The 140,489-nt window shown below is 49.3% G+C and overlaps 5 protein-coding genes across 8 annotated transcripts in view; 3 read left to right on the forward strand and 2 right to left on the reverse strand.

Annotated features, from left to right (window-relative positions):
- Window positions 1-6,968, forward strand: part of Cdc6 (cell division cycle 6) — an 11,447-nt gene extending 4,479 nt beyond the window's left edge. For both annotated transcript variants that reach the window (XM_036198324.1, XM_036198325.1), the window contains exons 6-11: window positions 1-136; window positions 1,351-1,451; window positions 2,814-2,878; window positions 5,096-5,298; window positions 6,430-6,570; window positions 6,879-6,968. The exon at window positions 1-136 is cut by the window's left edge and continues 4 nt beyond it. In XM_036198324.1, coding sequence (XP_036054217.1) covers window positions 1-136; window positions 1,351-1,451; window positions 2,814-2,878; window positions 5,096-5,298; window positions 6,430-6,570; window positions 6,879-6,968 — 736 coding nt within the window. The remainder of the gene's footprint in view (window positions 137-1,350; window positions 1,452-2,813; window positions 2,879-5,095; window positions 5,299-6,429; window positions 6,571-6,878) is intronic.
- Window positions 6,969-13,359: 6,391 nt separating this feature from the next.
- Window positions 13,360-59,975, forward strand: Rara (retinoic acid receptor alpha). 3 transcript variants are annotated; one of them, XM_036197324.1, is made up of 9 exons: window positions 13,360-13,467; window positions 35,509-36,058; window positions 51,315-51,463; window positions 53,249-53,390; window positions 55,357-55,517; window positions 55,681-55,857; window positions 57,010-57,214; window positions 57,788-57,946; window positions 58,486-59,975. In XM_036197324.1, exons 2-9 carry the CDS (start codon window positions 35,881-35,883, stop codon window positions 58,701-58,703), a joined length of 1,389 nt encoding a protein of 462 aa, XP_036053217.1. In that variant the 5' UTR covers window positions 13,360-13,467; window positions 35,509-35,880; the 3' UTR covers window positions 58,704-59,975. The 3 variants fall into 3 exon arrangements, with proteins under 3 accessions (XP_036053217.1, XP_036053218.1, XP_036053219.1); XM_036197325.1 differs by lacking the exon at window positions 13,360-13,467 and adding an exon at window positions 23,091-23,351; XM_036197326.1 differs by lacking the exons at window positions 13,360-13,467; window positions 35,509-36,058 and adding an exon at window positions 45,454-46,111.
- Window positions 59,976-65,853: 5,878 nt separating this feature from the next.
- Window positions 65,854-68,386, reverse strand: Gjd3 (gap junction protein delta 3). Its single transcript, XM_036197258.1, has 2 exons — window positions 68,301-68,386; window positions 65,854-67,648 (listed from the first exon to the last, which is right to left on the reverse strand). The coding sequence occupies exon 2, from the start codon at window positions 67,642-67,644 to the stop codon at window positions 66,808-66,810; it is 837 nt and encodes a 278-aa protein (XP_036053151.1). The 5' UTR covers window positions 67,645-67,648; window positions 68,301-68,386; the 3' UTR covers window positions 65,854-66,807.
- Window positions 68,387-76,728: 8,342 nt separating this feature from the next.
- Top2a (DNA topoisomerase II alpha) lies at window positions 76,729-107,369 on the reverse strand. Its single transcript, XM_036196464.1, has 35 exons — window positions 107,260-107,369; window positions 106,253-106,405; window positions 105,552-105,642; window positions 104,762-104,825; window positions 102,633-102,778; window positions 101,703-101,800; window positions 101,293-101,505; window positions 99,022-99,195; window positions 98,805-98,906; window positions 98,493-98,630; window positions 96,268-96,406; window positions 94,962-95,119; window positions 94,384-94,509; window positions 93,932-94,042; window positions 93,700-93,805; window positions 93,500-93,609; window positions 93,170-93,262; window positions 92,187-92,301; window positions 91,966-92,087; window positions 91,163-91,311; window positions 88,797-89,028; window positions 88,486-88,620; window positions 88,171-88,371; window positions 87,507-87,702; window positions 84,927-85,018; window positions 84,429-84,581; window positions 84,218-84,301; window positions 82,222-82,404; window positions 81,329-81,419; window positions 80,136-80,288; window positions 79,685-79,799; window positions 79,518-79,561; window positions 79,033-79,167; window positions 77,951-78,150; window positions 76,729-77,671 (listed from the first exon to the last, which is right to left on the reverse strand). The coding sequence occupies exons 1-35, from the start codon at window positions 107,278-107,280 to the stop codon at window positions 77,543-77,545; spliced, it is 4,572 nt and encodes a 1,523-aa protein (XP_036052357.1). The 5' UTR covers window positions 107,281-107,369; the 3' UTR covers window positions 76,729-77,542.
- A 24,641-nt stretch (window positions 107,370-132,010) lies between these two features.
- Igfbp4 (insulin like growth factor binding protein 4) overlaps window positions 132,011-140,489 on the forward strand; it is a 10,941-nt gene continuing 2,462 nt past the window's right edge. Inside the window, exons 1-3 of the mRNA XM_036197847.1 lie at window positions 132,011-132,960; window positions 139,085-139,230; window positions 140,195-140,329. Of these exons, the coding sequence (XP_036053740.1) occupies window positions 132,612-132,960; window positions 139,085-139,230; window positions 140,195-140,329 (630 nt within the window). The 5' untranslated portion in view covers window positions 132,011-132,611. The remainder of the gene's footprint in view (window positions 132,961-139,084; window positions 139,231-140,194; window positions 140,330-140,489) is intronic.

Below are 140,489 nucleotides of genomic sequence, written 5' to 3' on the forward strand. Positions count from 1 at the left end.
CGCTAATACCCTAGATCTCACAGACAGAGTTCTGCCGAGACTTGAAGCTAGAGAAAACTGTAAGCCGCAGCTGTTGAACTTCCCCCCTTACACCAGGAATCAGATAGCTACGATCCTGCAGGATAGACTCAGTCAGGTAAGTGCTGACCAGTAGGCCAGATTCTGTCGCAGGGATACTCTCTGTGGTGGAAAGCTAACAGTAGGTTTGAAATGTTTTGATTGGATCGCTTTATTAATGGTGTGGCAAGCTCCCATGGACCATAGTGAGTGAGAACATTTTTTCGTGAATGGTTTCATTTATTGGCTGCTTCACTGTTGAAATAAAAGCAGGAACTAGAGGACTCGTGCTTCCTTGATGGTCTTTAAAAAGTAGGGCCTGGGCCAGTGAGGTGGCTCAGCAGGTAAAGGCACTGGCTGCCAGTTCCAATGACCTGAGTTCCATCTGAGACCCACATGGTGGGAGGAAGACCTAGCTCCTGGAAGGTTTGGCACACGTGCTCTGCCCACCCCTACTCTAAACAAAAATAATAAACAAATGGAATGAAATTTTAAGAGTAGGACCTATGAGCCTGGTGTAGTGGTGCACACCTTTTGTCCCAGGACTTGGAAAGCAGAGGCAGACAGTGCTCAGTATTGGAAGCCAGCCAGGGAGGGCTACATAGAGACATCTTGTCTCAAAAAACAAGAGAGCTTATGCGAAAACATTTGTAGCCTCAGTTGCTTTTTTATTCTGTTCAGGAACGTCTACACAGTCCTATAAAATTCTTAAATATGTGCAATATGTCCCTTACACCTCAAGGTGGCCAATCAGGTTTAGACCTTGTGATACTTCCGGTCCCAGAGCTAGATTTAATTTGTGAAAATATTTATGTTTAGAACCTCAATTTGCTAAGAGAAACTCTGAGTTTAAACTGTCTTTGTTTTATTGTTTATTTATTGATGGTATGGGGTTCACAAAGACTCACGCCAGTAAGTGCTCTGCACCGAGCTGTCTTTAGTTTGTATTTATTAATATTTACTTATTTTAAATGAAGTGGCTTGATTCTTTTGGTGTTTTGCTGTGTTTCAAGGCAGGGTTTCTCTTTGTAACAGCCCTAGCTGTCCTGGAACTAACTCACTCTGTAGACCAAGTGGCTTCTAACTCACAGAGATCCACCTGCCTCTGCCTCCCAAGTGCTGGGATTAAAGGCGTGTGCCACCTCCGCCCGGCTATTATATGTTTATTTGAGACAGCCTCACTGTGTTGACTTGAGTTTAGCTCCTCCTCCCTTAGTGTCTCAGGTAGCTAGGATTATGGATGGGCCTGCGTTCCTAAGCCTGAATCAGATGTTGTCTGTGTCTTGTCTGAAGGTGTCAAGAGACCAGGTTCTGGACAGTGCTGCCATTCAGTTCTGTGCCCGCAAAGTATCTGCTGTTTCCGGAGACATCCGTAAAGCGCTGGATGTTTGCAGGTGGGCTGTGTGTGGCACCGTTGACTGTATTGAAAGGAGAAGAAACGCTGCCGGTTGTCTCGCGTAACTCAAACGGACGTGGCTGGAGAGGCCCCGTCTGCTACTTTTTATGTTCAGAAAAGAGGACTTGTTTCTCAGTGGGGAGCTCAGGGTTTCCACCGCAGCGTTAATGTCTGAAACATTATCAGTCCATTACCTACAGAGGAGGAAACAAATGAGATGTTGCTGGCGCCCCCTGTGGTGATTATAGATTGGTTAATTACATTTGTATTAAAAAAGACTCCAGTTTGCTTTTCCATTCGCTGGGCTCAAGCAGTTTATTTATGGACCTGAACCATCTTTGCCTTTAGACTTTCTTCTTCCTTTCCTTTTGTGGGCACCCCTTCCTCCCTCCAGTTGGTGGTCCCCCAAGCCCTACCCTAGACCTCTTTCTCTCCTCCATCCCTCTGCCCCTCCTGCTGGGGAAAGCCTCTGTGCTGACTGATGAAAGTTCTTTCCTCCCAGTAGGGGCACTGGGTCCATTAAAATGATCCTTGCTGTGCTGGCCCACTGGTCCAACTTCCTCCTATTGCCATGCTGAAGATCCAGGTCTGCCTTATGGCTTCCCGTGGGCAAAACACTTTAGAAAGAGCAGTGGGAGAGGAAGCTCTTCCTGTTGCTAGATTGCACGATCTGGAATGTGAAAGTCTCCTAGTCAGCAAAGTACTTGTAAAGACTACAGCTATGAGTAATAGCCATGTAGGTCAGCAAGATTAGCCTACATGTGTCCTGTGTCTATCTGAGGACTCCTTGTGGGTCTGCTGTGTGGGAGTGCTGTAAGATCTCCTTAGCCCACCTCCACACTGCATTCTCTCTGCCCATGACTTTCCCCATCTAAAATGTTACTGGTTTGATGTGTGGCAACCTGCTTGACATCTGTCAGAGAAAGATGAGTAGCATGTCTCTCAAATCCCCGGTCTTTTCATGTTAAAGGCGGTCAAGTCTTCCTGAAGCTGCAGCTTAACCCAGTTTGTTTAGGGACCTTAATTTTTATTTTTTCAAGCAGGGTCTCTCTGAGTAACTCGCTCCTCTGGAACTCACTCACTGTGTGGACCAGACTGGCCTTAAGATTGATTGACATTTTAGCTTCATATGGATGCCATGTGTGTGGTGCCTGTGCAGTCAGAAGAGTGTGTCAGACCCCTGGAGCTGGAGTTACAGGGTGTCGAGAGCTGTCTGATGTGGGTGCTGGGCACCAAACTTGGAAGGGACCTTAATTTTTTAAAAACTTGTTTTTAGTTAATGTGCCTGCTTTGGGGCATAGTCTCTTGGTGTGGTATTTGGTTTGGCTGAGACTAAATTTTAGAAAAAAATTTTTTATAGGCGAGCTATTGAAATTGTGGAGTCAGACGTTAGAAGCCAGACAGTCCTCAAGCCACTGTCTGAAGGTGAGTAGCTTAACCTGCTTCCTGTCTTCCTCTATAGATGGAGAGTTAAGTTTCCTGAGGAAAGGGAAAGATAAACAGACACACACACACACACACACACATATGAGGGAGCATGGTGTAGTCTCACCTAGTTTATTTCAGTCTTGCCTGCCGGCATCAGTCTGTGTGTTACTGGAAATGAGGTCCCCGGGGTGTTCTTAAATGGTGGGGCTCGGGTAGTAAGGTTTCTTCCAAGGCTCTCAGGTTGAGTCACCTTCTGTCTGGGTACTTACGATGAGTGCCCTTTAAGTGTTTACTTAGGATAGTAAGTAGAGGAAAGAAAGTCAAACGAAGGACTGAGCAGATCAGGAGTTCACCCCAGGGTGTCGTGAGTCAGTTTACAAGGCAGAGCACAAAGATCTGTGGCTACAGGAAACCGACCACTGTCACGAATGAGTTTGAATTTCCCTTTTCCTCAACCTTGTTTTTCTTACCTGGTGGATTTTCATCAGTATTTATTTTTTTAGATAGTTAGTTAGTTAGTTAGTTAGTTTTGGTTTCTCAAGACAGGATTTCTCTGTAACAGCTCTGGCTGCCCTGGAACTCGTCCGTATTTATTGAAAGAAACAATTTAAAGGGTTTCAGAAGTAACCCAAATTAGTGCTTGGGCTGCGAGTAGGCTGCATGCACCGCTCTGTGGACTGAGGCCTTTTTCTCATCTCAGCTTTTCTAGATTAGTCCTCCCTTACTCCAGGCAGTAACACACAGGCTTGCCAGTGGCCCTGGGAGAACCTAGTACACACTGCTGAAAGAAACAGCTTCAAGGTCCTGGAGTAAATTATGGGACTCACCTAATTCCTGTCTTTTGTGGGGGTCTAGTTTCAACGGCCTAGCTATATAGAAAACTAGGAAGAAAGTGACTTCAGCTAAATATAAAGAACTTTTTTATTGTTTTGTTTTTGATTTTTAAAACAAGGATTCTCTGTGTAAAGGAACTTTTTTGGTTTTTCGAGACAAGGTTCAAGGTTTCTCTGCATAATAGTCCTGGCTGTCCTGAAACTCACTGAGATCCACCTACCTCTGCCTCCTGAGTGCTGGGATTACAGGCATGAACTACCACCACTGCCTGGCAGGAACTTTCTAATATGTAGAACTAACTAGGTGTGACACACACACACACACACACACACACACTGAAGATAGGCAAACAAAAAATTAGCTGGATGCCAAGCGTGGTGGGCCGTACCTATGATTCCAGCACCCAGGAGGTTGGAGTCTTGAGAATCACTAGTTCAAGACCAACAGAGGCTGCATAGAAGGACTCTTAAACCATGGAACAACAAGACTGACAGACGTCCTGTTGGGATTGTTTTAGAAGGGACTTGGCCCTTGTGTAGAGAAGAGAGACTTCCTAGGCCTTTCTTCCAGGGAACTTCTGCTGTTCTGTGAGCCCTGCTCTCTCTATTAGCCCTTTGCAGCTTCCTATTGGTGGTAAAGGAACAGGGTAGGTTGTTGTGGGGTAAGTGTAGACGCAGGTTGTTAAGAAGCAAAACCTGCCTCTGTTGCACAGACGTGCTTCTCCAAATGGGACTGCGGTCCCGTGTGGATTTTCCCAGTTCTCAGGCTCCAGCTCCAGGGTGGGTGCTATCTGCTAGGCTGTCCAGTGACATTTTCTGCTGTCTGCAGATCAGTTTGGATGGGTGAATGAACTTCAGGGTTCATTTAGGGAAGCTATCTGGGGTGCGGGGCTTCGAGTGGGGTTGACTTTACTGGCTATACTTACCCACTTATTTGACTCAAAATGTTAGATATGTTTTCCAACTAGTACTTTTTCTTCCTTAACTGCCAGGTCATGCCAGGGAGTCTGCACTAGGCAAGGCCTTTTGTACCAAGCTTCATTCCCAGCCAAGCTTTGAGGCAGTTAGCCCCTACTTGGTGGCTTCTGTCAGGTTCTTGCTAATTCAGAAGGTAGATCAGTGGTCTTCTCAACATTGAGCTGAACCCTAAAGGACAAAATAGATCATTATTCTTCTGAGAGAAAAGAAAGGCAGTCCTGCTTTTCCAAGTCATCCGGTACTGCCTTTTCCTCCTCTTCCGCCTTGGAGACGGAACCTCCGCTTTGCCATTGTGACCGCACCTGGGTTTCCTTTAGCTAACATTAGCTAACACCAGCATTATGTGTCTCCGCACATACACAGTTTTAGAGGTCAAACAAAGCTTGGCTTGCTTGTGTTGCAGGTCAATCACCCTCTGAGGCGCCAGTTCCCAAGCGTGTTGGCCTTGCTCACATATCCCAAGTCATTTCGGAAGTGGATGGGAACAGGGTGACTCTGAGCCAAGAAACAACACAAGATTCCCTCCCTCTCCAGCAGAAGATCTTGGTTTGCTCTTTGCTGCTCTTGACTAGGCGGCTGAAAATCAAAGAGGTCACTCTGGGGAAGGTAAGCTGGGGGTCTCAGGTGGAGCAGAATGCAGGTTTTTCCAAAAGACCTGTCTTTTTTTTTTTTCCCCCCGAGACAGGGTTTCTCTGTGTAGCTTTGCACACCTTTCCTGGATCTTGCTCTGTAGACCAGGCTGGCCTTGAACTCACAGATCTGCCTGGCTCTGCCTCCCCAGTGCTGGGATTAAAGGCATGCGGGATTAAAGGCATGCGCCACCACCGCCCGGCTAAGACCTGTCTTTTTCAGGCAATAGGAGTTAAAAATGGGTTTTGTCAGTAAGAATAAATGTTGGTATTACTGCATTTGGGAGGCAGAGGCATCATGTGGATCTTTGAAGATTTGAACTAGCCTGATCCTACATAGTTCTAGGCCAACCAGGACTATATAGTAGCCTTAATTAAAAACAAACAAACAAACAAACAAAAAAAAAAAACAAGGCCATGCAGTGGTGGACCATGCCTTTAATCCCAAAACGCTAGGAGGCAGACACAGGCAAATGTCTTTGAACTCGAGGCCAGTCTAATCCACATAGTGAGTTCCAGGACAGCCAAGGATATGTAGAGAGACCCTTGCCTCACCACCACCACCACCCAAAAAAATTTAAGAAACTGAGTGGTTCAGTACCTGTGATCCTAGTACTTAGGAGGCACGTAGATGAGGGTCACCAGCCAGAACCACGAGCAGCCCTTCATTTCGGTGTTTCCCCCTGAACTTGTACAAAGCCTTGTTCCTACATTTTACGTTAAAGTCAATGACTTGGCAGTCCAGAGCAGTTGCTGCTGTGCTTGCGGAGGACCTGGGTTCCATTCCCAGCACCCATGGAGTGGCTTACAACCATCTCACTTTAGTTCCAGAGGACCTGACAACTTTCCTGCTCTCCATGGGCATCGGGCATGAGTGGTGCCCATACATGAATACATGCCAGCAAGACACGGGAAATAAAAGTACATCTTTTACAAAAGACCCCTAAAGTATAGGAAGGGGGAGTGCAGGAGGTGTCTTACCTGTTCGAGGGTTTATTGAAGAGGGGGAAATAGAGTATACAGGTGACTTTGGATGGTATTTCTGGTATTTGCTTTTTGATCTGGGGTTGAGATGTTACTTAGTGACACTGTCCCCTCATTCCCCCAGTTGTACGAGGCCTACAGCAGCATCTGTCGTAGACAGCAGGTGGCAGCTGTGGACCAGTCGGAGTGTTTGTCCCTGTCTGGACTCCTGGAGTCCAGAGGCATTTTGGGATTAAAGAAAAATAAGGAAAGCCGCCTGACCAAGGTACAAGTGACAACTTATCTGTCCCTACTTTTAATTGTCCTGTTCTAGAGAGTGTGTCATTTGCCAGAGTAGAGATTAGAAATGACTAGTGAGCGGTTTATTTTTCTGCTAGCTAGGGTTTCAGAAGAGGGAGGGAGGGAGGGATGTGATTTAGGCCATTGAAAACAGCAGGGTTTGACTTGCCGGTCCGAGGAACGTGGAATATGATAGGGAGTGTAATGGGGTGTGTGTGTGTGTGTGTGTGTGTGTGTGTGTGTGTGTGTGTGTACACGTGTTCTTCCTCATGAAAAACCCTTTGCTCTTTCCAGGTGTCTCTGAAGATTGAAGAAAAGGAAATAGAGCATGTCCTGAAAGGCAAAGCCTTCATTGGTAATATCCTTGCTGCTGGACTGCCCTGAATGTTTCTCTTACCCGACCTGCAAGTATCCAGCTGACATTTGGCAAACTGGGGAGTCTCCATTCTAGCGTATGGATTCATGAGTGATAGCACTGACTGATATCTTTGGCTCTTACTGTTTTTACTCATAAAAATGACTGAGTAGCTGGGTGTGATGGCATATGCCCATAATCCCAGCACTTGGGAAATAGAGGCAGGAGGATCAGGAGTTCAAGGCCATCCTTTGCTACATAGTGAGTTTGAGGCTGTGGCCAAGTACTACTCAGTACCTTTTCCACTTACGCACCTAACCAATGTGCCTGCAAGTATATACAGACTTGTGTTGAAGGATTTGTATGTATTATTTCTAAATGCAAACGATACATTTTGTAAAGAACTTTGAGGTGTAAAGATGAGGTGGAATGATCCAGAAAAATATACAAGCCTACGTGGAAATTTGAAGGACCTTTTGGTCAAAGGACTCTGGAGTTTACTACATTCCTGGACAGGTGCTGCCTCGTTGGACTTTTTAAGAACTCGGGAGTTTCTCTAGTGCTCCTACCCTATATGGGGGTGAATGTAACTACAGATTGTGAATATATTTATTTTCAAGTTTCATTTTTGAGCTGCATTTGTTTTGTTTTTTTTTTTTAATATATTTTATTTTTATGTACATTTGTGGTTTTGCCATGGGTGTCGGGGGGCGGAAACTGGAATTACAGACAGGTGTGAACTGCCATGTGAATGCTGGGAATTGAACTTGGGACCTCTGGAAGAAGAGTCAGTGCTCCAGCCCTTGTTATCTTTTTTTAACCATTTGTGTGTGAGCAAATGGGTGCCACAGTGTTCCGTGTTGGGGACAACTGCAGAGGTCGTTGCTCACCTTGCACCTTGTAGATCCCAGGGACTGAACTCTGGGCACCGAGCATGGCAGCAAGCACCGTTACTTTTGAGCCATTTTCGTGGACCTGCATTTGTTGTCTCTAAGTAGTCACATTCAGGGGAGTTCCAGTTTCAGGACAGCCAGAGCTACATAAAGAAACACTGACTCAAACAAACAACAACAACAAAAACAAACCCGAAGAAATGCCTTCTCATGCTGTGCCACAGTCTTAGCTTTCCTCAAATGAAGCCATTGTTTCAATATGCCTCGGGTCAGGCTTGGATTTTCATCTGACCACTCCATAGTCTCCTTAGATAAATTTCTCCCGTATGGTTACTGAGACACTGCTGGGTTGATTTCCAGTGGTTTAAGTGGTGATTTGTGACAGGGACACCAGAGGGCACCATTATAACACTGCTTTGAAAGTGTGCGACTGGGTAGGGGTGGTTTTGGAGGGAAGGGGCAGGAAGTTGACTTGTTTGGGGAATTGCTATTCCTTTATACCTGAGCAAGATCGTCATCTGTAAACTGTGTTAGTAATGGTCTGAACCTTTGCTTTCCTCTGAGAGAGGCTGCTGCCTCCTTGTCTGATCTGGCCTTGAGTTTGGGAATTGGATATACGTAAAGAAGATCCGTTGGCCACTGTTTCATTCACTCTGCCCACTGCATCCTTGTAAAGTGATCTGTGCTACAGCAGGTGGGATGGGATGGGATAGAAAGGCAGTGAGCGCTCTGAAATGCATACTACCCACTGGTGTGTGTAGCGGAAGAGTCTAGATAGGGGTTTGCATGTCACACACACTCCTTTACTACAGTGTTCATCCCCTCTGGGGCAATGTACAAGTGGAGAGGACGGTTCTCTACCAAGAAGTTTGGGACGTGTCTGGGACTCTAAGGGTTAACAAGCATAATTGTAAAGATTGTCCGAAGACTGATGGAAAGCAGAGACTGAATGGGATTGAGAACAGATGTGAGGCTTGATTTAAATTACATTTTATTGGATGCTGCAGCCTTAAGAGACGTGACTGCTTTACAGTTTGTTTCCACACTGTGGGCAGCTGCTGTCTGTTCTGTGTCCACAGTAGGATCCTGCCCAAAAAGGAGCGGCCTCCCCACCTCGTTGTATTTGAGGCTTGGCGCCTTCCTCTAACTGTGGGGCTTGAGTCGGGAACATGGCCTGACTCTCAGTGGGACTGTGCTATATCCTCCCTGGCTTCTGGCCAAGATCACATTTGCAGATTCAAAGGGGCCAAGTTCCTTTCCCTCTACCTCTTCTTTTTCTAGATGCCCCCCTTTGGAAATAGGGTTTTCTGTGTACTGTTTTGTTAGTTTCCTTCAGCTTCCCCACCCCCAGTGCCCCCACTGACAATTTCTAGGTCATTGCAGCTCTTAAGACTTCATTCAGCAGCTGGAATGGGGTTGGTTCTGTCAATGATGCGTGAAGCAGCTGAGAGTCCCTGCTTGGCTTCCGCTGCCCTTGTGGGAGCAGAGGCTGATGTATGTCAGTAAAGTCTTAAGTGTAATTCAGATGGCCTGCCAGGGCAGAAAGGAAGAGGAGAGTCCTTTCCTTGCCCGGTGTTCTCACTGAAGCTGAGAGCTATGGGAAGGTGGTGGGAGTTTAAGTAGGATGGGACGGGCCTGTGGTTACGTGTTTTTGCCAGGATCTTAGGCCACTCCACATGGAGTAGTGGCAAAGAGGCTGACCTACATTTTTCCTTTTGAAGATGGTGGGATGTGTGTGTCTCTCCTGGTCTGTCTTTTTTTTTTTTTAAGGACCAGATTAAGCTTCCATAGTGTTGAGTATTGCTGTGGAAAGAACATAGACCCAATAAAGTTGGTATGAATATCAACCCCAAACTGCCCCTGACATTTCTGGCTCCATGAAGACTTGCCTGTGGCTAGCTAACTGCAAGAGTGTGTGAGGTCCAGGCTAGCTACCCAGAAATTGGAAAACCTGGCAGACCCCTTTCCCGCATGTCCCTTCCCATTGCTCTCGCCCCCACCCCACCCCCAACACAAGAACTTTACCTCTCAACTACTTCCCAGTCCTCCCCACTTTTATTAAGTACCCTCTAAAGATAAACAATAAACTGGACCTGGTGTACAGGTCTGCAATCCCAGTTATGTGGGAGGATCACAAGTTCAAGACTTGCCTGAACTATAAGAGTGAGTTCAAGGCCAACCTGGAGAATTTATGAAACTATCTCAGAATAAAATAAAAAAAGGGCCAGCTTGGAAATAGCATGCTTGCCTGGCATACACCAAGCCCTGGGTTCAGTCCTCGGTGTGGGGGAGGAAAAGTCAGTAAGGACCAGTAGCTTAAGCCCTGTTTGTAAAAATGCCTTCACTAAGGCTGGCTGGGGAGATAGCTAGTCAGCAACGTGCTTATTGTGCAGGCGTGAGGCCCCAAGCTCAATCTCCAGGACACCCCACCATGAATTCACACACCAGTAATCCAACTGTGGCGCTGGAGAGGCTGAGACAGGCAGATCCCTGGGGCTGGCGGGCTGGCCAGCCTAGCCTACTTGGTCAGTTTAGGTAAGAGTCTCTCTCCACTGTAGTTAAAAAAAAAAAAAAAAAAAAGCCTGACAGCTCCTGTGGAATGATACCTACAGTTGACCTTTAGCCTACACATGCACAAAAATGTCTTGACTGTGGGGGCCGGGGGAGCCAAAGGGGTTTTGTTGTTTATGGTGTAGGGGATTGAACCCAGAGCAGATTTTATTTACATTTGTGTCGTCTCCCACAGATTTTATTTACATTTGTGTCGGTCTCCCGCACTTAACTCTGGCAGCTATTTATTAACTACTTTTCCCTGAACAATACAAGAAAGATACTGCCTTCCCCCCATCTTGAGAACAGTTCTCAGCTGGAGGTAAACTCTGCTACCCAGGCACTCAGGTGGGCTGGGCCCCTGCAAAAGGCCTCCTGATTGCAGTTGCTGGCCGTGTTGGTTGATCAGACCTCAGCCCTTGGGCTGGATATCCTAGTAATTGGCTTCAGGCAATCTCTATTGCTTCAGGGAGGCTTTGGTTACGGGTTGGAGACTTGGCCTGCAGGCTAGGAAGAGGTGGTTCAGTCCAGAAGTTACCTAACATCCCCAGAAATCGCCCAGAAAACGGCCTCTAGTCTGTAGGGGACTGAGGAAGAACCCACCTTGGATGTCCTACTTTCTGGCTTTGTGGGGGAAGTTAGCTCATTTTCCTGCTGCTGGCTTCCCCTCCACAGAGGAAGGTGCACGGGGCAGAAGTGTACCCTCTGGTCTTCTCTTTTTCCAACTCCACCAGTCCGGACACTGCCCGTGGAAAGCTAAGAGGGTGCGAGCAGCCTGGGTTGAGGCTGAAGTGTAGCCCGGCGAAAGGAGAGCCGGCTCCGTGTTGGCTTTTTTTTTTTTTTTTAATTTCTAATTGAGTTCTGAATCAGCCTCATTCGCTTTGATCCCTCCTCTGTTTCCCACACTGCCTGAAAGAGCTAGATCAGCACTTTGTAACAAGGGTGCGCCTGCTCCCCACACCCCCCTCCCCGACGCTCACTGCTGCCGCCATCCACGGCTTGTCTCCTTCGGTTAAGATAATGAAGATACTGAGAGATAAAATGTGTATTTAATAAGGGTGGGGGCAGGGAGGCGGAAAGGGGCAGCCAGGGCCTTCCCTAGTTTGGGGCCTCGCCAAGACTCTAGCTGAAAGCAAAGCTAGAATAAGACTTGGCTTCGGGGTGTGGGGGTTTCTGGGCCTCAATCCAGCTGACTTCATTGCCTGCTGTTTGCCCTAAATTCCCCCACCTCCACCCTCTCACCGCCACACTCCTTCCCTCTCTGCTCGCTCCCAGTGGGGAAAAAAGGAGTCTCGCTTGACTTTCCTTTCAGCTGGTAACTTGGCCTTTGCTGTGGTACCCCCCACCCCAGTGTCAGCTGCAAGGTCAGGCTAGGGCAGCCCCCTGTAGCCTAGGCCTGTAGAAGCTGTGGGTTCACAGTGGGGGGCGAAAAAGCTGGAGTTAATGAAGGCCAGCTGCCCGGCTGGGTTCTGCCTACAGCTAGCTGGAGGCCAGCCTTCGGTGGTGGTTAGGTGGAGGGGGAGGGTGACCTCCATTCCTGGTTACAAGGATATCCTGTGGCAGCCGGGCCTGTGCTTCTCCGGGAGCTTGGTTTCAATCCTCAGCTTGTTAGAGTCGTCTGCTTCTCTCCTCCTCGGTTCCTCCCCTCCCCAAGTAACACTCGGCTCTTACTGAGCTTTCTAACTGTAGTGGTGGCCCAGCTGAGATCTGAGGATCTCCAAGCCCTTTGGTAAACACTCATTAACTGCCTGGGAAGAATCCGGAGTCCTGTTTAACAGCTGGGAGAGAACTGAGGCACATTAGGGTGAAAGGCTTGACCTGAGCTCACCCCGCAGACTCCACCCTGGGGCTTCCATCCATGCCGTCTAGGACCTTCCAGTTCTTCCTGCAAGATGGTGAGCTTGAAGACTCTGCTGCTGCCCTCTGCCCTTCTAGGAAGAGGGCACTGCTCTCTCCCACCCCTCAACATGCCCTGGACTTCTCCTGGCCCTTCACCCCATGACATTTCCCCTGCATCTGCTGCTGCTGTTGGAAATAGTACGCAACACTCCTTGCAAAATGTTCTCAGGCCAGCGCTCTGCAGACTCCTCAGACCCCTCTCCACTGTCCACCATGCCAGAACTTCTCTTTCAGGGTGACCAGAGAAGGAAAGTCCATTATCCTATGCTACAGAGCCAGTGACCTTGAAGTGGACCTACTGTGTTAAGAGCTGTCTCTGCCCCAGAATAACACCGGGGGAAATGCCCTTTAAACGCGTTCATTATGGCAATAAAGACTCAAGGTCCTGTTGAGGGCTGAGCAAGGGTACTGGTTGACTTCTAGGTTCTGTGTCTCATGCGTCCCCTGCTAATTGCCATCTCTGGTACTAGATGTAACTGAAGACGTCCCCTCCTCTCTTGTCCCATCTGCTCAGCCCCTCCTATACCTGAGAGCATGCCACAGGCTTCCTAGTACACCATAGTAGGCTCTGTAGTCTAACAGTCTCCAGCTGCCATTGAGACATTCGGCCCTCTTGCTGAAGACCAAGGTTTCTCCTGGGATGGTCCCTTAGGCACTTAGGAATAAAGGCGTGGGATGAGTAGACCGATACATCTGAAAAAGGGGACAGGAGCGGGTGTGTGTCTGTCTAAAGGACAGACATCCCTGACATTCCCATAGCTGATATAGCTAAATAGCCCAATGGGAGTGGTAGAGAATAAAGTCCTCAAGTCTGTCCTCGGGGGCCCAAGGCCAAACCCATAGGCTCGGGAGAGGCAGAAAGAAATGTCTGTCTGTTGTATGGGGTGTCTTGGGATCTGATACCGCTCCTGGCCCCTACCCATGCTCAAATCCCCCCATCTTTCTTTCAGTGGATTAGCTTTCCTCCATCAGTCCCCAGTGCTGCACCCGCTAACTGAGTGAGGGTTGGTGGTAGAGGGCAGGGAGGGCCTACAAGCTGGAGAGTGGGCTTTAGGACCCAACGGGAACCGAGTCTCTTGCAGCAGCCTAACCCAGAAAGCAGGGGGGAATCCTGAATCGAGCTGAGAGGGCTTCCCCGGTTCTCCTGGGAACCCCATCGCCCCCCTGCCGGCACACACCTGAGCAGGTAGGATAATGCACACCCCCTCTCAATTCTCCCTGGGCCTCCTTTTGTGGGAGTCTCCCAGCTCGGGCTCCGCCGCTTCCCTCTTCGGCAGTTCAGGCTCTCCCCATTACTCCCCGCCTCCCCATTGCTCACAGTAGTCCAGGGAGGTGGGAGCCTGGGAACCCTGGGGCGTTGGAAAGCTCTGAGCCCCAGACCCCCGGAGCGCCTCTCGGAAATTCGCACCCCTTCAGGCATTCTCCATTCTCTAGCTAAGAATGGAAAGTGGGGGAAGGTCTGCCCAGGCCCCACGCCCTGGCACCCTCCTTTGCAGTATTGATTCAACCCCCCACCCCCACCTCACCTAGACTGGAGAATTGGGAAGTGATGGCCAGACAGAAAAAGTGGAGAGGGCATGAAGGGAACCCTACTCTCCCTGAGGGCTTCTCCCTTGCTGCTTCCTGGCTTCCCAGCCTGGCGCTCCGGACTTTACCTCCACTCCCTCTCCCTGTGTAAGGAGCCCAGGTCTCCTTCCAGGTGCACGATGATGCACTTGGGTGCACCAGGGCTTTGTGGATGGCTGGTGGAGGTTTGCTGACCTTGTTCTCTAGGGAAAGTCCTTTCTGCTTACAACACTCATTCCTTCGAGCACCTCAGCACCTAGTGCAGAAGCCTCTCTCCCTTGAGTGTCTGTGTGTAACCATGTGGTTGTAGGACCTATACATGTTGGATAAAGGTTCCTGTATGCATCCAAGGGGAGAGATCCCAGTGAGGTCCAAGCCAGATCAGGCTCAGTCCAGATGGCTGAGGAAGGGGGTGTGGACCAGATCTGGAAGGCCTATCAGCCATGCCAGCTCCCTGCAAGCCTTGGCTTACAGAGCCTCAGGCTCCTGGTGTTACCCTGGAGCTGGGAGGTCCCCAAGCTCCTGCCCTCCTGCAGGATCTCTGGGAAAGAACTGGATGGTACCTGCTGTTACACTGGCTGGTTTTCCCCTCCAGTGGTGGGCTGACAGGCCCTGCTTGCTGAAGATGGGGGCATCTCATCATGGTTTGGTGGGCTTATGTGAAGGGCAGGTGGTTTGTCTGAATAACTAGTAGTCATGTGTGTATCTTGTCTCTGGGGGTAGCTGAATTGGGGGGGGGGTGGTGATAGAAAAGGTCCAGACCCATCATAGTTTGGCTTTCAGGATGTTGTGAGGGTGAGTGACATGCACCTGTCTGCAAGCTACTAGCTATGTGCTTATTTTCCTTCATGTTTCCCAAGGTCCCTCTGAGGGCTGGCTTTGGAGGAGAGGGTCCGTAATGGAATGGATTCCTGGGTGTGAACAACAGACTGGGAGTCAAAGGCCTGAGACTCTTAACCATGTGCATTTATAATCTTCCTTCCAGCCAAACCTCAGTTTCTTCATCTGTGAAAGACTTCTGGCCATAGCTGGCTAAGCTTACCTGACAGTGTCCCGGCCATAGAAGGCCCCAGGAGATAAAGGATGGGGAAGCCCAGTGTAAACTCGTTAGGACTGCAGAGCTCCAGGAGAGGAACCCTCCTTAAATCTGGGTCAGTCTCTCTTCAGTTTCCTTCCACCACTGCCCAGGGGACAGAGGAGCCTTGCAGGGCCATTGCCTGAGGATGCAGAACTTCTTGAGCTTCCCCTGTCACCAGGGTGCTTGCCAGGACAGCACAGATCTTTGCACCAGGCTCTTTTTTCCCCCCTCAGAGGCCACACAGCTTAGTCCAGGAGCCTTTTCTCCACCTTCCTTCCCTGTCTGCGTCCTTGTCTGTCTCTTCCCTGCCCAGTGGCCTCCTTGTCCGGCTCACTGGGCAGGAGCCCTAATCGGATTGGACAGCCGAGATATGTGCGGTGACGGAAAGCAAGCAAGCGGGCAGACGGCGGGAGGGAAGCCCCTGGCATTGCCCTGGCTCCTGAGAGAGAGAGCGCACAAGCACCACCTTGGGCTTGCTGACTCCTGGCTGGGTCCCAGGGAAGGGGAGCCAGAGGAAGCCCAGAAAAGAACCGCTAGGGACTAGGGACTGAAGGTCCAGGTGGATCCCACACCCGAGGCCATGGTTGATACTTAGCCTTAAAGGGCAAGCACCCTGGGTCCGTAGGTGGGAGCTAGGCTGTCTCCTCTCTTCCCCTGGCTCCACCTTCTCTCTTCCTGCCTGTTCATAGTGTTTGCTGCTCCAGTCCAGCCCATCTTGCCAGGACCTTCCTATGGGTCATATCTGGTAACTACAAGGGCACTGTGTGTGTGTGTGTGGTGTGTGTGTGTGTGTGTGTGTGTGTGTGGTGTGTGTGTATGTGTATGTACATGTGTGTGTATATGTGTATGTGTGTATGTACGTGTGTGTGTGTGTGTGTGTATGTGTATGTGTGGTGTGTGTATATGTGTATGTGGTGTGTGTGTGTGTGTGGTGTGTGTATGTACGTGTGTGTGTGTGTGTGTGTGTGGTGTGTATGTACGTGTGTGTGTATGTGTGTGTGGTGTGTGGTGTGTGTGTGTGTGTGTGTGTGTGTGGTGGTGTGTGTATGTGTATGTACATGTGTGTGTATATGTGTATGTGTGTATGTACGTGTGTGTGTGTATATGTGTATGTGTGGTGTGTGTATATGTGTATGTGGTGTGTGTGTGTGTGGTGTGTGTATGTACGTGTGTGTGTGTGTGTGTGTGTGTGTGTGTGTGTGGTGTGTATGTACGTGTGTGTATGTGTGTGTGTGTGTGTGTGTGTGTGTGGTGTGTGGTGTGTGTGTGTGTGTGTGTGTGTGTGGTGTGTGTATGTACGTGTGTGTATGTGTGTGTGTGTGTATGTGTGTGTGGTGTGTATGTACGTGTGTGTGTGTGTGTGTGTGTGTGTGTGGTGTGTATGTACGTGTGTGTGTGTGTGTGTGTGTGTGTGTGTATGTGTGTGCACGTGCATGTCATGTCTGTCACTGTTGAGAGACTGTTTCCTTCCCTCTCCTTGGAGATATTTTTCTCACTCACTCTCTGGGCTGGAGGCCAGGACTCCTGGGTTTCCCACTTGCCTCACTGTACAGGGCTCCCTTGCCGACCTCCAGAGGGTCTCTAAACTGGTTTCCTGAGTCCTCTATGAGGAGGGCCTTCCCCTAGAGCTGGGAGGTGCCAGAAATCCCAGATGGGATGGGTAGCAAGGTACTATCGCCTGTGGTGCCAGTGAGAATAGACTTCTCCCTCATGACCTCTGATTCAGCTTGGGGGCAGTGCATGCCCAGCATGGTGGACATGGTCTGGTCCTGCCTCCAAGCTTCTTGCTCTACATGTGGGAATCCAAGATCTTCTGCTGCCCTTTTGGCTATGGTGTCTGGAGTCGGGGTGCCTATTGAAACCCCTATATCTGAACCATGTATATTTTGGGGAGCAAACAACTAGCATAATTGGGGCTGGGGTACTAGGTTATCTTCCCTCCAGTTGGGCTAGGATAAAGGAAACACACCAACTTTACCAAATGCTAATTCCCTCTGCCCTCAAAAGACCAGTGGGTAGAGCCAAGCCTTCCCCTCTCAGTACCCACAATGTGGTTGGCATTGATTTGTCAGAAATTGGGAAGGGTTCCCTCTAGACCAATTGAGTCCTTTCTTCTCCCACAGGGCTGGGGCAACTCTGTGATTGTAGGCACTTATGAGCAGGCCTTCCCCCACTAGGGAAGGAGTGTGGGATGCCCCAGAGATGGCCAAGTTGGCACTAGCCCCAGGCTGGAGTGCTGGACACTGTTCTGAGCTGAGAGTTAGTTGGTGGGTGAGGGCAGGGCACAGGCCTCCCTGCCCCCTCATTTCCTGCTCTTTGGGCAGCTGTGGGCGAGAAAGGCTGTGGGGACTGACTATTTTTAGTTGGTCTGTCCCCTGCAGGAGGGACGTGCCGAAAAGCACGGGCAGGCAGAGGTGAGGGTAAAAAGGCAGAGGGGCAGAGGAGTGAGGAAATGCCAGGGGTAGCCAATAGAACAAGGAAGTGTGTTGGCCAGGGGAGCAACCTTGCATGGAGGGGCTTTGACCCAGCTCTGACCAGCAGAGAAGCTCTGGGGACTCCTCAGGTTTCTCAGTTTCCCTCAGATCTGAAAGGGACTTTTGAGGCCCAGATGAGCCCCTTCCCCTCACAGACCCCAGAGAGGGGTCTGTTTGGCCCTAGGACTCTCCTCCAGTTACCAGCTTTGGTCTCTACCACGGCTGGCTTGTGCTTCCTTCCCGGTTTGCAGCAAGGAGAACCTCAGGCCAGGGAAGGACATGAGGGAGGGCTCTTTCCCCTTGTGCCTGTTTATGCAGGGTCTCTGTAAACCCCAGCTTGGTTTGTTTATACGTCCACCATGTGGAAAGCGTCTGAATCCAGGCTGGAAGGAGGTTGGGGTTGGGGTTTGTTTGGGTGGCCTGTGGCCACTGGTGTGAATGGAGGTGCTGGATGGCTTCCAGCACGTTCCCAGGCTGGCAAGCTGTGGGGCTTGGAGCCACCTTTCAGAAGGGACATCCCGTCCAGCTGTTTCATTTTAGAGACCTAGAGAGGGCTAGGGATTTGTCCACAGTTGCAAGGTGAGTTGGGGAGAGAGATGGAGGACAAGGATCCAGATCTTCAGACCCTCCAGAACCCTTTGTGAGCCCGTTCCTGCCATGCCCGGGACCCATACCCAGGACCCATGCCCTTGTCTCCTGCACAGAAAGGGAGTAGAGCAATTAGCAGATGCCCTCTGAGACTTAGGAGCAGAGGCTGGTGTGGGGAGACAATTTGGTAGGGAACTGCTGTCTCTTGGGAGTCTGTCTGTCTGCATTCTGTCTCCCTGAGGGGCTCCATGTTGTATGGGTGCAGAGAGGTGAATAACACCCCCTATAGTTGTTCCAGAACCTTCCGGTGTGGTGTTGGCAGCTAGGGGGGAGTTGCTGCAGATGGGGCTGAAATCTAACACCTACTTCCTGTTCTGCCTCCTGCCACTCAGCCTCCCCATTTTCTGGCTGGCCACCTCCTCACCAGGCAGCTCTGAGTGGGTCACAAATTATGGTGCAGGAGCCCCTCCCCCTCTCCACTCAGTTTCCCTGTCTCTGGGGTCCTGATTTATCATGCCCCCCACCCCCCCCATCAAGCGTGCTGCAGTGTGTGAGAAATCAATAGTGCAAATGGATTGAGGCTGTGCAGCCTGTCAACTCCCTTTGGGTCCCTCCAGCTCCACTGGGACCCTGTAAGTTTAGTCTGCCCCTTTCTGGTTTAACAGAGACAGAGACACACCTTGTGGTTGTAGCCCCGACAGACATGGAGCACGAGAACTCTGTCTTGTCTCCATCTCTCTCTGTTCTCCCTCTCACATACACTGGGCTGGTCTTAGCATGACAAATACTCTGGAACATTTATTTCCTAGTTTGGGTGGAGTCGGGTGGAGGGGCTCAAAGGGCAGCGGGCTGCCAGCCAGAGGTGGGGAGGGAGGCAGGTGGGTGAGGGAGATGGGGAAGGAGCTAGAGAAGGGATTGGGTGACAGCCCACCCCATTGGCTTTGGTAACTCAATCCCTGGCCCTACCCTCACGATTTCCCTCCTGTTCAACAACTTCAGCAGCTGCTGCAGGAGTGTGTGTGTGTGTGTGTGTGTGTGTGTGTGTGTGTGTGTATGGGGGCGTGGGGAGGGCGAGAGAGACTGTGGAGGCAGGGGTGCTGCCAAGACATGTTTAAAGGAGACTCATAGCCTGGGTACAACTTGGGTGGCAGGAGGAGGTGGGGTAAGTCAGAGAGTGGGTGGTGAGTGATGGGCAGGGGGGCAGGCTGTAAGGGGGCGGGGCAGCCCTGCCCAAGGGTCTCACTAAACTTGTTGGCGCTACAGCAGAGCTGGTATCTTGGGGCTGGGCAATAGTGAGGAGGTAGGGGCCAGCTGAGCCACAGTTCAGTTCTGGACGATGAGGCCTGCCTTCACCAGGGGGCGCATGTAACCAAGGAGGTCATAGCTGGCCCCTGTCCCTGATCCTTAGGCCATGCCTGCTGGGCAGCACAGCCCTGGTAGTGACTAAGTGGCTTCTGTCCCTGGGCTGGCAAAGTACCAGACACAGCTCTTCTCGGTAGGTGAGTCACTGCCCTGGCATCTTCCCCGGATGCGGCTGAGTCACCAGGCCGTGCCCGCCTGGTAGGTGGGCATCATGCTCGGGCTAGGGTGGTGGTTATATGTGTACCCCCAGTGCCTTCTCTGGTCTCTTTCATCTCCTGGCCCTACCCATAAACCTGCAGAGCCAGGCAAGCGTGTGATGCTTCCTCCACATACTCTGTTGAGGGAAAGGAAGAAGTAGCAGGCTTCAGAACAGAGCGGGATGTGTTTGGTCTGAAGGGAACGGTCAGCGTAGTGTTGATGGCTGTGGTGGGAGCGTGGAGCAGACAGCTGAGTTTGAATCCCAGATCTGCATTGACAGACTGCATGACCTTGGCAAAGCAATTCATTTGTTGTTGTTGTTTGATTTTTGGTTTTTCGAGACAGGGTTTCTCTGTGTAGCTTTGCGACTTTCCTGGATCTCGCTTTGTAGACCAGGCTGGCCTCGAACTCACAGAGTGCTGGGATTAAAGGTGTGTGCCACCACTGCCTGGCTCATTTTTGTTTCGTTCTGTTCATTTGAGACAGGTTCTTACTCTGTAGCCCAGGCCAACATGGAACTTACTAGTAGCCCTGGCTTGCCTAGAGCTCATGGCCACCCCCTGTCTTAGTCTCCCAAGGCCTGGGACTATAAGCATGAATTACCACATCCAGCTGGTTGGCAATTTCTCTTTGAGCCTCAGTTTCCTATTCTGTACTATGGGAACAGGACTCATGTGGGACTGAAAGAAGTGGATCCAAGATAATCGAGGCAAATACACCTTATGGATAAATGAGCTGGGAGGCTGGGGGAGGAGGAACGAGTTGAGGCTGGTTCTAGCAAGTACCTCTGGCCTTACCCACCTCCAGGTGGTCTTGAGAGACAAGCTTTCCCCATGCCCTCTTCAGACACTGCTTGGGGCTCACACTTAAGTGTGCATGTGCAAGTGTTCTCTCCCTCTTTAGGCTGTCCTCAAACTCTTAACCCTGCTCCCACCTCACCCAGGATGCTGAGGTCATAGCTACGCACCACCATGCCTGACGTAATGCTCTTCTTTGGTTGTTCTGTTTTGAAATATGGTCTCACTCTGTAGCCATGGCTGGCCCAAACTGGCCTTGAACTCCAGCAGGGCTCCTGCTGGACCATCCCAAGTGTTGGTGTTATAGGTTACAGGTGTGTGCTCCCACAGCCTGGCTTAATGCTGCTCTTCAGGAGTTCCCACAGGCTGCAACTCCTTTCATGACTAGAAGCTGTCACTGGACAGCTGTCATTACCCATCTGAGCCCCCTCTGGCCTCCACTAGTCTGAAGAGGGACTCTTGTCTTGGGAAGAAGCGTCTCACCCATCCCCACACAGCCTGTCTCCTTTGTGCTGGGTTAGTAGAGGCCCTAGGAGTCTCTCCTAAAGAGCACCCAGGGCTCTTCTCTTTCTAGATTCTTGCTATATTCTAACTTCTCTGTTCTTCTGAAGCAGCGTCCCTGGCAGAAGTGGGTGGGAACCCTGTTTTGGGACCAAGACAGCTGCTGCTGTGGACTCATGACCCCCCACACACACCTAGGGACTTCAGCAGTAGGAGGAGGGTAGGGCTGGACTTTGGACCTGTAGTATGGAATGCCCTGGGCATAAAGGAAGCCTCCCAAAGGTGTGCAGGCTGTGTGTCAGATCTTGTATGTGCCTGACCCCTATAGGAAGTGATTTGTGAGAGCATGGATTTCCTCCATCATCTCCACATGGATCTACCTACAGCTACATCTGTTCAGAAGCATGGTCCACTCTCTGCTTCATGCCCTTGTATATATACACGTCTGTAGGTGCTCTTTTTGTGCTGGGTGTGCATATCTGTCTTTGAGGCGTACACACACATTCACACTGTGAGTGTGTTTGGGATTATGCATTTGTGCCAGGGTGTGTGTACAAGAAGAGTGTACCTGAATCCATATGCTGGCAGGTGTGCCTGAAGGCTGCCCATGTGGGAGGCAGTGTAACTCTGTGCCTGCACGCTTGAATTTTCCTGTCCAGGAACCTTCCCTTTTGATCTGGTAGGATCTAGGCTGGGAGGAGCCTGTGGGAGCAAGAGGTGGACTGGCCCTAGGGCCCCTCTTAGCCTGGTTCCTCACTTGGATGGAGGCCCCTGAAGAAGGCTCAAGGGGAGTGCGGGGGGGGGGGAGGGCGGGGAGTTCGTGGAGGGGAAGGGGTTAAGCGTCGGCCTCCACATCTGGGAGCCATTGGCGCATTCTTGCCTGCTGAGCGCATGTTTGTGGATGGATCTGTACGGGACAGAACGGGACGGGACGGAGCAGGAGGGAGGGGCGGGGCGGGTGGTTAGCACCGGCGGAAATCCAGACAGGAGCGGGAGACTGCTCTGGCCCAGCGGGCGGGAAGGGCTAGGGGAAGCAAGGCTCTGCTTTGCCTAGTTTTCCCTTGCGCCCGACCTCTGGGCAGAGCGTCCCTCCAACCTGGCCTGTGCTACCTTCCTAGGCCGCGGGGCAGAGCCAGAGAGAGACAAGCAGACACCCCAGTTCTAGGCCGGGTTCAGCAACCGATGCAACCGTGAACAAAATCCAAGGCAGGCCTCGGACCCGCTCCTAGTCTGAAAACTGGGCCACCTGGTCAGACTGAGTGTCTCTTCTCAAGGGTGGAGGCCTGGGCGTGTGGCACTTCCCTTTCCAGTGGGATGTCCTGTGGGGGCACTTACCACTTCTCTGCCCAGGAACTCCGGGAGGGAGGCGCTCCGTGCGAACCCACCCTCCTCCAGTGGACTGCTAACGGTGGGGACTTTAGCCCCTCAAATGGCTGGGGGTGGGGGGAGGCTTGTGACAGTTGGGGACTGAGGTGTGCAGATGGAATAGGATTCAGATCCTGTCCGGGAACATGCATGAACTGCCCGGTCCACTCGAGGGGAGCCTTCTAGCATGGAGAGGGTGCTCCTGGCTGACCCAAGAGCTGTCTTTTTGGGCGGTGGTATTTGAAGCTCCTCGGAGGGACTGAGTTGAGTTAGAAGCTTCCTCTAGGGTTAGGGTTAGCTGGAGAGGTGTTGGGGCAAGACAGTCGCATCGGGAAGACGGTCCACTCTCTGTACTTCGGCTTTGCAGATGAGAAATATAAAGGTCCAGAGAAGGGAAGTGGCTTGCTCAAGGTCAGATAGCTTTCAGTTTCAGCTGACCCCGGAGGACTGTGATTAGGAGAGACAAAGACCTGACAGCTGGGGCTGGAGTCAGTGCGTTCGTGCTCTTCCATATTACACCACCTCCTCTCTTCCCAGGTTTAGTAGGTGTGTGTGATGTGTGTGTCCCAGTGAGTGTGGGCGTGTAGCTGGGGGGAGGGAGTGTGTAGGATACCGCACGCTGAGGTTCTTTCTCCGCCGAGTCTTATTTTTACTCTTTCCTCTGAGCTTCACACTCCCCCCCTCCGCCCCCCCTTCTCGCTCTGAATCTCTTTCTGGCGTTTTGAGGGAGGGATTCTCCCAGATTCCCACGGTCCAGCCCTCGGCTGGAAGCGTCTCCTTTAAGGCTCGCCCTTTCCCTGGGTCTATTAAGGAGAGGGGGGCGGGTGTGAGCCTGAGAACCCGCCCCTGGCTGGTGATTGGCCCGTGGCAGGCAGGGGCGGGCTTGCAAGAGGGGGAGCCTCCCTCCCACCCCAGCTCCATACCCTCCGCCCCCCCAGTCTGGGGCTCCGGGTAAAGTTTCAGCCTCCGCACGTGACTCGCCATGGCCGCTGCCGTCGCCCCGCGCCCCTGAGCCGCGGCCCCCCGGACGGCTCCTCTCCGAGGACCTCACACCCCTGACTCCCGGCAGCGCCGAGGCGCCGGCTTGGGGGAGACGCTGTGCTCACGGACACCCAGACGGGTTGCATCCCCTCGCTTCGAGGTAACCTCTCCCCCGGGGTCCTGGGGAGCCCTCGGCTCTCTCGCGTATCGGGGCCCCGGTGGCCTGCTCTGGATGGGAGCTGCGGGCGGGGACTGGGTGCCGGGCGGTTTCGCCGGGGACCCGGGGTTTCCTGGGCTTCCCAGCCTGCCGCTGGCGTGTCTGGGGTTGGGGAGCCCCGTCTGCGCCGCATCTTCGCGCGCGCAGCCTTGAGGCTTCTGCGGCCGTCTGCCGTGCGTGTCCCCAGCGCTCCAGCCGTGGAGGATCCACCGCTGGGAACTCCTCTTTTTCCTCTTCAAAACCAAACCGAACAAAAAGACTTCTTGAAACCTGTTTGGGGAGAGATCAGATGCCCAACGGACTAGCCCCCTCCTACTCTCTCTCCTGTTACCTGAGCCGCCCTGTGGTTTGGGGAGAATCAGCCAGGGGGCCCACCCCCACCGGAGGGAACTGGCCGGGGGGCGGGGCCCGCTCAGCTGGTGTCTCGGTTGGAGTGTGGGGGAGCCGTCAGAATTGGGTGCGGGTGCCAGTGCAGTTGGGTGAGACGCGCCCGGGTCTTGTGTTACTTGGAGGTTGTGGGAGCCTTTTGGGGTGAGGGAAGGACAGAGTAGACTGGCCGACCTGGCTTTGCGGAGGATGTCTGGGATGTAGTGCCACCCACGAGGCTTGGAAGCTGCTAGCCAGATGTGTGTATGTTGAGCGGTGGTTGGCAGATCAGTTTAACTGTGTCCCCTTTCCTCTCTGGTCACTGCCCTGCTGTCAGGCTGCTCGTGGGAAAGGGGGACAGATCCCCCAGTGTGCTAGGCTGGGGGTGGGGGCCGACTCATATGGAAATAATTTTAAAAGGCAACAACCAACTCAGTCTTTAGAAGTTTCTTGGATTTTTGTTTTTGTTTTCTTCGCTGCCCACCCTGTCTTGGATAGGATGCCCAGCATGCTGGCGCGGAAGGGAGGGTACCCCCTGCCCCTACCTGGTGCCAGCTCCCGATTTTGCAGCCAGATTGCTTCTTTCTGCCTGCTGACTGTGTGCACATCTGTATATGTGTGCTCTCCAACAGAATTGTTTCCTCTGCCCTTTGCTCTTCATACCAATTCTCAGTTCTGCTCTCGATTCACCCTACCAGCTTGGGGACTCAGGAGTGCCAACCCTTTTCTCTAGCTGAAGGCTTCCCCCAGGCAAAAATTTGGGGGAGGAAGGAATTTTGGGGGACCTAGTAAGGACTCCTACGTCCTGCTAGGAAATCAGGGTTCAGCCCCCACACTCCTCCAACTTCTCCCGGGCTTTGTGTGGAGATACACTGGGGAAGGCCCCAGGTTGGAGTGGGGGTGGCCTGGAGCCGTGGGGCTTCCCCTGGGAGGGGTGGAAATGAGTCTGGGGGAGGGAACAAGAAAAGCTGAGTGGTTCTCCCTTGTGAGGAAGAGGGATGAGGAGTCATGGACTTTGTGGCTGTGAAAGATGGTACCCTTCCAGGGGCTGGCACATCAGTACTGCCTGGGAGTCTGGGCTGTGAAGCAGAGAGGTCAATGGGGTCAGACTCAAGTAGGCCCTTGGGAGCCTCTATTGGTGGATTTGCAGGCACTTGGAGGGTGCGAGCCTGTAGTGTGTGCAGAAGGCCATCACTGGAAGGGGTTTCTCAAATCTAGTGACAGTTCTGAGAAGACGCTGGGCTGGGAATCAGCCTTGACCTGCCACAGCCCTAAATCTCCCATCTCTTTAGTCTGACCCTGAATGCACCTGCTGCCACCCTGGGATACCTCTCTCCTTCACCTCCTACTCCTAACCATGTGGCAGTCTGGCAGGAAGCTAGCTGTAGGCAGCCTGATCACCCCTGTGCCTCCTCCGAGGGGCACAGTCACCCACACATGCCATGACGTTGTTCCTGCCAGCCCGTCTAGTGTGGGGGTGAGAACACGGAGTGGCCTTCAGGTCTGTTTGGGGGACACTGACAGATGAACTGTCCTTCCAGTAACCATTTGGTCTCTAAAGCTGGCTCTGCCTTCCCCGATCTTTCTCACCGGGTCTCTGTTCAGACTTGGAGGTTTTAGATGGATGGTCCTCAGAATTGTGTGATATGTGGGGAGGGTATACCATGACATAAGCTTCAGTGCGCAGATTCGTGTCCCCTGGGATGCCTGAGCAGGGAAGGACCTCTTTTCAGTTGGAGGAGAGCTGAGTTGAGCCCTCAGTGGGGTCTTCTGGGGAGCACTGCCTAGCATCTAGGGTGATGGACATCTGAGGAAGGTAATCCTATCCCTTGACAAATAGGCACAGTAATCCACTCCCAGCACCCCACACCCCTGTCTGGTGGTGGTTGTGGTTTTAGGAGTGTGGGGAACTGGCAGAGCCTCTGGCGAGATGACCAAAGTTGTCATGACTTACTGAGTCTTGAGAAAGAAGTGGAGCCAGTGATACCCCAGCTTGGGAGCCTTTGGCTACACATCCTAGTTGCCGCCTGCCGCCTGTGTCTCCCTCTTCACCCTCCTGCTGCTGTCTGGAGCCCACACAGTTTCTGTGGGATGTGGGGGCAGGGCAGGGCCTGGCTCTCCTTGTGTGTCCAGGAGGTGTTCTGGGAATTGGCAGGATTAGTTGAGGGTGTCTGGGTGTCCCTGCAGGGTGGGCGGCATGCGGAGACCTGGCCCAGAGTGTGAGAAAGTGTCAGTGTTGGTGTGTGTGTCCCTAGTCTGGTTTGGGTGTGGGTGTCTCTTGCTTCGTCTGGATCTTGTCTGGATCTTGCCTCCTTCTCTGGTCCTCACCCCCCCCACAAGCCCCCCCAAGCTGGGACCGCCTGCCTGCTCTCCTCTCACTGCAACTGGAACCTCCCTTGCCTGTTCCAGGAATTTGGTAAGGAGGAGGAAGAGGCAGGCAGGCAGACAGACCTCCCACACGCTAGTCGGCCCGCTGGCCTGGCATCACAGGGAACGTGAAATAGGTGCTGTGGTAGGTTTTGCCTGGCTACATTGGTCCCTTCGTCACATAAGGGTTGCCTCCTGGAGAGGTCCCTAGTGTGCCCTGAGATACCTCGTTCCATTTAGCATCCTGCCCCCAAAGCTCCCTGCTGGACCTCCAGGCTCCATACTCAGTCCCAGTAGCTGGTGGGGGATTAAGCTGCTGCCAGCCTGGCCAGCACCTGTTGCCAACCCCAGCCTTGTAACTGGAGCTAGCCAGTGAGGGGCTGCAAAATGACAGGTGTAATGTCTCCAGCCAGCCCCCAGCCTCCTCTAGATTTGCCTTTCCCTCCTGGTTGAAACTGGGAAAGCCCATCCCCCACCTCTGCAAGTGTCAACCTAATCTAGCCTGGATACTCCGCCTATCCTGCCTGTGGACCCTTTTACCCCACCATTGGCTGCTGCAGAGTTAGGCAGCCCTCCTTCAAGTTCTTAGAGCTCTCCTGCCTTGACAGGGCAGAGTGTGTGCATGTGGGTGTGCATGTGTGGGTGTGGGTGTGCATGTGTGTGCGTGCATGCGCGCATGGTGTGTGTGTGTGTACGCGCACACTCGTGCACGCATTGGGGGAGGCAAATGGGGTGGTTCTCTTAATGTTTTAATTGCATAAAAACTGGGAGCTCAGCTCTCGGCCGGTGGGGAGTCTGGGGCTGGCTGGCCGCCCGGTTTGAGCTAAATATAGCCTGGGACATCTGCAGAGAAGGGAGGGGGGTGGAGGGAGGTTCCATTCCCCTCACCTCAGCCAAGGTGCCCTCGTCAGGGCGGGCACCTTGGAACGGGGAGCGGGGATTCCTCAGCACAAAAGGCAGGGGAGTGGCGGTAGGGGCTGGGCATTTGGGAATTTGCCTGTTCGGAGGCCATAGTGAACCATAGTGAATCGGGAGGCTCAGGATAGGACCCGTGTGGGGGACGTGGGGGACTGGTTAGGTCCTCTGGCCCTGGCTCCTTCTTCCCCAAAGTTGCCTAAGGTCAGGCAGCTTCAGTGTGTCACAGTGACCTCCTCGCTGTGTGCCTGTGAGTACACACCTAGTGGGTGGCCCCTCCCCCTGGGACGGCGGCCCCTTGGGCGCTCCTGCAGACCCCCAGCCCTGCTGTCCCTTGCCCCACAGCGAAACCTTCAGCCCAGGAATCGAGACTTGAGAAGGGGAAGCTGTGGCATGGAGTTCTCTGATCTCCAGTCACGGCAGGAAGTGGAGAGGAGGGGGGAGGAGGGGGGTAACCTTGAGTGGCAGACGGAGGAGGGCACTGTGAGCCCTGTATGAACTGACCGCGCACATGGTGGTGGGGAGGGGGCCACCCTTCTAGCGGGCCCCTCTTCTCTCCAGCTCCAGGTAGGGGAAGTGTTGGGGGACGACAGCTGATTCCCCAAGGGCTGCAAATCCTCCAGTCAGCACCCCCTAACAGTGAGGGGGGGGAGAAAGGTCTTCCTGTCACGTGTTCACCACTTCCTGTCCCACTGTGGTTCCTGGGATGTTTGTTGTTGGTTGCCATGGTGATGGCCGCCGTAGGCACTACCCCTGGTTTTTGTGGGGAGGGACCTGCCCCTCCCCTCAAGGCCCACAATTGGGAGGGGGTGCTTGGGAGGCCTGACTAGGGGGCCCCTTCAAGCTGAGCCTGTGTGTGTGGTCTCTGACGACTCGGGTCCCTGAGGGCCCTCAGACTTCTGTCTGGGAAGGAGTCACAGCCACCTACTCAGACTGTGTTGGGAAGACTGACTTGTGGCCGTGCCTGTGGGAGACTTGATTTGGTGGCGGCATCTCCTCCATCTGAGTCCTTCTGCCTTTTCAGACATGGCTTCCTAGACCCTGCCTTCCTCCCTCCCGTCCTTCCTTCCTCCCTGGAGAGTTTGTGTCTTCTTGGGATCCAAGCTGGTGTAGAGGGGACTGGGGGCCACCAGGCCCCTGATGTTTTATGGGTGGGGAGACAGTGAGCAGCTCTGTAGCCACGCACAGCGGCACCAGCTTCTCTGGGCTTCAGCAAGCTCTGTTCTCCAAGGGAAGGCCCAAGAGCTCAGGGACCATTTTCCCCACCTAACGTGGGCTTCTCTGCTTGGCTAGGCATGGAGAAGGGAAGCGATTCCCCCTGATTCTTGCTGGACTAAGGGGCTCCCTGTGGAGTAGGAAGTTCCTGGGGGGTCCTAGGGTGTGGGGTTGTGGGGCAGGGCTTAGTCTGACTCAGACCTGGCCTGGGGTCAGAGCCAAAAGGATATCCTGAGCTAGGAGGGGGTGTTCCTGGCTTCCCTGCAGCTTGGGTCCCTGGGGAGGGTGATGGGAGGGGACTGGTAGCATCTAGCTCTATTGGCAGTGTGCCCTAGGATTCAGAATGCAGCAGGCTGGGGTTGGGGCTGAGCTGAGGCGATGAGTGGGGAGTGATGTAGCTCACCTCTCCTTGCTGCTGCCCTGTTTGCCATACACACACACACACACACACACACACACACACACCTTCCCCTAATTATGAGTGAATTGTGCTTCCTGCATGGTGGAGATGGTGAGGGGTACAGTTGCCAAGGTGGGGGTGGGGAAAGCCCCATGCCAGGCTGGGTATGCACATCGGTGGTTTCCAGGCTGGGGGGTCCCCTTTGTGCCCGTTTGGTCCCCCATAGACACAAACAGAGTTGCTGTTGTACTGTCCACACACTCCTGTGGTCTGGCTGTGGCCAAGGCAGGCTCATTTCTTCCTCTTCCTGTTTTCTTCCTTCCTCATGGGTTGGCCCCCTCTTCCTGTAGGCCTGGGCTGCCCCCTGCCCTTTCACCTACTCTCTGCTTCCATGGAAGGACCCAGTTGCAGCCCTGGTTCTGGTTGGGCCCCTCGGCCACCCTGTGCTTCGGAAGTCCTGAATATATGTCCCTCAGGAACACGGGCGGGGTGTGGTAAAGTCTATACTCCTTTTTCTCGGGACCCAACTTGTCCTGGCCTCGCATTTTCTGATTGAGCCTCATGCTTGCCAGTCATTCACAGCTGATATGTGGCTTCTGGGAGCTGGGACAGAATTTTGGTTTTGTGGAGTATAAATAGAAGACGTATGAGAACCATTCTTGTGGGATGAGGCGCTGTGTCTTAATGTGGGCACTGTTGACATCCAGCAGCAAGATTCTGTTTTTCCCCCCCAACCCCCGAGACAGGGTTTCTCTGTGTAGCCCTGGCTGTCCTGGAACTCACTCTATACACCAGGCTGGCCTCGAACTCAGAGACCCACCTGCCTCTGCCTCCTGAGTGCTGGGATTAAAGGCGTGCGCCACCACTGCCCAGCTAAGATCCTGTATTCTTACCTCGCTGACCCCCTAGAGAGGACATGCTCAGAGCCTGCCTTCACACTCTGGGGCAGGTTGGCCTGCCAGGCCTAGCTGTAGAGACACATGCTGGCAGTGTGTAGGGCTGGTGGGGAAGGACCGTGCCTTCTGTCTGGGCCTGGTTCTAGAAGCCTTTGGTGGTCTTGCCCTCAGTGAGGTGGAGCTGTGACTGGGAGAACTCCTGGAGAAGAGGGTAGTGTTCACAACTGCCTCCCAACCTGGTCTGCAGATGAAGCTCTGTAGGGGACGGGAGAGGTTGTGGCTTCGTGTGGTGTGTACAAGCACTTTTCCTGGAAAGCTTTAAATAGTTCTAGCCCACTGTTCTAGCTTGAAATCGGTCCTGTCCTGCCCTGCCCCTGCCTGGCCAGCTCAACCAACTCCAGGCAGGGTAGGGGGTCCAGAGTGTTCCCCCCCTTCCCTCCCCATCTTGCCAGGGCTGGAGGCCCTCCCACCCAAGTTGCCTTTGAGCTCTGTGTCTCATTTGCATATGATTCATTAACTGTCTCGAATGCTTAGGAAACCCCCATCTCCCCTTGTTTTAAGCTCCCCAGTCTTTGCCCCTTCTGAGGGAACTGCTTGGGGCTGGGTGTGTAACTTGGTAAAGTGCTTGCCTGGCGTGCAGGAAGCCCTGGGTTCTGTCCCTGGGCACCATGTAACCCTGTCACGGTGGTGCATGTCTACCACACCAGGATTCTGGAAGTGGAGGCTGGAGAGTCAGAAACTCAGGGTCGTCAGCTAGTTTGAGGCCAGCTTGTCTCAAAGAATGCGCATAAAACAGGACTGCTTGACTTCTGTCCCAGGGGAACCCTCTTGGTGAAGGAGCACAGAGTGGAGCGGGTGGATGAAAAAGGGAGACCTGAGAGGCGGCTCTGCCAGGTCTGGGGGCCTCTAAGTTCTTTCTCCCCAGGACACGGGAGGAAATGGTCTATTTCTCTTCCCTCCCCAAATCCAAAGATTTCCCTTTTTTGGTTTGTGAAATACAAGAAGGGAATTTGGGAAAGCGTTGTGGTCAGGCCTCTGCCCACACCCCAGATATCCCTCTCCCCACAACCCTCCCCTCCGTCTGGGAGGAAGCAGATCCAGAAAAATGGGTACCGTTCCCTGCTAGCCCTGTCCACAGTGGCTGGCCCTGGTTGGGGCGAGGTGGAGAGCCCAGGGACCCCAGGAGATGGTGAGAGATGGTTGGGGAGGGAGACAAGCGCCTGCCCAGCACCAGGCGGTACTAGGTGCCTTCCAGGACCTCGTTTATCAAGGGAGACAGTTCACAGGCAAGTAAACATGCTTAGAGAGGTTAAGCCACTTGCCTAAGGTCACCCAGAGTGGCAGAGCTGAGATTGGACACTTCAGACCTCGGGTTTTTTCCGCCATCTTCATGGCTGCCGTGGCTCTCACCTTTTTTTTTTTTTTTTCCATAAAGTGTGTGGCTCTGGAGTGATGTGCATGGTGTGTGTGTGTGTGTGTGTGTGTGTGTGTGTGTGTGTGTGTGTCTGAAGGTGCCAGCTGATCATGATACCTTTTAGGGATTAAAGAGCCCAGTAAGAAGGGGTGCATGGCTGGTGGAGGTACTCCTGCCCCTCACCCCTTTTTCTGCTGGGCGCAATGGATTGGAGGTACAGGTCTGTGGTTTTCTCTCGCTGGCAGAGGGTGGGGGTGAGATGTGGGTGGCTTGTTTTCACTCTTTGGTGCTGGTTTAAATTCTCTGGCCTGGGTACAAGGGGCCAGGGTGCAGGCACCTCTGTGAGGATCATGGCTCCCGAAGCTCCGCCTCACCATCTTTGCCCCTGCCTACCCCTGTTCCCTGGGTAGCCTGGCCGTTGGCCCATTTCTGTGACCTTTGTCCCCACCCTCATCGGAGAGGCCCTCCCTCTTCCCTCAGGGAGCTAAACAAGTTTGCATTGAAGTGTGTAGGCCCAGCTGGGTTGGGCAAGCAGAGGCTCTTCAACCTTCCAGACTTTTCCCCAGAGGTGTGTGTTTGGGTAACTAACCTCTTCCGGGAGAGACTTGAGGCATTTGTTCTAAGGTAGATACCTTTAGTCTTCTGTGTGGGCAAAGCTGGATTCTAGAATGTGAAAGACTGAGCCTCAAAAAGTCTGAGCCAGGTGTCACCCCCACCACCACCACCACCCCAGCAAGGTCAGGATGCTGGGGTTTGGAGTGAGTAGCTTTTTGGCTTCAGCCATGGCTCTGGTGGCCTCTCTTTGGTTAGCTGCCTCCTAGGCCTTACCTATAGGGAGGTAAGCCTCTGTGTAGACATGAGTCCACCTGAGGGCTGGGGAATCCTGGTACATGTTGATTGATGTTGGGGGCCACAGTTTCGGGGACGACCCACAGGGAGGACCCTGGGAGCATCTCCTAGCATGAGAAGCAGGTCCACGGGTAAGCTAGGCTGTGTGAAGCCTGGGAAGAGAACGTGCACCTTGGGAGACTGTAAGGCCACAGTTGTATGTCTTCTGGGAGTGTATACAGGAGCCCATGCACACAAGTCCTGAACTGTACCCATTGTGTGCTGGGGCCAGGTGTGGAGACATGCTATCTCTAGGCTGCCTCTGCTCACATGCTTGCCTGCACACAGGCTGTGTGCAGCAGGCGTGCTCTTGACCACCCAGATGTTCTCTGTAGGCTTGCATGTGTGAGTTTCTGCGAGTCTGGGGGGTATCTGTATGAGGGTCTGAGTGTAGGCACTGGCTGATGACGTCAGCCAGCCCTCTTCCTCCCCAGTCTGGCTCTCTCAGCCCATGTTCCTGTGGTATGGGATCCCATAGGAGATGGGGGACAGAGTGGAAGCTGGCCCTGTAGGTGGAGCCCCTGTTGTTCTCTGACTTCAGTCATCATCAGCCCATGAAGGGAAGGAGACACCTCATTCAGGAGTGAGGCCCAGTGGTTGGTGTGATGAATTACGGTAGAGATCATGGTCGTTGATACAGTGCAGATTTCACTCTGGAGGCAGCTGTTGCTTCTGCGGCCACTATCTGTCCCTTTCTCTGTCTTCCTCAGTTAACAGAAGATACAGGCTGGGACAGTCGGCAGAGGACACAGTGCTCTTGCACAGTGGCCTTGGCAAGAATCCCTCATTCTCCTCCTGGTCCCCAGCCAAATGCTGGTTATATATGCATCCTCCAGTCTCCAGGTTTAAGCCTGGAGCTTGGAGCTTGGAACCTGGTATGTCCTAAGTTTGGGGAGTAGGGATGGAGGGAGAATGTTGGAAAGGGACAATTCTTTTTTTTTTTCCCCTGAGACAGGGTTTCTCTGTGTAACAGCCCTGGCTGTCCTGGATCTCACTCTGTAGACCAGGCTGGCCTTGAACTCACAGAGATCTGCCTGCCTCTACCTCCTGAGCGCTGGGATTAAATGCATACGCCACCATGCCCAGCAGAAAGGGACAATTCTTATTTTAGGTCTCTGTAGCTCTTTTTTTTTTTTTTTTTCTTTTAAAGAGCTTTACTGAGATACTAACTCACATACCAGGTCCCCATTAAAGTATGCAGTTTAAGTCCAGCATGGGTGGTGTATACCTGTAATCTCAGCCCTCTGGAAGGTGAGACCGAAAGCTTGCAAGTTCGGTGCCAGCCTGAGAGGTTTAGTGAGTGAGCCCCTTTTGAAAAAGAAGCCAGAAAGACAAAGAGGGTACAGTTGCATGGTTTTCCCAGGTTTGTAGACAGTTGCATGGTTTTCCCAGGTTTATAGAGTCATGTAGCTACCGCCGCTGCCGCCGCCGCCGCCGCTGCTGCCGCCGCCGCCGCCGCCACCACCACCGATGTTAGAACATTTTCACCACCCCCAAAAGTTCCCATACCCATTAGCAGTCACTTCTCATTTCCCTCACATTCACACCCTAGTTCCTAGTAACCGCAAATCTATGCATACAGATCTGCTTCTCCTGGACATTCTTAGAAGTCCAGTCATACAACAACGATCGATGATTGTCTTTGGCAACTGTCCTCCAGGTTGGGCCGTGTTTGTGTGTCTGTCAGTTCTTTGTTCTCTTTTTTTTTGGGGGGGGCACAGAACTACTCTAGTGTGTCGGGGACCCACCATTTTAGACCTTTGGGTCGGTTTCACTGCTCCCTTTTGACCTGTGACCCTGCTCTGAACATGGACACACAAACCTTCTTGTGCGTGACTTCATTGTCTTGTTAGGTACCTAGGAGCGGACTTGCTAAGTGTGCTGGTGCCGTGTTTAAGTTTTTGAGGAACTGCTCAGCTGTTCTGCAAAGCAGTTAGTGTTCGAGACTTCCACCAGCCATGCGTGGATTCATTTCTGCATATTCTCAACCAGTACTTCTGATCTGACTTGGATGTGTGCACAAGGACCTGTGTTTATATGTGGGGGCCAGTGTTGGGTGCCCCCCCCTTTTGGATTTTTAAGACAGGGTTTCTCTGTGTAACAGCCTTGGCAGTCCTGGAACTCACTATGTAGACCAGGCTGGCCTTGAACTCACAGAGATCTGCCTGTCTCTGCCTCCAGAGTCCTGGGATTAAGGGCATGCACCACCATGCCTGCCTGGGTGTCTTTTCTCAATAGCTCCCCATCTTAGTTTTTGAGAAAGGGTCTTTGAGCGAACCTGGACCTTGCTGCTTCAATTAGGCTGGCTGGCAAACGTCAGGGGTCCTCCTGGCTCTGCCCCTCCGGTGCTGAGATTGCAGGTGTGTGGCACCGTGCCTGGCTTTTTACAGGGTTGCTTGGTATCCAGAATCAGGTCCTCATGCTTGCATAGAAAGCTATTTACCAACAGAGCCAAATCCCTAGGCCCTGTTACCTGGTCACAGCCATCCTAGTGTGTAGACATTTAGGAGTCTTCTTAGGAACAGCACCTGACCGGGAGACCAAAGGAAGCAAGAGCTGGTTTGATCGACTGTGATTATTTTTGTGTCTCGTCTATCATATGTATATGTATGTATGAGATATGTATATACATATTTGTTTTCAAACACGCGTCCCCATACATGTGTGTCATCTACACTCAGATGGATTTGAAGAATCCTTAGCTCTGTTTCTCCATTTCCCTTTCTGCTTGCTGTTGCCTATCTGGCCGTGTCATGGAATCTGTACGTCACAGCCGTGTCTCTCCCCCAAGGTGTTATCTGTGTACACCCTCTGGCCTCAGCTGATCAAGGGGGGTGTGGATCTGTGTACACTCTGCTGAGAGGAGCATCTGGTCTTGCGTGTCCTGTCCGCTTACTACCTCATCCCCTGTGTGTTGCTTTTGCAGATGGAAGTATAATAAAGTCTGAACTCAGTCTCTCTTGCTGCTGGGAGCAAGGACTTCCATCCTAGGCAAGCCTTGCCTTCCTGACTTAGGGTTCCCCAGGGCCAGCTGGGCTTCCCAGGGCCACCTGTACTGTTCGGTATTGGAGATGTTGCCTGGGATACCTGAAGATCCATTTCCCTGAGTGTATATGGAATTGGGCCTCCTCCTCAAAGGAGGGATGTACTGATCTGGGATGCTGGGTCTTAGGTTTAGGGGGGAAGTGGTGTGAGAGGCCCCCCCCAACTTAGGAGTCATTTTTCTGAGAAGTGCCAACGCTTTAGGGAAGCGGCTTCTCCCCCTCCCTGCCAGCACACGTTCTCTGTATCTTGACCTCAGGTAACCCACACTGGGGGAAGGAGAGCCAGCTGCCTGCCTCAGCTGCATTGATCTTTGGGGTGCCACTGTGTGGACCCTTTCTCAAACATTCTGGGTGAGAGGCCCTCCCATACTCTGGGCTCTGACCCTATAATCCCCAGTCTGGCTGTGCTATCCTGACACCCCCAGCAGTGTCTGGGCCCTGGTCCTAGGCTGGCCCTGCCAGCCAGGCATGGTGCCAGGTGTCTGCTCAGCTGGGTGCCACAGGAAAATCTCTGGCTGCCCAGGTTGGGGAGCGCCATGGGGAATCCCGTGTGCCTGCTCAGTGCCCACTTACCTGTCTTTCCTCTTTTCTGCAGCGCCACAGGACATGCCACCCCCCAGCTGCCTAGCTGGGGCCCTTCTGGCAGTGGCATCCTTGTTGACACCCTGAAGACCAGCTCTGGACCTTCCTACAAAAGTGTCTTCTCACAGAACTGCTTAAACCAAAGGATCAACTCTTGGGACATCCCCCAGTCCACCTGGCCCCTGGCTGGGGAGGGGGCTCCAGAAAGCTGAAATTAACTCACTAACTTTGGACTGCGGCTCCAGGGACAGAAGGGGGTGGGGGTGGGCTGACCACCCAAACCCCCTCTGGGCCCAGGCCCCATGGCTGGAGGAGGAGAGACCGCATGAAGCCCGTCACAGCCGCCTGCCAGACTGTTTGCCCGCCGTGACTGGGACCGCTTGGTATGGCCAGCAACAGCAGTTCCTGCCCGACACCTGGGGGCGGGCACCTCAACGGGTACCCGGTGCCCCCCTACGCCTTCTTCTTCCCCCCCATGTTGGGTGGACTCTCCCCTCCAAGCGCCCTCACCAGTCTCCAGCACCAGCTTCCAGTTAGTGGATACAGCACACCATCCCCAGCCAGTAAGTCTAGGAGGGGGAGGCCTGGGGGTGGGGAGTGTGGAAGGTGGCCAGGCCTCAGGATGTGACTTCCTGGACACATCTGTTCTGCTGGACCCACAGTGAGTGACAAAGGTCTTTTCTAGACTTAGGGGGACCATTGTGCATGTGTATGTGGCAGGGAGCTTGAAGATGGTCCCACTGCTGCTAGCCAATCAGTGGTGGTTTGATGTTGGGGGTGGTGGAGGAGAGATGAAACCATCTTGTTCCTTCCTATGTTATTGTCCATCTTTGTCCCCTGTGTCCCTGGTGCTGTGCTATTGAGGGCCTTATAAATAGCTCTGAGGAGGCATGGATGCAGAGGTGGATAAACAAACCTCTCAGCCTTTGGTGGAAACGGCAGCTCTCCACTGTGCGTGAACCCCACCTCCACCCCACACCCCACCAGTGCTCTGAGGAAAGGGCTTCAAGAGACAGCCCAGGGCTGCTCAGCACAGCTGGAGCCCTTGCCCTCCCCCTGCCAACTCCCCCGCCCCAGAAGGACAGGGAGGGACTCCATGGGGGCTTTCCGCCTGGACTCTGGCCTTGGACACATGGACAGGCTTGGCAGGGCCCGTGTTTTCTGCCTCTACCCTCGGCCATGAGGGTCACAAGTTGGCTGAGCAGGGGTCTCAGTACCCTGCCCTGGCTGGCCAAGCCAGGTAGTGGGAGGTGTCAGTGTCTATGGCCAGCTGGCAAAGGCCAGGCTTGGGGCCTGCCAGGCCGCTTACAGTAACTCTGGCCCCCAGGGCCCAGCTGGGCTCCAGGCCAGGGCCTATGAGGAGGGAGCTGGGCCTGGCCTGGGGCAGGAGGGGGTAGAAGAAGCAGGAGAGCAGGCCATGGCTGGCTGGCCGGCCGGGCTGGCTGGCCGGTCAGCTGCTGACCTGGGAAACGTGTCCCACCTCTCCTGGTTGGCAGGGACTAATAAGAGTCCTGCCTGGCACCCACTGCCCCTCCCACAGCCATTGGCAAGCTGCCTGGCACCACTGCCCTGTGTGCCCGGCTGGGCTGGGTCAGTGTCCCCTTCTTGGTGTGGGGGCAGCACTCTCTCCTCGGAGCCAGGGAGTCTCTTTGTCCCTGGGGCAGGCTCTGGCTGGGCGCCTCACTGCCCACAACTGGCCGTCTGCCCACAGCCACCACTGCTTCCTGGATTGCCGCCTCTGCCTCTGGCTTTGTCGCAGCCCCCCTCCCATCCCCCGTGCCCCACCAGCCTTCAGGAGCAGATAGTCTATGCCCATGTTCCTTTAAGTCTCCAATCCCTTATACTGTGGGGCTAGGGAGCAGACAGGTGCTACCTCAGTTTCTCCCTGATAGCAACTCCTCAGGCCTTCACCTTCCTCCCTTTTCTTCTTTCCACCTTACACAGGAGAGGCTGAGAACCACATTCTGTTCTGGTGGTTCTAGTCTGTGCTGATGGGGCGAACAGAGTTGCTGGGCACTGGGGCATTGGGCGAGTGCACCTGTGTAAAAATACCACCTGCAGTCTGGGGGTGGGGGTGGGGGGGGGGGCGGTGGCGGCGGCACACCTTTGATCTCAGCACTCTGGAGGCAGAAGCAGGTGGATCTCTGAATTCAAGGCCAGCCTGGGCTACAGAGCGAGTTCCAGGCTAGCTAGGATTACACAGAGAAACCCTGTCTCGAAAAATCAAAACAACAAAACCAAAGCTCCCTGCATTTGAAGGCAGCAAGAGTTCCTAATGTCATCCATTCTCGGAGCTGGGAGAATTATACTTTCTTCCAGGAAAGGGTTCCTGCGAAGCTCTTGTTACATTTCCATGTGATGGTAACGAGGGGCTGGACAGACTCACTGGAGGGCTGCAAGGGGATTTGGGTTCTGAGCCCTGTGGAGAGACAAAGTAAACTCTTTGCCTTCCCCCGGAGTGTTGCAGGCTCCTTCCTCTTTCTTAGAGTTGGGTGGGGAGAGCCCCCACCCTGGTAACCTACTCCCAGGGTGGGGTGCCCATATTTCGGGCAAATGGCAGCCTTCTCTGGCTTTCTCCACCCAGGTTAGGCAATACCCTCTTCCTGCCCCCTCCTCTGTGAGCTTGTGGGTTTCCCACCCTCCCCCCTCTCGTAGTAAACAACAACAGCTCTTCCTTCCTACTCCCCAGCCTCCAACACCTTCTAGGACCAGGGACCGGAGGCCTGGCCATGGGTCTGAGACCACCAGGCATTCCAACTCCCTCTGCAGTGCTCAGGGTACCTGGAAACAGCTCCGAATTTTCCACTTTTAGCCTCTCCTTGGGACTAGGACAGGGGTCAGGCAGTTCCTGGAGATGGGAAGTAGTGGCTTTTCTTCCATGTCTGTGTGGAGCCATGCCCACACACCCTGGTCACCTCCCAGGCTCCCTGCTCCAGTCCCGCAGCATCGCGGAGTGTCCAGATGGCCTCCCTTCCCAGTCCTCTTGCTAGGTTGCACCTTAGGTGTCTTGCATGAACTCTGCAGAGAGCAGGTGACCTGTGAGAGGATGAAGCCCTGTGGGGAGGCTAGGTATTGTCCTGCTGCTAGTCTCCTAGGGAACCAGGGTGGAGGCCCCAGAGATAGCACTAGACTCCTTTCCCTGTGGTGCTCTGGCTCTTTGGTGCGTTTACTGTGGAGGCTTAGACTTGTGTGTGCAGTGTAAGGAGGGTCAGGGTTGTGGTTTTGGGAGACGGGGTCAAGGCTGAGCATGTTGAAAAGGGGGATTAATGGCTTGTGTGTATGGGATGAGGATTCTAGAATTCAGTGTGTTTAAAGAGCATCAAATCCAGAGCTGGGAGGGGAGTGTCAGTCTGTATGCTGGGACTGTGTGTGGCGGTGGCTGGGGGCATGATTTAGGGCAGAGGTGTCCTGGTTTAAGGGCCTAAGGAAGGGGGTGTGACCTTCCTTCAGCTTGTGTTTGGGAAAAGAACACTATCTCTAATGTTCTTGTGACTCCCGGCCTGAGAACACACAGTGGACTTTGTCTTCTTATGCACCTTGGAATTCCTTGGGCTTTGAGGTTAAAAGCTCGGACATCATATCACTTCTAGAGTGATCTCTTGGCATGTTTCCTCCTCTGTAACACAGGGACCTTACCAGATACCTAAGAGGGCCAAGTTAGGCTAGGCACATCCAGGGAGTGCGCACTCGGTGTGTGCCTGGCATGTGACCCAGTAGAATGGGAGGCTGCTGAGCACCTACTGAAAGTCAGGACTTTAACTGTGCCTTAAAAACCTTCATCTGCCAGGTGGTGGTGGCGCACACCTTTAATCCCAGCACTCGGGAGGCAGAGCCGGGTGGATCTCCAGGAGTTCGAGGCCAGCCTGGTCTACAGAGTGAGATCCAGGACAGGCACCAAAACTACATAGAGAAATCCTGTCTCGAAAAACCAAAACCAAACCAACCAACCAACCAAACAAACAAACAAACAAAAACCCTTCATCTGGACTGTTCCAGGAGAGGCACCTTGCACTCGGTGGCAAAGGAAGGTAGAAGGTGATGAGCAGTTACTGTGCAGTAGAAACTATCCTGGGAGCTATAAAGCGGGTCTGTTTCCCACCATCCAGACAGGCAGGTTCAGAAGGAGACTGTGGGGGACAGTCTGGGGCATAGGAAGAGTATAGGGGCCTCAGTGGTGGTGTTGAATCTTGTCCTTGTTGCTGGAGACCCTGCTTCTGACTTCTCCCAGTAGGGGGCGCAGGGAAGGACACTCCCCTATTCCCCACCCCCACCCCGCCTCCTTCTGTGTTTTGGATTTGGGGACTGGAGAGAAAGATAAGAGGCCCAGGGAAAAATCTCCATCCTGCCCTGGAAGCTGTGGATACAATCTGTTCACACCCTCACTCAACCCCTCTCTGCCCTCCTGCAGCCCAGCAAGAACATGAGCCCCAGCCGCCTCCTCCCATCCCCAGACAGACTGAGGGAACACAGTGTAAAAGCCGTAGTTCTTATTCATATTTTGTTGCAGTTTGGGGGGCAGGGGCGGCAGGGAAGTTAGAAGCAATCAGTAGAGGAGTTGGGGCAGGGATCTGACAGGGTGGCTACAGATTTTCCTTCCACATGTTGGCTGGGTACTTATCTAGATGTGGGGATGTGGTTCCCTCCTCCTCCTCCTCCATCTTCCCAGAGCCCAGGCCTAGGAAGGAGGGGGGTGTGCTTTTCTCCCCATCCCTTGCTCTGCTGTTACCCCTACCTTCTGCTTTTCCAGGACAATGAGGAGGAGAGCCTTGCAGACAGGGTGCTACCTAGCTATGCCTTCCTTGGGGTCCAAAATGCAGTCAGCCCAAAACACCTTCATCCGGGGTTTTCATTGAAAGTGGGGCACCTCACTGTTTATCTCCCAGGAGGGATAAATGGACAGGCTCTCTCAGGGTAGGATGCCAGCATGGATTTGGGGAGGGGACACAGGGGAGGAGGCCTGTCTTCCTCTTTAGGCCAGTCAAGGCCTGTGGCCAACCTCTTGCCAAGGGGTGTGTGCCATGGGCCTGTGCCAGTGAGGTGCAAGGCTGCCTTTGGATATGTGTGTGTTTGGAACTATAGCATCCGAAGGGGTGTGTGTGTGTGTGTGTGTGTGTGTGTGTGTGTGTGTGTGTGTGTTGGGGGCAGGGCAATAGGATCAGATCCCAAGAGAGCAAATGGGAACCTTCTCCAAATAATGTTAGGATAGTGCCTGCTTTCCTGGGATAGACTGGGGTCCCTTAGCCCTGGGAGCATTAGCAATCTGGGCCCTCCCCTGCACAGCTGGACCAGCCTGAAGGCTCAGACTGCTCTCCTACTTGCTCATGGGCAAAAGTCTTTCTGATCAGTTCTTCCTGTGCAGCAGCCTTGGGCAGGTCATTCAACCTTTCTGAGTCTTTTTGCCCTTCCCATCTGCCTCTGGCAGGCTGCTTGCTGTGAGGCCACAGTGACCTGCTTGCTGGGCATGGCCTCCAGTAGCTTCAAGTACCTTTGAGGACAGGGGAGGGGCGGAGCTGGGTATTGTCTCAGGGATGGCTGCCCTGTATTAGGACCTGATGTCTTGTCTGGCACCCGCCTCATGTTTTGTCTGTTGTCCCTTCCGGATGAAGGTGGGCAGAGGAGGGAGCCCTGCTTGGCCCAGGCTGGGGGGTGGAGGTGGTGGTAGTGAGGATTCAGCCCACACCTGCTAAGGGCTTGCTCAGCACAAAGCCCCGAGGGAGCTGGGGTTGGGAGATGAGACTGAGCATCAATGAGGCCACAGCCTGCAGGCAGCTGCCACCCAGTATCCCAGCCCCTGCTGCAAGCCAGAGCCTCCCCCCCCCCTTCTCTCACTGCCCCAGGACACTGCGTTCCTCCTTGACCTGCTTCTCGACCTCATGGCTGCCAGAGCAGACACCTCACCCCAGCTTTTCTGTCTAGCTTCGGAAATCCTGTTCATCCTTCAAGGGAGGATTTTTTTTTTTTTTTAAAGCTAGGGATCTTCACATGGCCTCTTCCCAGAATCCATCTCAGATATCCCCTTCCTCATGGCATTCTCCTCCTTCCTTTGAATGCGTTGTTCTGTGTCTCTACCATGAAGTTACTTCTCCTTGGTTTCTCTGTTAGGTGCCAGTTATCTGGAAGACCTTTGCTTGATCATGAGGGGCATCGTCAGGTCCCTTTAGCACCTTGCAGCTGTGAGCACAGAGTCTGCCACATCACTGGTGCCAGGAGCTACATTAGTGAGCAGAAAAATATGGAGAGCGTCCATGCCAACACCTCACACTGGACCCCACCTCAAATGGACCCCAGCACTCATGTGCAAGCCCCTGCCCTCTCTTGGGTGTCCCACAGCCTTCTGCCCTGGGGCAAGTGGCCTTTCTGTCATCTTGGGAACCTTGTTATTGCAGGTCCACCTCACAGCTGGGGATAGTGGAGGGTGGGTCTGTAATCCCAGCAATAAAAGGCTGAAACAGGAGATTGGAGTGCAGTTAAAGGCCAGCCTCCATTACATAGGGAGACCTCGCATCCCTCATCAGAACCCAAAAACTGTATACCGGATATTACCTACTCTCCCTCCAGCTCCCCCACATTGATTTCACTTTTCACCTTTCTTGTGGGGGACAGGGAGGTGACTGAGTAGGTAGAGGCGCTTACCACCAAGCTTGACAACCTGAGCTTGATCCTGGGGACCCACATGGTGAAAGAAAGCCAGTTCCTAAAAGCGCTCTCTCTGTCTTTCTCTGTCTGTCTCTCTAAAAAGATATAACTTTATGTGTATGGGTTTTTGTTTTCATGTCTCCCTACCATGTGTGTGCCTGGCACCCTCAGAGGACAGAGGAAGGTTTTAGATCACTCAGAACTGGAATTAGGAATCATGAGCCATCATGTACATGCTGGGAATTGAACCAGGGTCCTCTGGAAGAACAGCCCACTAGTTTTAACTGCTGAGCTATCTTTCCAGTGTCCACCCCCCCACACACACCTCTTTCTTTTTGGGTCACACTGTATATCCCTGGCTGGCCCGGAATTCACAGAGATCCATCATCATCTACCTCCTAAGTGCTGGGATTAAATGTGTGCACTGCCATACCCCTTGGAGGTTGTCCTCTGACATCCATACACATGCTGTGGAATGCATAAACACACCCAGTAAATGAGAGCTTATTTGAAAGTATCTTGTGACTCCATCATCCTCTGTTACCACAGCTACTTAGGCTCACCTTGTCTGCTGTTGAGATTACCGTGATGTTCTTTTTAATCTTTTTTGGTTTTTCAGGACAGGGTCTTTCTGTGTAGCTCTGGCTGTCCTGGAACTTGTGCTGTAGACCAGGCTGGCCTTGAACTGAGAGACCCAGCTGCCTCTCTCTCCAGAGTACTGGGATTAAAGGTGTGCACCACCATAGCTGACCTCTAACTGGACATTCTTGCCCTCTTGCAACTCACTCTTCATAACCTGGAAAGGTCTTTTTACACTGCAGTGGGATCTCGCCTCTCCTCTTCAGGTCTACAAGCCCATCTGGTCTGGGCTGGCCTCAGCTTACTCTCCGGCTTAGATCTGTGGACCCCTCCGCTGGGGTTTTGTTATCCACCCTTTCTGGTCTTTTTTGCACAGCCACCACCTCTCACTGCTGCTTTCCTTTCCCTGACTCTGAACTTCACGTTTCTTTAGGTCTCCGCCTTGAGTTCTTCCCTGACCTTTGAACTTAATTGTCCCTAAGAGCACACTATGTTTGTGTCATGATACCACTTACTGTCTTGCAGTGTGTGTGTATATATAAATATATTTGTGAGGATGTAATTATTTGCCTGTTTTTTTTGTCACTCCATAAGTCTTTTAAGGGTGCACTCACTAGGTCAGCCATATTAAAAGGCGCTCAGAAAGTACACTTTATCTTTTTCACCAAAAACTTCCGGTTTGGTGGGCACATGAGCTTTGGTGGCAGTTTGCTGTATTCATTTATAAAGCCTCCCCTCAGGGCTGGAGAGATGGCTCAGAGGTTAAGAGCACTGGCTGCTTTTCCTGAGGTCCTGAGTTCAATTCCCGGCAACCACATGGTGGCTCATAGCCATCTATAATGGGATCTGGTGCCCTCTTCTGGCCTGCAAGGACACACACAGACAGAATACTGTATGCATAATAAATAAGTCTTTAAAAAGGAAAAAAAAAAGCCTCCTCTCTTGCCACAGCAGGACTAGGGATTGAACCTGGGGTTTGGGGCATACCAGGCAAACATTCTGCCAGTGAGCTACATCTCCAGTGTATTTCTGACAGGTCTCATGTATCAAAAGCTGGCCTCAAACTTGCTAAAAGTAGCCAAAGATAACCCTAGAGCTTCTTTTTGTTTTTTGAGACAGGGTCTCACTGTATATAGCTCTGGCTGACCTGGAACCCCTTATGTAGTCCAGGACTTGGACTCAAGAGATCCCCCTGCCTCTGCCCCCCAAGTGCTGGGATTACGGTTAGGGTTAGGTGGTTAGAGGTTAGGGTTATGGCAACCCTAGAACTTCTGATTCTCCGGCCTCCGCCTGCCCAACGTTGGGATTATAGCGTGTGTATGGTACTGCTCTGTCCACTTCTCCAGCCCCTTCTCTAAGCCCTTTCACATTTTAACCCTTTAAAAAATCGAGACACCTTTTCACTGTGTCGTTTCACAAGATGTTGGTTCACTCTGTGTGTAACCCAGGCTGGCCTTGCATTTGTGGCTCTCTTATCTCAGTCTGTAGCTGGGACAATAGGCTTGTACCTCGGGCAGGTTCTCGGAGTTGATGTAAGAAGTAAGTGGCAGCATATTGAGGAACCTGACCTTGAGCAGGGAGATAGCTCATTCGTTCAAGCGCTTGCTGTACAAGTGTGAGGACCCCTGGACATCACGTATGGACAAAACCTGGCTTCTAGGTTAACCTGTGCGTTCTTATCCCTTCTTTGAAGAGAGCAGGATAATAGGATACCCTAGTCTTCTGTGAGTATGCCTTCTTTCTAGGGACCTACCTAACCTAGGGGTTTCTTCCACGGAAGAAACATCCTAGGGAGGAAGTGGTCAGCTGGAAAGCACCAGTCTCTCCTTTTATCTGTCCTGGGCTGGCCCATCCCAGTTCCCGGGCTGGGAGACACCCTGGGCGGAGCTTTGCTCGCCGGAAGCACGCAGAGTGTGGGAGGAGAGCTCCCCGCTTGTGTTTGTGCTAACAGCTCAGTTCTGCAGCGCCGGGTTCCGGCGGGCGAGCTGGCAGCCGGAGTCTCACATGATGTCACAGACAGTGACACAAGCTGGGTGTCTCATTCCGACACAGCGCCCAAGCTGCACAATGTCATACCCAGGACACCCAGCATGCCACATTGGTGGCTCTCACGCTGGGCCACCTGCACCTGGGCTCTGTGCCCATTGCCCGTGTGTGCCGAGTTTGGGGCCGGACCTGGCCGAGACGGTGGCCGGTGGGCGAGCCTCGAGGGCGGGTTGGCGAGCGGGTGATGTCATGGGCAGCGGTGGGTGGGTCACTAGGAGGTGAGGCGCCGCCAGGCGAGTTCAGCTAGAGTTCAGCCGCATTGCATTAGGCAAATGAAGCCGGGGCTGGGTGGGGGGGTGTGTTTTTAGGGGGAGGACACCGGGACCATCCCCACCTCCCCGCTGCAACATCGCTGGCCGGGGAATGACCAGAAGTACTAGGGAGGCTGGGAGCCGGAACTGGGATGGGGAGGATTCCCTCCTTTCTTCGGTCATGCCTCCTGGTGCACGCCGCTCTCCGAACCCAGCCTGGCTCTGTGCTCGGCTCATTTCCCGCCTCTGCTCCCACCCCGAGGCTCCCTCACTCGCGGTCCACATGCCGCCGTCTGGCCCTCGCTTCCCTGCACCTCCATCTCTGCAGCCCGACGCGCGGGGAAAGGGTTAAGCCAGGGGCGGCGCCTGGTCAGGGCGGGGCGGAGGCGAGGGGCTGGGATCCCAGAGAAGGGGCGCGCGGGCTTGGGGTGGGGGGCGGCGCGCACACCGGAGACCCAGCGAGCGGCCCGCCGCCGGGCCGGCGGAGGCGGGGCCGCACGGGGTTCCCCCACCCGTACCCGGAATCTAAGCCGCGGAGAAGCCCGGGAGCTCTGGCCGGCAGAAGGAAGTGCTCGGTGACCCCCGTCTCCGCCCCGATCCCGCCCCAGGCCAGCAGACTTGGGGAACCGCTGGACTCTGCCTGGGACACCGGAGCCTCCAGTTCTCGGGCGGCCGGGCGTTCCCTACGAGCGAGCGCCGAGGGACCTCCTCCAACCCGCGCAACTTCCCGCTTTTCACCTGGGACCGGCGGAGCGAGCTGCGGACTTAGGCGCGGGCAGTGCTGGGCAGGGCGCCCCACCGCGGGGCCGCCCGTTGGGGCGAGGGGACTTGTCCCTTTGCCCCCCGGCCGCTCCGCGGGGATGGCGCCTCCGGCTGAGTGACGGGAGCCGCGTGCAGGACTTCCCCTCCTGGACCTCCGGCCTTCGCGGGGCAAGATGTACGAGAGTGTGGAAGTCGGGGGGCTCGCCCCCGCCCCTAACCCCTTCCTGGTGGTGGACTTTTATAACCAGAACCGGGCCTGTTTGCTCCCAGAGAAGGGGCTCCCTGCTCCAGGTCCCTACTCCACCCCGCTCCGGACTCCGCTTTGGAATGGCTCAAACCACTGTACGTACCGGTCGGTCTCCACTGTGCTACCGTAGGAGCTGGGGTGCGGGTGGCGGCGGGGGCCTCCCTACCCCTCACTTTCTGTCCGTCTGTCTCGCCGTAACTCGGTTGTCCTAGCTGGACAGTCGCCCTCCACCCAGTGACCCTGGCGCGCTACCATGTAGGTTTCAGTAACTTGGAGCGTTCCTTCTCCCGGAGACCTGAAATTCCAGCCTCTGGCCCCCCATTTCCATCTTCTTGGTTAGGATCCCATAGCTCCACAGCCTGCTGGAGGGTGGGGTAAAGCTTCTGGCTGTGGGCTTGTCTGTTCCGAAGAGGAGGGGCCACCTCCCCAGATCCCACCCCGTCAAAGCCTGGGGAGACCCCTCTCCCTCGCGGCAGCTGCTGTCCCCAGCCCCTGCTCTTGACGCCCAGTAGCGGGTGGTAGGGGACTGCTCCCCCTGTCTTTGGTGTTGATAGTGGGGTGTGTCTGAAAGGGACTTCAGCAGACAGTTGCTGGCCTGGGCACCCCTTACACTTTGAGAGGCAACTAGTCCATCTTAAGGGCAGGTCTGGCCCCGGCCACCTGGCTGGCGGGGCGCGCTTAAATGCTGGGAACAGGGGAAGAAGCTGGTGTGAAGAATTTTCTTAATTTTCATCCCGGTTGTTCCTAGGGGATGTTTGATTTTTAAGCGCCGAGAGGAGGGGTCCTCTGGCATTGAGAATGCATCTCCACCCGTCATGGGTCCTTTTGTTACCTTGTCTAGGGAAATAGGGCCAGGCTTTGTGCTGTTAAGAGGGACAGCTGATGTGAACCTTGATGTCCTGGCAGCTGAGCACCCTCTCTGGTTCAGTTGGGTTCAGGCTCTGCTGTGAGGGAGGGTGCTGTTCACACCCAGGACCTGTGCGCATGCCCCAGGGTGCACACCTGGGCATGTTTATGCCCAGCTGTGAGGTAGTGTGTGTTAGTTAGATGGTAGGGAGCTGGTGCTAGGACGTTGTTAGATGGCTCAAGTTTCATCTCCCACTCTGCTATGGGATTGGTTCTTCCCAGGAGGCTCCTCCACCTTCCCATACCTGCTGCCACACTTCTGCATGCCAGGGAGCAAGGGAAGATGGGGTCTCTCTAGGCCCACCACAGGTTTTCTCAACCCGTGGGTCATGACCCCTTGCAGGGGGGAGGGGGCGGGAGGGGTCGAATGGCCCTTTCACAGGGGTCTCATATCAGATCTCATTCATGTTACGATTCAGAACAGTAGCAAAGAAAACCATGTTATGGTTGGGGGGGTCAACACAACTGGAGGAACTGTATTAAAGGGTTGTGAATTAGGAAGGTTGAGAGCCACTGGCCTCACATGTTGGGGAAGGCCGGAGCAGAAAAGGATTTGCCCACCCACAACAATGACAGCTCTTTCAGAGACACCTCTTCCTATTGTCTTGCCCCCTGACCTTTGCCTCGAAGGCAGATTCAGCTGTTAGGTTTTAGGCTAGGAGGGTAATCATTGGCTTTGGAAAAAAGCAGTGAAAAGTAGCATCAGGTCCCTTCCCATTATCCCAGCCCTGTAAGAAGGAGCGGCCCGTGGGGGGAAATAATTGGTCTGAGACCGAGGCTCCCCTCTCCATTGCGCTGCGGGACCTCAGCTCCTGGAGTCTCTTCCTCCAGCCCTCTAGGACAGCTGAGCTCGTCTTGGCCCAGAACTTAAGGGAGGAGGCTAGTAGAGAACAGGAGACAGCCCATTCGGGGAGCCTCCTTTCCCCCTCCTTTCTCCAGCCACTGGACGTGGGGAAGTGGAGACCTGTCTGCACACAGAAGCTGCTGTGGGATATTGGTGTGGCCTGAGTTGGCGTTCACCAGCCTTCACTCTTCATGGAGGCTGTTGAGTTGCTCTGCCGGCCTTGGTAAGGACCTGGAGTCCTGGGTGACCACTGGAGCTCTGCTAGTGGGGCCCTTTGGTGTATGGAGACTGGTGCCTGGAGTCACCCTAGATAGACGTCTTGGAGAATACTACCCCCTGGCCTGCAGCAACCGGGGGAAGAGAACAGGTTGGCCGTGGGTGGAGACCTGCTGGGTACCGTGCGGCCTTGGGGACTTTGCTTTCCTCCCACAGCCCCCATTTCGGTACACTAGAGGACGAGGGGTGCACAGGATGTGGCTCCCCATCTGTCCCCCACGAGTCTCTGCAGCTCACGCCTCCGCCCGCTTCCAGACGTCCAAGAATGTGAAGCACGTGGATGCCCGTAGTGGGGGGATGGGAGAGATGCTTATCTTCGACGGACCGCTAAGTTGGGGCCTTGCATTGAGCTTTCCGGCTCTGCTGCCCCCAGGGCCACCCTCACCTTCCCCCCATGAGGAGAAAAGGCAAGACTAGGGCCCCAAGCCCCCTCCCCATCTCTCCCTCGGGGCTGTGAAGGGAGCTGCAGAGAGGGCGCCAGCTGGATTGGGAGGGGAGCCGCTGGCCAGAGGCCCAGCTGATTTCCTGCAGATCTCCTTCAGGAAACTGGCCCCTTGCGCGAGCCTGCGAACGGCTCTGGGGCGTGGGGCCCCGCGCCGTGTGTGCGCCCGCCCAGGAGGGGAGCTGGGGAGGGGCACCCTGGCAGCGGTGGCGAGAGAGGACGCCGGGCTTCCTGGGCCGTTTCCAGCCTTTGGCTGCTCGCTGGAACTTTGAGCTGAGGTCTGGTCCTTCTCCAGCCCCAGCCTTTCTGCAGGAAGTGGAGAGATTTGTGGGCTGGGGCCTCAAGGGAGGGTGGCTGGTGGGGTGGGGCCAGGCCAAGGTAGTCCCGTCCCGTCCCCCCCACACACACACCTGCTCACGCTGCACTGTAACTGTGTCCTAACTCAGCAGAGGCTGAGAAGACCCACACTTATGGCTTGGTCTTGACACTGGCCTCCCTAGGCTGCTGGCTGGAGGCCTGGGGAAGTGGGATTTGAATTAGAAACGCAGAGCTGGAAACCTCCCGAGTTGAGTTACCTGGGTGACAGGTGAGGGCGGGGCGCAGATGGAACTACAGCCTCAGAGGTCACCCACCAGCCAGATGCTGGGGGTGGTCTGAGTAGAGGCCTCACCCAGCCCCCACCCCTCCTAGGGTCATGTCCAGCATCTTGCCAAAAACAGATTTTAAAAGCACAGCTCTTTAATCTCCATAAACAACTTTCTGGACTTTGCCTTAACTCTAGATTTCTCTGAGCCTTTGCCTCTCTGGTCTGTCCTTGGCCTTTTGCTCTTCACTCTGGTTGTGTTTCTCTCTCTCCTCTCTGCTCGCGCTCTCTCTCTCTCTCTCTCTCTCTGCCCCTCCCCCTGTGCCTGCCTGCCTCCCTCCCCTCGGCCCTGAACCCCAGATCTCCTTCAGACCTCCTTTCCCTCCAATTTGGCTTAGTTGGGAGGTTGGGACTGGAGGGTGGGGGTAGGGGGAGGTGGACAGGTCCAGGGCAAAGGGTGGGTTAGGAAGAGGGAAGGGGAGGTCAGTGCCTTCTTCCTGTGCTTGTTGGAATGCCGACCAGGATTGGAGGCCAGCCCCCCCCCCCCCCCGCTTGTCCTTGACGCCCCCTAAGACTGGATTGTCCATTGTTACTGTTTTTACGTCTTGGAAAAAGTTAGCCCGACAAAGGGTTCCTTTGTGGCTGGCCCCTTCGCCTCCTGGCCTCACCCAGGCCCCCCAAACCCCCCCCCCCAGCAGCTGTTCTCAGGCCTGCCTGTTTGATTTGCTTGTCAGGCCTCCCGAGAAGGAAGTGGGGTGAAAAGCCAGGGCAGGGCAGTTCTGTGTAGGTATGAGGAGCGGATTGCTGCAGGTCAGTCTACACCTTATGGGGGTGTAGACATAGCTAAGTCCTTTTCCTGTAGGATGGTCTCTGGTTAGGGAAGGGGACATGGGTTACAGAAATGCTGGTTGGTCAGGCTGATGTCCAGGCCCAAGTAGGAGCCAGGAAAAGCCAAGACCATTGGCATAGTTCCCTGGTATGTTTGCAGGTAACGAGGGAGGGTGGTAGTATGCAGCCAGGTTCCAGTGTCCCCAGATGTCCTAGCCTACCTCTCTGCCTGGGCTTTGCAGTCACAGGAGTCAGTCACAACATGACACAAGCAGGTAAATGCTTGGGCACAGGAACCATGCACACCTCCATGCACTTACTAGGGTACAGATGGAGTTAGGTGGGACTCTTGAGTATGTGGGGAAGCAGATTATCACCCATCCTTGACTCTGTAGAAATGGATGTGATAAAGGAGGTTGCTGGAGGGCTCTGGGAATCTGGGATAGTCTCTGCCATAGTTATCTGTCCTACTGTATCTCCAGTGGCCCAGGCTCTGGGCACAGCCAACTCTCACCCAAGTAGCCATGTTCTGTCTGGGCCAGTGGGCATAGAGCCAGGCACAGAGCTTTTGCTTGGGTGGACTGCCCCTGCCGGCTAGGTCACCCTTCCTGGCTGCCCTCTTGGAGCTCAATAACAGTGGAGGGGTAGTAACCCGGATGTAGTATTTAGGCCAGACAGATGGAGCATTGATAGGAACAGACCCTTTTTGTCACACTGTCTCCCCACAGACACCGGGCATCCAAAGTGATAGGCTTCCAGGGGCCATGGGCTCTTCTGTCTCCAGGAGGCTCCCCTGTCTCTCTCAGGGAGTGCTCTCCAGCTTTGCCCCTGCATCTGATTCTTCCTGTGTGGGGCGGCCTGGGACCCCACCTTAGCCAGGGGATTGTTTGGGTGGGGGAGGGGCTCTAGCTGCTGTCGGAGGGAGAGCGGAAGCAGAAGGGGCCAGGGAGTGGCCAGCTTTGAATATCCTGTTGACCTCTGTTTCCTCTGCTTTCAGTCTGTCCTTCCCTCCCTCTTCATTAAGCCTTAACTCCTTCTGAACTTGGGGGAGCTCTGGCTAGGGTGCTATTTGTTTTAGGGCTTTGAAATCAACCTCATTCCCTCACCCTCCAATTATAGCTGTGTGCATATGTGTGTGCACATGCATGCGTGCATGCGTGCGTGTGCGGCGCGCGCGTGCATGTGTGAAATCTGGAATGTGAAGATGGGTCCCGGGGACATAGGAGCCATGGGGGCCTATGGATATTTAACTGTCAGCCTCCTCCTGCTGTCTGGCTGGCGAGGACCAAATTTGCAGAGACCATCACTGCCCAGGCTTTGAATCTTGCGCTTAGTGGCGAGGTTGGATTACTTGGGGCAGGGTGGACAGGGTGCCGAGGTTAGCGACCTGGGTCTCTGACTCTCCTCCTTCTCTTCTAGCTATCGAGACCCAGAGCAGCAGTTCCGAAGAGATAGTGCCCAGCCCCCCCTCGCCACCGCCTCTGCCCCGCATCTACAAGCCTTGCTTTGTCTGTCAGGACAAGTCATCAGGCTACCATTATGGGGTCAGCGCCTGTGAAGGCTGCAAGGTGAGTGGAGGGCTGCGTGGGGGACAGTCTTGGGTAGGTAAACAGGATGCCCCCACTCTTGTGTCCTCAGGATGCAGGGGTGTTAGCAAAGCCGCCCACCTTTGCTTCGTCAGCAACTGTGGAGGAGGAAGACATCTCGAGCAAGACCTACTCCGTCAATGAGCAGCCCCCCTCCTGCCATGCTCTCCTTGTCTCTAGCCTCTGGCTGGCAGGGTATACACTGGCCCTGCCGCTGTTGCCCAGGTTGCCATGGTGAGCTGGCTGCTTCCAGGCTCTTGGCTGGGGACCCAGGAGGCCTGCCCCCAGTGGCCTTGCCTGAAGCCTTCTATGGCAGCCTTGTGGGAGACAGCACCCTGCCTTGGCTCCCTTCAGGTGTCCAGGCTGTGGGCTCCCTAGTGGCCGCTGGGTTTCCTGCTTTCTTAGTCATGCTGGTCTCCAGGCACGCGTGTGGCTGAACCTTCCTGGCTGCTCTGGTCCGGATGTCTTCCCTACCTAATAGCAAAGCCTCTGCTTCAGTTTCTTCCTTCAGAGATAAGGGCCTAGAATCTGTACATCCTCAGTACTGGGGCTCTTGGCCCTGGAATCTCAGCCTGGAATAGCCATCCCCAGGTGTGAGATCAAGGTCAAGGGTAGTGTGAGACTCTGTGTGCTGGTCACATCGGGCTGGTCCTGTCTTATCACTGCCTAGTCACTGTGTTTCTGTGCTAACTTAGCTTGTATTGAAGAACCCTGGACAACCTGGCTGCTCTGGGACTGTCCAGTGTGCATGTCTAGTTGGTGAATGTCTTGTTGTCTCGCTCACAAGTGTGAGTGACTTGAGTGTGCACAGTCCTTTCTCAGCCTCATGAGTGTACATGACTGTGCACAGTCTCTTCTCAGTTTCACAAGTGTATGTGATTGTGCACAGACCCTTCTCAGCCTCATGAGTGTGCATGAGTGTGCACATGGTCCCTTCTCAGCCTCACGAGTGTGCATGAGTGTGCACATGGTCTCTTCTCAGCCTCACGAGTGTGCATGGCTGTCTATGCACATGGTCCCATCTCAGCCTCACGAGTGTGCATGGCTGTCTATGCACATGGTCCCTTCTCAGCCTCACGAGTGTGCATGAGTGTGCACATGGTCCCTTCTCAGCTTCCTCAGCTGTCTTCTTTTGGTCTTTTGAGACAGACTCTCTCTATTATGCAGCCCTGGCTGTCCTGGAACTCGCTCTGTACCCGATGTGACCAGCACACACAGAGTCTCACACTACCCTTGACCTTGATCTCACACCTGGGGATGGCTATTCCAGGCTGAGATTCCAGGGCCAAGAGCCCCAGTACTGAGGATGTACAGATTCTAGGCCCTTACCTCTGAAGGAAGAAACTGAAGCAGAGGCTTTGCGATTAGGTAGAACTCACAGAGATCTGCCTGCCTGTGCCTCCCAAGTGCCGGGATCAAAGGCATGTGCCACCATACCTAGCTTCGGCCTGCTGTTTTCCTTGCTGTTTCCTGAGTCCCGGGCACTTGTTTCCCATCTCCAGCCTTGTATGTCCGACCCCAGTCTCAGCCCTGAGTCCTTTTCTTTGAAAGGGAAGAGTCAGGATACAGAGGTGGAGGTTGGGGAAGACTCCTGGCCAGCCTGTGGGATAGAGACAGGCCTGGGTTCTCTCAAAGAGTATCCTTTCAGTGGAGTCGGCTCCACTTTCTCTACCTTCTTAGGAAGGCCATGGCAAAAGCTTGGGGGTAGCAGCTGGGCTGCTCCCACTGTGGGTGTGGGTACCCTGACTCCTTTCCCTCCATACCCAGGGCTTCTTCCGACGCAGTATCCAAAAGAACATGGTGTATACGTGTCACCGAGACAAGAACTGCATCATCAACAAGGTGACCCGGAACCGTTGCCAGTACTGCCGGCTTCAGAAATGCTTCGAAGTGGGCATGTCCAAGGAGTGTGAGTGTCGTAGGGCCAGGGGCCAAACCCCGCCCAGTGTGGGGCCTGCAGCGCTTCTGAAGGCCGGGGGTGGGGATGCTGGGTGCCTGTGTGCACATGCGGGAACATGTGTGCCGTGGTAGGCAGGCTTCTAGTTAAGGAGGATGCTTTGTAGATAACTACACGAACCTGTCTATGAGTCGGGCGGGCTCTGTGTCTGTATTTCAGCACAGAATGCACAGAATCATCCCATCAGCAAGTCCGGTTGTGTGCTTGCATGCTTGTGCATGGGTGCCTACCCCCAGGATACCTTTCTCCTGGGCTTTGCTTGACTTTGGGGTGTGGCTCAGTAGCATACCCCAGTCCCTTGTGTATCTTAGGGGAGGGGCCTGAACTTCAGAGGGTGTGAAGTTGGTATGTATGTGATGGGGGGGGGGGGCTGCCCTAGGACCCCTGAAGCCATTGTCTGGATGAGCCGGGAACTCAGATTTGGAAGAGAATTGGGCTTCTCAGATCCGGCAGGAACAGGGGTTTCCAGTTTGGGCCCAGCTGAGGCCCTGATGAAGGGAGGGACGGGGGAGGGCTGGACAGGGAGAGACCCTCTTGTGTTGAATCATGGGTGTTGCCGTGGTGACCAGTGATTGATGATGTCAGAGATAAATGACGCTGACAGACGCCTCCTTGTCTGCGTGGCCGTTGCCATGGAGCCTGAGCCTTGGGGGATGAGGTGGGGGAGGGGGGCTGCAGGACCCCCTCCAGGCCTTTGTGGGGAGGGGTGCAGGGAAAGATGGCTCTGACTAATATACAGCTAGAGCCCCAGCCAGGAGTAGAGGGCTGGACAGCCTGCTCCCTCCTGTCACCAAAGCCCGGAGTGCTGGCCCCACACTCAGCAAGTGGTGGCTGCCCTCTGCAGAGTCTGTGACAACTCGGGACGTGCAGGACAGACCTTTTGCTCAAAGGCTGTCGCTTCCTTCTCGCCTTGGCCCACCTTCCCTCTTTCCACTGCAGAAGGACAGGACGAGGGTGGGGGACCCCTCTCCTTCCCACCAACAGCCCCCCTTTCTCTCCCGCCTTCCCCTCTCCCTGGCTGCTCTGTGCCCCGGAGCTGAGCAGCTGCCATTTCAATAGAATTAAAGCTTCCGAATGATAAACGTCTTGTCACAGCTGCAATTTTCTCTTCCCAAATTATCCCCCCACTCTGCCTCTCCCTCTCCCTTCTCTCCCCTGCACTTTATTGAATTTGCAGAATCGACATGAGTGATCTCCAAATTATGCCAGCTCCCCCCCCAACCCCCATCCCCTCCCTGGACCCCCACCCCCACCCTTCCTTCCTTCCGCGTCAGCAGCCGCCACCGAGGCCCTGTGAGTGATTGTGTGTCTGGGATAATCGGCTGGTAACGACCCCATTGCTTCTTTAAAGCCGAGTGGTGTGTGCGGCTCAGCGCCCCCCGGTGATTTGTCAGCTCCCCAGCTAATGGGCCAAGAGATGCTTCCGCCAGGGCCCCCCCATTCTGTGGTTGGGGAACCCTAGTCCCTGCCTGCCCAGGGAACTGCTGCTTTGAGCCAGTCTCGGATCCCCCAGGGAGATTGCTGCCAGGAGGAGCTGGGACGCTAAGGATTCCTGGCAGGCCCAGAGTCCGCACGGACTCAGTGTGCATGCCAGCCAGTCTGGGCACATGTTCTTAGAGTGTGGGCTGGAGTAGGTGCGTGTGACAGGGCGCTCCACACTGGCCAAGGGCATTGTGTGCACGTGCGGCCGCAGCTGCAGTCATGGGCCTGGACTAGGATTTAAGATGAGTCTGGTAGATATGGAGGGCTAGTGTGGCACATTGCTGTGTGTGTGTGTGTGTGTGTGTGTGTGTGTGTGTGTGCGCGCGCGCGCGCCCACATACATCAGTCTGCCTGTCTGTGTCTGGTTGGTGGACAGCATGGGCTGGGCCTGCCCCGGATCTGCAGCTCTACTCTAACCCACCCATGCCCCCCACAGCGGTGCGAAATGATCGGAACAAAAAGAAGAAAGAGGTGCCCAAGCCGGAGTGCTCAGAGAGCTACACACTGTCGCCGGAGGTGGGGGAGCTCATCGAGAAGGTGCGCAAAGCGCACCAGGAAACCTTCCCGGCCCTCTGCCAGCTGGGCAAGTACACTACGGTATGCTGGCCAGTGGGGGTGCTGCCCACCCAGGGCCCCCTCTGCCACCCCTTCCTTTCTCCTAGCAGCTGTCTGGAAGCGAAGGCTGGGTGGAGGGCAGGCAGGGGACAGGCTGAAGCATGGGTGCCCTGGCTGGAGCCCTTACTGTCCCGGCCTCTCCCAGAACAACAGCTCAGAACAGCGCGTCTCTCTGGACATTGATCTCTGGGACAAGTTCAGTGAACTCTCCACCAAGTGCATCATTAAGACTGTGGAATTCGCCAAACAGCTTCCCGGCTTCACCACCCTCACCATCGCTGACCAGATCACCCTCCTCAAGGCTGCCTGCCTGGATATCCTGGTGAGAGTCTGCCCCAGCTCTGGCCATGCTGCTGTCCTCGGAGGGTCTATTCTCAGCCAAACAGCCACTTTCCTGAACCTTGCCAGGAGTCCAAATGCCCACTGTCCAAAGGGGCCACACTGTTCCTCTCCTGTGTCTGCCCGTCCACTCGGCCTCCCAGAGCTCAGGTGTGCGCCCGTTCACCTGATCACCCGGGCACCCGCTCATCAGCTCACACCCTGCCTGTCCGTTTCGTCCGTAGAAAGATTTACCTAGTCCCCTCTGATCTGGGTGTCAGGAGTCCAGAGGTGGACACACTGCCACCCTCTCGCCCAGTGGAGACGGTCAAGGAGGGTTAAGTGGATGTCGCATACTGATAGTGCTGGCCAGAAGTAGGGTGAGAGCTGGCCTGTCCCCTCCCTGTGGAGAGCAGTGTTGACTTCTGGGGCCCCAGAGAGGTCCTCTAATATTTGCGTCATGTGAAGGCCGTAGTTCCTGGGAGCAGGAAGCCAAAAGGCTGCTGCTGGTGGAGAGCCGGAGCACTTGGTGGCCCGAGTTGTGGGTGGAATACCAGGAACAGAACTGCCCAAGCCAAGGCTAGGAGGAGGCTTTCCTCTAACCCTTGGCCAGGGGTCAGTTCACCTCTTCCTTCAGACACATCCGGGGTGAAGAACCGAGGAGTATTATGTGCCTGTCCCCAGGGCACAGATGTGTGGGAGGCACCATCAGGAGCAAACTGTTCAGGCTGACAGTCCTGGGGACAGATATGCCTTGTTTCTTGCTGGCTGGAAACTCCTTTTCCTCCTGATTTCTCTATGAGGCGGCGGCATGGCCTAGATCTGCTACCCAGTGCGATGCTACGCGTGCATCTGTTTAAATTTAATTACAATCAGACTCAGTTCGGTCGCTTAGTTGCATTAGCCACATCTCAGGTGCTCAGGAGCCACATGGGGCTGGTGGCTACCGCGATGGATGGTGCAGACAGAGCCTTTCCATCATTGGAGAGAATTCTGTCAGCCAGCCAGCCATGCTCTGGCTGCCTGCCAGGGAGGTCTCTGGGGATGCTGGAGCTGGGGCCGGGGCAGGAGGGGTGTGTGTGTGTGTGTGTGTGTGTGTGTTGCGGGGGTGGGGGGAGTGCTCCAGTCTCCCAACCCATATATCCTCTGCACCCAGATTCTGCGAATCTGCACGCGGTACACGCCTGAACAAGACACAATGACCTTCTCAGACGGACTGACCCTGAACCGGACGCAGATGCACAATGCTGGCTTTGGCCCCCTCACCGACTTGGTTTTTGCCTTCGCCAACCAGCTGCTGCCCCTGGAGATGGACGATGCAGAGACTGGATTGCTCAGTGCCATCTGCCTCATCTGTGGAGGTGGGTGAGGTGTGGCCGCCTCTCAGGAGGTGTGCTGAGGCCAGGAGGGGCAGGTCCGGTCGCTGGGCGCACCAGTAAGGGTCTCAGGACTTGTTTTCTCCCAGGCAACAAACACTCTTCTCTAGGGTCAAGGATGAGACCCAGTTATTATCGGTTGTTATTTTATTGCTCTGCTTTCTCCATGTCACACTACTGTAGTCGTATCATAGTGATGATGGCTGGGGGTGGCGAGCTACTGGGAATTCCCTGCTTTGCATGTGGAGAGCTGCCCATGTTAGGGGGTGGGGTTCCCGTCTCCACCAACACAGCTGCTGTGGAGAGTTTTGAGCAGCCCACACCCCACTTCTTTTTAGAATTTAAAGGCTCTCTGCTGTCTGCCAGCCCAGAGACCCTCTCTGGCCTACCTTGTGGCCTGGTGTGTGTGTGTGAGCAGCCTTCTGCCCTCCGCGGCCTGGGCAGACCCGCCCCCAAGTGGCCATATCTGGGAATGCAGCTGTATACCTGGTTGGTGGAGTTGGCTAGGTGTGGGGGAAGGGGGGGGGGGCTCCTGCTCAGGGGCAGTTTTGTGATCAGATCGACAGGACCTGGAGCAGCCAGACAAGGTGGACATGCTGCAGGAGCCGCTCCTGGAGGCATTGAAGGTCTACGTCCGGAAACGGAGGCCCAACCGTCCCCACATGTTCCCCAAGATGCTGATGAAGATCACGGATCTCCGGAGCATCAGCGCCAAGGGTGAGTCTCCTTCACGTGGAGGGAGACCCACTCCGGACTGGCTTGGGACCTGCTGCCCACAGCCAAGCTGGCACCTCATGTCTTGGTGTCTCCGTGTGTCTTCCTCATCTGAACCTGGCTTGTCCCTGTCTATGTCTAGGCTGTGGCTCTTGCTGACACTTTTCCATGGTAGTTCAAGGTGTGCCTCTGTAACAGGTCGTGTGGGTGTAGTCTGTGAGCAGGCCCCTTGACAGCTCTGCCAGCTTTGAACCTCAGTTTCCTGTGAGGAAGGGGACAGTGATGACACTTGGCGGTGTCTGCTGTATAATCCATGACTTGAGGCACGGGGGACCACCCAGGGCCAAACCCAGACAAGCAGAAGCCTGGGGTCGGAATGCTTCACCCAGTGGCCACACTGTGGGCTCAAGAGAGCTGGCTTGTGTCAAGCAACTGAGCCCTGAGTGCTGTGTGTGGTAGATGCCTTGTGCATGCCACTGGTCCCCTCACCCTGTGGCCCTCCCTTCTGGGTGAGTCTCTGACCTTCACCTCCTTCCTCACAGGAGCCGAGCGAGTGATCACACTGAAGATGGAGATCCCTGGCTCCATGCCACCACTTATCCAGGAAATGCTGGAGAACTCTGAGGGCTTGGACACTCTAAGCGGACAGTCGGGGGGCGGAACACGAGATGGGGGTGGCCTGGCCCCCCCTCCGGGTAGCTGTAGCCCCAGCCTCAGCCCCAGCTCCCACAGAAGCAGCCCTGCCACCCAGTCTCCATGACCTCCACATGGACAGCCCTCACCCCTGCCCTGGCTTTCTCTGCCTTCCTACTGGCCACGTGACCCATCAGCCCTGCCCCCGCCTGGTCCTCCCAGACAGAACTGGGAACTTTCTGCGGGGACAGGAAGGAGGAGGCAGTTACTCTGTGGACAGAGGCCTGGACCCAAGGTGGACTGCCCTCTTCCGGCAGCCTGGGCTGGCATCGGGGCCAGGTGTCGAGCCCTGTGAGGACCTGGGCCTGAGCCCCTAAGCACCTTGCCACGTCTTCATCACCAGCAACCGCCGGGACCTGGCTCCCTGTTCTCTAAACTCAAGCCATTGCTCCCCAGTTGGGGAACTCCCCCTGCTTCAGATGGTGACAGAGGGGTGTCAGGGTGGGGGAGACCCCCTGTACATATCCTGCGTACCAACCCAGATATTAATTCTCGCTGGTTTTGTTTTTATTTTAATTTTTTTGTTTTGATTTTTTTTAATAAGAATTTTCATTTTAAGCACATTTATACTGAAGGAATTTGTGCTGTGTATTGGGGGAGCTGGATCTAGAGCTGAAGGGGGTGGGTCTGGGGATGGGCAGGGCTCTGAGGGCTCCCCTTCTCCCTTGTCCCAGTGGATGCTCCCCACCCCCAGCCTTTCCACCTCAGTTTTCTCTAATACTGTGAAATACTAACTTTCCAAGGCCGCCTTCTCATCCCTGTGCAGGGAGCAGCTCCCCTCCTGCCTCTGCCCAGCCACTGGGTGTGGGCATCTTGGGCAGCTACCCCGGGAGGAGGGGGTCCTGGCTTTTGGCTCCTCCCTCTGCCCACCAAGAACTAGGGGAGGGTAACCATAGGGTCCTTGGGGTGAGTAGCCTGTTACTCATCCTGCCCATCAGAGTTCACTTCATCCAAGCCCCAGCCCCACTGTGAAGGGGCTGGCTAAGGGGTCCAAGTTACCCCTGCCCCCAGCCTCATAGCCACCAGCACCCCATGGGGCCCTCCAACACACACACACACACACACACACACACACACACACACACACTTGGCCTGAGTTCCTTCATTTCCCTGGCCTACCCACAACCCCTCTTGCCCCTCACCCATGCCCCCTCCATGCCCCGCAGGACGGGACTCCAGGGGGTCCCCTCCCTCCCCCTATACCCCTGGGCTGGGGGAGCAGGCTTTACCTTGCCCTCCTGCCTGGGTGGGGTCTCACCCCGGAGCCCACTGGTGTACCTGTTACTGCTGGGTTTCCACTGAGATCTACTGGAGAAAGAATAAAGTTCTATTTATTCTACGATGCCTCTGCCTCTCTGCCTCCACCCTCTCCTCTCCCTGTCTGGGCAGGGGACTCGAGATGGGGGGCCTTTCCACAGGCTCTGGGCCCGAATGGCTCAGCACAAATTTCAAGTGCCAAGGGTGTAGCCAGTGTCTAATGCCCTGTGTCAGGTCCAGGTTTCTAGAGACCCTGAGATCTGAGATAGGCCCGATCTGGTAGTGCCCTCAGACTGGGGCCAGGGAGACTCTCGTCCACAGCAGAGGACTCTGACCGGGAAGGGGAGCAGAAGGAGAAATGGGGGCCTCCACAGTCTGAGAAAGGAAGCCAGGCGCTGGCCTCAGAGCCCCAAGACACTGACGTTAACCAGGAACAGACAAGTGGTTACAGACTTGACATTCACACAATCCTGGAGCTGAGCTCCTGGTTCCCTAACAGCAGGAGAGTGAGGAGCCCTGATAGGCATCAGTGGAGCTGGGAATGTGAGCTTTCTGCTCTTCACTGCTGAACATCTCAGCCCAGAGGCCACTGTCCTTGCCCAGGGTCACACAGTGGCAGGGGGGGGCGGGGGAATCAGCACTCAGGGTTTCTCCTTAAGCTAGGGTTCTTGACTGGGTTCTTGAGGCTCCAGAAACATTACACACCCCGAGGTTAGCAAGAGAGAGCGGAAGGGTTCTTTCCCTGGAGGCCCTAGCTATTTCTAGGTCAGCCACTAGGTGGCAGCAGCTGCTCACTTACCTCACTGTGTGTTGGGGGGGCGGGGCTTGGACCGTACCTTTTCCCTAGTAATTTTCTAACATGGTTACTTAGTTGAATAAATGTAACATACTTGTACATAGGCTCCCAAGAACCAATATATGCACCTGGGAGGCAGAGGCAGGAGAATTGCCCCAAGTTCAAGGTCAGCCTAGCCTGCAAACACAGCAAGTTCCAGGCTAGCTTGGGCTGGCTATATAGTAAAACTTTGCCCTAAAAACCAAAAAGGAGGTGGTTGTCACATGGCAGTGTAGAGCAGGAACAAAGAGAAGGGCAAGTTCAGTACATTGATAAATACCTTAAGCGACCCAGGAAGGGGCTGTATTAACAGTGCCAGAGTCCTTGTCCAGCATATGTCCTGGAATCCATCCGTCCTCAACACAAAACAAAACCCAGGAAAATTTGAGTGTGGGTAGATGTAAAAACTGACATATCAACGTCCAAAAAATAAAACGGAGAACGTTGTTTCACACACAAAATAGGTAAACTGACAATGTTATACAATTTTATTTTGTTTATGTGTCGGTGTGTCTTTGTGTGTGCAGATACCTCCAGAAGTTAGAAGATGGCGGGTCCCCTGGAGATGGGGTTAGGTGCAGCTGTGATTCTCCTGACGAGGGTGCTGGGAACTAAGCTTGAGTCCTCTGGAAGAACGATGCATTCTGAACTACCCAGCCAACTCCCCAGGCCCTCAAAGTGTAAATGCCCAGCAGGACATTCCAAACGTTGTGTGTGCTGAGATGGCTGAGCCCAGAAAGGAGCTTGCCACCATGCCTGGTAACCCGAGTTTGAGCCCCAGGACCCACGTGACAGAAGGAGAGAATGGGCTTCCACAGTTGTCCTCTGCCTCCACGCTCATATTGTGAACACTCTTACATATTATGTAACAAAATGTTTTTAAAGCTTGTGTGGTGATCTTGTATCTATTTGAAGTCTTCAACTTCTTTCTACCTTGATTTTTTGTTTGATAATTTCATACTTGCAGCTGGGTGGTGGTGGCGGCCTTTGTTCCCAGCACTCGGGAGGCAGAGGCAGGTGGATCTCTGAGTTTGAGGCCAGCCTGGTCTACAGAGTGAGTTCCAGGAAAGCCAGGGCTACAGAGAAACCCTGTCTCACAAAACAGAAAAACAAAAAGAGAGAATTTCATACTTGCATATAATGCATTTTGATAAAATCCACCCCATTCCCAGCCCTTTCAGCCCTTCCCTTACCCTCTCTCCCCCCTCCAACTTCAGGTGTTCTTTTTAAGAACCCACTGAGCTTACTTTGTGCTGCCTATATGAGCATGGGTGTAGGGTCACCTGCTGGAGCATCCCTGAAGAAAACTCACCCCCTCCCCAGGGAGCTAGGAACCCCAGCAAACTGAACCCCTCAGCTAGGGCTGGGACTCGGTGACCCTCCCTCCCCAACCCATGCTGGGATTTTCTCTGGATCGACTTGAGTCTGCCTTATCTTTTTGGCTGGGTCTCTCTCACTGAGCCTGAAACTCACAAATATGGCTAGACAGGCTGGCCAGCAAGCCACAGGAATCCCCCTGCCTCTGTATCCCAGCACAGGCATTGCAGGCATACACCAGTGGGCCCAGCATGTTTAGATAGATGCTGAAGATCTGAATGCAGATTCTTCTGCCCACATGCCAAACACTTTACCAGAGACTACACCATCTCCCCAGCACTTGTGACTTTTTTTTTTTTTTAAACTGTGAGATGATATCTTGAGGTTCCTAGTTCCTTTCCACAAAATGCTAACAGGATGTCATCACCATGACAATCTGGAAGAGACCCCTATTTTGATGAGGAACTTTTGACAATATCTTTCCTGTGGCTCGTCATGGGCTGTCTTTACTGATCCACAGTTCATCTCTGTGAAACAGTTTCACAAGCTGTGGCACCAATGAAAATTTTTTCCTTTCCTTTTTTGAGACAGGTTTCTCGACATATCCTTGACTGGTTTAGACTCTATGTCTGGACCTCTCCACCCGCTGTGTCTCCCAAGTTCTGGGACTAAAGGTGTGTGTCACCACATCTGGCCTTTTAAATTTGTTGTTGTTTTTGATTTTTGAGACAGGGTTTCTCTGTGAAACAGTCCTGGCTGTCCTGGAACTGGCTCTGTAATCCAGGATGGCTTCAAACTCACAGAGATTCTCCTGCTTCTGCCCACCGAGTGCTGGGATTAAAGTCGCCACCTTCTGGCCTTAAATTTTTTTTAAAAAATTCATTTATTTATTTATTTATTTATTTATTTATTTATTTGTTTATTTATTTGGATCGAACCCAGGGCCTTCTACCACTGAGCTAAATCCCCAACACCATTTTTTTTTTTTTTAAAGACACTGTCTCTCCATGTAACCTAGGTCTAGCAGTGACATTTTGGGTGGGATTTTTTTTTTCCTGTGAGAGTTTTTCCTGAGCACTCACAATGGTTAACAGCTATGTTCTATGTTGGTTTTGCTGTGTAACCCAGCCAAGCATGGAATTTGAGATTCTCCCGAATTAGCCTCTCAGAGTCTGAGATTACAGTTGTCTCTAGACCTAGCTCACTCCACTACACCCACCCCTCTGTTTTTGGACAGGGTCTCAGCTTTAAACTCACTATATAACTGAGGATGACCTTGCACTTACGATCTTCCCGCCCCCCACCCACTCCCCACTTGTGCTAGGATTACAACCATTTACCACCATTCCTGGGGATCAAGCCCACGGTTGGTTTCTTACACGCTCTACAAGCACTCCAGCAAACTGAATGCCCTCAGCAGCCTCTACTCTCTTTGGATGCTCCTAATGCCTCCTTGAAGACTGGCAATGGCCCTTGGGGGCAGACGCACCCCTAGCTGAGAAGCTCCGTGGTGCCGTGGCCAGTCTTCCCTAAGGAGGGACTCAGAGGCCTTTCCCCAATGAGACTTCATGGGTGAGTACTCCCCCACCCCAGCAGGAAGTAGGTGGGGTCTGGGGGCCATTAGGTGGCTAGTCACAATCAGAACTTAGCAGCAGCTCATGTCTGGGTGTGAGAGTGAGTGTGGAGAAGGTGAGGCCGCAGAGGCCGGGGCAGGGGGAGCAGGGGCAGGATTCAACCTGGAAGGAGGATTGAAGCTGGTAAGACAGGTCTTTCCATGGAGCTAGCAGGACCTGAACAGAGGCTGTGGGGGAGGGCGCTCTAGACACAGCTGACCCTGGGCACCTTCTGCAGGGCCACAAGAAGGGCACACACGGGAGACAGTGACACAAGTGACCGAGGAGCTGAAGATGGGCGGGGCGGCGGCAGCTGGTAGAGGTGGCCCCACCGGGTGCTAGAGCCAGCCATGGCTCGGGACAGCGAAGGAAGACAGAACTGGTTCTAGGCTGTTGGTCACCCCCACCACACAGCTACTGCTCGCTCAACTCCAGCCACATTAGTCTCTTTGGTGGCTCTGGCACATCTCCACCTCAGGGCTCCGGCACTTGCCACCTCAAGGCTTTTCTCGGAAACAGCTCCGTGACTGACCCCTGCAGTGTCACCTCCTGAGGGACATCACTCTCCCCTTGTCTTTTTGTGATGTCTTTCCCACCAGAGTTGCAGCCCAACAGCCCAACCTCTGGATCAGTGCTGCGTGTGGCAGCCACTAAGCCACGTGTGCTGAATGGGCCGGCTTGCACTGGCTTGTACTCTACGTGTAAAGCACACTCAAGACTTGTGTGAGAGAAAGAATGGCAAGTATCTCTGTAATGCTTCTGAGCACTGACGATTCATGGAACCGGAACTGGTTTGGGTAAGGCGGGTTAAAGAAAATACTGCTGATATCAGTCTCAGCTGTTTCCTTTCGCTTTTTTTAATGGCTAAAGGAAAATGGGAATTACATTGTAAATTGGACGCAGTGGCACAGGCCTTTAATCCCAGCACTTGGGAGACAGAGGCAGGCAGATCTTAGTGATTTCAAGGCCAGCCTGGTCTACATAGTGAGTTCCAGGACAGCCTGGGCTATGTAGAGAGAATCTGTCTTGAAAACCAAAACCAACCAAACAAACAAAATTACATTGTGCCTCACGTACAATTGTACTGAATGGTGCTGACCTTGAACCAGTAGTATTGGTTGAGTGACTTATCCTTGGAAAACGGCTGGACGCCCACATCTGTGCTTGTGTGGAGGGGTCCAGGCTGAGGCCAGACATGTCCACCGGGAGCGTAGACATGAGCGTAGTGATGCTGTGGGCCCTGACAACTCTTCATTTTCTCTCCCCAAATAGCTACTATATGCCATGCCCAGGAGACAGTGCAACCAACCATCCAGCAGAAGGGCTGGGGTACGGGGTACCTGACTCCAGCTTGGGGCAAGGAAAGCCCCTGCTGGGGGGTGCTTGATTTCTTCCAGTGAGACCAAAGGCAAAGGCAGGCAGCGGTGGTCAGAGCTTCAGAGTGTGAGACTACCTGAGAGCATGTCTAAAGCTGGCATCAGAAGTGGGCACGGTGTTTGTTGGGGACAGAACTTTAGCCTGGTGTGACAGATGGCAGTGGCGGAGGAGGCCTAGCCAAGGCAGTGCAGGAAGCCTGGGGGAAGGGCTGGTTGTACCCCAAGGACAGGGATCTCCCAAGGGCTAAGTAAGGCTTGGTAGAAAGCCCTCAGGAGGGGGATGGGTACATGAAGGACAGAGGGAGGCAATTTGGGGTGTGGTGACTAAAGGCAGGGCCTGGGCAACAGATCTGAAAGAGTCTGAGGTGCTTGTCAGGATTGATCCCTTGGTCCTGGTGAATTCAGCGTGGCCACCCAGGCGATGAAGGAGGAAGGCGGGTGAGGTGAGGACAGGAAGGGATGAAGTCTGGGCTGGAGAGACTGCTCAGCAGTTTAGAGCACTGGCTGCTCTTCCAGAGGACCCGGGTTCAATTCCCAGCAGCCACATGGCAGCTCACAACTGTCTGGAACTCCAGTTCCAGGGGATCCAGCAATGCACATAAACTAAAATTAAATAAAATCTTTGAAGAAAAAAGGAGGGGGGTGACGTAGCCATGAGGCAACTCTTTCAAAGTCTGTGCTAGAAGGACTAGTTGCCGGGGCTGGGAATTTAGCTCAGTGGTAGAGCGCTTGCCTAGCAAGTGCAAAGCTCTGGGTTCGATCCTCAGCTCCGACAAAAAAAAAAAAAAAAAAAAAAAAAAAAAAGGTTAGAAGGACTAGTTGTAAGGGAATGGGGACCTAGGGACCTATCTGTCTGGGGGGGGGGGGGCAGCTTTCCCTAAGGATGGCAAGGCCTCAACCATGTTTGTTTACAGACTCGGCAGGTGGGAAGAGTGAAGAGGTAAGCCAAAAGAACACCACTGCCTGTCTTTATGCCCTCAGAGGTGGCAGGGTTAGATCAGGAGGGAGGAAGCCATTATGGCTACCACTAGCATTGGGTTCTGGTAGTGAATGACAGTGTTAGCAGATGCACACACAGAATGTGTGTGTACAGGTGTGTACACAAAGCTTACGCAGGATGCCTGCATCCATGCACGCACACTGAGCCCCCAAGGACATCCATGGGCGTGTCTGTGCACACATGCACGAACACAGGTCTGTACCTCCTGTTACTTGGAAGGTGTATGCTTGTGTGCACGTGCATGTGTAGACCCCTCAGAGGGGGGTACACATGCAAGCACACACACAGCCCACAGGGCTTTAATGTGCACGAGCAACCAACCCACCTCAGCGTATCCAGGTGTGCATGTATGTGTGCACAGAGCGCCCACAGAGAAGTGGGCTTCTCTGAACAAGCAGGGGACCTGGGAATGCTGCCATCACTGCTGATTTCACCCCCTCCCCCCATACAACAATCAGGTCACCCACTGCCCTTGGCCCGTTCGCTTCCTCTCAAGGCTCCTGGCATCCTCCCTTTCCGGCTGGGAACACAGCACAGAGCAGCCTCCCTGATGCAAAGCGGCCCCAGCACGCTGCGGCCAGGCCATCAGCCGCTAGGAAGTGCGACGCCACCCCGACCCGAACCCCGGCCGTCCCTCATCTTCTGCTGGGGGGCGGGAGGTCCCCTCTGCTCATCTTCAGCTCAGGCAGGGTCCTAGGCGGTCTCGCGGGAGCCACTTCTCGCTTCTGCCTCCAGCGACCCCGGTGCTGAAGGTTCGGCCTGGGACCTCGCCGCTAGATGGCCAGGTCCTGACGCACGGTGGCCAGCGACGCCTTGCTGTGACCGCTGCCGCCCTCGCCCTCGCTGTCGCCGGCCGGTGCGCGGTGAGCGTAGGCGGGCGGGCCGAAGGGGTCGGGGTCCGCCCGCTGCTGGGAAGGCAGAGCCGGCGGGGGCGGGGGCGGGGGCGGCTTGGCGCGCTGGCGACCTTTCCAGAGCAGGTGGCCCAGCTCGGCCACGCTGAGCAGCGCCGAGAGCAGCCCGACGGCGAAGTAGAAGACCACGAAGACGGTCTTCTCGGTGGGCCGGCTCACGAAGCAGTCGACGGTGTGCGGGCAAGGCGGGCCGGCGCACGCGTAGTGCGGGGCCACGCGGAAGCCGTAGAGCAGCGCCTGGCCACCCAGGAAGGCCAGCTCGGCGAGCAGGCGCAGAGCCACGCTCAGCAGGTAGCAGCGGCGCGCGCGGCGGGCGCGCAGGGCGCACGGGGCGCACGGGGCCTCGGGACGCCCGCGCGTGCACGCCGTGGCCGGCTGCGCCCCTCCCGCCTCCTTGCTGGCCTGGTGCATGGAGTAGATGACGAACAGCACCGGCGGCGCCGACAAGAGCAAGATGTGGAAGAGCCAGAAGCGGTAGTGGGACACCGGGAAGGCGCGGTCGTAGCAGGTCTGGCGACAGCCGGGCTGCAGCGTGTTACACACGAACTCCTCCTGCTCGTCCTCGAACACGGCACCTCCCACCGTGGCCAGCACCAGGATGCGGAAGATCAGCATGATCACCAGCCAGAGGCGACCCACGAGCGGCGACTGCAGCTGCACCGCGTCCAGCAGGGAGCCTAGGAACGCCCACTCCCCCATGACGCTGGGGACAAGGGAGAGGGGTAGTCAGAGGCTGGCATGGACCAGACCCCTGCCCCTCCGCGCCCGCCCCAGTCTCTAACCTTGGAGGGCACCAGGGGTCAGAGATTTTGGGGGGTTCCGTGAGTTAATGTCTGAGTGTGAGGATAGTAGGTGAGTCCATCCTCGGCTATGGAGTCCCTTCATCGGGGCGTAGAGAGGTGTTGAGGAGGGATTCCTCCCCACCCCCGCCCGGGCCTGCCTGGCTAGATCCTACGAGCTCTCAGATTCTAGGCTCTTCTGCCGGGCCAGCCAGCCTTTGCCTGGCTCTTGGCGCCAGGATGATTTCCAGGAGCGAGAGCGGCTGCTGGAGTCCGGAATTCCTCCTTCCATTTGAGACTCCTGGGAGCAAGGGGAGGGCCAGGCCGGGTGAGCCCCCACCGCCTCCTTTCTCTCCCTCCTCACCGTGAGAACTCCTTTCGGCTTTGCAGGCTGACCCAGAAGCCTGTTCTCAGGAATCTCCCGCGGCTGATCCTCCCTTTCCTCTCCTACCTCCAGCCAAGGGGAATGGGAACAGCCCCCTCGCACCTCCTCCCTGAAGGCGGCGGTTGTCAAGCTGACACACGGAACACACCATGTCCCCGCAGACCCTTGGTGGCCTCTAGATCCTCACTTACCCCGCAGGGGCCTGTGCTTAGAGCCGAGCGCAGGACCTTGGGAGACAGCTGGGACCTGTCCCTCGTGGTCCCTCCTTCATTTTCCTTTTCGGATTTGGCTGGGATGGATGACAGGACGGGATGGCCGAGAGGGGCTAGCTCTCCCCCTTCTCTTAAAGGGACAGGGTGACCCTGCTGCCTGGCTCCACCCTGGGAGCAGACCCAGGGCCACACCCCTTGCTGGGTTCTTCCAGCCCTCTCTTTCATCCTTCAGCCCCCATGCCCATCCCACAGTCAGGTCTCCATCTGGTGATGGTCTGAGGTTGACTAGAACACCTTCTATTGAGGGAGCTAGGGGAATCATGAACCCTTCCCCTGACAGACTCCCCAAACTGAGGACTAGGTCCACACAACTGACTGACCCCTTTTGAAGGAGCCAGAGGCAGATATCCCAGTTTTGGGGAGGCAGCAAACATCTGATGGCTTTTGGCTCAGGCTCTACTACACTCCGCCTTGGATGAGCCATTTGGGTTGTCTGGGTCAGGAGCTCTGGGTTGGTCACCAAGGTCCATCCTTTTTTGTTTGCCCTGAGACGAAGTCTCACTGTGTAGTTCAAGCTGGCCTGGAGCCTACTATATAGGCCAGGCTGCCTCAGTTGATCCTCCTGCCTCAGCCTCCCAAGTGTCAGGACATTAGGGATGTACCACCACACCCAGCTGCCCATCTTCATGTTCAGGTCTCAACTATGTGACAGAAACCCAAAGCCCCAAGCCTGGAGGATGTGGAGAGTGGCTGGCTGGCTCCCGTGGTTAAGCAAAGGCTCTGGTCTCTCCAGCAGTTTCTAGATTGCCTGTGGGGAGCATGGCACTTCATAAGGTCAGAACTTCTACCAAGGGTTCTCCATTGAGTGTCTCCCAACATCTAGGAGCTGGGATATGCTGCCAACGTAATTAGGAAGATCCCTGAGAGGGGACCTGAGTGGCGAGGAGGAGGTAGTCCAGGTTGAGATGTTTTCTTTGTTCTAGCACAGTGGTTCACTCTTCAGCACTCAGGTGGGGGGCACTGTTCACAGCTGGGTAAACAGAGACTTAGCGAGTTGTCACCCATGTGCAGTCAGTGAATGGCAGACCCTGGCCTCACACTCAGCCGGAATAGTTTTCTGGAGCGCATGCTCATAGCATGCCAGGGAACTGTCCTCTAGCCGGGCTGGACTTCCCCAGGGTCTTGTGGGGGCTGAGGGGCCAGCACTGGAGGAAGGCTATGCTTGTTCCTGTGAAGGGGAAGGTCAGTGAGTCCTCATGTCCTCTGTGCTATGGGTCAGTCACAAAGACCTGTGTGGGTTTCTGTCTGTTAACAGGGGGTCCCTAATGGAAAATGCGTTCTTTCCCATTGGCTCAGTCAGGGGTCTGTCCCAGCCTGGAAAAACTTTTGGTTAACTCCAGCTTGGGTGTGCCCTTGGATATTTCCATCCTCCTACAGGGTCCCTTAGAAATAGGCCTGGGGGTGGGGGTGCTACCCTGGATAAAATCCAAGCACATAGCACGTGCTGGAGCCCCACATTCTGAAAACAGGATGTGAGGTGGGGCACTGTTGACCTCTGCCACTGGCTTCTGGCAGAGCTGTTGCCCTGTCCTCAGCCCTGGAGGCTCAGGGTCACGTCTCATCTCTCCTAGCTGTCCCTGATGGTCCCAGCCTGGAAAAAGCCCACCAGACCCCACCCTACCCCACCCTGTGTGCCTGAAGGTGTGGAGAAGTGCCACAGTGGTGGTGAGGGTGGGACAGGAGGCAGAGGGCCCTTGGTCACCCTGCCCTGTCCCCCGCTAGCTCCTAATGCCAGAGGAGACTCTAGAGTAATCTGCAGGACCCAGTCCCCTGCCCAGATAGCACTGGGCAGCCTGGGAGGTGTTGCTGACAATCCCCAGAACTGGCGGCACTGGCCCTTCCTGGCCCTGCTTGAAGAAGGACTGGGCTGAGAGGGTCCTTCCCTGTTTGTGTCTCAGACACCTCCATCTGGCTATCGGGCTGTGGAGCCACAGTCCTGTATCAGTCACACATGGACATACACCAGGGCATGTACATGTTTGTATCTAGGAAGTTCCTAACAGTGCTGAACCTGATACATGGCGGCACACTGAAAATGAAATAAGCCACCCACGGCTGTATAAAACCATCATTCCTGGCCACGACGAGCCTGTCGGCTCAGTGGTATTACTGCATTTGAACTTGATTCCTACTTCCTCTCCCTCTCTGCCTCCCTCCTTGGCACCAGCCGTTAGTTTGTCTGTTCAGCTAAGCATGTAAACAGGTACAGCAGCGGGAGTTGGGGTGCTACCTTTTATGTCACACCTAGCACCCAGAACACTTGGAGCCATGGAAGATGCTCTGAACTATCCACTGGGTGGATAAAGGGCAGCATGCTTGGAGTATCCCTGTCCCCTGCCAGATGCTCACCCCATCTCCTGGGCTTCGGTCCAGTAAGCGTGCCATTCAGTATCAGATTAGCACACCAAATGTGCAGGTCTGGGCAGAAGGCCGGCTCCCAAGGGGGGTCAGGGGTTTGGGTGGGGAAGGGGTGAGTGTTCCCCAGTTCTTCTGTAGCTACTGTCCAACCTGCACAGCTCCTGAGCCTTTGGCCCCTTTCCACAGCCTAACGTCCCCTCCTCCCAGGGTACCTCATGATTGACCTTGGCTTCCACACTCTGCAGTGCTGGAAGTTCTTAGAGTTAGAACCCACTCCCTCTCCTGCCAGGATACCTCCTTTGGCTCTGGAATTTTCCTTTTTCTTTCTATTTCTTTTTCTTTCTTTCTTTCTTTCTTTCTTTCTTTCTCTCTCTCTCCCTCCCTCCCTCCCTCCCTCCCTCTCTTCCTCTCCTCTCCCTCTCTCTTTCTTTCTTTTTTTTTTTTTTTTTTTTTTTTTTGTGAGACAAGGTTTCTCTGTGTGGCCCTGGCTGTCCTGGAACTTGCTTTGTAGACCAGGCTGGCCTCGATCTCACACATCTCCTGCCTCTGCCCCCCTAGTGCTGGGATTAAAGGTGTATGTATGTACACCTGCTGGCTCCGGAATTCTTTCCTATTTGGTTTGGCTGTAGCAGCAAGAATGCCAACCAACGGCTTAGTTAACCAGGAAGCTAGTGTCTTCCTTACTTAGAGGGCAGAGGACTGCACCGCCATGCAGTAGACACCTCACCTAAACCCTGCCCACACAGTGTCTCAGAGAGTCCAGGACTGCCCTGTGTCCATTCTTCTGACACATCTTTAGCCAGAATGGGCTCCTATGTCCACTCTTACGGGCAAATGGAGGATGGGAAATGTGTTTTAGGGGACTGTACACTCAGGAGGGGGGAATATAGTTCTCAGACTCATGGGTCTGCTGGTGTTGGCTTTCCACACTGGAGCTGGCACTGGGGTCACTTGGTGTCCCCAGTCTCTGTCCTCACCAGCTGAGGAGGAGTCACCTTGTTCTAGACCCTTCCAAACCACTGCACTTCTGGGCCTTTCTTCATGTGCAGCCGAAGGCCCCAACCCCTCTACCTCATGACCTCCAGTGGAAGCTCCACCTCTCTCATCCCTTCATGCACCATGCTGGGGATGCAGCCTCATCACAAGGCCTCATCCCAGTGACCAGCGAGCTTAGAGATTGGAGGTAGTGCTCTGAGATTGGGGTGAGGAAGGGCTTGAATGTTTCCTTTCCTAAGATTTAAAAAAAAAATGTTTTAAGGCCAGGTGATGACACACACCTTTAATCCCAGCACTCCAGAGGCAGAGGCAGGTGGATCTCTGTGAGTTCGAGGCCAGCCTGGGCTACAGAGTGAGTTCCAGGACAGGCTCCAAAACTACACAGAGAAACCCTGTCTCGAAAAACAAAACAAAACAAACAAAAAAAAAATCCCCAAAAATGAAAAAACAAACACAAAACAAAACAAAACAACAACAAACAAGAAATCTTGCAGAGGACCCGGGTTTGGTTTCTAGCACCCACATGTCAACTCACAACCATCTGTAACCCCAGTTCCAGGGATCCAATGCCTTCTGTCTTCCTCGGACAGAACACCCAGACACATAAAATTTAAGGAAAAACAGACAAACAGAAGAGAAGCATCTTTCAAAGCCTCTCCCCTCGAAGCTGGTCTGAGGGGCTAATGTTTGGAAAGATCATGGGATAGGGATCCAGGTGGTAGTGCAAATGGATAATTCCTATACTCTGGATGTTCAAATAGGAGGGTTGCAAGCTCTAGGCCATCCTGGACTATAGAGCAAGACTATCTCAAAAAAAAAAAAAATCTGCATCTCTGTGTGTACCTATGTATATACAAGCAGCCACAGTCACTGCACACTGCCTGGTCCTGGCCGTCACTGCCCCAGGCTTGCGCTCCTGTGGTTGGTGTGGTCTTGAGAGCACACTTAGGTCTTCTCCAGCATCTATCTAGGAGGATGCAGGCAGACTGCAATCTGGTCAGCCCCAAACCAATGACAGTCATGCCCTCCCTGAAAGCAGTTCTCCATCCAAAGGACCGAGCTTGAAACTGTTCCTGGAAAGTTATCGAGAGTCACTGGGGTGAGATGGCAAGATTACCTGTGGACTGAGCATCCTTTCCTCTAGCAAAAATGATGTTTACTGGTCTACCTTTTGGTTTGAACTGGGGCAATGTGAGGTGAGTGAGTGTAACATTCACACCAAAGAAACACACCTGATTCTCCAGGAAGAATGTAAGGGGGTCTAAATGAAACTTGTGTTTGGAAAGACAGCTCTTCAGTTTTTAGAGTTAAACATGGGACCGGGTGATCCCACTGCCAGAAATTCCACCCACTATGAAAACAGAAAAGCATGAAATGGATACTACTCTACAATTCACATCAGCTTTACACATAATAGGCCCAAACTGGAAACAATCCAAATGTCCATCAACAGGTGAATGGATCAACAAACCCGTACAATGGAATAATACTCAGCAATAATAAAACTATTTTTTGTCTGTCTTGAAAAAGGAACTACTGATACATGCAATGTGGGTACATTCTAAATTTTATTTAAATTTTTTATTTCACTTTAGTTTAAAGGCTTGGCATTCATCACCGTGCTCAGTATATATTTGTAACTTTTGTTGTTGTTTTCTTTTTTTTTTTTTGGTTTTTTCGAGACAAGGTTTCTCTGTAGCTTTGGAGCCTGTCCTGGACTAGCTCTGTAGACCAGGCTGGCCTCGAACTCACAGAGATCCGCCCGCCTCTGCCTCCTGAGTGTTGGGATTAAAGGTGTGCACCACCACTGCCTGAGTTGTTCTGTAGTTTTAATTTTATGTATATGAGTGTTTTGCCTGCATGTATGTCTGTGCCCTACTTGAGTGCTTGGTGTCTGAGAAGGGCAGAGAAGGTATTGTATCCCATGGAACTGGATGGATTTGAACCACCATGTAGGTGCTGGGAATTATACCCTGGTCCTTTGCAAGAGCAATGAATGCTCCTAACCACCAAGCCCTCTCTCTAGCCCTTAATATTTATTTTTAAAAATCATTATTCTGGGGTGTGAGGGTACATGTGCCATGGCAAACATGCGGTGGTCAGGGGACAGTTTTGTGGAATTGGTTCTTTCCTTTCTCCATCTTTATTCAGGTTTGGGGGATCAAATTATATTTTCAAATTTGTATGGCAAGCTCCTTTACCCACTGAGCCATCCCCAGTCCCTGACAATATGAATAAAATTTAAAACATCATACTAAATAAACAAAACTAAGCACAAAAACGTTGACTGTGTTATTCCATTCCTGGGAGGTTGTGGAACAGGAAAAATTGACCTGTAGTTCTGGAAAGCAGAGCCATGGTGGGCCCAGAGGTTGTTTGAAGAGCATGTCAGCAAAGGCTTTGTCCCAGGCAGACGCGGTGGCCCGTGCCTGGGGTGTGAAGATCAAAGCCAATCTGGTCTGAAAAGCAGAAGCCACCTCGTTTCCAGTTCCTAAGCATGTGATCACTTCTCAAGTCATCTCTCCAGAGTGCTGTTAAAAGTGCAGGCATGGTGACGCGCGCACCTTTAATCCCGGCACTTGGGAGGCAGAGGCAGTGGACCTCTGTGAGTCTGAGGACAGCCTGATCTACAAAGAGAGTTCCAGGACAGCTAAGGCTGCACAACACAGTGATACCGTCTTGAAAAAAAACCAAAACCAACACCCCCAAAGTGTTTCTGAGCCCCACAGTTCTGGGGTGTGCTCAACACTCTGTGTTTTCTTTCTTTAAAAAACAAACAACTATATTTATGTGTATGGGTGTTTGCCTGCATGTCTGTGCACCATGTTTGAGCAATACTGGTAGAGGCCGGAAAGAAGGCATCACCTCCCCTGAAGTGGAGAACCGGGGTCCTGTGGAAGAGGACAATGAGCCATCCCTCCAGCCCCACTGGAGTTCTAAGAGGCTCGCTCCTTCCTAGGTGATGCTGTGACTGCTAGTTTAAGCACCACAGTGAAAAGGTATCCAGAAGGTAAATACTTCATGCTGGGTGTGGTGTTGCTTAGGGACGTAGAGGAGGGTCAGGAGTTCAAGTTCACCTCTGGCTACTGTGTTAGCTAGTTTGTCAATCTAACACAAGCTAGTTAGAAGAGGGACCTCAACTGCCTGTAGGCAAGTCTGTGGGGCTTTTTTTTTTTAATTACTGACTGATATGGGAAGGTCCAGCCAACTCTGAGTGGTGCCATCCTTGAGAAGGGGGCCCTCTGTGAATGTGGGCTTAAGAGCAAGCAGTAAGCTTCAGTTCCTACCTCCAGGTCTCTGGCTTTTCTCCCTTCAGTGGGGACTGTGATCAGGACCTGGAAACCAAACCAAGTTTGGGATACACTTTTTTTTCCCCCACCTGCCACCCTCCATTGAGATACATTTCTAAATGTTTTCTTTTTATTACTTTCAATGATTTGTGTGTGTTGAGGGTAGTATGTCCAGGAGTGCAGGGATCCCAGGAGGCCAGAGGTGTTAGATTTCCTGGACCTGGAGTTCCAGGTGCTTGTGAGTTACCTGATATAGGTGCTGGGAATTGAACAGGTCTCTGTAAGAATTTAAACTCCTAACTGCTGCATTCTCTCTCTAGCTCTAGAACCCATTTTTGTTGTTGTTCATCTATTTTTGAGACGGGCTAGACTCATAAAGAGCCTCTTGGCACTGCCGACTAGGAGCTAGGATCATAGGCATCCACCACCATACCTAGCTCTTGTTCAGACAATTTACCTAAGTGGAATTACTAAGAAAGTGTTATATATTGGATAGGTCCAAATAGCTCATCTATCACTGTTTTTGTTTGCTTTTGCTGTGCACATTACATGCATGTGTTTGGGTGGGGCATTCACCTGTACAGAGGCTAGAGGTGGTCAGGCTTTGCTGCCCATCTCGGCCCACTGGAAACACATTTTCTTAAGAACACACACTAGGCTCTGGGCTTAATTCCCCAGCATGAAAAGTAAAACTCAAGTGTATCTGGAGTCAATTTTGATATAAGAGGTTAAGACAAGAATTGAACTTACCATTTTTCTAAACAGATTAACCTACCTCCCTTGTGTTGGGATTACAGGCAGATGTTACCATACTATATTTACATGGTGATAGGGACTGAATCCAGTGTCTCGTGCACATTCAGCAAGTACACTACCAATGGAATTACATTCCTAGCATGATACCTGCTTTTTTCTTTCTTTCTTTCTTTCTTTCTTTTTTTTTTTTTACCAGAACTGAGGACCAAACCCAGGGTCTTGCACTTGCTAGGCAAGCACTCTACCACTGAACTAAATCCCGAACCCCAATACCTGCATTTTTATAATTAACTCCCTGAGTGCAGAGGACATGGACAACTCAGCAGCCATGTATAAGATTCTAAGTAAAACTAAACCAAACTGGGTGGGGGTGGCTCACACCTTTAGTCCCAGCACTCTGAAGGCAGAGGCAGGTGGATCTCTCGAGTTTGAGGCCAGCCTGGTCTACAGATTGAGTTCCAGGTCTGCCAAGGTTACACAAGAAATCCTGTTTTGAAAAACCAAAAACTGGGACTGGAGAGATGGCTCAAAGGTTAAGAGCACTGACTGCTCTTCCAGAGGTCCTGAGTTCAATTCCCAGCACCCACATGGTGGCTCACAACCATCTGTAATGAGATCTGGCGCCCTCTTCTGTATGTAATAAATAAAAAAAAAATCTTAAAAAACAAAACAAAACAAAAAAAAAAAACCCCAAAACCAGACCAAACCAAACAAATAAAAACCCAGAACAACAACAAAAAAACTGGATCCAACTAGGTCACACTGCCACTCTTTTGGATACTTCACCCAGCCAAAGACTGTCAGACTCAGCAGAACATGGCTGTCACAGTCCTAAAAGGGAAGTGAAGAGGCTGTATTTGCCTGGAGAGGATGTAATGTGGGTTAAGATAAGAAGAATGAATGGCTTACAATGTTTAGAACATTTATTAAAGTACAAAACTGGTGAAGTTAAACTGGATAGAAAGACATATTAAATATTTACAAAAAAACATTGACAACAGCACTTAAGTAACATATACAATAGCATAGAGAGGTTGCAGCATTCACAAGCTGGAATCATGGAGACTTGCAATGGACCACACTTCATGATTGAGCATGTCTGAGCAGTTCTGCCTCCTCCCTGTGATCTCATGTTTCAGAGGCATCAAAAGGAAAGTCAGGATGCCATGTAACTGGCCTAACTTTCTTCTCCCTGCTACTTGTGCTGAGGTCATGAAGACATGGTCAAGGTGACTTTCTCCAGCCTCTGATGATGTTTAAAAGGGTATGAGTAATTTCTCATGGCTTAAACAAAAATGCATCAAGGTTGAGCACCGTATCTGTATTAGAACTCTCCAGTTCTATGTGATGGACTTCTTACCTATACAACAGAAACAGAAACACTCATATCCAGTGGAAACAGGAAAAGAGGCAGAGGGGCACTTTTGAAAACATACCCATTTTAGCTTAATATATGATCAATAAATTGTTATGCCAAAGTGACCATATAATTATGTAGAATTCAAAAGAATTTCAAGCAAGATTTTAGACACCAAAGAAATAGACACAAAACAGACAAATCAGAGAAGAAACCATGTCATGAAATGGTTAGTCACCACTGAGACAGTATGTAGAGTACAAAGCTAAAAGCCACGTGGGCCCTAGTGGGTCTTAGAAAACTCTTCCTCAAATTAAATTCAGAGGGGGTTAGGGAAGAACTTCAAGTAACTTTAAAACTAACCGGGCTCAGTAAAACCATTCCTAAAACAATCCCCTCACACATCAGAAAAGGTCATCCTCATCTGACTCCTCCAGGTACTTAATAGGCTTCCTTGCTCGTCCAGATTTTGCTCGAGGAGCCACAGTCTCATCTAAGTCCACATGGAAATCCTGAGTCTCTCCCTTGAGTTTCTAAAAAGAGAAGATCCAAGTTAATTTGCATATGGTTAATGCAACAGGGTCATTCCCCACTGCTCCAGAGTACTCCACCATCTCCTACTAAGTAGTAAGAAAAAGGTCCAAAGCAACTGTCTCACTGACTGACAGATTTAACCTTCCTATAAATCATACAAGGTACAAAGTAATGAATTCTGAGGTTTAAATTTACTACCTTAAAAATATGCAAACTTAAGAGCAAAACCTAAGTTGGTTATTTCAAAGTCTCAGGGCAAAAGGATTCAGCAGCAATACCTTGCTTGTGGCAGCTTTGGAAGCTACTTTCTCGAAATCAGAGTCGGAATCCTCAGAAGAAGACTGCTTCCTTTTGCGGTTGCTCTTGGCTTTTGCAGGATCAGGCTTTCCAGGGCCGTGAACACTCAAGGCTGAATCGGATTTGGTTGCTTTTGGTACAGCTCTCTTTTTGGTACCAGCAGTGGAGGATGAAGACTGGCCTGTAAGTCAACGTGGGTACTGGTCATAATCACTCCTTGATGATTTTTCTCAGTGAACTCTCTTGACCATCATCTTTTTGGAGACAAGGTCTCTCAATGGCCTGGAGGTTCTAATTAAGCTGGACTGGCCAGCAAGAAAGCCCCAGGGACATACATAACTACGCCTAGTTTATGCTAGGATGGGATTGATTCCAAGGCTTATATATTTTAGGCCAGCAATCTACCAACTGAGCCACATCTCCAGCCTTGATTTCTAAGTTATCTTACATGGATTACTTCCAACTACTTATAAATTCTTTCCTTATGTCATAGAAATGAGCTAGATAATGTCTAGAATCTGAGTAATATAATGATTTTAAACTTTTTCATTTTATCATTCATTCATTCATTCATTTATTTATTTATTTATTTATCCCGAGGCAGAATTTCTCTATGTAGTTTTGGTGCCTGTCCTGGATCTCCCTCTGTAGACCAGGCTGGCCTCGAACTCACAGAGATTCTCCTGGCTCTGCCTCCTGAGCGCTGGGATTAAAAGTGTGTGCCACTATCGCCTGGCTATTTATTTTATGTGCATTGGTAGCTTGCCTGCATGAGGGCATTGGATCTTCTGGAACTGGAGTTACAGACAGTTGTGAGCTGCCATGTGGGTACTGGAAATTGGACCCGGGTCTTTCAGAAGAATAGCCAGTGCTCTTAACCACAGAGCCATCTCTCCAGCCACTACTTTTTATTTTTCCCTTGATAATAAAGATGTAAAAGACACCACTCTCATTAGGATACTATTAATTTCACCTCAATAGACATTTTCAGAATAAAAATTAGCACTGATTCAGAAAAGTTGGTTAACCCTGGTAATCAATCTTCTAACAGACTCAGGCTTACTTTTGGTCACTGTCTTCTTCGCTGGGGCAGTCTGTTTGGAAGACGGCTTTAACTGTTCCATTTCAGCTGGGACATCAGCGGCAGGAGGGCTTGGAGAAACTGGCACACTGTCCTGAACATCACTTTCAAGGTCAGCTACTCCAAACAGGAAGGGAAATGGTCATAACAACATTAAAAGATTCCACCTACTGCTCTGTCCCTGACATGTATTCCCATTTTAACTAACTTTCTTAGAATACTTTAAATATTCTGAGAACTTAGCTGATTTTTAAATTTTTAGTTTTTTGGGGACAGCGCTTTGCTATATAGTACAGGTTGGCCTTGAACTTGCAATCCTCCTGCCTCTGAGTGCTAGGACAACAGGTGTATGCTTGTTTATGTGGGTGCTGTGGATTGAACTCAGGTCCACACACTTGCTCAGCACACACATTACTGAGACATCTCCCAGTCTCCCGAGAACCCAGTCACTTTACTTCAATACACACCAGACGTGGTACTCTTCTGTGCCTTCAGTGCTTTTGTCCTATTTCTAAAAAAGAACACAGAGAAGGTGTCTTGAGAACCAGTTCTACACATGTCAAACACAGATCAACAACACACCAACAAGTATTATCACAGCTATCATCAAGTCTTTGTTAGATACAATTCTTACTTTGGGGGAATTTTGGTCTTAGGCGGACTAGTATCTAATGGGAAAAAATCTTCATCTTCATCCTTTTCCTCAAAATCTTCATCGGAATCCAAATCCACTGTGAATTTGGCTTTTGCTGTTAGGAACCAAAGAGGATACAGACATTAAAACATAGGATGACTAATATTTATTTATTTTTTTACTTTTTTGGTTTTCCAAGGCAGGGTTTCTCTGTGTAACAGTCTTGAATATCCTGGAACTCACTCTGCAGCCCAGGCTGGCCTTGAACTCACAGAGATCCACCTGCCTCTGCTTCCTGTACTGGGATTAAAGCTGAGCACCACCACCGCCCAAAAGATGCTTCAATTTTTCAAAATCTGACTCACTGTTCTAACAGGCAGAAATTTTGGGAATTAAGTATTGGCCATTCAAATCTTACAGCACAGCTAGCATGTTCTGTACTTTTCCTTACTTGCAGCTCTTCGTGGGTCTTTTTCTCGTGGAGGGACATCAAAATTACTTTCATTACTGCTCATGTCTGATTCAGAATCCGACCAGGGGTTTCTCTTTTTCCCTTTTTTGATTGGCTTAAATGGCAATGTAGTTTGCTTCTTTGCCATGGTACCTACAAAAGAGACAGGGATTTACACTTTAGAAACAGTTTTATACTATTGCATTTATTTGTGTGCACATATGTGTATGAGTGCACTTAAATGAAGGTCAGACAGGCAACTTATGGGAACTGGTTCTCTCCTTCTGTCATAGGGGTTCTTGGGATCAAACTCAGGTTGTCAGCCTTGGTGGCAAGCTCCTGTACATGCTAAGCCATCTCTCTGGCCCAGAAATTAACTATATTGATATACTGGTTTCTTCATCACTATCCACATACTATAACGGTGCTAAGGGTACAATACTAAGTAGAAACACACATTTTCTGTTCCCATAGAGAACAGAGTTTGGTCATTTAATCCCATAAATATTTTTATAATAAATAATGTGATACAAATGATCAGCCATTAAAGTTCCTTAAGAAATAGATGCCAGGCAGTGGTGGTGCATGCCTTTAATCCCAGCACTCGGGAGGCAGAGCCAGGTGGATCTTTGTGAGTTCCAGGCCAGCCTGGGCTACAGAGTGAGTTCCAGGAAAGGCACAAAGCTTCACAGAGAAACCGTGTCTCGAAAAACAAAACAACAAAACAAAACAAAACCAAACAAACAAAGAAAAGAAGAGAAATAGATGTCAGAGCAAAGATCTCAGATCACGATGGTCACTCAGAGTTAATTAATTCTTGTATAGTCACTTCTTTATGTCATCCATGTTTTCTCACACAGATTGTAAGGGTAGTCTCAGGCATTAGAATGCTTTTAATGCTTATGAATTTGCTCTCATATATCCCTTTCATAGGCTGTTGAAGCCAAGGAAAACCAAGATAAACAATTGAGGGAGGGGATGGACTACTTTAGATTCCAACTAAGGAATTCAACTCACTATGACAAGAGTCTCTTCTAAAATAAATCAAACAAAGACAACATAAGGTTCAAATATAATTCACATACAACCTTCCTTTATAATACTTAATTCAGCTCTACAAAAACACTGAATATCTATGTAAAACATATTAATAACAATTTAGAGTTTATAACATCTTGCCTAACATGTAATACCTGGCTCTCTCTTCTGTTTCTTTGCTAGTCTTTGCTTTAGGCCTCCTAGTTCCAGACCATCTTCAGTAGGCGTACCCTCAGTGTTCTCACTCTGAAAGATAGCAACATGTAAGAAACAACAAATCCCAGCAAGACAAAAACACTCAACTTCTAATTGTTTGGAATAAAGTCAAATATTCATATATACAGATAGATACAGACACAAATATAGTGAAAGAATTATGTTTCTTTGGGTTTTAGTTAAAATATCTAAAATATGCAGGGCAGTGGTGGAGCGTGCCTTTAATCCCAGTACTTGGGAGGCAGAGGCAGGTGGATCTCTGTGAGTTCAATGACAGCCTGAGCTACAAAGTGAGACTCTAGCTGGGAAAAAAAAATAAACAAATCTAAAATCAAGAGCTGGAGAGATGGCTCAGTGGTTAAGAGCACTGACTACTCTTCCAGAGGACCAGGGTTAGATTCCCAGCACCCACGTGGAGGGTCACAATGGTCTATAACTCCAGTTCTAGGAGTTCCAATGTTTTCTGGTTTCTATGGGCACTGTACTCGTGTGTGCAGACACACATGCAGGCAGAACATCCACGGACATAAAATATTAAAGGAGATCCAAATAAAGGTATAGTTATGATCTTCAATACTTAAGCATTTAAAAACACTGGGTGCTTGAGAAAGGAAAGCTCATTAGATACAGGATAAATTCCAAACAATAGGTTTAGAAATTTAGATAATTTGCTCCACTGAAAAAAATGTATTACACTTATTTATTTATGGTCAAAGGTCAGAGGGAAACTTGCAGAGGTCAGTTCTCTTCTTCCACCATGTTAACTGAACTTGGGGGCAAACATTTACCTAACTTGTACAGTTTCTAAAGAGAAATCTGCTTGAGTCATTACCTTAATTTTCTTCCTAATTTTCTTCTCTGCCTCTGCTTTCATCTCCATGGTGACGTGGGGGATGACTCTCTTTCCCGAGGGAGAAGGCAAGACTTCCGACACATGTGCTTTCTTCCCCTTGGCTTTCCCCCCCTTTCCAGGAAGTCCTACTAGCTCGTCCTGTTTCTCCTTGGCTTCGACAACCTATGAAAGGGAAGTAGAACAAAGTTGTAGATGAAGACAACATGACACCTAAGGGCAGTTATTACACAAAGTTAAGATTTACAACTTGGGCTGGAGAGATGCTCAGAGGTTAAGAGCACTAACTGCTCTTCCAGAGGTCCTGAGTTCAATTCCCAGCAACCACATGGTGGCTCACAACCATCTGTAATGAGATCTGGCGCCCTCTGTGTACATAATAAATAAATCTTAAAAAAAAAAAAAAAAAAAAACAACTTAAGATAAATCTTTACCAGCCTTCGTGACAGTACCATGTGGCTGACTTTGGGAGGGCAGAGACAGAAGAACTGGGTGCCTATGTCTAATGTCACCACTTAATCTTCTGAAGACAAGGAGGAAACCAGGCTGTAGGATAAACTATGCACAGACATATTTGTAATATCAAGAAACTAAGTATTGCTAAGGAGATTTAAGTAACAAAGGAGATTCTGAAACCAAGTGGCCACCTCTAAGATTGAGTTAACTCTAGTGCTTTCTTCTGTAAGAGTATGAATTTTAGTCTATTTCTTGCCATCATTTACTTTATGCTAACTAGAATTTACTAATTTACTGTTCCTGTGCTTCTCTCTTTAAAGACATATTATCATTACTGCATGTGTGTGCATGTGCTTGCCACAGCCAGCATGTAGAACCCAGGGGACCCCTTTGTGGAGTGGTTTCTCTCCTCCTCCTCCTCACCTAGCTCTGGGGATTGAACTTGGGGTGCCAGGCAAGCACTTCCCCTGCGGAGCCATCCTGACTGCCCTCTCTACGTTTGTTTCCTTGTTGTGCAGGATGGCCTCCATGTCCCTGTGTCTGAGGATGACCTTCAACCCATCTTCCTCTCAAACACTAGAATTATAGGCATGTGAACCACGCTCTACCTAGTATGTTCTTCTTCTTCTTTTTTTTTTTCCCCCAAGACAGGGTTGGCCTGGAACTCAGAGAGATCCGCCTGCCTCTGACTCCTGAGTGCTGGGATTAAAGGCATGTGCCACCATCGTCCAGCTTAATGTTCTACGTTACTACTTTTTGAAGTGCTACCCATAGAGTGCAAAAGTTTGCACATGTATGGCAAGTGCTCTATAATTGTATGGTATTCCTAGTACTTGGATTTTGACAGGATCTTACAATATATATAGTTCAAGCTGGCCTTGAACATGTTGGGTAGCCCAGGCTGGCCTCAAACTTGTGATGTTCCTGCCTTAGTCTGAGATTACAGGTTTATTGTCTATGTGGCTACTATATCCAGCCTTTTCATTATTTGGGATGTCTTCTTCCTCCTTCAAGATTTATTTTTTCCTTTATCAAATGTGAAGTTTCTTGATAAAAAGGCTTGCTGCTTGAGCTGGACAGACGACTCAGTGATTAGGAGACCTCACTGCTCTTGCTGAGAATGAATTCTGTTCTCAGAACCCAGACTGGGTAACTCACAACTGCCTGTAACTACAGCTCCAGGGGATTGGCACCTTGGGCCTTTGTGTACCTGCACTTACCACACCCACCTCCAACACACAAACACACACATAAGAAAAATAAATATTACGCCGGGCAGTAGAGGCACACATGTTTAATCCCAGCACTCGGGAGGTAGAAGCCAGGCAGATCTCTGAGTTCAAGGTCAACCTGGGCTACAGAGTGAGTTCCAGGACAGGCTCTAAAGCTACACAGAGAAACCCTGTCTCGAAAAACACAAAGAAAACCCCAAAAACCAAAAACCAAACAAAACAAAAAACCAATTTAAGAAAAGGCATTTTGCAAGTCTCTCAGTATTAATATAGCCTTTATAAACACATACCTCCAATTCTTCAATGAAAACAGCCAGATCTTCCTTCCACAAATCTGATGGACTCTTTTTCTTTAACGTGTTGAGCTCTTGCTCCTTCATAAGATTACCAAAAAATTGAGAGAGTAAATATGTACAAATAGTATTTTTAAAGAGAACACAGTTTATTTCCCCCATCAGAGCACTATTAAACATCAGCCATCCCATCGCATCCACAACTCACCTTGTCATTTCTTTGTCTGCACAGCTCATCTTTCTTTTCCTTGGTCAGATACCAAAGGGGCATATCAAGGAGGTAGTTGAAGGTTGGTCCAGATTCTGGTGCGGAGTCACTGTTTTCATTGTCACTTTCTTCATTTTCCTCTTCCTCTGGGACCTAAGGGATGAATTAGAACGTAGAATACGAAATACTAACATACAGGGTCCTTTTTTTTTTTTTTTTTAACTTGTGACCCCTAGAAATGTAAGAAAACAGATTTTACTTTTTTTATTTTGTCTTTTTTTTTTTTTCAGAGCTGAGAACTGAACCCAGGGCCTTGGGCTTGTTAGGCAAGTGCTCTACCACTGTGCTAAATCCCCAACCCAATTTTACATTTTTTAATTAAAATTTTCCCACTTTCATTCTATGTGTATGGCTGTTCTGCTTGCATGGGTGTCACAGCTGATAAGTAAATAGAATAAACATATTCAGAGCTTAGCCAATGGTTAACAAAGAATTTACCTTTTGCTGAGCTTCTTTCCAGGCCTTCACAGGATCAGAATCATATCCTCTCTGAATTAGAACTTTAATTAACTCTTTTTTAGGTTTATTTTCTATTAAAGGGAGAGAGAGAGATAAGCTTGGAGCAAGATTTTAGAAAAAGGATAGTTTCTACATTAAGTCAAAAAATTAAACTGGAAAATTCGAGCCAGGCAGTGATATACTCCTTTAATCCCATACTCAGGAGGCAAAGGCAGGTGGAGCTATGAGTGGAGCCTGGTGTACAATGCATATTCCAGGGCAGCCAGGGCTACACAAAGAAACCCTGTCTAGAAAAATCAGAAACCAAAACCAAAAAAAACACAAACCCACAAAACTGGAAATTCAACTATCTATATTTTGCCTATATTTCTGTCCAGATCATAGCCAAATTTCTGTGAACCAGGACAAAGCTGAATTACCTGGGGACATTTAGACCAGAGAGGCTGAAATCTATGTAACTCTCAAAAGGACAGAAAAGAGTCAAAGCCTCTACTTCTAAAGAGCCTGTGACTCAATTATGGTCTCTGGCTTTTATTTCAATGTGTCACTGGTCTAGGCTTTAGCAATCTGCTCAAAGCTTGATGCTCTTAATCATAGTACCACACACTCTTTCAGTGTCTGCTCTAGTCAAATATGGTTTGAGGGACAGTCAAAGTCACTAGCAATATAGTTTTGGAGTACCATTCTTTATCACTTAACTTGACATGGGTTACGTTTTGTTTTGTTTTGTTTTGTTTTTCTGAGACAGGGTTTCTCCACGTAGCCCTGGCTATCCTGGAACTTGATCTGTAGACCAGGCTGGCCTAGAACTCAGAGATCTGTCTGTTTTTGTCTCCCGAGTGCTGGATTAAAGGCGTATGACACCACTGCCCAGCTTAGGTTTTATTTATTTATTTTAAAGATTTACTTATTCATTTATTATGTACATTAATATTTTGCCTGCATTATGCCTGCAGGCCAGAAGAGGGCATCAGATCTCATTATAGATGGTTGTGAGCCACCATGTGGTTGCTGGGATTTGAACTCAGGACCTCTGGAAGAACAGCCAGTGCTCTTAACCTCTGTGCCATTTCTCCAGCCTCCCCCCACCAACAACCCCAAGCCTAGGTTTTATGTTTTACCTACATTTACATATGTGCACTACGTGTGTGCCTGGTATCTGTGCAGGCCAGAAAAGGGCATCAGATCTCCTGGGACTGGATTTATGGATGGTAGTGAACTACCATGTGGGTGCTGGGAACTGAACCTGGGTTCTTTGCAAGAGCAACAAGTGCTGTAACCACTTAGCTATCTCTCCAATTCCTTAGATTACATATTCAGACCCTCGGTATTTTTTGTTGTTGTTGTTTGTTTCAAGACAGGGTTTCCCTGTGTAGTTTTGGTGTCTGTCCTGGATCTCGATCTGTAGACCAGGCTGGCCTTGGAACTCATAGAGATCCACCTGCCCCTGCTTCCCGAGTGGTGGGATTAAAGGTGTGCACCACCGCCACCTGGCAGACCCTCGGTATTTATTCTGCAAGAGAAGATTGGGCCAGCCTAGTATTTCCCAGTTCCAGTCAGCCAAATACAACCCTCCCCTTCTTTTTTTCATTCAAGTCATATTTAGTATCATTCATTTTAGCCTTGCCTGAAACAATAGAATCTATGAAATAAGTTGGTTGATATGCTAGTGCTTTTTAAGTAGGTATGAAAATAAACATTAACTATTAAGCTAAACATTTTTTTTAGTACTATGAAAAAATTAGTCTTATCACCAGTAACTGGTACTATTATATTTTGGGACTTCCTATAACTTATTACTATTGCTGGCTTTCACAAGGTGGTAGTGCATGCTGTTACATAGAGGAACTCTGCCTTGAAAAACCAAACAACAACAAAATCACTGGCTTTCTTAGTTGGTCAGGCTAGACCTGGGCTACATCTCTAAGCTTCATTCTTATACCCAGTTTTAGTGAAGTTGCTTTTCTTTCTTTAAACTTTGCTAATTGCTTATGGACTTTCCAATAAAATAAAAATCCCTAAGATTTGCCTGTTTTTCATTATTCTTTTCTTTAAAAGACATTTATACCTTTCCTTCATTTTAAGATCAGATCAGTGTCTCTTCTTATGATCAATTAGTTATACAAGGTCTTTTTCTCAAACAAGGTCCCATGGACTCCAGGCTGGTTTAAAATTCACTCTGTAGCCAAGAATGGCCTTGATCCTCCTGCTTCCTGTGTCCAGTGCTGGGATAGCAGATGTGCACTACCATGGGAAGCTGACGCAGTTGTTGGACCTAGGACCTTGTGGATGTCAGGAAGGCATTCTACATTCTGAGCTACACCCCAGCCCCACACAAGATCTTTTAATTCTCTAGTCTCATCCTGTCTAAACATTCAGTCTGGATTTCTTTAGATGCTCAGTCTGGGGATGGGGGAAGGGGGAGACTTATACAGAGTACATGCTTAGCAAGTACAAGGTTCTAGATTTAAACCCCAGTTAACACTACACCCCTACAAACAACGATAAACAATCTAGGAAAAGCTATCCACTTTAAATATTTAGTAGATGTTTACATACCAATGATTATTTTGCCGTCTATTTTCTCTAATATAAAACGAGCTTGATTATTCAGTTTAGCAGATTCTGCACCAAGCATTCCTAGAAGCCATTCTTTTCTTAATCCATAATATTTAAGCCTGAGCTCAAAGAAGTCTTTCAGAATATCCAGCACAGTGTCGTATTTCTTTAAGCAACCTACATGGTCAAAAAGCACCTGGAAAAGAAATAATTCAAGAGATTCAAGCTATGAATCAATAAATTGGGCAACCTTTATAAAAGTTACCTGATATGCCCTTAAAAAAAATCAATTATTAATGGGAAAAAATTTATATACATGGCTGTTTGACTGTATGTTTGTATTACAACATGTGCTTGTGTGCTGTCTGTCCATGGAGGCCAGAAGAGGACCTTGAGTAAACAGAGTTACACAGTTGTGAACTGCCATGTGGATGCTGAGAGGTGAACCCAGGTCTAGTGAACAAACACTAAGCACTCCTAACTGCTGAGCCACCTGTCCAGCCTTTCTTTTTAAGACAGGGTCTGACTCTGTAGCCCAGGATAGCTTTGGAATTCATAATGATCCTCCTGTCTCTGTCTCTGGAGTGCTAGGATTACCAGAGGGGACCAACATGCCTAACAATACTAGTTTTGAAAGATATATCTCTTACAAAATAAGACATACCATAGAGTTGCAAGTGAGACTAGTCTGCAGTTTGAAGACTTTGTGTAGTCCCACTCTCTCTGCCTCTGCCAATTTTTCTTCAGTCATCTTTATGACAAACTTCACAGTGGTATCTGTATGGTATTCCCTATAATCTGTTATAAGAGGGGGTGTCTTCTCAGTGCCATTCAACATGGGTTCTAGAACCTGTTCTTTGTAAGTCTAAAAACAAAACAAAACACAGTAATCCTTTTGTAGGAGTCTCTTGAATAGTCAACAGCAACAATAACAATAAAAATTTTCAATTGAAAAACCAAGAAATCAACAGTTATTTACCTGGGTCCACGTTCTGACAGGAAGCTCTGAGATTTCAATAGTTGTTGAATTCAGAATAGCTACTTCTCCATTAATCACGTACTGATTTGAAGCCAGTTCTTCGATAGTACCTTTGAAATTCTTGTAGCTTGGGAGCTAAATTAACAACAATGAAAAATGTTAATTTAGCTCTAATTAAATGTTAAATCACAAATACGTTCAATAAATAAACCTAAAGTATGAAATAAATCTCCTATTTGTACACTCTTTATTGTAGAATCCACTCAACTATGCCTCAGGAAAAAACAAAGGTCCTAACCAAGAACACTTACCATGGGCAGAGGCTCTTCTCCATCCAACAGTCGTCTGATATTATTTATGACTTCACGGACATCAAAGTTGGGGATTTTGCAGGACCACCCGGTACCAATTCCCTCAGCACCATTTATCAGCACCATGGGTATAATAGGAATGTACCATTCAGGCTCCACACGCTGGTTGTCATCATATAAAAACCTTAATGTGTGATCATCTTTTGGTGGAAATAACAACCGAGTCAAAGGGCTAAAGAGAGCAAAGAATATCATTTAGTAAAATGGCCTTGACACTTCTCACATTCAGTTGGGCATGGTGGCACAAGCCTGCGCTCGGTGGCAAAGGCAGAGGCAGGCAGATCTATATGAGTTTTAGCCCATCAAGGAACATAGTTGGACCTTGCTCCAAACCCAAACCAAAACCCAAACCTGTCAAGTTCATGATTTAGTACAGGTAGATAGATAGTGGACATGTATTCTGTAGGACAGAATGCTAAAAAGGAAAATTAATAGAGTGATTACTCGGGGCACAAAGAAATGACTGTGTAGTAACACATCTATAATCTTGGTACCTGGAGATGCAGTGAGAGAGGATTTTGAGTTTAAGGCTTACCTTGGATATATATTGAGACTGCTTCAAAAAACCCCAATCAAAACCCTACCAAATTAAAAAAAAAAAAAAAAAAGAGTGCTAGGCTGGGTAGACAGCTCAATCTATATGCTAGCACAAGGACTTGAGTTTTAACCTTAGAACAACCCACATACAAATAATGAGTGGAGTAGCATTCAGTTATAACCCTAGTGCTAGGCAATGAAGACAGGTGGACTCCTTGGGGCTTGCTGGCTAGCCTGGCAAGTACTAGGTCAGTGAAAGGTGTCACCTAAAAGACAAGAAGTGGCTGGATGGCAACCAAGGTTGCCCACACACGCATGTACACACACAGAAGAATGCTAAATTGGGTAAGGTGTTACAAAGCCACAACACAAAGTGTGAAGATGCAAAGCATGAGGCACGTGCCTGTGGAAAGCTGATACAGGGATTACTTCAGGCCAGGAGTTAGCTCAACCTGGATAATATACGAGTTCCTACCTCTCTTTTCTTTCCCTCTTGGTGTATATATGTATGTATAATATGTTATGTGTGTGGAGGGTGTTAATGTAAACATGTGGAAGTGTGAGGATAACTCTGGGTATCAATCCTTGCCTTCCACCATTGTGAGACAGGGTCTCCTGCTGCTTGCTACTGTGTATGCCAGGTTAATTTTTTGACGTTTACCCCCCACAATCTCAGCTTACAGGGACTCTCCTGTATTCACCTTCCATTATGCCATCAGAGCACCAGATTACAGAAGCCAACCCCAAGTTTCTGGTTTTTGAGATAGCATCTCTCACCAATTTGAAGCTCCCTAATTAGGCTAGGCTGGCTGTCTAGCAAACCTCCAGGAACCTGCCTGCCTTCACTTTTCCAGTGTTGGGATTACAAATGTGTGCCATTACATCCCGATTAATAAAAAAATAATAATTTCATGTGTACAGGTGTTTCTCTGCTAGGCATGCCTGTGTGTGGCTTGATGTTCAAGGAGGCCAGTAGAAGGAACTGGATCCCTTGAAACTAGTGTTAAAAATATTGGTGAAATAACATGTAGGTGCTAGAAACTGAGCATCTTGGAAAAGCAGCAAATGCTTTTAACTGCTGTGCCATCTCTCCAGCCCCTACACCTGACATTTTCTCCACACTGCCCACTGAGACAGGATTTCCCTGCCTAGCCCTGGCTGTCCTGGAATTTAAGAGATACGCCTGCCTTTGCTTCCCAAGTGTTGGGATTAAAGGTATGTGCCACTACTAAGCAGCTCCGACATTTCTGGGATTGAACTCAGATCTACCTGTTTGTATAGCAGGCACTTTACTGACTAAGCTAGTCTCAGCTCAGGATTTGATTTTGGAAGAGGTGTGTGTATACTGTTTTGGGTTGGGAGTGGCTTTTCTGAGATAGAGGCTCACTCTATAAGTTGAGAATGGCAGCAAAGTCATGAAGATCCTCCTTCTGCAGGGACTACAGGCTTGTACCACCATGCCCAGCTCGAACTGATTAGAACACTAATTAATGAGAAAGCAGTCAGACATAAAAGATCAGAATTTGATTATTTGAGAAATGAGTATAGATAGCAGAGTGATGAAGGAATCCTTGGGAAAGAGGACAGGAACATAGTACAAAGAAAGTGAACGAGCAGAGAACCAGCACAGACACCCAAACATTCCCTGGGTAAGGGTTGATAACTGCGGAGTGCTGCTGCAAAAGTGAAGCTGGGGCTGGAAAGTGACTATTTATAACACTGAATGTTTAACACTTTGGTAATTGTCAAGTCACTAAAAGCAAACTCACCTGAGCATAGTAAAGATGTATCGAGGACTAGCTGAATCCTTGCCACCATGCAGCCTGGTACCAAACTGACCAATGGGTTGCAAGAGGTTCAAATTATTACTACCCACAAAATTCTGAGCCAAATTGATAATGGTCATCATCAGTGACATCTGTGGAGGGAAAAGAAAAGTCATCAGTCTGATCCAAAGATGAATATAAATGTGGGGCTGTGGCTGGAGAGATGGCTCAGAGGTTAAGAACACTGGCTGCTCTTCCAGAGGTCCTGAGTTCAATTCCCAGCAACCACATGGTGGCTCACAACCATCTGTAATGAGATCTGGCTCCCTCTTCTGGCCTGCAGGCATACATGCAAACAGAACACTGTACACATAATAAATAAGTTTTTTAAAAAAAAAGGGCTGTGTGTGTATGTGTTCACTATTGCAAATAAGTCATATAATAATCTTGTTAAGTTTTGAGTTTTAAATGTTTATACTGATGTTTTCAAGAAAAATACATGCTAGAAGAGGTACCCAAACATAAGACTTCCAGGTATCTAAATTTGGTATCATACAGTCATACTAAATCTTAGTTAAAAATCTATGAACATAACTTTTCCGACAAGTATTCTAATAGAAATGTTATTTCTAGGAAAAAAACTATTGGTTAAAAGGATAATTACATTTTTTAGTTTTGAAATATTTAACAAGCTTTTCTCTACTATGGATATAACAGCTTATACTTGTACAAAATGTGTCTGGAGAACAAATTTCAATTATTTCTGCTTTAAGGCATTCTGGAACTGTTAAAGACTATGGGCTTACCTCACCATGATGATAAGAGGACATCTCTGCCACTGACCCAGCTAACTGGGCAACTTTCACTTCTCGCTTGTCATTCCGTTTGAAACAAGTAAACAACACTTTTCTCTGACCTGGTTTCAAACCTTTAAAATGAAAGGACAGTCGTTAGCATTTTCAATTTAGCAATTTCTGAGCACAAATCACCTTTTATGATAAAAACAGACTAAGACATTGGCACTTACCATCTACCATAGATGGGATAGATCTTTCATTATCAGAATTGGAGAACAGGATAAGTTCCTTGTTTATGAAGTCATTATAGGTCAGGTAAGTAGTGGTTTGTCCATACAAATAATCCTAAGGGATCAAAGACTGCATTAGACGATCTGGTTGAAAATAAAGTACTGGTATTAACAATGCTTAATCCAAAAATAAAAAGTCAGAGCTATCATTAGTCCTAGAAGCAGGTAGATCTCTGTGAGTTTGAGGCCAGCCTGGTCTACAGAGTGAGTTCCAGGACAGGCAGGGCCACACACACAGAAACCCTTTCTCGAAAAACAACCAAAAAAGAATAGGTGTATGAAGCTGCTGCTAGAATAACATAGCAGTGTATAAAACATTAAACTTTTTGGGGGATGGGGAAGTACTGAGAACTAAACTCCAGGCTTTCTATACACTCAATCTCAGCTGTTAGTCCAGCCTTTAAAGTTGTTTTTTATTGTTGTTGAGACTCATTGTCTAGCCCAGCCTGGCCGCTTGTCACTTACTTGTCACTGACTTCATACTACACAGAACGGCACATACTTGTAGATGACTGATAGCATAGTAACTGTTTACAGCAGCATCAGCATGAACATGTGAGAAGTGCCTTGCCATATAACTTTAAGACTATATTGCCGGATGGTACTGGTGTAAGCCTTTAATCCCAGCACTAAGGAGGAGCTATGAGTTCAAGGCCAGCCTGGTCTACAGAGGAGTTCTAGGACAGCAAGGAATGAATACACAGAGAAACACTGTCTCAAAACACCTCCCACCCCAAAAGACCATATTACTAGGTAAGAATTTTCTCAATGCCTTCATAATCTTACAGGACCACTGTTGTATACTATAGTTACTATATCAAACTTTTTACTGAAAATACTATTTAGCAATTTTAATTTGGTATAACATCAATTCTAAAGTCAGTTAAATAGCATATTATGTGGGATATATTTAAAATTATTACCTCAGGAAGGCCAAGTAACTTCCTCTGTCTTCTGTCTTCCATGAAGTGAGTTAACCATTCCTTTCGATCGTCGACCTGTTTCTTACTAAAGGCCTACAGATTAGAAGGTGGGAAAGGTGTCACTGGTGCTTACTGGTTCCAAAGATCTTTTCTATACAACAAAACATCAAAAGTTCTGGTTTTTTAAATATCTGATCCTGTCAGTGGGATATGCTTACCAGAAACATTTCATAAAACACTCTTCTGGGGAAATTAAACAGCTGTAATTTGACCAGCTTAGTGGTGACTTCTGAAAGCACAATGTACATGTACAGTATGATTCAAACTTACCAGGCTGATTGCAGCATCATCTTCAGGCCCAGAGTATTTGAATTGAATACGATGTCTTTTCATATCTGCAAAATATTCCTTAGCTTCCTTTGATGTGCTGGTGCCCAAACCTACAGAGGTGAACAAAACAGGTAAGTCACCCCATATAGCCTTATAAAGCACATAAAACTGAGAGGTTCTATGTGGGTTTCATCACAAACCTTTGTAATATTTGACTTTCCATTTTTTATGATTTGGAGTAGAACTCTTCCATTCTTCAAACTCAGGAAGACTATAGAATGCGATTTCTTGCTTGTTTTTAGACACCTATGATAAAAAGCACATCTCCATGGCTTTGAACATTGTAGGCTCCCCATATAACATTACATATCCAGAGTTACAGGTATACCCAATATTAAGCATGGGTCTTTTTACATTCCAGACCATGCATACCTTTACAATGGGAGTAATAAATTCCTCTAGAAAGCGATGTCGCAGAAGAGAGGGCCAGTTGTGATGGATAAAATTGATCAGCAAGCCTTTGATATGGGAACCATCTTGGTCCTAGAGATATTTGAAAAGCCAAAGCACAACGAACTGTTTAGAAATAAAATGACTGATTTGACAATTTTTCAAAAATTCTTCTATGCAAATTTAAAAAAGCCTATTCAAAAGTAAATTTATTTATCTTGTACAAGTGATTTATTATGATATCAGCATATCTGATTGGATGTTCATTAGTGATAATAAGTAAAGCTCTTTTTATGGCAGGGAAATGTAGCAGGAAGACCTGCTTAGTGAGGTACAGTGTATGTGCTTATAGTTCTAGCCACTCTGGGGGCTGCTGAAGGTAGATAGCTAAGCCCACATATTTGATATCAGTTTAAAAATCTAAAAAATCTGACCTGATCTGTCATAATCATTATTTTCCCATAACGAAGAGTTTTCAATGAATCTTCATCTTCATAGTTTTTCTTGTACTGAAGACCCACAATCTTGATGATATTGTTAATTTCAGCATTTTCCATGATCTGGAACACATTAGAAAAGAACAAAGATATAATTTCATATGTTGTTTGAGTGTTTTTAAGCTTCAGTATTTTGAATTATTACTTATACTTTGATAAATCAGATCTATTAAGATAAAACTTCAATGTATCCAAACTCCCATTTCTCATTCTCTCTCTGTGTATATGTGTATGTTACTAGGAATTGAAACCAGGGCTATGTACATGCCAAGCACACTCAATTTTTCAAATAACAGTGTACGATATAGTTTAAGATGTCCAATGAATGAAGGAACAAAATACAAGCATGGAGTCCTGCATTATAAACTAGATTTAGATCCCATCCCTCTCCCACAGCACTTTTGCAGTGCTGGTGATTAAACATAGGGCCTTATGCATACCAGACATGTGCTGCACTACTGATTTATACTCTATCAGCCCTACATTCTAATTTCAACAATAGTATTATAGCCTACCTGTTTATGAGAAGCTTCTCGTACATTGAGTATTTTTCCTCTAAGAGGAAATACCCCATATTTGTCTCTTCCAACTACACCAAGGCCTGAAACTGCCAGAGTTTTGGCTGAGTCTCCCTCAGTCAGAATAAGTGTACATTCAGTGGAGTTTCGACTCCCTAAAATAAAAATATACGAATTAATTTTAGTACATTTAACTCAATCAATCTCAAATATACAGACTTAGACATACTGCCAATAGCCTAAAATAAAGCAAATAATTTATAACAAATTATCTTAGGAGTAAAGTGAGCCCAACAATTATATTTATGTCTCAAAAATAAACTAAAATAGGGCCAGCTAGATAGCACCCGCCTCCAAACCTGACATTAATCTGGGTCCCACATGACAGAAAGAGAGAAATTACTTTTGTAAGTCATTCTCTGACCTCCATACATGTGCTGTAGCACATATACAAATTAAGTAAATATTTTTTAAAGATTTATTTATGTATATGAGTGCTCTATCTGCATGTACAAATTTATGTCAGAAGAGGACACCAGATCTCATTATAGATGGTTGTGAGCCACCATGTGGTTGCTGGGAATGGGACTCAGGACTTCTAGAAGAGCAGCCAGTGCTCTTTAACCTCTTAGCCATCTCTCCAGACCCTAAATAAATATTTTTTAAGGTTTAAGAAATAAAAAATTCCCTGGCGGTGGTGGTATATGCCTTTAATTCCAGCACTTGGGAGGCAGAGACAGGTGGATCTCTGTGAGTTCCAGGACAGCCAGGACTGTTACACAGAGAAACCCTGTTTCAAAAAACAAAAAAAAAAAACAAAAAAATGAAATAAACAATTCAGTTGTTTTGTCTGATGTTTCAAAATGTCATGTGGACATCAATCATTACTTTATTCAAAGTGCTCATAAACTATTTGTCTGTTAGTCATTTAGTAGCTATCTCAGTTATCAGATCATTTGTCTTGAATGCAAATTCAGGTAATCATTATGTAGTAAAGAAATAAAACATCACAATGCTTATATTGTTCATCTCTCATTATATAGCTATGGCTGGCCTAGAACTCACTCTATAGGCCAGGCTGGCCTTGAACACAGAAATTTGCCTGACTGTGCTAGAGATAAAAACATGTCTGGGCTGGGCCTGCGCCTCTGACTCCCAAGTACTGGGATTAAAAGCACACACCATTATTGCCCAGTATGAAACAGGCTTATTTTTTTAAGAGAGTTATTCTCTTAACATTAAGTGTTAAGAGAAACACATCCACAGTATGCTGCTGTTATTGAAGTAGACATTAAATGTGTACCTGCATCGTTGGCATCATCAAGTTTGGGTATTCCCTTGATTCTGTTATGTTTTACAGCTGAACACTTCTTGTTTAACTGGATTTGGGCCTTAAACTTCACCCAGTTCAGTATGCTTTCGACAATACCACAGCCAATTGCCTTCAAAACAGAAACATTCACATCAGGAAAGATTCAGTCAAATATAGAATACATAAGTTCCTAGGAAAATAAAATAATTCAAGCCGAGCTGTGGTGGTGCACGCCTTTAATCCCAGCACTCGGGAGGCAGAGCCCGGAGGATCTCTGTGAGTTCGAGGCCAGACTGGTCTACAGAGTGAGTTCCAGGAAAGGCGCAAAGCTACAGAGAGAAACCCTGACTCGAAAAACCACACACACAAAATAAATAATAAATAAAATAAATAAATTGAAAGAGCTGGCTGTGGTGCCGTAAACCTTTGATCCTAGCATTGGGAGGCAGAGGCAGATGGATTTTTAGTTTAAGACCAGCCATGGCTACCCAGTGAGATCCTATTGGAAAACCAACCAAAACCACAAAGCAAAACAAAACAAAACTCAAAAAAACTGCAACATTTCTAGACTAGGTGAGGGGTGTGTGTGTGTGTGTGTGTGTGTGTGTGTGTGTGTGTGTGTGTGACATAGCAACCCCTGCATCTTTCCATGTTAGGGTCTTATCCCTGAAGAAGCTGGTTCCTCTGGACTCATTCATTCAATCCTGTTTAAGGACTTAGGTTGTGCCAGGCACTGAACTACTTGTTGGAGACACAGGGGTTAAAATAAGTCAGGACTAGGAAGATGGCTCCTTGGTTATAGACTGAGAATTACCTAAGTAAATACCAGACAGGAATGGCAGCCCACTTCTAATCCCAGCCTTGGGGGAAGAGACAGGGATCTCCAGAGCAAACTGGCTAGTGAGACTAGACAGCCATATTGCCAGCTCTAAGTTTGATTGAAAGACCCTGCCTCATTCAATAAGGTGGAAGAGGGATCCAGGATGATCAACGTCAGGTTCCACATCCATGCACATCCCTCACACATGTACCTACACAAACAAAACATGCACACCACATACACATGAAAATACAAACAAAAAGAAGAAACCAAACAAGTCATATCTGTGCCCTCATGTGGTTGAAAGATAACATGGAAGATATAAATAAAAAATTACAAGTGTGGTTTGGCAGCAGAGGCACACACCTTTAATCCCAGCACTCGGAGGCAGAGGCAGGTAGGATCTCAGTGAGTTTAAGGTCAGCCTGGTCTACAGAGCAAGATCCAGGATAGCCAGGGCTAGTCAAATCCTCCTCCTCTACCCAAAAAAAGAAATTACAAGTGTCATGAGTTATGATTGAGAAGTTTGCTAAGTAATAATAATGTAAGTTTAATATTATACTGGAACTATCTTAGCTGAAAGAAAAAAAGGCTTTCAACAGACAAAGGAATTTGCATTTTTCCTCAGTGGAAGAAGATATTAAAGGATTTCAGAGCACTGTGGAGAGGAAGACTGGAAGCAACAGGAAGGTTAAGAAGAAGCTGTCACAGTGATCTGAAGAAGAGAGAACAGTGGGGGCTAATGAGTTATCAACAGATGTTCCTTACTGGTTAGAGGGAGGAAATAAAGGAGCTCCTATGTTTACTTTATATTCAATCTAGTGGTTGATTGGTGCTTTTTTTTTTTAAGTAAGGTAAGTTTTGTTTGATGAAGAGTAGAGTTCCTCATACTGGGATGAGTATTGGGTAACTAGTTTAAGTGTATGTTTTTAGGAACACAGACAAGCTGGTGGTAAACTAACACCTAATTAAGACTCATGAACCTGTCAGATCAGGGCCAGGCACGATGGTATACTGCTTAACTCTAGCACTAGTGGGGTACAAGGCAGGAGGATCTGGAGTTAGAGGCCAGCTTAGGCTACAAAGCTAGACTCTGTTTTAAAAACAAAACACAGGCCAGGCGATGGTGGCGCACACCTTTAATCCCAGCACTCGAGAGGCAGAGCCAGGTGGATCTTTGTGAGTTCAAGGCCAGCCTGGTCTACAAAATGAGTTCCAGGAAAGGCGCAAAACTACAGAGAGAAACCCTGTCTCGAAAAACAAAACAAAATAAAATAAACAAAACACAGTCTGAAGAGGTCTGAAGTATAGTGCAAGAAGCAATTTTTGTTTCTGCAGAGCTGAGGACAAGGAGAAATAAAATATTTCTAGTTTAACTTTCATGTTAAGTACTCACAGCTTTGATGAATTTTTCACTTAATTGACATGTCGATCCAAAGCTCTTGGCTTGTAAAGTCATGTTTTCTTTTGTCTGAGAGTCAAATGTTGGGTTTTCGATCAAGGCATTTACAAAAATCCACATGTGATTTTTCACCTGTAATAAAGTTGATATAGTCACCAAAATGTCTTTATGCCCCACCCTACCTTAGTGCTCAGAACCGAGCCCAGGACCCTGAACGTATAAAGCAAGCGTTCTACCAGCAAGCCACCCCCAGCCCTTCCGTCTTCTTGCGTTAGGAGAAGGAAGCGGAAGGAATGCCATACGTACCTGGTGTGCTTTCACTGCGACACCACCCTTGTTCTTCTTTTTCACCACATCGACCAGTTTACTCACAATCTGATCAGCTACATAATCAACATGTCTGCCACCCTAACAAAAAAATACCATTTTAAAACGCCTCAGAATTAACCATAATTTAGACAAACGTTTAAATCAATTTTATAATATATAATTTAAAAAATTAATAAAAACTCTCAAAAATTACCTTAGAAGTAGCAATGCCATTGACAAAGCTAATTTGCTGAAAGCCTTTTTCACTCATTGTTAAGCACACTTCCCACCTTGGATTTACTTGTTCATGTACTACTTTCAGTGCGTTACCGGTTTCATCTAACTTATCCTTCAAGTACATATCCACATAGCTGCGGAACCCTTTGATCTGTGTAGGAATTCAAGAGAGTAGTATTAAAATAATGGGAAATCAAACAAACAAACAAAAAACAACAGTGGAAAATGGAATCACTAACAGACTATGAGAGGACTGGGGAGATGGACCAGTGACTAGGAGTGCTTGCAGCTCTTGCAGAGGACCAGCATTCAGATCTCAGCACCCCACAGAGGTTCACAAGGCACCTCATGACCTCCTATAACCTTGGGTACCAGGCATACAGAGGATGCACATACACTGTGCAAGCAAGACATTCATACATAAAATAAATACATTTAAAGTTAAATAGAATAAGAGTTGATTTACTTTTTAAAATTTTTTGATATTTATTATTATTATCATCATCACTTTTTGGGGGGTGGTTTTTCGAGACAGGGTTTCTCTGTAGCTTTGGAGCCTGTCCTGAGCTAGCTCTGTAGACTAGGCTGGCTTCAAACTCACAGAGATCCACCTGCCTCTGCCTCCTGAGTGATGAGATTACAGGCGTGCACCACCACCGCCCAGCGATATTTTATTTTAAAACTTTAGCTTATGTGTATGTGAGAAAGGGCAGAGTAGGGAGAGAGAAATTAGGTATGCACATAGAGATGGAGAACTATCAGGAGTCAGTTCACTCCTATCAATATAGGTTTCTAGAAAACAGAACTGTTGAACCATCTTGCTGACTCAAAAAAACAAGAAAATACAACCTGGGCAGTGGTACTGCACACCTTTAATCCCAACATTTGGGAGGCAGAGGAAAATGGATCTCTGTGAGTTCAAGGCCAGTCTGGTCTACAGAGTGAGTTCCAGGATGGCCAGGGCTACACAGAGAGACCCTGTCTCTAAAGACAAAAACCAAACTAAACCACCACCAACAAGAGCCTTGTGTGGTGACGATTGCTTTTAATTCCAGCTTTTGGGAAGCAGAGGCAGGCAGATCTCTGTCTACATCGCATCTGGTCTTCAGGGCAGCCAGAGCTACATAGTTGTTTCAAAAAACAAAAATCAACAAACAAAACAAAGAAAAACAAAACTGTGAGCTGTCAAGACGGCTCAGCAGGTAAAGGCACTTATGGCTAAGTAAGACTCATAACCTGCGTTCAAGCCCTGGGACCCACATGGTAGAGGACAACTGTTTGTACAAATTATCCCCTGACCCCCACACACTTGCTGTGGCCTGTGGTATATGCTATACACATACACAAAAATAAATGTAAAAAACCCTCAATAACTTTGTGTACACATGTCTGTTTATCCAAGAAGACATAACTCTGGAGGCCAGAGGTTGACATTTGGAAATCTGCCTCAATGACTTCTCCAACTTATTTTTGAAACAGACTCTCTCACTGAACCTGAAGCTCACCATTTTTGCCAGACCAGAGTGCCAGTGAACTCCTTAGATCCACCTTCATGTGGCTCCAGGCCTGGCCCTGTATGTGGGCACTGGGGATCTAAACTTAGGTCCTCATGCTTGCCCAGCAAACACTTCACATACTGAGCTATCTTCCCCAGCCTATGAGGATTGTTATAAACTACTACAATGACATTCACTGAAAGGTTGAGAGAATGGTTATTTAAGGAAGAGAACAAAAACATTTAAGGGCTGAAGGATGTCTCAGCAGTTCAGAGCACCGGTTGCTTTCCGAGGACCTGGGTTTGATTTCAGGACACACTTGGTGGCTCACACACACTTGGTGGCCTCCACAGGCACTGCATTCATGTTGTACACATACAAACACAGTGTAGGTGAAACATCCACATACATTAAAAATTTGAAATACAGCCAGGCAGTGGTGGCGTACGTCGTTAGTCCCAGCACTGGGGAGGCAGACAGGCAGATCTCTGTGAATTCAAGGCCAGCCTGGTCTCCCGAGTGAGTTCTAAAATAGTCAGGGCTATGTAGAGAAACCCTATCTCGGAAAAAAAGAAAAGTAAGTAAGCAAGTAAATAAATAAATGAAATGAGATGATTTTTAAAGCGTGCTAGTCAAGCCTCTTTTCAGGAACTTAACTGAGAAATTTAAGAAAAGGTAGGTGGAACATAAATTGTGTACTTGACAATGCTCACAAATTCCTTTGCAGCCTTACTACCCAGAAAAATACTCACTGGCAGTCTGTTTCCATTAAGAAAGACTTTGACATCTTTAGTGGAACCAGCAACATCATACGCTCTTCTAACCATCAGTGCAACAATATCTTTGTCCAGGCTTTGCATTTTAAACTTGGATAAATCAGGCTGGAAAGTAATGCATGTATAATCTTCTCCATTAAAGGGCTTGAGTTCCATTTCACCAGCTCTCCCCATGTTATCCATCCATGTCTATGGCAATGAAGAACAGCAAAGATGAAAAAGCCAATCCATTTCATAAACAAACGAGAAGCAAATAATTTAAGTGTCTATATTCTGGAAAATAATTTTATGTAGATTACAAATTGTTAAACTTAACCAAACATTAATGTCATTATACATGACTGTACTAAACTTAAAGATATATTACAAGATACCTATTGACTTACCTGTTTGAACATTTTCTTGTATTCTCTACTGGCTGTTTCCACAGTAAATTTTGTGCTGAATATGTTACACAGTTTGGCTCCATAGCCATTTCGACCACCTGGGCAAGCAAATACATAACACTTTATTATTCAACTAAGATTCCTTTCTTATGTTTTATTCATTTTGAGTGCTAGAACAGAACTTGGCCTTGCCCATGCCAGGCCAGCAATCCACCATTCAGCTTTCTTTAGTATTTTTGAGGTTTTACTTTTTTATATATGGGGGTTTCGCCTGCATGTGCATGCAGTGCTCACAGAGCCAAGAAAAAGGTGTCCGATCACCTAGGACTACAGTTAGAGACAGTTGTGAAACACCATCCAGGTCCCGGGAATTGACCCTGGGTTCTTTGAAGAGCAGCAAATTCTCTTAACTGTGGAGCCATTATTCCAAGTTCCTTAGCTTTCTTAATTGCTGGCAAAACTATTAAATATAGGACTTATTTTATTTATTAATCAATTTCCTCCTCCTCTCTCTTTTTCCCTTTGGTTTTGAGACAAGGTTTCTCTGTGTAGTCCTGGCTGTCCTGGAACTTGCTCAGTAGACCAGGTGGGCCTGAAACTCTAAAATTTTTATTATGCTTTACATATATGAGTTTTGCCTACATGAATGTCAGTGCACCACAGGCATGCCTGGTTCCACAGAGGTCAGAAGAGGGCATCAGATCCCCTGGAACTGGAGTTACATGACATATGTGCTCACAACTGAACCTGGGTCTTCTTTGAGAGTAGCCAATCTCTTAATCAGTGAGCTGTCCCTCTAGCCCCCTAATTCCATATTTTTAATCAGCACACCACAGACAGTTATTTAAAAGATGTTATTTTTAGAATTATTTACTCTTATTAAAAATGTTATTTTTCAGCAATAAACATTATTTTCTATCAATACTCTACCTGTTACTTTCTTTTCATCATCGTCATAGTTACTAGAGGTTAAGAGCTGTCCAAATATGAGAGCTGGGACATACATTTTCTCCACTTTATGTTCAACAACAGGGATTCCTTTTCCATTATTCCATATGCTAATTAAATTATTTTCTCTAAGAAAAGACAGAAAATTTTATTATACAACAAATTTTAAACTATACTTAACATTTGAAAATAAAATACATAAATCTACAAGTTTCAATTTCATTGTGACTCTCTACACATATACCCTCCAAAGCTAGCATGGTCAACCTTTTCCACACGCTTAGCTCCTACTATATCTGAAATAGCATCAAGAGGTGGGAAACAGAAACCTTTTCCAACACCTGTGTAGACACTGATAAAGCTGAAAAAACATGAAATTTAAAAATACTAGGATAAACAAAAGAAAATGAATTGTACTCACTTAAAAGGACAAAATTAGGAAATGATACCCTTTTAAGAGGATTATCTATATATTCCTACTTCCTTTAGTTTTCCCACCCAATAAAACATACTGAAAAACATTAAAAAGGAAAAAATTACCAATAATAAACAAATTGCCCTGCTTGCTGACAAAATGTTAGTCACTCAAACTTTTTAAATTATGTATATGTGTGTGTGCTTATTTGCAAATGAGTGCAAGTGCCCACATAGCTCAGAGGCATTAGATCCCCCCACCCCCAATGTGGGTACTGGCAACCAAACTCAGGTTCTCTAAACTGGTGATCCATCTCTGCAGCTCAGTTACTAGGACTTTTATCTTAGTTATTTTTAGACCAATTCTCAGAAATATAAAATATATATATATATATATATATATATTATGGTACAAATACATATAAATATGGTACAAATTATATATATATATATATAAAATATGGTATAATTTATAAAATATAAAAAATATATATATGGTACAAATAATAATACTGGTTTAATATTATCTGTTATCTGTAAACAAAATAGGACCAGTTAAAACTAGCTCAATATCTTTAAAAGATTGTTATTATGTAGTCATCATTAACATATACCCCACAAGAGCCTTAGGCATAGTTTAGGTCAGCACTGATAAGGCTAATAAAAAAAATGTGAAACAGGCATCCTGACCACCCCACAAAGGAATATGAGCATTTAAACCCAGAAATGTAAACCCAAATTATTCTCTACTACCACCTGCTGGTTTGCTGTTTCAATAGCATCATCAGAAAAGAAACAAAAAACCCAATAATACCTTTTAGATTTTTAGACAACTGATCAATTACTGCAAATGCTAGCTGAACTACTACACTATTTAGGGATTAAGCATCATGTTTATAAATTATTTTGAAATGGTTCAGAGCAAATATGTCAATTTGTTTTGTTTTGAGACAGGGTCTCACCAATGAATTCTAATTGGTCTGTAACCCACAAAGATCTCTCTGACTATTCCTGAGTGCTGAGATGAATAGTGTATGCTATCATATGGCAAAGTGTTTTGTTCTGTGTTTTCTGTAGTACTGGGGCTCAAACCATGGACTGTACACATGCTACCACCAAGCTACACTCTCAGCCTTTTTTAAAATTTAAAACTTTTATTTGGGACATATATCCCCAAGCATCGAGGACTATAGGCCTATACCAACAGGCCCAGCAAGAAAACTGTTGATGACACTGGTTATGGGTGGTCCTCACCTTTAATCCCAGCACTTGGGAGGCAGAGGCAGGCAGATCTCTGAGTTTGACCAGCACATTGAGGTTACATAGCAAGTTCCACTTTAGCCAGAGCTACACAGTGAGACCCTGTCTACAGGAAACAAAACAAAACTACTGATAATTGTTAGTTTTAATTGTTGAGTACCCACAGGCTGTTCATTTTAGAATCCTGTCTTTCTGTACTTTTGCAAACCTTATTTTATTTTTTCCAGACAGGGTTTCTCTGTGTAGCCTTGGCTTTCCTGGAACTCACTTTGTAGAGCAGGCTATGCTTGTCTCTGCCTCCCAAATGTGCTGAGATTAAAGGTGTGATAAGCCACCAAGCCCAGCAGGAACCTTAATTTTAAAAAAAAGCTATCTTCACTAGTAATCAAAGCAAATACAAATAATGTGAGCTTCAGCACACAAAAGCCCACACTTACGGGTCGATTGTGACTCTAATACAGGACATTTTTGGGTCCCTTTGTTTGTTGTCTGCAGCATTAACTGTAAGAAAATGAAATGCACACTTAGAGACATTAAAATGCTTTAAAACACATTAGCTCTACAATATAGAAAAATAAACTCAGAAGTAACAAGAGAATAACAAGGTGTTAGTTTCTATAATTTTTCTTGAGACAGACTTACATGTATTCCATGCTGACTTTGACTTGCTATGTAGTTTAAGAGTATTGAATTTTTGATTTTACTGCATCTACCTCCCCAGTGCTAGAATTTCCACCTCGCTGTTTTACTATAGCAATTTTGAATATCATGTATTTATTTTTATTTTATGTGCATTTGTGTTTTGCCTGAATGTTATGCCTGTGTGAGGCTGGGAATTGAACCGGATCCTCTAGGAAAGCAGACAGTGCTCTTAACTGATGAGCCATCTTTCCAGCCCCTATTATAGCAGTTTTTGTTCATACTATTGTTCCCAGAGAAAAACTTAATTTTCTGGACTTTGTAAGACTTCACTTTTAGTTTGAGGCAAGATCTAGCTGTCCTAGAACTCACTATGTAGAAGACCAAGTCGACCTCAAATTCAGAGATCTGCCCACCTTTACCTCTAAGTGCTGGGATTAAAGGAGTGAGCCACTACATCCAGCCTGACTGCCTCACTTTTGACAACTAATTACTTAAAATACGAGGAGTTATGTCTACAGAGGGTTTGGTATGAATGATTCTTAAGAACTTGACTAGTACCATCTTTATATAAAAATATTTACTTACCTAGAATTTCATCAAAGATTTTATACAAACCAGGAACAAAAGTTACTTCCCTATAATTAATGCCAAGGTCTTCATCATAAACCCACATTTGCTATAAAAAAAAAAGCAAAATTATTTTTATTCATTTATTGTTTTGTCACTAATCATCTAGTTTTTTTGTGTGTGTTTTTGTTGTTGTTTTTTGTTTTTTTCTTTTGGTTTTTCAAGACAGGATTTCTCTGTGTAGTTTTGGAGCCTGCCCTGGAACTCACTCTGTAGCCCAGGCTGGCCTCGTCAACAGAGATCCGCCTGGCTCTACCTCCCAGTGCTGGGATTAAAGGTGTGCACCACCACCACCCGGCTCATCTACTCTTTCTTTTATTTTTCCATTTTTTTTTCTTTTCTTAATTTTTTTTTTTTTGAGTCTCACTATGTAGCACTGGGTAGCCAAAAACTGGTTACATAGACCAGGCTGGCCTCAAAGATCCACCTGCTTCTGCCTCTTCAGAGCTGAGATTAAAGGCATGCACCAATATATCCGGGAGTAGTCTTCTTGCATAAAGGCTGAAATGTGTGCGTGTGTGTGTGTGTGTGTGTGTGTGTGTGTGTGTGTGTGTGTTACTCTATGTGCACTTACTGTCACTGTCAGTTCCAGTGACAGTGAGTTCAGTACAAACATTAACCTGAAAGAGTAGGCCATCCAACAACAGCTTGGTTTTTACCTGGGTAACTAATTCCACCGAGCCAATGTAGGTATCCGGGCGGAGCAGAATGTGCTCCAGTTGTGTTTTTTTCTGGTAGATTCTTTCAATAGACAGTCTTTTCTTGGCATCTTCATTTTTCCTTTTGTTCATTTGCATATTTTCATTTACAGGCTAGTCATTGGGGGAAGAAAAAGAAAACTGATTTTCTTTTAACCACAACTTTACCCGAAACGATCAAGAAAGAGATCTCCGAGGCCGATAAACTCAGTCCGCTCTACCACGATTCGACCTCTGCTTGTAGGTACTGGTGAGCTTACAGAGTGCCCAAACACCTCCACCAGAATCCCTGTGCCTCGGCTCTAAGCTGTGTGTTGTGCGCGGTGCCAGGCCCACGCTCTGACCTCTGGGAAACATTCCCAGACCTGGCGGGCGGGCTAGTTTGCTCACTTTAACAGAGGGTCCCACTAAGGGGCTTAAGCCATCCCCCTGCCTCAGTCCAGGGGCAGCTGCCGTTCCGGGCATGTCCCACGGGGTCAGGCTACAGGTGCTCGTCTAAACAGGTGTTGTCGCCACGCATCACAAGTGGGGGAACCTCGGCCCTGGAGAACAACGCCCGCTCCACTTCTTTCACCTAACCGGCCCATCTCACGGGCCGCCCACACAGTCTGGTGGGGGAGATAACCGACGGTGCCACTCCGGCCTCGGGCAGGCCCTTCCTGCAGCCCCTCGCCAGTCCCCGGGGCCGTCGGACCTCACACCTATCATCACGGGCCGCCTGGAAGCCGCCGCCACCCCCCAAACCGCACGACCCGCGGGAAGTCAGCCTGGACGGCATCAGGCCGGCAGGAGCTCCGCCCCGCCCACGGGCCCCCAAGGCCGCGGGGACGGGGCTGACGGGGTCCCCGCCGCCGGCCCGCAGCCCGCAGCCCGCAGCCCTCAGCCCGGGAGCCTCACCGGCTGACACGGACGCGGCGACCCGCGTCAAGGCGCTGCCACCCGGGTGCCCCCCGACCCGCGAGCTGTACCTGCAGCGGCGACAACTCCATGGTGACGGTCCTGAAAGGGGCGCGAGGATCCCGAAAGCGACTGTAGCCAGTGGGAAACGCGGCGGGGACCCGCGACCAGGACGCTGCTCCACAGACGCGCGGCGGTTAGGGCAGCCTTCCTGGTTTCCTTCCGACCTTCGCCTAGCCCGCCCAAATCAGGGGAGCCTATCACCGAATCGCTCTCATTGGCTCTGTTAAGAGCAACCAATCACAGACAGTCTTTTGTTTGTGCCGTCGCACAGGCGGCCTGTTCGAATGAACCAATCGGGCGGAGGAGGCGGGAGCCTCTTCAAAATAGACCAATAGCAGTTGTAGCGGGGACTGGCAGGAAATCTGACCAATGAAAAGGGCCGTGTGCTCCGAGCCGGACTTGCTCTGAGGAGAGAAGGCGCTCTGGATGCGCAAAGCGGTTTCCTCAGCTCTCTCCGGCTGAGTGAAATGGTGTAGAAACGGCTGTTCGTTCTTCGTCTCAGATTCGTTAAAATTACAGAAATTCTCCCGTAATCCTCACGTAGGCAGCGAGAGGAATGGGAGTTAGCCCCACCCCCAGAAAAGAGCGCCGGTCAAGGCAGCGGTTCTCAATCTGTGGGTCTCGACCCCTGCGTTTACATCACGATTCATAACAGTAGCAAAATTACAGTTACAAGGTAACAACGCATTCATTTTTGTGGTTGGGGATGACCACACTTGAGGAACTGTATCGAAGGGTCGCAGCATTAGGAAGGTTGAGAACCACTGGGTTAAGGAACCCGTTTCCGGTGACAGTCCCCCCTCCCCTTCAATTTATTTTCAATGAAAAGAAAGTTCTTCCGCCGTGGTCTTAGGCGTCTGTCTATACATGGAAGAGTGTAGAGGCGCCATGCAACATCTCTGGGAGCATTAGCATCCTCTTGTGGAAGTTAAAATTTTAGTATTAATTTTTCTTTTTGAGACAGGGTTTCTCTGTGTAGCCCTGGCTGCCCTGGAACTCACTCTGTAGACCAGGCTGGCCTCGAACTCGGAGAAATCCGCCTGCTTCTGCCTCCCGAGTGCTGGGATTAAAGGCGTGCGCCACCACGGCCTCCGCCACTGCCACCTCCTGAGTATTATTAGGTATTTCATGTTTATGAGTGCTCTGTCTGCATGTGTGCCTGCACACCAGAACAGGCCATCAGATCCCATTATAGGTAGTCGTGAGATACCATGTGGTTGCTGGGAATTGAATCAAGACCTCTGGAGAGCAGCCAGGGCTAGATTTTTGTTGTTCTTGTTTTTAATTTAACTAATAAAATTATGAGACGAAGTTTCTCTGTGCAACCGCCCTGGCTGTCCTAGAACTCACACTCACAGAGATCCACCTGTCTCTGCCTCCCTAGTGCTGGGATTAAGAGCTCGTGCCACCACCGCCTGGCCCTTAGTGTTAGATTTTTACAGGCAGCTGTAGAGAGACCGAAAGCGGAAAGAAAGAGAGGCTTGGTCTGACGGTAGGCAGAAACCATGTTTATTCACGACGAGGGAGCATCTGGGAATAACGGGACCGGAAGGCAGTGCACACAAAGTGAGTTCCAGGTATCCGCTAGGTGCCAGTTCTTGGAGGACAGGAGTTGAGACTGAGTGACGTGGGGGAGGAGCTACCACCCCTAAAATGGTGCTGATGGAGCTCCTCTAGCCGGGCTGGTGGCACACGCCTTTAATCCCAGCACTCGGGAGGCAGCGGCAGGTGATTCTCTGTGAGTTCGAGGCCAGCCTGGTCTACAAAGAGAGTTCCAGGACAGCCAGGGCTGTTACACAGAGAAATCCTGTCTTAGAGAGAGAGAGAGAATCCTCCTACAGTGAGGAATCACAGATAAAGTGTTCAGCGCATGACCCAGAAAAGACCATTGCTTGAAGTGCTTCTTACCACTACCCCCACCTCCCCACCCCCCTCACACACAATACCCCCACAACCACCACCCCCACCCCGCTTTTCAGGACTGGCTTCCCTGCCCATTCTACAAAACCGTCTTAACGTTCCTGTCTCTGGGGAGTCCTCTCTGTCGGTCCTTTTAGATGGAAGCCAGATTCTCTTAGAGCGTATTTGCATACGCATATGCACTTCTTGAATAAGACATCTGGCTGTTTTCTCCTGGGCGCTGTGTGGTTTCTGTCTCTCTCCAGAGCGTCATCTCTTCCCTGTAGTGGACTGATGGAGTGGGGACTCTGGATCTCTCTGTCTCTGCCCTACCCCCCCAACTGAGAATAACAGCGAAGTATTCTGTTGGAGTAGACCAGGAAATCCCCAGGGCTCCCAGAGTTCAGCCTCTGGGTGGCTTGTGGCTAAGGGAAGTAGAGGACCAGTACCAGGGAGGAGAGAGTACAGGAAGTTCCCGGGAAGAGACTCAGGATCGCTAGTCCTCAAACCTGCTGAGAAGTTCCCTTTGGCAGTATGGACACTCAACAATTAAACATCTAGAAATTACGAATGAAATCCCAAGCGGGGCTGAGTTGCACAGTTTTTCGTGATTAGATTATTAGTGAAATAGCTGTAGAGAGATGGAAAGTGGAGAGAGCCTTGGTTTGACCTCGGATAGGACCATGTTTATTCCCAGCCACAGGGAGGGGGCATCTTTGTCACCCGCATGCGTGGATGGCCAAAATGCCTCCAGAGGAAGATGGGATGGGGCCCCTGAGGAGGAAGAAATGACTTCTGTAGTCCGCAAGGGAGTCTGGGAAGGGCAGTTTTCAGCAGGAAACTACCCTAACTCTGAAAGGATATAAAGACTGCAGGGCAGAGGCATCATAGCTGTTTTCTGCTGAGGAGGATCTTCGTTAGAGCACGTAGCTCTGAATCCATGCGGCGGGGGTGTGATGGGGGGGCTCTGGTCATGTAGCAGGGCTAGAGTCTTCACTCGGCTGCGGTGGGTCAGGTGACCGCTGTCCTGTATTCCTGAAGATCGTGAAAAAGTAATTATTAGAGGGCTGTATGATTTGGTTACAGAGTAAAAACTGAGAGGTTTTTCTGGGAAGATTTGAGGAGAGGGAGGAGCGTCAGCTGGTGATTCGGGGTACACTGACTGGTGCCATTGTCAGGACTGCTGCACTGAAATGAGCCAGAAGAAGTAGCGGGGCGCTACAGAGCATCAAAGGAGGAAACAGAACTGATGCGAAAAATTGCAGGGTGGAAGGGATGAAGGTCTCTCCACCGCGTATCTGTTGGTTAAATCGGCGCTGCTCGTGGCTGGTGGCTGCGCGGCGGCCATGCCGACGGAGCAGGAGTGCTGGAGTCACATATGTTGGTTAAGGCGGTGGCACTGGTGGCGGTCCCGTGCTTGCGGCTGGCTGCTGGCGGAGAGTGCTGGACACAAGAGTCAGTGCAACATAGTTACTTTTTAGAGCTTTATTGGGAGAGAAAGGGGGTGGGGAGAGAGACAGAGAGAGACAGAGACAGAGAGACCACTCGGAGGGAAGAGAGCTGGAAAGAGAAAAGGGGAGGGAACACAGAGGGCCCGCCCGCCCGCTTTTTAGGCTGGCCCGTGTCACAGGATGACGTCGTAATTAAGGACAGAACCCTTACAATATCTAAGAAGTCTTTTTGCAGATGTATCAGGAACAAGCTGTTGTAGGGGGGTGGGGTGCTATTGGGAGAGCTATTGGGACATTTTGTTTGGGTACAGTGTGTAGTTCGGCAAGCAAAACATTTAAAAGACAGGGTAAGGGAGCTGGAGAGATGGATGAACAGTTAACATCACTGGCTGCTCTTTCAGAGGACCTGGGTTCAATTCCCAGCACCCACATGGCAGCCTCCAGCTGTTTGTAATTCCTGTTCCAGGGGATCCGATGCCCTCGCACAGGCATGCATGCAGGAAAAACACCAATGCACATAAAATAGAAATAAAGAAATGAGGGGCTGGAGAGATGGCTCAGTGGTTAAGAGCACTGATTGCTCTTCCAGAGGTCCTGAGTTCAATTCCCAGCAACCACATGGTGGCTCAAAAACCACCTGTAAAAAGATCTGGTGCCCTCTTCTGGCCTGCAGGGACACATGCAGACAGAATACTGCATACATAATAAACAAATAAATAAATCTTTGGGCTGGAGAGATGGCTCAGAGGTTAAGAGCACTGACTGCTCTTCCAGAGGTCCTAAGTTCAATTCCCAGCAACCACATGGTGGCTCACAACCATCTGTAATGAGATCTGGTGTCCTCTTCTGGCCTGCAGTCATATATGATGTATACATAATAAATAAATCTTTAAAAAAAAGAAAGAAAGAAAGAAATTTTCTGGGTGGTAGTGGCTTTAATCCTAGCACTCAGGAGATAGAGGCAGGCAGATCTCTGTGAGTTCTTGGCCAGCCTAGTTCCAGAACAAGCCAGGACTACATGGAGAAACCTTACCTTGGGGAGGGGGTGTAGGAGTGGGGAGAAAGACAGGGTAAAAATAAATATGAGGATAAAAAGGAGGAAAGAGTGATCCACAGGAGGAGGAGCTGGAGTAGTGGGGATCGGAGGTTTTTGTCTGGTCCCTATGTCTTTAGGCCCCATGTCAAACCAGTTAGGAGTTGTTGGGATGAGGCAGTATTAGTCATGAAGGAGGTCAGAAATCCCATCCTTAGCAACAGTCACAGCTAGTGTTTTGGTGGTGATGGTTTTTTGTTTTTGTTTGTCTGTTTTGAGTACTTTAACAGTCAAGGCGTCGAGCGAGCTGGTCCTGAAGGATGTTAAGCTGATCTGAGCTGATGAGACAGGAGTGAATTGGGGGGCAAAGAGGGCTTAAACCAGCTGTTTTAGTTCTGAGTCCCCAAAACCAATATCCAGAGTGCCAAAAAGAGGGAGGGGTGACTAGTCCATGGCTCATTCGTCTCCCTCCTAGAGGTCACCTGAACTGCTTTCTGTAGATGGATTTTTTTTTTGGGGGGGGGGGCGCCAGTTTACAAAAAAAATGACACGGAGACTTATTACTAATTATGAAAGCTTGGCCTTACTTAGGCTTGTTTCTAACTAGCTCTTATCACTTAAATTAGCCCATATTTTGAAATCTACATTCTTCCCCATGCTTGTGACCTCATCTCCATTTTGCCCATCCTGCTTCCTCTCCATCTGGATGGCTACTCTGCCTTTCTTCTTCCCAGGGCTCTCTCTGTCCAGGGGTCCCACCTATCCCTCCTGCCTGGCTATTGGCCATTTAGCTTTGTATTGAGCCAATCACGGTGACCCCTCTTCACATAGTGTAAAGGAATAGTCCACAACGGCTTTCAGGGATTTGGGGTGTCAGTCTTTCCAGTAACTTCTTCAAAGCTGACCAAAGAGCAACAGGGGAGCAGCCATGAAGTGTGCCTCAGAAGAGGGCCCATCCGAGAGGGCATGGTAACCCTAACACTTAGCTAAAATCCAGGATGTAAGTCAGGAGGTAACAACCATACAACTTTGTAGAGAACAACACAAGACAAAGTTACATGAGGAAAACTTTTTCCTTTTTTTTTTGAGCTGAGGATCGAACCCAGGGCCTTGCGCTTGCTAGGCAAGCACTCTACCACTGAGCTAAATCCCCAACCCAAGGAAAACTTTTACACCAAGATTAACATCAGTCAGTATAACATACAGTTAGATACAACTGACGACCGTGACCAGTGTTCTGAGAAGGATGCGGTAATTGTAGACAGTTGTTTACATCAGACTCCTCCATAAGGAACACACACCCGAAATCTTTGTAAACGAAGTTGGTCACGGATGGTGGTGGCACAAGCTTTTAATCCAGCACTCGGGAGGCAGAGGCAGGCAGATCTCTGTGAGTTCAAGGCCAGGCTGGTCTGCAAAGCAAGTTCCAGAACAGCCAGGGCTGTTATACAGAGAAATTCTGTCTTTAAAAAACAAACAAACAAAAAACTCAAACAAAAAAGGAAGTCAGTTAAAGTCAACATTACAAGGAATGAATCTGAACAGAAAGTGTCTAAGTGACATTACTTGCTTCCAAATATGATGAGCTTTGTATATTTGTTTCAAATGTTAATAAGACCAGTTCAACAATTTATTGAACAAAAACAGACAGAGCATTTTAAGTGAAACACAATTTTTGGTTAAAAACAATTTGATAGGGCAAAATTTTTAAAATTGGGACTATTGCCTTAAATGACCATATCTAATATTTGAAAACAGGACAATACATATTTTTGTTAACATCAAATTGCTATACCTATATTCCAAGATTGTAGAGTAGATATATTTTATATTGTCAGACCGTGTGAAGAGACGTTTTAAATTGTATTACCTAAAAAAGAAATGATTTTCAATATCCAAATTAAAAATACTCCCAGAGACAGTGACTGTTGCTCTCTTCTCGAGGTACTTCTCTCAAACTCTCTAGAACATCCTGAGTTATTACCTGAGGCAGTGACTCATGTCAAGAGTAAATGATTGATTTTGCAAAGTGTACACTGAGCTGAGCCAAAATGTTTTTCTAAAATTAACCCTATTAACAGAACCTTTAAAAAAAAAATCTCTACATTTTCATTCCATACACTCAACCAAGAGATACAAGATGAAAGCAGTCAGTCGTGCCAAATCTGTAATGAGTATTTTGGTTGTGAGCCTAGTCCTTAACAGTTGAGCCATCTCTCCAGCCCTGTAACAGATATTTACATGTAACATAGATAGACTGAATTGATAAAGAAGGCTAAAGCCATCTCTTTAGTCCTTTTGTCGATGGGCAAATCTCTAGGTCACCACATACTGACAGTGGTAGGCATATTCCTTAATATCCCACTTAAAGATAAACTGTTTGTTTGGGGCATAATTTGTAAAACAGTATAACCACATTAAATGAGTCTCTGCCTCCCCAGTGCTGAGATTAAAGGTGTGCATCAGCATATCCAGCCACTTCGATTACTGTTTAACAGGATATCGTGGGGGCTCAGGTCTGGCTTTGAACTCCTGAAGTAGTTGAGGATGACCTTGAACTTCTGGTTCTCCTCCTTCCACCTCTGGAATGAATGCTGAGTTTCTAGGAGCACCACCCCAGCCTTTTCCCTCTTGATCATGAAAGAAGGGAAGCCACAAGAGCTGAAAGGTAGGCATGTTCCTGATACAGAGGAGTGTTAGCTGGAATAGATAGTCCTCCCCTCATTTGAGGAGAAAACTACAGGTGTGCCCCGGGCAGCGGGCTCTTCAACGGGGACCTAAAGGGAGGGCCGGCCAATGAGAGGGACAAGAGACACAAAGAATGAGAGCAAGACGGGACGTCTGATCAAGCTCCAAAACTCTATTTTTCTCTCAAGGCATATATAGGTAGGCAAAGGGGGTTGTGAGCAGGAAGGGACTTAATTATGGGGGTTTAAGCAGGAAGGTACTTAATTATGGGCTGTTCGGCCAGCAGGGAATGTTGCTCTGAAGGTTATCTATCTACCCTTGTCTAACTGCCTAATTGCTTAACTGCAGCACATTCACCTGATATCTGAGAAGAGGTTCTGGTATCTGTGAGAAGAGGCTCTGGTGCTATGGAGACTTAAGCAAGGCCTAGATCTAAGAAAAGAGGAGAGAAGCCCAAATATGGCAGCATGTGTGTCAAGGGTCCCTTAGGCTTAAGGCTCCCATCACAGGTGTTTTTGAAAGTAGGCTGTCCTAAAGCCTAGCCATTGTGCCTTTTCAGAAGCCCTTCTCTCTCACACTGTGCTTGCTTCTGGGTTTACCTGGCTAAGAGCCAGATGTGGAGAGGTGAAGAGCCGGGAAGAAGAGTTCCCATTGGCTAGTGGATGTCAGGGAAGAGTAAGGACTGTTGTGAGAAAACACCCTGACCAAAGGCTTGGAGAGGAAAGAGTTTATTTCATTTTATGACTCTCAGGTCACACTCTACAACGGAGAGAACTCAAGGAACAACTCGAGGCAGGAACTAAAGCCCAGGCTACAGAAGAACACTGCTTTGGGGCTTGCTCTTCCTGGCTTATTCATTTTACTCTCTTACATACCCAGGACCACTTGCCTAGGGATGGCACTGCCCACAGTGGGCTGTTTCCTTCCACATCAATGGTCAACCAAGAGAGTGCCCCCCCAGCCTTGCCTATAGACCAGTCTTGTGGAAGTAGTTTCTCAATCAAAGTTTCCCTACTCAGATGACCCTAGCTTGTGTCAAACTGGCAAAACAAAAACCAAACCACCAACCAGGACACAGCAAGATCAGAATACCAGGTAGCTGATCCTGTGGCTCTGACTTTGGACTCCAAGTTCAAGGTCTTATTTGAGGAAGAGCATGCCTGGAGCTACAGAGCCTCAGACTCCAGTTCATTGCCCTCAGACAGTTCTTGATTCAACTGGGAGGAGTCCTAGATATGACTTTGAGACCTGCCTCAGCTTTCCAGTTATTACCTCATTCCATCCTCTGATGAACGAATGAAAAGAGAAGGAGACTTGATTGGGATCCTTGGCTTCATATCTGTCTTCCATCTCTTCAAGTTTTTTCTTTCATGATGTCTCTCCATTTTTCTGTGCCTTCTTGTCTCTCTGTGATATTCTGTGATTTTTTTTTTCGTATGTGCTGTATTTGTAGTATATTCATGTGAGTGTGCAAATACACATGTACCTGTGTGTGTGCATACATGGAAGTCAGAGCAGGGCATAAGGTGTCTTCCTCGTTGCTCTCTGACTTGAGACAGAGGGGCTCTTACTAAACAGGAAGCTTGTCATTTTGGTTATAATGGCTTACCAGTGAGCTTTCTCTGCTCTTCAGTACTGGCATTATAGACATAAGCAGCCATGTCCAGTTTTTTATTGGGTGCTGGAGATTTGAACTCAGGACCTCAGGCTTGCAGAGCAAGAACGCCTACCTACTGAGCCATCTTTCCAGCCCCTGTTTAAACCCTTTCCATTGCTAATACTCTCTTCCCTTCTTCTGTCCTACTCTATACCATCATCAAATCTTTGAGTAAATCCACTGATAGTAATGATGTATCCAGGGGGCTGGAGAGATGGCTCAGTGGTTAATAGCACTGGCTGCTCTCTGGAGGTCTTGAGTTCAAGGCCCAGCAGGCACATAGTGGGTCACAACCATCCATAGTGGGATATGATGCCCTCTTCTGGCATAAAGGTGTACATGCAAATAGAGCCCTCAAACATAAAATAAAAAAAAAGTAATGATGTATCTGTTTATAATCCACTTTCTTCTATCTATAGCAATTAGTGTACATAGATGCCTGCCTCCTTTAACTCTTCTTCTTTATTTAAAAATCTGAAAATTTGTTTATTTTTATTTTATGTTCATGAGTGTTTGCCTGCATGTATCTATGTGTACCATGTGCATGCAGTGCCTGAGGAGGCCAGAATGGGATCCTCTGGAAGTGGAGTTACAAGCCGTTGTGAGCCATCATGTGGGTGGTGGTAATCAAACCTGGGCCCTCTGCCAGAGCAGTGTTCTTAATGCTGAACCATCTCTCCAGCCCCCATCTGGTCCTTCTTAGCAGTCTTACAGAGTGAATTAGGAACCAGAATCATTGCTTTATAGACGTCAAAACTGAGGTCAATCATACTGAAGAGGGAAGCTCACAGTGCCCAGCTGATAAAGACAGAGCTGGCCTTGGAACCCTCTGCTCTGACAGCAGGGAACCAGGCTCTCGATCTCACAGTTGTTGCATACAAATCCGGGAACAGAGATCTTCTCCATTGTTTACCTACGGGGTTCCCACTAGCATAGGGCCAAGTTTTTTGATGCTCTTACATCATCATGACTAAGTAGGATAAGAATCTGACTCAGCTGAGGAGTTAGTGAAAACAAGGAGATTAAGAGTTTGGAACAGGGACACCTTTAATCCCAGCACCCGGGGAAGGAGCCATCTCCGTGGGACGTGACCAGAATGGATCCAAACACTCTGAGGCCAACCCAGGGCCCAGCTGCTGATCCTGTGAAACCCAACAACTTGGAGGTGTTGGTGAGATTACCCTGCTCAGCTGAAATCCATCCAGGAGAGGATTCAGAATCCTACAGTCTGCAGTCTGAGGAAACAAGAGCAGCTGAGGAGTTGACTAATGAGCAAAATGTGACCGGAGAACACAAAAGAAGGCGCTGCCCAGCCACCGAATCAGATCACCAGAATCAAAAGCCTACACTACACCGACTGGAAACAGGTAAGCTCCCATCTCCAGACCAGGTCTTTAGCCCCCGAGGCCCTACCCATAGGAGTCCCAGGGACCAGACAGCTACCTTTCTCTGCTCCCCCACCAAAAACAAACAAACAAACAAAAAAACAACAACAACAACAACAACAAAAAACCCCCCAAAAAAACCAAACAACAACAACAACAAAAAAAAAAACCCAAAAAAAACACAACAACAACAACAACAAAACCCAACCTCTACGAACCTAAAAACCACTGAAACCATAAGTACACCCTGCACCAACTGGGAACGACTGCTCTCTGAGACAGAACCCACTAACACTGATTGAACTAAGCTACTCCTGAAGAAACAGAACCCAACAGCACCGATTTAACCAAGAACTCTCAGTGAACCAAGACTAACAATTAGAACAAGAGAAGTACCTTCAGACACAGACACCTCCTGCACCGAGCAGAGGAAGAGGTGAGTAGACGCCAGTGCAAAACCACAGGCAACAACATGAAGACCTACATGACACCATCAGAACCTAGTGATTCTACACCTGTAAGACCTGAATATACCAAGGCAGAAGAAATAGAAGAAATCAATCCTAAAAATAACTTTAAGAAGATGATAGAGGGGGGCTGGAGAGATGGCTCAGAGGTTAAGAGCACTGACTGTTCTTTCAGAGGTCCTGAGTTCAATTCCCAGCAACCACATGGTGGCTAATAACCATCTATAATGAGATCTGATGCGGATGCCTCTTCTGGCCTGCAGGCAGCCATGCAGACAGAACACTGTGTATATAATAAATAAATAAATCTTTAAAAAAAAAAGAAGAAGAAGAAGAAGAAGATGATAGAGGGGTTGGGGATTTAGCCCAGTGGTAGAGCACTTGCCTAGCAAGCGCAAGGCCCTGGGTTCGGTCCTCAGCTGGGGGTGGAAGGGGGGGAGATGATAGAGACCCTTAAAGAGGAAATGAAAAACTCCATTAAAGAGGAAATAAACAATTCCATTAAATAAATGGAAGTAAAAACAAACAAAAAATTGGAAGAAATCAAAGAAAGCCAAGAAAAAGCAATTAAACAGATGAAGGAAACAATTCAGGATTTGAAAATTGAAATTGAGACAATAAAGAAAACACAAACTGAAGGAAGGCTGGAAATCTTGACTAAACCAACAGGAACTACAAAAGCAAGCATAACCAACCAAATGCAAGAGCTGGAACAGAGATTCTCTGACACTGAAGACACAATAGAGAAAATAGATCAGTCAGTCAAAGAAAACACTAAAGACAAAAAAGTTGTAACACAAAACGTCCAAGAAATTTGGGACACCATGAAAAGACCAAACCTAAGAATAATATGGATAGAAGAAGAAGAATACCAACTCAAAGGCACAGAAAATATATTCAACAAATCATAGAAGAAAACTTTCCTAACCTAAAGAAAGAAATACCTATGAAGATACAAGAAGCTTACAGAACACCAAATAGGCTGGATCAAAAAAAAAAAAAAAAAAAAAGTCCCCTTGCCACATAATAATCAAAACACTAAACATACAGAACAAAGAAAAAATATTAAGAGCCGCAAAGGAAAAAGGCCAAGTAACATATAAAGGAAGACCCAGCAGAATAACACCAGACTTCTCAATAGAGACTATGAAAGCTAGAAGGTCCTGGACAATTGTTATGCAGATACTAAGAGACCACAGATGCCAACCCAGACTATTATACCCAGAAAAACTCTCAATCACCATAGATGGAGTAAGCAAAATATTCCATGATAAAACCAGATTTAAACAATACCTATCCACAAATCCAGCCCTACAGAAAGCAATAGAAGGAAAAATCCAATCTAAAGAAGCTAAACACACCCATGAAAACTCAAGCAATAGATAATCTCACACCAACAAATACCAAAGAAGGAAAATGCAGCACTACCACAAAAAACAAAAACAACAACAACAACAAAAACAGGAATTAACAATCACTGGTCATTAATAGCCATCAATATCAATGGTCTCAACTCACCTATAAAAAGACACAGACTAACAGAATGGATAAGAAAACAGGACCCATCCTTCTGCTGCATACAAGAAACTCACTTTGGCTAGGCGGTGGTGGTACATGCCTTTAGTCCCAGCACTCGGAAGGCAGAGGCTGGAAGATCTCTGTGAGTTCAAGGCCAGCCTGGTCTCCAAAGTGAGTTCCAGGAAAGGCGCAAAGCTACACAGAGAAACCTTGTCTCAAAAAACCAAACCAAACCAAACCAAACAAACAAACAAACAAAAAAGAAACACACCTTAACTTCAAAGACAGACACTACCTCAGAGAAAAGGGCTGGGAAAAGGCTTTCCAATCAAATAGACCTAAGAAGCAAGCTGGTGTAGCTATCCTAATATCTAATAAAATAGACTTCAAATCAATCAGAAGAGATCAGGATGGAGATTACATATTTATCCCAGGAAAAATCCACCAAGATGAAGTCTCGATTCTGAACATTTATGCCCCAAATACAAAGGCACCGACATTAATAAAAGAAACATTACTAAAGCTTAAATCGCACATCAAACCCCACACATTAGTAGTGGGAGATTTCAACACACCACTCTCACCAAAAGACAGATCTACCAGACTGAAACTTAACAAAGAAATAAAGGACCTAACAGATGTTATGACTCAAATGGACTTAATAGATATCTACAGAACATTCCATCCTAACACAAAAGAATGTATTTTCTCAGCACCCCATGGAACCTGCTCAAAAATTGACCACATGCTTGGTCACAAAGCAAATCTCAACAGATACAAAAACATTGGAATAACCTCCTGTATCTTATCGGACCACCATGCCTTAAAGTTAGATTTCCACAACAACAACAATTATGGAAAGCCTAGAATCTCATGGATACTGAATAATGCCCACCTGAAACACCAATGGGTCAAGGAAGAAATAAAGAAATTAAAGATTTCCTAGAATTCAATGAAAATGAAAGTACAACATACCCAAACTTATGGGACACTATTAAAAGAGTGCTAAGAGGAAAATTCATAGCACTAAATGCACACATAAAGAAGATGGAGAAATCTCATACTAGTGACTTAACAGCACAACTGAAAGCTCTAGAACAAGAAGCAAAGTCACCCAGGAGAAATAGATGCCAGCAAATAATCAAATTGAGAGCTGAAATCAATGAAATAGAAACAAACAAACAAAAAGAAACCAAGAGAACAATACAAAAAAATCAATGAGACAAAGAATTGGTTCTTTGAAAAACATCAACAAGATAGACAAACCCCTAGCCAAATTAACCAAAAGGCAAAGAGAGAGCACCCAAATTAACAAAATCAGAAATGAAAAGGGAGACATAACAACAGACAACGAGGAAATCCAGAGAATCATCAGGTCATACTTCAAAAACCTGTACTCCACAAAATTGGAAAAATCTGGAAGAAATGGACAATTTTCTGGATAGATACCACATACTAAAGTTAAATAAAGTTAAATAAATGCTCATGGATAGGTAGGATTAACATAGTAAAAATGGCATTCTTACTAAAAGCAATCTGCAGATTTGAGGTAATCCCCATCAAAATCCCAACACAATTCTTCACAGACTTGGAAAGAAAAATACTCAACTTCATATGGAAAAACAAAAGACCCAGGATAGCTAAAAGAATTCTGTATTATAAAGCAACCTCTGGAGGCATCACCATCCCTGACCTCAAGCTCTACTATAAAGCTATAGTAATAAAAACAGCTTAGTACTGGTATAAAAACCGACATATAGGTTGGGGATTTAGCTCAGTGGTAGAGTGCTTGCCTAATAAGCACAATGCCCTGGGTTCGATCCTCAGCTCTTAAAAAAAAAAAAAAAGAAAAAAAGAAAAGAAAAAAGAAAAAAAACGACATATAGACCAATGGAATCGAATTGAAGACCCTGACATTAATCCACACACATATGACCACCTGATTTTTGACAAAGAAGCCAAAACTATACAATGGAAAAAAGAAAGTATCTTCAACAAACGGTGCTTGTATAACTGGATGTCAATATCTAGAAGATTACAAATAGATCTATATCTGTCACCATGCACAAAACTCAAGTCCAAGTGAATCAAAGACTTCAACATAAATCCAGTTACACTAAACTTAATAGAAGAGAAAGTAGGAAGTACTCTTGAACGCATTGGCACCGGAGATCACTTCCTAAATATAACACCAGCAGCACAGACACTGAGCACAACAATTAATAAATGGGACCTCCTGAAACTGAAAAGCTTTTGTAGGGCAAAAGACATGGTCAAGAAGACAAAAAGACAGCCTACAGAATGGGAAAAGATCCTCACCAACCCCACATCTGACAGAGGACTGATCTATATATGTAAAGATATATATATATGAGAGAGAGAGAGAGAGAGAGACAGACAGACAGACAGACATATGATATATAAAGAACTCAAGAAACTAGACATCAAAATACTGAACAATACAATTAAAAAATGAGCTAAAGAACTAAACAGAATTCCCAAAAGAAGAATTGCAAATGGCTGAAAGACATTTAAAGAAATGCTTAACATCCTCAATCATCAGAGAAATGCAAATCAAAACAACTCTGAGATACCACCTTACACCTGTCAGAATGGCAATGATCAAAAACACTTATGACAGTCAATGTTGGAAAGGATGCAGAGTAAAGGGAACACTCCTCCACTATTGGTGGGAATGCAAACTTGTACAACCACTGTGGAAATCAGTATGGTGGTTTCTCAGAAAATTGGGAATCGATCTACCTCAAGACCCAGCCATACTACTCTTGGGCATATACCCAAGGAATGCTCAATCATACCACAAAGATATATGCTCAACTAAGTTCATAGCAGCACTATTTGTAATAGCCAGAACCTGGAAACAACCTAGACGCCCATCAACTGAAGAATGGATTAAGAAAATGTGGTACATATACACAATGGAGTACTACTCAGCAGAGAAAAACAATGACAGCATGAAATTTGCAGGCAAATGGATGGAACTAGAAAATATCATCCTGAGTGAGGTAACCCAAATCTAGAAAAACAAACATGATATGTACTCACTCATAAGTGGATTCTAGATATAAAGCAAAGAACAATCAGACTGTAACCCACAGAACCAGGGAGGCTACCTAGCATGGGGGACCCTAGCATGACTGTGGCTTATAATAAGTTTTGGTTTTCCTCAATTACTGAGCAAGCCTCAATCAAACACTTCACTATTAGGATAAGAATTTATACTCTATCAAGCTGATAATAGAAACAAACAAACAAATAAATAAATAATGGAGGGGAGAGTCTGACTCAATAGGACTGGAGGATTGCTACTGTGGAAATGACAGTAGGCTGAGGGAGTGAGGCCAGGCTTGAGGGTGAAGATGGGGGCTATATGATTAGGGGATTCAGCTACTATCGCATTGTTTCTGGGGCCACATAGTCCTGCCCCTCTGCCCTTAACTCTCCAGTCCCCACCCGTCAGTCATCTTTCAGAATATTCCTCCTTCTGTTAGGCCAAGGACAAGACTGCAGCAGAAGAGATTCCTGGAGTGGGGCTTTCCCGTGAGACTCTGTCTCCCTACAGCTGGGGTTAGAGCTTGGCTCCAGGGTTGTGTCTTCAGCATCCTGACTGAGAATACCAGACCTGTCAGGTTGGCTCTATGGCTGGCTCATGGGAAAGACATGTCATCCTTGGACACAGGGACCTTGGCACTGCAGCTAGAGGGACAGGGGCTTAGCACTAGCAACCTTGACCAATGATGGGAGGAGATGCTGCTAGGTTTGAGGAAAACCCAGGACTGTGGTACCTGGTGTGTGTGTGTGTGTGTGTGTGTGTGTGTGTGTGTGTGTGTGTGTGTAAGCAGGTATGTGTTGAAGGCTGGGTTGTCTCACAAATAGGTTTAAATCACATTTAGTCTCATATGACCTTAGGCCAATCTTTTAACTGCCTGGAACTCCATCTATATCATGGGTTTATAGGGTTGCCATGGTAACTAATGATCACAATGGCTAATGTACTGACACCAACCCTGCCAGACAGAGTGTTAAGTGAGCATCATCCCTGCAGTTTGCCCAGTCCTCTCAGGCAGGGCTGACGTTATCCCTCAGTTACAACTGAGAGCATTTGAGGATAAAGAGAAGATAACACTTTGCCAAATCTCAGAGCTAGTTAATAGCAAATCCAGGAATCACTTTAGGCAATTTGGCTTCCCACTCACTTGGCTGGTCATTGTTAATAATACTCACTGGACACTTACTATGTGTTGGGTACCATTTTGAGCATTTTATATTCTTTTTTTAAAACAATCATTATAACCACCCTATGTAACATTCATTTCTTATGAAAAATGAGGATGCCGAGGAACAGGCTAATGTCTGGACTCTGTTGACAGGAATAAATCACGAGGGCTGATTTAAATGTCTGTACAAAGCAGGGCGGTGGTGGTGGCAGCGGCGGCGGCGGCGGCGGCACACGCTTTTAATCCCAGCACTCACTCCGGAGGCAGAAGCAGGTGGATCTCTATGAGTTCAAGGATAACCTGGTCTACAGAGTGCCCTGTCTTGAAGATAAAATTTTCCAAAACTCTCTCTCTCTCTCTTTCTTTCTTTCTTTCTTTCTTTCTTTCTTTCTTTCTTTCTCTCTCTCTCTCTCTCTCTCTCTCTCTCTCTCTCTCTCTCTTTCTTTGTCTATTTATTTGTGTGTGTGTGTGTGTGTGTGTGTGTGTGTGTGTGTGTGTGTGTGTGTTGGACTCTGTTCTCTTCCTATCCCCAGGTGGGTTTTGGGTATTGAACTCAGGTCTTCATGCTTGGCAGCAAGCACCTTTACCTGCTGAGCTGTCTCATTAGCCTCCCCCACTTTTTAAAAAATGAACTTTAGGGTTTGGGGAGATGGCTCAGTGAGTAAATTACCTGAAGTACAGGCATGAGGACACAAGTTAGGATACTCTGGCGCCCATGTAAAAGCTGGGTGTGATCACCTGCATCTCTAAGCTTAGGTGAGATGGAGAGTGGGGCAAGCACTTTAAACTAAAGCCAGTTCAGCCATCAGTGAGCACAGGGTTCAGTGAGAGACCCTGTCTCAAAGGATAGGGTGGAGTGGTCTAATGCCAGCCTCTGCTTTCACACACACTTATACAACACCCATCTTCCTAGTGTGTGTGTGTGTGTGTGTGTGTGTGTGTGTGTGTGTGTGTGTATGTGTGTGTGTGTGTGTGTGTGACTCACTCACAATTGCAATCACAAACACACATATATTACACCCTATATACACCAAAACAGTAAAGTATAGCATTGCAGATAAAGTATAGCATCTACTTATGCAGATCTGTGAGACTTGGCATTTGAGGACCTTAAAGAATGGGCAAACTCCCAGTTGGCGGTGCACATGCCTTTAATCCCAGCACTCTGGAGGCAGAGGCAGGCTGATCTCTGTGAGTTCGAGGCCAGCCTGGTCTACAGAGTGAGATCCAGGACAGGCACCAAAACTACACAGAGAAACCTTGTCTCGAGAGAAAAAAAAAAAAAAAAAGAATAGGCAGACTACTGTCTAAGGCTGTAGACAATTTTACTTCAGTTTCAGAGTATGTTTATACATGAATGTAACAAAGAAAGCCGTGATCCAAGGAAGGTGGAGTTCAGAAAAACATTATGAGAAAAACATGTAATAAATGCCAGTAAGCACATACTAAATATTCACAGAGCAGCCCTTTCCCAGAACTTCCTCAGGACAGATCAGTTCAAACACAATTGCCTGGCACATACTATAGATTAGATCTGGGAAAGCGTGGAAGAAGTCAGAGGGCCACATCCAGATTCTGGGCACATGGAGGACAGCACTCTGCATATCATTTCACCAGACTGGGTCCTAACTATGTTCTGACATCCAACAAGAATCAACATGTCTTATGAACTGAATGTAAATGTCTGCCCCAGGAGGCACGAAAGCACATCCAAGAACAATCCAGGGAACAAAATGCACCTGAGGAAAGAGGCCCTCTGTCTTTTTTCCTGGAGACTCTCTCACGGTTCCCCGAGGCGTTGTTCACCATGTGTCCTTCCTTTGACCATGATCCGACGAAGCATATGTACAGAGAAGTGCAGAAGTGAAAAAATATTTAGCTCAGTGAGTACTCACATAATGGGTGTATGCACCAGATAAATAAGTAATAATTGTAATAATTGTTACTCTGAGTCTGTACGTTTGTCTTAATTCTTCTTCCTGGAGGTAATTTTATCATCATTAGAACTTTACATTTTGTTTGTTTCGTTTTTTTGTTTTTCAAGACAGGGTTTCTCTGTGTAGTTTTGCGCCTTCCCTGGGACTCACAGAGATCCACCTGCCTCTGCCTCCCAAGTGCTGGAATTACAGGCGTTCGCAACCACCGCCCGGCTTAAAATTTTTTAAAATTTAATTTTATGTGTATGGGTGTTTTGCCTGCATATACGTCTGTGGAGGTCAGAGAACAAATTTTGGGGGTTCATTCTCTCCTTCCACTGTGGATTCTAGGGGTCAAATTCAGGTGTCAGGATTACACGACATGTGCCCTTACCTGCCAAGGCAGCTCATCAATTCACTAGTGACTACTATATTTTTTACAGCTTGAAATATATGAGTGTTTTGCTTATGTGTATGTGCCTGGTTTCCTGGAAACCAGAAGAAGATGTTGGATCCCCTAGAACTGGAGTTACTAACAGTTTTGAGCTACCATATGGGGGCTAGAGACTGAAACCAGGACCTCAGGAAGAGCAGCCAGTGTTCTGAACCCCTGAGCCATCTCTTCTGTACCAATAGTGACTATTTTAAACAGTGCCTCATAAACACACTTGAACACTTTTTTAGAACACACACATTTGTATTGGGAGTGTACATCTAGGGGTGGAAGTATGGATTGCTTCCAGGCTTCCATTTTGAGTCTGGGCTCCTGCCCTTTCTGGCACGTAGATGCCATGCCCTTCTCTTGACACAATAGGTGTCAGGGAAGACAAGGCAATTGCTTTCTCTACCTGGCTCTGTCTGCCTAGAATATTTGTGTAGAATCTTCTAGATTGCACTTTCTTCTCTCTCTCCTACCCCACCTTGAGACCTGAACCTGTGGTGACAGGTCTGGTACAGAGGTGGGAGTGTGTACAGAAAGTTGATATGTTACACACACAGTCCTTGCTGGGTCATCCGCTACCCGTGTGCCCTTGGATGAGAACTCTGGGTGGTGACAGAGTTCTCAGTGAGTCCAACACTGTTCACATGACTTGTCTTCTCTATAGGCTTCTGCCAAGAGAAAGAGGTTTCATTGGTGCCTATTGGTCTGGAGACAATGCAGACTCAGGAGGGTGGGGAGCCATGTCAGAAGGGTGCCTTGGACTTTGCAAAAGAACTCCAGAATTCTGTCATGTGGTGGTGATGGTGCACGGCTTTAATCTCAGCACCAAGGGAGGCAGGGGCAGCTGCATCTCTGTGTTCTAGGCCAGCCTGGTATAGAGAGAGTCCCAGGACAGCCAGGGCTGCACAGAGAAACTCTGTCTCGAAAAAACAAAACAAACCACCAAACACTCCAGAATTCTAATTTTCCGAGATTGCCAGAAGAGGACAGGGCTGCACAAGGCAATTTGTTCTCCCAATCCATGGTTTAAATGGCAAAAACTGAAGTGAGGAGAAGGAAGCTGAACTGGCTGGTCTGGAGCTAGGAAACAGGATGTTGGCCAGCCCAAGTGCATATGGACTCCTCTCTTCCCACCTCTTTCCCTGCCTGGAGCCTCAGCCTGTCCTGAGGGAAGAGCCTAGGCTTGGACAAGAGTTCTCTTATTATTGTGGGACCTGTCTGAAGATCCTGCAAGTATGGAGCCCTGGTGGGCAGGAAGAAGGCTGTCCTGATATGCTGTTGCTTGGCCCACACATGGGGTAACTGTGGGGCTGCCCTATCAATGCTTAGATGTTAGTAGATATGGCGGGGATTAGTGTAGATGCAGTAAAATCCAAGGCAGTCAGGAGTGGGCTGGAAACAAAGTTATAAGGAGGCCTGGAGCATGATCCCTCACCAATGCCACCTCTACCTGACCTCCGTGCTAGGCTTGACCTCTGAGTCATAGGCCCTTGATGTTCATGTAGCATGTTTCTGATAGCTGACTGAGGCAGCAGAGAAGTATAGGAGTTAATTGTGTAGCCTGGAGAGAGACAGCTTAGGTTCACATCTTTGTCTCTCTACTTGCTATGTGATTTTGAGTAAGTTACATAATCCCTATGTGCCTCGCTTTTCCTATCTTAAAAAGACAACATGGATAATGCCTCCTCCATGAAGCTTGTGTGGTACAGTCAGTAGTAGTTAAAGGTTAATCCTCATAATTATATATTTTGTCCACTCTATCAGACAAGATGCCCCCTAGGGCAAGCTTATCAGATTGGGTGTTCCCTGAGAACAGAACTTTTTTTTTTTTTTTTTTTTTTTTTTGAGACAGTGTCTCACTGTGTTGCCCTGGATGTATAGACCAGGCTGGCCTCAAACTTACAGAGAATCTACTGGCTCTGCCTCCCAAGTGCTGGGATTAAAGGTGTGCGCCACAGAAGTCTGGGATCGTCCCAGTAAGGCAGCTAATGAGATCTTTGATCAACAAGCCAGTGAGAGAATGGAATGGAAGGGGCTGCAGAGTGGTGGTGGGGTTTCTTCATCTGGGCGTCAGGTGGAGTGTCTTCCCAGCTCTCAGGAAGCCGGATGTGCAAGCTCTCTCTTGTCCCCGGGAAAGACAGCCCAGAAACAGGCTTGGTTTTTGTTTCCCACAGGCTCGATATGGGAGCATCAGTCCACAAGGAGGCAGCAGTCAGGTAGAAAAACCTTCAACAAGCCCTGTGCCCTTGACTCTGCCTGGATTTCAGGTTCCTTTTTTTCATCTTCGGGTGGTAATGGCCGAATGGTCAGAGTCTTACTGTATAGCCCAGGCTGGCCTATCCTAGGTGCTGGGAGTAACCAGCATGGGCAATCATACCTGGTGAAAATGACTTTGGCGGGGTGTAGGGATTTGAACCTGGGGCCTCATGCATGCTTGGCAAGCTCTCTGCCACTAATCTGCAGGTCCAGTTCTCAGAACCCATTCATCTATTGCCTCATGTTTTCTTCTAACCATTCTCTATGGCTGAGCCCAAGGATTTTGCCCGTTTCTCGCTCTCTCTCTGCTTCTCTCTTCCTTTCTTATCTCCCTTTCTTCTTCAGTGATGAAAATTACCCATTTAAATGTTAAGTTGGGACCTGGAGAGAGATGCCTCAGCTTCCAGAGAATGCTAGTTCAGGTCCCAGAACCTGAAAGTTCTCAGGTGGTTTACAACACCTATAATCCCAGCTCTAAGATATCTGATGCCTCTGCCTTTGTGAGTACCTGCACACACACACACACACACACACACACACACACACACACACACACCACTCTGACACACACACATACTCACACACACACTCGTACACATAATTAAATAAAAAATAGCGGGCCGGGCAGTGGTGGCGCACGCCTTTCATACCAGCACTCGGGAGGCAGAGGCAGGCAGATCTTTGTGAGTCCGAGGCCAGTCTGGTCTACAGAGAGAGATCCAGGAAAGGTGCAAAGCTACACAGAGAAACCCTGTGTCAGAAAAACAAACAAACAAACAAACAAACAAAAACAAACAACAACAAGAAAACGGGGCTGGAGAGATGGCTCAGAGGTTAAGAGCATTGACTGCTCTTCCAGAGGTCCTGAGTTCAATTCCCAGCAACCATATGGTGGCTCACAACCATCAGTAATGAGATCTGGTGCCCTCTTCTGTATACATAATAAATAAATAAATCTTTAAAAAAAAAAATAGCTGTGCTTGGGGGCACATGCCTTTAATGCTAGCACTCAGGAGGCAGAGGTAGGTGGATCTCAATTAGCTTGAAGCTAGCCTGGTCTACATAGTGACTTCCAGGCCAGCAAAGGCTATATAATGAGACCTTGTCTCAAAATAAGTAAATATTGATAAATCTTTTTTTATTTTTGGTTTTTTAGGAACAAGGTTTCTTTGTGTATCCCTGGCTGTCCTGGAACTCACTCTGTAGACCAGGCTGGCCTTGAACTCACAGAGATCCACCTGCCTCTGCCTCCCAAGTGCTGGGATTAAAGGCATGTGCCACCAACACCTCTCTCTCTCTCTGACCAATAAATCTTTTGAAAAAGATGTTAAGTGGCAGACCCAAGCTCACATAACATTAAAAGGTTCTGTTACAACTTCAACTCGGGTACCCTGGCTCTGACTCTTCTGTTCCTCCTATACTCCCTGACCAAATTCTGCCGGCTGAGGGGGCACACTAAACCCCGAGAGTCTCCAGTTAAGTGGGGGAGACACAGTCCTGCCATCAGGAGAGCTCCTGGCATCTGGAATGAGTTCCTAGCAGCAGAGGTCTAGGAAGGATGAAGTTTGTGGTGTCTATATCATTCCAGGCATTTCCCTCAGGGGCCGTCTCTTATTGCAGGGTCCCCTTTGCTAGATGGTCCCTAGTGAGACCCAAGTCACAGTCCTGCACTGATCAGCTAGTCTGACCTTGCTGAGACCAGCTTTATTTTATTCTTTTGTTTTTGTTTTTCAAGACAGGGTTTCTCTGTGTAGCTTTTGCGCCTTTCCTGGATCTCGCTCTGTAGACCAGGCTGGCCTCGAACTCACAAAGATTCGCCTGCCTCTGCCTCCCGAGTGCTGGGATAAAAGGTATGTGTCACCATCGCCCGGCTTTATTTTATTATTGACCACAGAAGACTTGGTCTCAGGTCACCTCTTCAGTGTACATTTCTCATGCCCCATAGGTAGAGCTGGTTGGTTGCTTGTGCCTCTAGGACCCCATGTGTCCTATAGAAATATCTCCCAGGACACCTGTACATGTCTTAGAAAACTTATTTTTGCCGGGCAGTGGTGGTACATGCCTTTAATCCCAGCACTCGGGAGTCAGAGGCAGGTGGATCTCTGTGAGTTCAAGGCCAGCCTGGTCTACACAGCGAGATCCAGGACAGACACCAAAAGCTACACAGAGAAACCCTGTCTAGAAAAACCAAAAACAGAAACAAACAATAAGCAAACAAACAAACAAACAAGCTTTATTTTCATTACACACTTATCTCCTCTGTCCTTGAAGCAGAGTGGTTTTGGTCATCTCTTTACTCTTAAGACATGTGCTTCGTGAACGCACCATATGTGGAGAGTAGTGCTTGGTCTCTGGCTTCCTGGGTATGAGTCTAAGCAGTGACGGGAAGGACACCAGAGGATGATTTGGGGCGGTTGAGGAGTGGGGGCATCTGTCTCATCTAGAAGTCTGTACAGAACGGCCCCCTTCACCAGCACTCATACTTCATTCCAGGCTGGCTTCATCCCAGCGGTTCTGCCCAGCCTGGGTTTGCTGTCTGGCAGGCACTGGCCTTCAAAACTGTCCTTATGGGTCCATTTATTCCCACAGGAGTTCCAAGAGGTGGGTGGAATAAGGGGTCATAATCAGCCTTCCTTTTAGCTAGAGACAGACTTCACAAGTTCATCCACTAAGTAGGAGGCCGACTGGATTTAAGGAGGAGAACCGGGGAGGGGCGGGCGGGAGGCAGGCACTGGCTTTGGAATCAGAAAAAACGCTGGCTTCCTCAGGAGCTTGAAGAACCTGTTCTGTTCACCTTTCTCCAGGGCAGATGGGACAGAGGGGGAGCCAACTTTATCCTTGAGGTGTGACTGAGAGTCCTTGTGTCCGGCCCTAACACGCTCAGCCCCCCTGCAGTCCTAAGGGTTGCCGGTAGGTGCCGTCAGTTCGCAACTTTTTGGTCTGGCCTCCAGGTCCCGGCTCTTGGCGCCTTTTCTTCTTCCAACCCCGCCAACATCCTGCATTTGCTGAACGTGGGAGGTGGCTTAATCCTCCGGCTGAAAGACCCCTGCCGGGACAAAGAGATCTAGGAGCTGCACCTTAGCTTCATTTCTCCCTAGAAGTTTAGGCCAGACCCTCCCAACCCCATCTACCCCCAAAATCCACCGAGCCTCCGAATATGCCCGGACAGAAACTAACTCTTTGGTTGGGGAGATGAAGAGGCGTAGGGACAAAAGAGAAGGAAGGTAGGAGGTGGGTCTTTGGATCTATTCCCACTGCCAACAGGATTGCTGCGAGCTGTAGGGGCACCCTATAGATAAGCCTACAGCCCAGGGGCGAAGTGGCATCGGGAAAATGAAGAAGAGGCTTCCCTTTCTGGAAATCTTTGACTGCCACCTACTGGGAAACGGTCACAATAACTATACAAACACACAAAGAGCGGTGCCTCTGGGGTGGTTCAACGCACATCTTGTACACGGCCAATGTCGGTCTCCCAGGCCAGTCTCCTTCCAGAATCTAAGCGAGGCCCTAGAGGGGGAAACATCTAAGAAGGAAGAGGCTTGGCACCTTGTCCTCGAGTTAGGGAAGCAGGGTGCAGCGAGAAGACTCGCCGATCAGGAAGCGCCTCAAGCCTGGGGCCCTCCTGAACCCCTGGTAGAGTTCTTGACCGCCTTGCCCCACCTCACTCAGGGCGGTGTCCAGAGCTTGAGACTGGACGTACCGGGGAGTAGGGTGGGGTGGCCACCTCCTGCCAAGGAAGGGGACTGAACGCGAGGGTCGCCTAGGTGTCTGGGAAGGAATCCTTCGAGGTCGGGGTGGGGGTGGGGGGGACGGGACCAAGCAGCATCTCCTTCGCCTCCCCTCGCCCTGCCTCCCTCACCCATCCTCCGAGGGCTCTGGTTCAGAGGCTCAGAGACGCTCTGCACCCCGGCCACCGCTTCCAAACTGCGCCGTTTTGGGGGTTTTGTTTTTGGTTTTTTGGTTTTTTTTCCTGCAGAGCAAAGGACTTTCAGATATTGTAGCGGTGGCTGCGACTCAGGCCAGCGCCCCCTCCCCCTAACGGCCTCCTCTCCCTCTCCAGTTCCCCCTCGCCCGCCCCTGCTCTCCCACCTCAGGGACGGCGCTGGGGGTGTGGCCAGGGGGCCGGTATAAAGTCCCGGGAGCCGGTCCCGGGCAGCCGCTCAGCCCCCTGCCCCCGCCGCCTGCTGGGCCGGGCCGAGGATGCAGCGCAGCGCCTCGGTGGCTAGGTTCGCTCCGCTCCAGCGTGCTTGCTAACTTCCCCAGCTCGGTTCCCTGCCTGCCGGGGCCGCCCCGTGTCCCCGCGCCCTCCGGTCTGGTCCTCTAAGCGCACCGGGCGCTGCTGCCTCCGGGTCCCTTGCAGCCCGCTCGCGAGCCCGCGCTCCCTTTCCGTGCTCCATTTTCGTCCTCACCATGCTGCCTTTCGGCCTCGTGGCCGCCCTGCTGCTGGCCGCAGGGCCTTGGCCGAGCTTGGGCGACGAAGCCATCCACTGCCCCCCCTGCTCCGAGGAGAAGCTGGCGCGCTGCCGCCCCCCTGTGGGTTGCGAGGAGCTGGTGCGGGAGCCCGGCTGCGGTTGTTGCGCCACTTGTGCCCTGGGCTTGGGGATGCCCTGCGGGGTGTACACCCCACGCTGTGGCTCGGGCATGCGCTGCTACCCGCCCCGGGGAGTGGAGAAGCCCCTGCGCACACTGATGCATGGGCAGGGAGTGTGCACGTTGCTGTCCGAGATCGAGGCCATCCAGGAAAGCCTGCAGTCATCTGGTAAGGCATACCTACCATTTCTTGACCACCTTTCCCAAGAGCCCTCCTCCCTGCAACCTGGCTCCCTCCCTGCAACCTGGCTCCCATCCTGGTTGGTCTGGAAGGCCCGTAAAAAGCTCCCAGTGAGTTGAGGAGAAGGGAGGTACGTGGCAGAGCCTGACAGGCACAGCCAAGAAAACTGGCATTGAATCCCAGGGCCAGTTGTCACTGGTCAAGGGGAACCTGGTCCCATCCCTTCATCTCAAACCTCCCAGGTACTTCTTTGGGAAGAGAGGCCTCGGCCTCAGTGGTAAGCCTGGTTCCTGAGGCGATTATGGTAAGTTAAATTGACCTGATACAGTTATATTTGTCATCTAGAGCCAGAAAACTGCGATCGTGTGCGTGTGTGCGTGCGTGCGTGTGTGTGTGTGTGTGTGTGTGTTGGGATCGTCCTTTTCTGTTCCTGATCCAGGGCCCAATCCACACCCAGTTTCAGGTGAAACCCAAAGGTGTGAGGAACCAGTGATTTTTCAGTCACCACTCTGTGGTGAAGTAGGACATAAAATCAGAGGGACTTCAATAGTAAAGAAGGAGATTTGTCTTTCCCCTCAAGGCCCTCAACGCAGTGGAAGGCAGCGTTCTTTCTGCCAGGCTGGCACATCCAGGTTTCTTGCTCCTTCATCTGGCAGGTGCCATCTGAGGGTCTAGAGGGAAGCACTGGCTGTCAGCCCAGAGTTGCAGAAACCTTGATTGTTGGGGACTGAGAGGAGAGGAGAGACAGATAGACAAATAGATTTTCAAGAATGTCCCTTGCTCTGATCTTGTATTTCCTTTTCTCTTTCTCCATTTCACAGTGGGCCTTTCCCAGTTTCTTCTGAGAATCTTTCTCTTGTCCTTTTGCGACTTCCTGCGGTGGGCTCTCGACTTCTGGCTTCACCGAACAGTCCCGAGTCTCTTTTTCTCGGTCTCCTGAGCCTTAACAGTTTCCTTCCCGTGCTCTGCCTGCCTTAGTCTGTTTTTCTGATGACCTCTCAGACTTTTGTCTCAGACTCTGTTGCTCTTTTGATGGCTCTGTTAGTGACTCTCCCTACATATCTGCTACCCTTTGGACGTTCTGTCTGTCTGTATCCCCCCTTCTTGGACAGCCTGGCTCTCTCTGAGCCGCTGTGTGTGCCTCTCTCTTTTCCTGGTGCTTGATTCTTCCATTGTTGCAGTCCGGATGCTGGGACTTCGGCCCCAAGCTTCCTGCTCTGGGTCCCAGACCGATCCACTTCCTCAATCCTCAGCAGTTTAGGAGTCTGAGGAAAGCAGGATGCAGGGAAAACAGGAAGGAGGTGGACCCCAGGGCTGCCTCTCTGCCCTTCCTGCCCCTGGACAAGGAGAGATGGGTCAGCAGAAATATTCTGGGCGAAGTGCCAGGCTGGCACCCAGTGCTGCTGGAGGGGGAGGGGGTCCTGGGAGAATGAGTCCTTGATCTTGGGCCAGTGAGTCCAGGAGGGAGGGCTGCATTTAGGATGCCTACTTTGCTCTCTACCAGCTAGTGGGCATCTGGCAGCAGGTGAAGGTGGCTGGTAGTCTCCTCTCTCCTCAACTTGAGCACCAGCCAGAAGAGAGCTACAAGAGTCTTCTCTTCCGGTTGAACAGAAACATCCCTACATCGTGGAGGGAAAACCAATCCCCCGAGGGTTTAGGAAGACCTGGCACAGTTTCTGATTGTTCTGTGGGTGTGAGGCAAGTCAGCTTCTAGAGAAGTCTAGAAATGGGGTGCCTTTAGGTCTGTTCTGGAATTCAGAGCTCAAGTCACTAATTCTCTCACATCCTGGCCTTGTCTTCTACCCACACCATGGATACAGCTGTCTGAAGAAGGAAAATCAGAAACCAGAAGGACCCTGGAGACAGACAATTGTTTCCCCCAAGACAAGGTTTCCTCCAACTCTCTCTGTCAACTAGGCTAGCCTCAAACTCACAGGTATCCGCCTGCCCCTACTCCTCAGTGTCGGAATTAAAGGTGTGCATCTCCACCACCTGGCTGACATTAGACACTCAATTGGCAAGCTAAGGTCAATGCTTTCTAGTCACCACAGTACTTCCCTGCCATGACCCGACACCTTTGCATCATGGGAGGAGTACCTACAGAGCCTTGCAGGGTCTCTGGGGAAATACTGAGCAAGGCTCAGCCCCTGTCTCACTCCTTACACTGCCAATAGGCCATTGTCCCTTCTCAGTCTCCCGGTTTGGGACCCGTGTCCTGGACTCATTTGGTCAAGGGTGCCAGTCTGTTCTTCCCTCTCTTTGCTCTTGGGACTGAGCTCCAGCTGATCACGGAAGTAAGTGGTCCTTTGGCACGAGCTCTCCATCTTATTTTTTTCTAGGGGCAGGTTGTCCCTTCCATTTCCAGCCTGCCTTGTTCTCCTTTCTGACAGGCTGGGGATCAGCACTACCAAGGCCACCAGAGGTGGGGACCGGTGCATGCGTCATAAGTCTACAATTTCACATCCTCGACTCTTGAAATCCAAGAGGTTGTTCAATGGGAAGGTCAGGCTTGGGACAGGGAGTTCCTAAGCCAGGCATTAGGTCCCTCCGGGACAGGGTTAGGGAACAGGCAGGCTGGGTTAATTTTTAGTCAACACAGCAAATATTGTCCCTGCTTCGGTCCTGGGAATGTAGTCATGCCATGGAAACTGGGCCTTCCCAGACATTCCGTGCTTTAGGGGAGAGGGGAGAAAGAACATGGCTACCTAGTGTTTTTCTTTAATACCAATAAAGCCCAAACTATTGACGCTTAAAGTGGCCAAAGACAAGTCTCCCTTCCTCTTCTCCGCTCCAGTTTCCTCCTTGGTCAAATGCTTCATTGTTTTGAGGTGTCTGGAATAAAGCGTTAGGTCACTAGGTTGGAGTAATGGTGAGGTGCAGATGAAGAAGCCAAGGCCCTTTGCAGAGCACAGCGTCAGGGAGAGTTGCAGGAGTGGAGAGGGGTTGCTTGTTTTTGCGGGGTCTCTTTGTCTCATTAGAGGCCAGCAGCAGGGAGCAACAGTAAAGGGCACCCCTTGATCAAAATCTCAAAGAAACAACCTGGTGTCTGCCATGGGTAGTCTTGGGTTCTTCAGCCAAGGTCTAGGAGGATGAAGGAAGAGAAAGGTATTTTTGGTGGACAGGTGGGTGACTCTCCAGAGCATATGGCAGAAACGTCTGAGTCTGGGTGGCAGGACCCACTTAGTCCTTAGTCTGGGTGTCTTGGAGGGGTCAGGGGCTGGCCCTGAAAAGAAATCATGGGGGTGAAATTAGGGAGCAGGAACTTTTGCCTCTACTGGGGCTGGAGCTGTACACAGCTTCTCCCCGGGGGCTCGCTCCTTGCCCTGCTCTGCTGTGTAGTGAAGAGCAAGACTTTGCCACGGCTGGATGGCAGTCTGCCCAGCTCCACACAGGAGCTAAAGGAGAAGACCTGCCCCTCTTTGGCAGCTCCACTTCCTAGACAAGCTTCTTGGAGACCTAACCAGAGGAGGGGGTCTGCCTCCAGCTCCTGCTCAGGAGCATCGGAACCTTGGCAGAGGGCATTAGAAGCTGGGACAGGGCCAGGAAGTTAATGTTTTTGAGAGGTCCCTAGAGATGGACTCTCCAGGTAAGCATGGATGGACAAAGACAAGTTACAGATTAAAGGAAGAGTCAACAGACCGTGGCCAGGGAGACTGGGACATTAGTGAGTCCTGGCTTGGTCTATGTTTTTGACTAAGGTAGGGTCAGAGTACGTGAGTGGGTGTAGATGTGCACACCTGGGCGAGCATGTGTCTGGACATGTGATTGTCCATAAACATTTGTGGTTCTGTGTTGGTGGGTGGATGTGGACTTAATCTGGGTTGTGCCCCAAGATGGATTAGAAGCTTCTCTCCTAAAAGCGTAGATTCGAACCAGGGCTCACTGGGCTAAGCCATGGAGACAGCCATGCTCAGGGGCCCGCAGGCTGCTGACTCAGCTATGCCCATGGGCCGCTTTAATCCTGACGTCAGTGTAAGCCATGCTTCTAGGCTCACTGTAGGTCCCATGTAGCTCTAGGTCTCAACAGCTACTCAATTGTTCTCGTTAACGGTGAACGTCTCAAATGCCCATGGATAAGCCCCCAAGGACCCCTCATGGTTGGATTCTACTCACAGAAATGCCACATTGGGAAGCAGAATTGTGGTCAAGTCTCTGGGCCACCTTTTTTGGACTCTTGAAGGCTCATCATATCAAAACTCTGGAACTGTAGGGTGGGTGTGCTCTCTATCTCCTGAGGCAACTCCTTTCTTTAAAAGCTCCTAGACAAAACTGAAAAATAATATGAGGGCTAGGAGCCAGATTATAGCGGCACCTGCCTATAATCCAATGCTTGGGCAGTGAATAGGAGAAAGGGGATTCAAGACCAGCCTCAGCTATGCAGCGAGTTTGAGGCCTGTCTGGGCTACATGAGACCCTGTCTCCAAACAAAAGACAAAGAAGGAAGAGATGGTAGGGCTGGGATTGTAGCTTAGGGGTAGAATACTTGCGTCTCCACCTACCCCACCCCCCCTCAAATTCTTCCTTACTCCCTGAACTCTGAGCCTACAAACGTTTCATGTTTACCAAGAAGAACCAGAGACTCTGTGCAAAGCCATTCTGATTGTGAAAAGGCAGTGAATCAGAGAGAGCAAACAGACCGGAGTTGTCACGTGAATCCCTGGACTATTCTCCATCCTCTTTAGCTGACTCTCAAGCTTGATGTAGGTCTGGGGCTCCCTTGGGACAATCCTTTTGTCACCTATACAGAAGGATGGTTGTATCTATCTGCGCCGTCCATTTCCATTCTTTAATTCTATACCAGTACTTCACTCAGGACAAAATCTCCTATCCCTGGTGAGTCAGTTTTATTTGGGTATGGAATCTTAACAGGTTGTTTGTTTTTTATGGTATCGATCCCTCCTTGCCTGGTGTCCCTCCATCAACATGTTTCCCTTTCCTTATCCCCCAAACCAGAAGAATAAAATAAAAACCAACCCCCCAGCTTTGGCTAGGCAGAAAAACACCATTTGACCCAGAGGCAGCTCTGGGACTGTTGCCATGTATGGAGGAACCTGCTAACTCCTCAGGAAAAAAAAAAGTCCTGACGCAAACCAGATGTAAGCTCCTGTCTGCCTGCCAACATCTGGAATGCTGGCAGGAGCTCTGCACTTGGGCCTGCATTGAGCTGCCAAGTCTGAGCATTTCAGAGGTGGCTGTGATGTGCTGAGAAGTCTTTCCAACCTTCTTCCCCTTCTCAGCCTTGCATTCTGGCCCTGGCTGCCAGGAGGGCGCGGCATGGTCACCATGCGGGGCCTTCTGGATGGGGCAGCTCCCATCGGGCTTTCAGGAGGGCCTTGGAGACAGGGTCCAGCCAGATTCATGATTCGCATCTCCAGATAGCCCTTTGCCTATTTCTGGGTAACTCATTTGGTCATTGAATGGGACCTCACGTTTAAAGATGTGAGGTGGACTGGAGAAATGTGTGTGCCTGTTTTCTTTGTTGTGGGGTCACACAGTCTCTCTCTCTCTCTCTCTCTCTCTCTCTCTCTCTCTCTCTCTCTCTCTCTTTCTGTGTGTGTGTCTGTCTGTCTGTCTCTCTCCTCTTTCTGCCTCTGTCTCTCTCTCATCTCTCACACGCAGGCACACACACTAACAGACCCAGACAGTGCGAGAACCTTTAGGACCAGACTCCTCGCTCATGGAAAATATGATTTTGGCCCTAGGGATCCCTGGCAGGCTCAGCCAGATGCTGAAAGAGCAGGGAAGGAGACAGGAAGAGTGAGCAGATGGGGAGGGGGATGGTGGGAGGAGCTGAACAGAGGGGTAGAAGATCCAGTAGTTCCCCCTCCCACTGCCTGCCTCAGACCTCCCTGCAGGGCCCAAGGGATCCCCCCTGCCATCTGGGCGGCTGCAGCTGGTGACTTTTCTGAATCCTGAACTGGGTGGGGTGAGGAACAAGTCAAGGACTTCAAGAGGAATGTTCTTCCAAAGACATCCAGAGGAGTGGGGTGGAGGTGGGGGCTGCTCCTATTTCAGGCTCTATGGAGACTCCCAGTGGAGGAAGCAGGTGGGAGGTTGGAGGAGTGTAAACCTCTGTTCTTTCTGATGCTGACCTCTGCCTTTCTCCCTACAGACAAGGATGAGAGCGACCATCCCAACAACAGCTTCAACCCCTGCAGTGCCCACGATCATAGGTGCCTGCAGAAGCATATGGCCAAAATGCGAGATCGGAGCAAAATGAAGGTCGTGGGGACACCCCGGGAGGAACCCCGTCCTGTGGTGAGCACCTCTGACCCACAGATGTGTGTGCTTAGAGAAATTCCATGACTAGATCTGGCATATGTTCACCCAGCAGACACCAAAGCCTCCTGTGTGTGCACAATGTACCTCAGGAGAGCCCAGGGAGGATCCCCATCTCTCTGTGATCCCTCTTCCTCTCTGCACATAAATATGACGGAGCTGAGCTGACTGGTAAAAGCAAGGTCCAAACTCCCTAGTGTTTCTTTTTCCTTTTTCTCCCTTCCTTCCTTCCTTCCTTCCTTCCTTCCTTCCTTCCTTCCTTCCTTCCTTCCTTTTATTTTTTTTTCTCTTCCTGGTTTTTTGAGACAAGTTTTCTCTGTGTAGCTCTGACTGTCCTGGAACTCACTCTATAGATCAATCTGGTCTTGAACTCACAGAGATCCACCTGCCTCTGTCTCCCAAGTGCTGGGATTAAAGGTGTGCGCCGCCACCGCCTAGCTTTTGGTCCCTTTTCTTGGCCAAGTCATAGAAACAAAAGGGTTTGATAAGCTGGCCATAGCAAGAGGATTTGGAATCCTACTCTAGAGTCTGGCTAATTATTCCAGTGGGCTCAAGCTGAGTGTCACCTTGTTTATTCCTTTGCTTAGGCCTGTAAGTTCCCAAGGCCTCTTCCCTTACCACCCCTCCTTTAAAGTCTCCCTCTTTTTTTCCTGATTATTTCTTGTGAGAAAGGGTCTCACTTTGTAGCCCAGGCTGGCCTAGAACTTCCTATGTGTACCATGCTAGCCTTGAACTTGCAATAATCTTCCTGCCTCTGCTTCCAGAGTGCTGGGATTGCAGATGTGTGCCACCACCACCTGCTTTAGTGACCACCATTGTTAGCTGAGCCTGAGTCTCTGCTTCTGCTTCTTGTGCCCCTGCCTAGTACCCAGGCCCCCTTTAAGCGCAGAGGGGTCTTCCTGCCTTTCTCTTCTGCTGAGCACTTTTGTTCCTCATCCCCCAGCCCCAGGGTTCCTGCCAGAGCGAGCTGCACCGGGCCCTGGAGCGGCTGGCCGCCTCGCAGAGCCGTACCCATGAAGACCTCTTCATCATCCCCATTCCCAACTGTGACCGCAATGGCAACTTCCACCCCAAACAGGTGCGTCTCCCCTCCTGCTGCGAGGTGCTGGCCTCGTCCTGGGGAAATCCTGGTTCTCCGCCGGATGTTCCCAAAGAGAGCTCTTAGGCCCCATATCCAACCCAACCATCTGGGCTAGCCTAAGACCCTCAGCATGTTCTGTCCATCTCATTCTTTTGAA

This window comes from Onychomys torridus, chromosome 8 (genome assembly GCF_903995425.1).
Source record: "Onychomys torridus chromosome 8, mOncTor1.1, whole genome shotgun sequence".
NCBI lineage: Eukaryota > Metazoa > Chordata > Mammalia > Rodentia > Cricetidae > Onychomys > Onychomys torridus.

Coding starts and splice junctions, on each gene's coding strand:
- Gjd3 (XM_036197258.1), bottom strand. CDS start 67,644: ATGGGGGAGTGGGCGTTCCTAGGCTCCCTGCTGGACGCGGTGCAGCTG.
- Rara (XM_036197324.1), top strand. CDS start 35,881: ATGGCCAGCAACAGCAGTTCCTGCCCGACACCTGGGGGCGGGCACCTC. Junction 51,464..53,248: donor GCGCCTGTGAAGGCTGCAAG/GTGAGTGGAGGG, acceptor CTCCATACCCAG/GGCTTCTTCCGACGCAGTAT. Junction 55,518..55,680: donor AGCTGGGCAAGTACACTACG/GTATGCTGGCCA, acceptor GGCCTCTCCCAG/AACAACAGCTCAGAACAGCG.
- Top2a (XM_036196464.1), bottom strand. CDS start 107,280: ATGGAGTTGTCGCCGCTGCAG. Junction 98,907..99,021: donor ATGGCATTGCTACTTCTAAG/GTAATTTTTGAG, acceptor TTTTTTTGTTAG/GGTGGCAGACATGTTGATTA. Junction 80,289..81,328: donor GAAACAGAAGAGAGAGCCAG/GTATTACATGTT, acceptor TCTCTTTTGTAG/GTACCATGGCAAAGAAGCAA.